Consider the following 144,179-nt stretch of genomic DNA (forward strand, 5'->3'; position numbering starts at 1 on the left):
CACTGTTAAGATAACAGATTTAAAAATAACATTTACATATATTTTGTGGCATACCATTTTAATACCTTTACAGATAACCCGTCTTTGGGCACCACAAGTATATGCAGTATTAATAAAAAATTTGTTATCTTAAGAGAATTAAAGAGGGGAATGATAGAATAATGGTAGAACCCAAAATGTACCCAAAAATGTATAATTCATCTTTAATCTCTTAAAATTTAAGAATATGTCACGTAAAAGGGTAAACTTTTATTAACTTTTCAACAGCACTCTAACATAATTTCATACTACTATTTGGACTTTATTTTTTACGACAGAGCCAACCCTCTGGGTGTCAGAAATAATAGATATAAAAACATCAAATGCTACTTAAAAGAAAATTCATTTATTTATTTTTTTTGTGAGCAATACTTATTCCCAAAGCTCTCTTTCGAGGACCGTGGATGCAAATTTATTTGAAAAAACTATTGAAAATATAATTTGATGTGTTAGCACCGGAGCTCGCAAAGAACTGCTACTTCTTCCAAACGGTGATTGTGTTGAGGGGCACCCCTGCCCTGTGTGTGTAGGAGTGGTAAAGGTTGGTGTTGAGGTAGACACTCTGCACAGTGTATATAAGAGAAGGAGGGGGGGGGGCATAGATTGCTACAAAAGCTAGCATAGATTTTCCACAAAACTACAGTATAGTAGAGTACAGTAATTCTAAATGTTTAATGTATGGTTTTATGTTGTTACAATAGCATAATATGGTAGATATATGTTTTGAGGTTGTAACAAAAATAAGTTATTTTTATAGATTTTTTATAAAAAAAATTAATCAAGGAAAATTCTCCTTTTACCGCTTTAATAATAGTTATAGGTGTTATTTTGTCTCAAAACCGCTTTCATTAAAACTCAGAACCATGACAAGAGTTATATAAATTCTTTAAGTCTGTGTTCTGACGATGCTAACTCTTAATCATCTTATTAAGTTATTTATCCCTTTCTCTCTTCCCCCCACCCCACCCCTTCTTTCTCTTTTTCCCTTTCAAACTCCTACATTTATTCCCCCCCCCCCTTTTCATTTCTCTTCTCTATCTATCTCTCAATGAAGTTAATTCCTAAAGTCGAATATGTAGCCACCCTTTGCATTATAAAAATTTATATTTATTCATTACAGATAATAATTGTAAAATTCTATGCTTTCTTTGCTTCAAAAGAGTCTTAATTTTAAAGGATTTTTTGATAATTTTTATAGAAATTATTTTTAAGAAATTGCCAAAAAAATAATATAAGTATGGCAACATGGTTGGTTAGAAACTTTTTTTCCCTTTTTATTGCGTCGCCCCCCCACCCCCCTCCCCTAAATCAACTAATCAGGGAAAGAGGAGGTAATTTGTTTTGTAGATTTAATATTCGGGTAAAAATTTACATACAGTAAAAGAATCCCGCAAAATAAGAATAAAAATATAAAGTTTTTAAACTCTTAGATTTAGATAAAAAAATTTTTATCTACAAACTAAAACTATCATAGTGAGAGGGAAAGAGAAAGAGAGAAATCAGGAGAAAAAGGAAGAGGGGGGCAAAATATTACGTTACGAAACTGAGTAATATCCAGTGGATTAGAACCGGTTATGATTTTGATTTAACCGGAGGAAATATGATTATGGTACGATGCGATAATTGGCTAAAATACTCTCCATACAACGGATATACTATTACTAGAAGAACAATCCAAATAAACTAATACAGATTATAGACATCATAATTTCCCTAAACAACTTTTATCTGAAGCTAAATTCAAATATTCAAAGAAAGTTGTATTAATCAATTATTGTAAAAATACCTGTCAAATTGTTTACTCTCAATTAATTTTTTTTTGTGGTATGATTGTGTATGTATTATTCCTATTGGTCATATTAAGTGATTGGGGATTTAGACATCCTATCTTTAAAATCTCGGCGGTTTTTATCCTAAGATATCTATAACTGTCCAGAGAGCGGAAAATAGTTAATTTTCTTTGATTAAATTTTTTGTTTAAAAAAAACACAGAAATAATCAAAATTTAAAAAAATTAACATCATTTTTGAAATCTACATAAAAAAATTCTCAAATATATTGTACAAACATATTACAGGGATAAGGGATACGGGATTTGCAGAAGATTTCCTAGGTCCTTTGTTGTGTTACATCCTCAAAACATACAACTACCATATACTATAGCTTTGTATGAATTCAGATAACTTTGTGTGATTTCTGTATAATACTTGTGTTTCAAATAAGCTTTTTGTAAAGAACAAGATAATATTAACCATAGAAAACAGCCAAGATGACGGAAAACATCAAAGTTTAAAGATTCTTCCTAAATTTGAAAAAACATCAATATACCAAAATATTGTCAAATATGTTAAAAATTACATTTATTTATGAATGTATCTCTAACAATATTGATTTCATGTATTTGTTGAATCTAGTAAACACCAACCTTTACCACCACTACACACAGAGACCTGTACAGGGCGAGGGTACCCCTCAGCACAATCACTGTTTGGAAGAAGTAGCAGTTCTTTTTGAGTGCTCACACCACACACACAACAAATTATAATTGTAATAGTTAATAAATAATTGGCATGGTGTTCTAATAAAACGCCGGCGACTGAGTCCCGTCCAATGCAAAGAATTTGTTTGAATCTTTAACAATTTTTAATGTCTTTTATATCTGATGTTATAAGGCCCAAATGTAAAGGGTTGGCAAGAGTCATAAAATTATCCAAACATGAGATGTAATATATATATTGTGATTGCCTAAGATTTAAATAAAGAAAAAGTTAAGCCCTCCATGTAACAGCATATCCTTGTTTTTGTTAGTCATAAAGACAAATAAAATCATTCAAAAGCAAAAGTCAAAAAGATTAAATATTTTCCCCCTAAAAGCTCCAAAGGTTTTTTTTTTTAAAGTAAATTCAAATGTTGTTAACTTACATAATTCAGTCCCAAGTATAAGGGTTGTTCTGTGAATGTAAAAACAAATTATATGAGTGTTTTGACTTCAATTTATTTTAAAATAAAGGACCCAACTCTTCGCTTCCCTTCTTACATTTTTTCCCCCCCAAAATTTAGTTTTTTTAAAATTTTCTTTTTTTCTTTCCCCAACAGTGGCTCCCCGCAATGTTATCTTTCTTTTTTTAACTTTTTCTTCTTTGCTTATTTTCATAGATTTTTTTTCCACATGACCCTTTTTTGGTCATACTATTTGAGTAATTTTATCATGGCCTTCGGTTTTTTTTATATGGTTTGTTGTGTGGTGTGGTAAACTGATTCTATTGGTTGCATATTTTTTTGCCTTAACTTTGTTCTCCAATAAAATCAAAGCTGGGCTTGAAAAGACTATTTTCAATTTTTTGGGGGGGAGGTAGGCACCACAATTAAAGAAAAGGTGATTTCTAATAATTTTTTTAAAATTCATTTTATACAGCTAAAACTTTATTTACATGTTTACGTGATATGTTCAGAGCAAATAATATTTTGTTTTGTGATTTGTCCGTCTGTAAGCAAAGCTTGATATAACTAGACAATGTCGTAGGTCCTCCGTAAAAATTGCTTCTCTATTTGCAATTAACTTCACCCTGTCGTATACACAATTAACTGTATTCTTCAAATGTATTTTAAATGTTAATACAGCTTAGAATTGCTTCTCATGACATTATGAATATTAGTATGTATATTTTTGTCTAGCTTTGTTTTACATTTACTCTTAAATATTAAAGCATTTTATTTTATCAATCAAATTTATAAACACCATTTGAAATTTTATTTTATCAAATTTCGTAGCCCTGCATGTTTTTATTTTGAGATTTTGCAATCAATAGTTTTTGTATATCTTTTGCAATAAGGATCAACTTTTTTTTAAAAATAAATTTTTCTAATTGAAAAACATAAAGAAAACTTTTCAAAAAATCAATAAAGCTACACAAACAAATTTATAAGCAAAGAACTTTGGACTTGTTCTTTTTATTGTAATCAGGTTTATTAATGTCTTTAATGATAATCCTTAGCATCCCTGATCATAACATCTAATCTATTTCACTCATAGTAATTCATGAAGTATAAATAAGTAAAAGATTTTTTTTGGTTCTCTTTGACAAATGCCTAGTCACACATCACATTACTTTTATTTTTTATTTTCGTTTTTTTATGTCATTTTTGGTGTTGACATTTAATAACCTCTCCACTTGAGGTGAATATATATCCATAAATCAAATCCAAATTTCTCATTGCAAAACTTTGCTTAGCTAACTTTTTTGGTAATTTTTGGAAATGTTTTACTTTCCTCTAATTTTTCCCCTTTTACTCTGTTTTACACATATGCTACACTTTAAAAAATTGTTTCCCTGAATCTGTATATAGATTACAATGATTTATGATTCACCCAAAATTAAATTTCAATTTACAGAGGGAGTCCATATTCCTTCAAATTTAAATCTATTCTTTTGCAAAGCGTAGCTATTACATATTTGTTGGTCTGTCAGTTTGCACAAACCATTCATCTACTCACGAGTTTGCACAAAACTTGATATGTTTTTCATTCTTAACTTTATATCCCAACTCATAGTTACCCTTCCTCTTCCATCTCACGGGTTAGCAAGAAAATATTTAATTTACTAAGCACGTCTGTCTTAATCTTTGACCCATAGTAAAGTATACATGTAAACTTTTCTTTTAAAACCAATAAACTTTAAATTTAGTATACACATAATTATACATTATCATATTTTTTACACAAAAAGTACCTTAACAGGCGCTTTTGAATAAGTCATTTTCATCACTAACCTGTACTGTAGATACTATATAGATGTAAGATATACTATATGCTATTTTTTTTTCCATTCTGCTTATTTTTAAAACCAATAACAAAAATTGTACAAAATTGATCTTGTTTCTTTTATACTGATGCCCCTTTCTCTTTTAAAACATAGCCCCCTTCATCTATTTCGAATTTTAAATATTATTTATAAGCATCTCTCTTTTTGAAAAGTTCTTCGACCCATATCCCAAAAATAACAATCCCATAATACACATTTATAACATTCTAATAGTAGCAAAGCTACTCTATAATACCAAATATTTTTTTTATGCTAGTACAAAATGTTTTTGAAAAACCATTACCCTCTTAGCTATTATGTACGATATATGACTTAAGTCCCGAACCCATGAATCATATTTACCGTTTGTTCATTTACATTTTAGTAAGCTTTTGTTGGAAATTTATTTAATCATACACTTAAAGAATCAAAGAATTTAAATTTACAAAATCGTTTTTAAAATTATTATTAAACCTCTGTTATATACATATTCAAAGCCAAAAATATGTGAAAATATGACTTATTGTGTAAACTTTGGATAAATGTGTTCTGTGTGTATATGTATGTCTGTTTTTGTATGTTGTTTGTGTCTGTGAATGCGAGTGCCCTAACATTATACAAACTGGAATGCCATTTTTAGTTAAAATCAGTATCTACAACTTTTTTTATTTTAAAAAGTATAATTAAAGTTAATAAAATATACATTTTTATTTCATTCGAAATATAAAATACTACTACTAGATTTACTTCTCTTAAAATCATTTTTAGATTTTTTCCAGATTATAAACAGAAAAATATTTTTTTTCTATATGTTTCTAGTGAAATACAATGATTAAATTCGTCAAAGCACTACAAATTTAAAGAGTCAATATTTTGACAATTTTTTATTGAATAATAAACAAAAAATAGACAATCAGAAATTTTAAATAAATCCTAAATTTCCTCGTTTTTCTGTCAATATTTATCTTTTTTTTTAAAGAGAAACTTTTATATAATTAGGGTTGGTCTGTACGTCTGTTCGTATGTAACAGATAGCTTTTTAAAGTAACTTGAAACGTCTTAGAATCGTCCTCTTAATAGCGTAGTAACTCTATAAATTTTAACCATAATTAGTCTGTATGACATTCAAACACGCGGATTTTAATTTTTATGTTATAAAATAATTCATTCATACAATTTTTGGAACACTGAATCCTAGAACAACAAAGTACAACATCATTAGCAACGCATCTCTATAATCGTAAACATTATTCTGTTTTTAAGCTAAACTAAACATTCAATTTTGTTTCGACTTTTATACATTTTTTTAGATATTTCAATTTTGACTCTCTACAAACGTTAATAGTTTTTTACTGTTTCTGAGCTTCGATTTTATGGATGATGTCATTTTTGTATGTATGAATTTGAATGTACCATTCTCGTATTTCTAAATTTGTATGTTTTTAAAAGCGAAGCTTTCTATAATTTTTTAAAGCGAAGCTTTTCTATAATTAGGGTCGGTCCGTCCGTACGTCCGTCCGTACGTCCGTCCGTCCGTCCGTAACGGATAGCTTTTTTCGCTAATTTAGGCATGTTAGAATTGTCCTATTGATTTAAAACTTTGCATGGTGATTCCTGTAGTAGTTAGGTACGATTTAGAAAGCGTAGCAACTCTATAATCATTACCAGAATGTCCGTACGTCCATTTTAAACATGCTGATTTTTTTACTTTTTTAACAACAATTTTTTTGTGATCTAATCATCCGATTGATCTGATTTTTGGTATGTTTATTCCTTGGACAACAAAGTACGATATTATAAGCGAAGCAACACTATAATCAAGTCCTAAAAATGTAAGTATGTCCATAATCATTATCCTGTATCAAGCAGTTTTTCAACAAATTTACACTTACAATTTTACTTTAACTCTTATACATTTATATTCTGATTATTCAGTTCTGACACTATACAAGTATTAGTGTCCGTTTGTCCTACCGTTTCAGTGCTTCGCTTTTATGGATGTTGTCATCCTTGTTTTTATGAAAATTATGTGTATAAATCTACAATCCTATCCATTAATTTATTTCTTGATTACACTTACCCCCCCCCCCCCCCCCCCCACCAAGCATAAACATTTATTTTTTTAGGGGGAGGGAACGAATTATTTTGATACATTTTGTTTAACATTTCGTATGTATAAAAAACAAATTTATGTCAATTTTTCAGATTGAAATAAACCCTTTTTCAGTCAAATTATATTGCTGCACTCATAAGTGTAAAAATCATATTTTTATATTGAATTAGAAATTAATTTTTTTTTCAAAACATATTATAAATGAACATTATAATTGTAAGATATCCTAAATAACTTTATTCTGCCATTTCCCCTGTTTTTGTTTTCTCAAACATTTTTTGTAACATCCCTTTAGACACCTCTCATTTTATTTTGCACTTGGCTTCGCTCATATGAATGCTGAATGAAGAATTTTTATACTTTTGCACTGTAATATGTGCTTTCCCCAACATCTAGACTCATATACTTTCAGGGACATTTGGAACCAACAGCGTAGATTTTGAACAAAAACAAATGCTTTTCTTTGTTTAAAACCCCTTCACCTATTTCTCGAAATTTTCACCTTAGGACTTAGTACATTACACAAATATTTCAAAGCCCCTGGCATCCCTGCGTTTCTACGCCTTTGGCATTGGTTCTAATACAGGCCCCTGCCACGGGCCTAATTCATTGGTAGACAATCAGATTTTTTTGCGCAGCTTTAAACAAGTTGTTGCGTAGTTCCTTCTTTCTGTCTAGTGCTTTGTGTCTGTACCCTTTTTCTTCAACTATTCGAAGTTTTAATTAAATAATTATGTTTTAATTTAACTCCGCTACTCTTTAGTTTTCCTTGTTTTAAATATTTTTGTGTTAAAAATCAAATACCTTCCATGTTTTTTTACGGTAGACAAACTTTACGCGTTATTGCTTCCAAATTCATTTTTCATTCCAATAGCTTTTAAAACAAAAAAATACTTAATTACAAAACATGAAACACGTTTATTATTGTCTTTTATGCATAGCTTCACTACAATTCATGTTTAATGCCTGTCGACACCAAACTCAACAAGTTGACTCAAAATTTACTTTTAGCAAACAAAACATTAATTTTTAACAGCCCTTTTAAAATTTCACGACTTATATTGCAAGTTAATCTAACGTTTCATACTAGAAAAACTTCAAAGTTTTTTTTGTAGAGTGTAAATTAGAAAAATTCTAACATTTTTTACCTTTATCAGAAATAAATGTTAAGTCAAAATCTCCCCTTTCCCTTCAAATTTCGGCCTTGCTTGATTGATGCCTTTTACCCGCCTCCATTTCCATACCCCCCGCCCCTTTCCCACGTTCCCCTAGGCCTTGCATGATTCTTTTTATTTTTGGGGGGAGGGAGGTGGTGAATGGTTCAAATGTAAACTATTGTCTTTGTTTTATAAATGTTAGTATCTTTTCATCAAAAGGTTATTCCTATTTAATTTATTTACCACCTTAAAATTGTAAAGCTTAATTGTAAAGCTTAAACCAATTTGAAAAAGCCTAATATCAATATTTCATAAAAATGTTTACAAAAAAATAGTCCACAAAATAAGACTGTAAGTATCCCTTAGTATCCCTGATAAACAACAACAAAAAAAAAAAAAAAAAGGTGTGACGTTAGCATTGTCTCATTTTATAATTAAATCAAATTTTGTAAAAAAAAAAAGCAATCAGCAATCAACCTTGACAACAAATAATTAACGAAAAAATTATTTATCATGCCTTTTTGTGATACTTGTATGTATTTTATTGTTCTTACCCATGGATAGATATCCCTTTCCCTCTCCACAGTATATTTCTATATTTACTTTTTGATGCATATTCTATAATTCATATTTAGAAATTATATTTTCATATAACAAAACAAAATCTATGTGTGGTTGTCCTGTCCATCCCTTGTGCATGTTAGCCATATCTAATCTAGCTTGCTACGTCATAAATAGATGCGTTTTGTTTATGGTATATTGTATGTCTGTAAGTGTATGTAAGTGTGCACTCGCACATTCTCAAACTATTATAACTTCCATATTTGAATATTCTGTCAAAAGAATATAATTTCAAAAAACATCTAAAACGAGTATTATAAATCATTAATTCTTTTTTACTGCGCAGCTATATAGCATATATGTGTGTGTGTATTATATTGTAAATATCTGATAAATTTTATGAATTGAACTTTATAATTTTAAGTTTAATATTTTGACACTCTTTCATTACATGATAAAAAAAATTATTTCGAAAATCTAAAAAGCCTAAATTTATCTTTTTTAAATTTATGACATTATTTAGTTTTTCTTTCTGTAACTTTTTAGTCTCATTACTTACTAACATTAGTTAAAGATAAAAACTTTTCGATAACTAAGACCGTCCGTCTGTACTGTGTTAGTTCGTGACGGATAACTCAGATGTTAAAATTTTCCCATTGATTTAAATGCATTATACTACTAAAACTTCGTTTTTTTGTACATTTGTAAAAGCTTTCCCTACCCCAGAAATCTTAGAAAGATCTTAATTTTTAGGGGAGAAAGATACAAACTAAAATTTTTCAATTTATATTTACTTGACCCATATTTAATAAACACTATTAACCCATATTTTATAAAGTCCTATGTATATGTAAAAAAATTAAACCCCCTTATTCATTAACTCAATTATTCGTGCCTAAATTGATTCTCTTATTGAACTTAAAGATAGATAAAATTATTAAAATCTTAAAAGTTATTTTTTTCTTTTCATCAAAACAAAACTCTAAAAACCTTTTTAGACATCTTGAAATATTACCATTCCCATAAATTAAGCATCACGCTTATAAATATAAATGATCAATCTTGTATGGAAATAAAAACATTTTCCAGTATGGCTTTAAGGCAGATTAATATCCGCTGGACTAACACTGATTCTCGACCATACTGAAAAATCATGTTTAGCGGCGTATTGCAGACAATTTTCCACTATTATTGAAGTGGAAATCATGGGATTAATACACGTTTTGTTAACACGGGCCTGCAGCCATTAGGTCTGACAGAACTGGATTTGGTCTTTTGATTTTTCATTTTGATGCCTGCGGATTGTTGTCTATAATACGATGCGATAAATAAACATTTTACTTCAGAATTTATTACGTAGTAACACCTACTTCATTGCAAAAGGTTTTAGTTTAAATTCAGTGAAGGTTTTTTTGACTTTTTTACTTGCTGAAACATGCAATCAACTGATTGTACTTTTCAGAGAAACTTCATAAATGTCCTCGACAATTAGTATCTTACAACAAGCACTATACATTTATTAAAATCAGAAAATAATTATTTAGCCTGTATAAACTTTTACAATCTAATCCTTTTGATTAACTCATTTAAATATCTGAATTTTCACAAAAAAAAATAAAAGCCCTTCAATTGTATGATTTTTTATTTCATTGCAAACAAGTAATCGTAAATCAAATTGATGCAATAGTATTTATTAAGCAACTAGTGGCTACGGCCCTAGCATTCAGATATGCTATGTATTTGATGGGGAAAACAGTAGCTAAATAAATAACTTAAATTTATCCAAAGTCTATAAATAAAGTAGCCTAAAACCATCACAGTACCTATGTAAAGCTTACTTACAATAGAGAACCGAATCGATTGAGTAGTTATTGAGATCTTAAGTTTAAAACAAAAACCTTGATACTTTCACACAGTAAAGGTTGCGTGATTTTATTGAAAATAATAGTAAGTTACTTTTTCTTCATCAACCTTTTATTCTATTTTTAGATTTAAAGAATGATATGCAAATTAAAAAAAAACATGTAGAAAATAACATATTTTCATATTTACTTCATAGCCGTATAAAATAAGTTTTGGATGCAATGTACTCCTAAAAGTTATTTTTCTTTACTTTTCTGCAGTTCTTGAGAAAGGGTCTAGAACACAAATACTTTATAAAATGAAAAACGTTGCACACAGCTTAGATTCCCTTGCTACTACAAGCATAAAATATAAAATCTAAAACTTTTTAAAACAGTCTACTTCTTAGTTTGATATATTTTTCAAGATAATTGCAAATAAGCAAATAGATTTATTCAAAATATTTGATCAAAATGGACAAAATTTTATCATTTCCCTTATAACCCTTTCTAGATATCATTTCTTACCAAAAATGGTCTTGTTGATATTAAAGCTACGCCACAATTTAATATTTCCACCTGTGTTTCTGTGTAAATATCTTCAATAAAATTTGAATTTTATGTAAAAATTTCTCGGGAAAACATGCACATTCTTTTTAAACAAATTTTTCTCTCATTTACCTGACATTAAGACGCATGACTACTTATGGATACTGACATCTTTTTAAAAGTTATTCTTAAACCCTACTACAGTCATAATACATTACGACTTTTCAGATACCTTATAGTAAATTAGCCATTTATTCATCTATTAGTTTTGTTGTTTTAGCACACCTATTTAGTAATATAGCATAAAATAAATTTTACATTGAGTTTATCCCTCCATATTAATATCATTTTGTACTCAAACTGCTCTAATTGTAAGTTTGAGTAATTGTCATTAAGAATTTGTTTTCAAGAACTATTTCTTTTTCAAAAACATCAAATCTAATCATATTTTAACTGTAGAAGCTATACCATATTTTATAAATCTATTCTGTCCATATGTCTGTTTGTCAATCTGTCTGTCTGTCGTTCATCCATCAGTTTGTCTGTCTGTCATGCACACTATTTTTTTCAATTGCTTTGATGTTTTTTTTTCATTCAAGAGCCTTGCTACTCATGAACGTTGTCTTCCCTGTTCAATAACAAACAATCTTATCTCAACATTTTTGCTCATCAATATCATGTAAAGTGTAAAATTAATGTAAATCTTATAAACAGTAGCCCTTCAATTTTATTTACACTTTTGCAATCAAAAGTTGTCATGATTAAATTTTTTTTAACTTCCATAGAACAATTGTTTTTTTTTCCAAAAAAAGGGTGGGTGGTTGATACAGGTTTTAAATAAATTTTGTTTGAACATTTCTGAGCATACGAGTTGCTGTGTAATGTACGTGATTGTCGTAGTGACCCTTATTTGTGTTCTCTTCCTGGACTGGACTATCAACTGATAAGTGGCGCAGGTCAGGAGAAACCCCACGGGGCCACGCGTCAATCTAAATAGCCTGCATTATAGAGCAACCTTGTTTAAAATGAGATGTTAAAATAGAATTATAAAGGTCCTAAAGGTTATGAACTCTAAATTAATTTTTGAAAATCTGAATCAACTAGAAAGTAAACTTCAATTTGATTTCATCTACACCTTTGCTTTTAGAATAATTATTTCATATGGTGTGTTCGAGAAATCTAAACACAACATCTTTAAGGCCTTGAAATAAAGAACAAGTTCTGTTTAACTTCTGAAACATAACCATTTAGCTGTTATATTTTCTGACAAAATGAATTTTACCTCTATTTTAAACTTTTCAACACGTTTAATCAAAACATTTAAAGAATGTTCTATAAAATCTTGGTTCCCGAACTGTAACCTTTTATAACTTTTATAATGGATACAAATGTTATTTGATGAAATGTTACAATTTAGGAAGTTTTGTTTCAATAAATGCCTTAGTAATTTTCTCTAATGAAACCATTTAATGTTTATGAATATTTGTTTTTCAAGTTTTAACAAATTAAATTTATATTACATCTAAGAATATGACCGTTAAAAGTCTATTTTCAATATTCTCTCATAACTGTTGCATAAATAGTTAAAATTAAGAAAACAGTTGTTTTGTAATCCAAATGAAACGTGAACTTAGAAATAGTTGATGCATTTCTGAAATATCTCTTGATTCTCAAAAGTTTTAAAGATTTTATTTATACAAAAATCGCCGCTGGGTTCCTAACTTCACAAACATTTAGTTTGGGTTGAGATATCAAAATTTAGGGTGTTTTTGATCTCTCAATTCAATCTGATAAGAGAATAGTTTTTTTTTCGCTCAGTTAATTGTGTCCCCCAATTATAAAGGTTTGACCAGCCTTTCCCTTTTGCCCCCCACTAATAAAATTTCCCTTAATCCCCATAGAATTTTCTAGATAAACTTTTTAAAGCAGTCTTTTGTGCTAAGGCCTAGCATAAAAAAATACATGGTTGATCTCTAGATTCCTCCCCCAAGTGTTTATTTGTACTGTAAAATAAAACATTAAGGACCTATGTTTATTTACATAACACATTTAAACAAAACCCCTAAAAATATTCCCAAATTTTACAGGACTTTTTATAAAACCTTGGTCCTGTACACCAAATATTTCCCCCCCACTGATTTTTCCCAGTCCCCTAGAGGTTATGTAACAATTGACACCTATTTGGCCTTAACAGGGATAGAGAAAGGTTGTTACTGCTCTTTGAATTTAATAAATCACATTTTTGTGGATGAAGACATCACAATGGGATTTGTGCTTATTTGTACCCCAAAATTGTGATCCTGCAATATAAATTCCCTTGCGGTGTACTTGGAATTTATTTTTGCAAAACATTCAACAAGTAATTAAGTATTTTAAGAGGCTCCGGGTGGCCTAAAATACTAATGAAAGTTAAGAGGTCTGTACATGACAGGAAGATACGAAGTCTAAGACCGCTGAATAGTTATCTAAGAATAACCGACTTTTCTGTACATGTAAAAACAACATTATTCATTAATTCATTGATTATTAAGAGAATGATGTCTAAATCTATCTATAACCCTATAATCAATGAGAGCTCAAAGCTCATGTCTGCCCCTATACTTATTTTAAATACCAACTCTAAATCTGGTTGTCTTTAGGTAGTTTTTTAAAAATCATAAAAACAGGACACACATATATATTATTTTTTTTTTAGAGTCAACTTAAAAGAATTTTTATTTTGGAGGGGTGGGTGTTGTGCCTGTTTTATCGACTTGGAGCCAGCTTCTGGCCTGAAGCTGACTCTAAGTTGATTTTATATTATTTCATCTTGGACATTGCTACACGTAATTATAATATTGACCTGGAGTCTACTCCATGACCAGAGCTGACTTAAAGTCAGCTCCCTGGTCAGAGCTGACTCTGAGTTAATTTTGCATTTTTTACTTTTAGCCTTAACCTGTAATCAGCCCCCTAACCTGGGCTGACTACGCGTTGATGTTACCCTGCATTTAAAATTTTCTAGAATTCTGTTGTATTTCAATCTTGACATACAGCCAGCTCCTTGGTCAGAGCTGACTCTGTGTCAATTTTACTTTTGTTTAACCCTAAATCTCATTTGATATTCTTCCAATATACCATTGTATCCTAGTACCATTTTCATGACCATAACTGATATTTACTTCATCTTACTACAATTGACTCTAAATTCATTTTGTTTATGTCAGAACTTAATTTACTGTCAGTTTCCTTTTTGAACCTGACATTAAACTGACTTTTGGTTTCAAAAATTTAGATTTTTATCAAGTAATCCTAATTATCTCATGCTAAAGTCAACTACTTGGCCTAAAGTTGACTGATATTTAGTTTTTCAGAATACTGTAAGTACTTTACTTAACCTTCAGCCAGTTTAAGTTTTGAACTGACTGAGAGTTGATATAATTATGATTTTCTTTTAAAACTTAATTGTTACTTAAACTGCACGTAAATGATGCTTGATATACACAGTAACATATATTGAGCTCACGATTGTAAGTAGATATATAACCTTTCATTCCTTACATTCAAGAAAAGTACCTGTCAAGAAAATTTTGTGACAAAGAACGTTTAATCAGTAAATCATTACTTCTAAATGACAATACCATAATTCCAGAAAGGTTGAATTTAAATTTTTCCTACTCTATACTTTTCAATGTTGATGAGTATAATGTTACTCTACTCTGTTTTGTTTTACACATGAATGTTACCTCCATAATCTTTGAGTCATCAGTATACCAGATTTCAAATATTAGTTCAACACAAAGTAAAACATTGGTAACTCAACCATATAAGTATGTTGTTTGTACATAATTTATTTTTTCAAAATCTATTGATTTATGGTTGAAGTTTGTTAACTAACCTTATTTCTTTTCTATTGTCCTTTTAGCCATGGTTGACAATAGAATAGATATGATGTAAGACACAACCTTTATTGTTATTTGCAATTGTTTAACAAAGGTTTATGTAGGAATACTTAATTTTACATAATAATTTTTCAAATCATAAATCAAAATTTCTTTTAAAAAGCTGATATCACTGAAGATATAGACAAATGTTTTATGTAATTATGTTTTAATGTAGTTACTAACACCAAGGGTAGTTTAACTACCGCCCTTATCTAAGTATTTACTTTTTAGTATAAATTGGTAACTACATAATACATAAGTCATAATAACACCATAGGGTGGTCTAAAAACTGCCCTACCTTGAGTATTTAATTTTTAGTTTAGAACTTGATTACATTTACACTTTAAGCTGATCCAATATTTGCTTACACATAAAAATCATTTTCAGTTGCAGAGCTTCTCTGTAATTAGAGTTGGTTCAACCATTCGTCCGTCCGTTAATTCAGTTGAAACATGCTGGCTTTTGTTTTTGACTACTTATATATATAAAAAAAGATTATCTGATTCATTTGATTTCAATTACATAAAAATACAATGTTATAAATAATAATGTCCTGATTTAAACATATTATTTAACAGCAAAATTAAAACAGTTTTGTTTAGACCCATACATCAATATCATAATTATTAATTTCCGATGTTCTACAAGATTAATAATCATTTGTCCTTTCTATTTTAAAGCTTCGCCTTTATGGATTCATTTTTCCTTGTTTTAGTGATATTGATTTTATCTTTAAATATTGCACATATAAAACTTAGTTGCGCCACTTATGAACGTATATATTTCTTGTGGTGTTAATCTTAAATAACGACAAACCTACTCTATAACGTAAAAGTACATGTATTTGAAAAGAATATTTTAATTTATAAGCAAACAAAACTTAAGATTTTACAGCCCCTACAAGTATGATTCGTATGTCCGTAACAAACAACCCTTAATTTTAATTAATAAAAAAGCCTCAAGAGAAGTGTGCCCTTCCAATATAGTTCCCTAAAGACAAGATCCCATCCTTAGAAAAATTTCACCCAAAAACAATGGTTTTAGGCTTTTAACATTTTGAAAATATTGAGCTTTTATTTCTCACCAAATCCATAATAACACCTTTACTTCAGAAAATCTTTACAGCATGTACAAATACCTTTATTGAAACAAACCACTAAATAGTTTTATTCAGTTTGACTCTATCCCTGTTCACTTCATCTTATTGCATGTTTATTTTTTTTTCTTCTTATTTTTAAATTTTTTTTATATATTTTCTTTTTTTTGCTCCACAATCGCTTTAAGGTAATTAACCTAATTAATGTGTAACAACTCTGTAAAAATAAATTCTTGCTAAAAAATGCAAAGCTCTTCTGCAATTCTAGTATGTTTCTTAGCTACATTCAAAGGTAGAGCTTTCCCACATTAAAAATAGGTACATTTCAAAAATATTTCAATCTTTTATGTTTTATTTCATTTTCCTCCCAGCCCAAGTTTTATTTGATCACTAACTTCATTTTTCTTTACAAGATTCGTAATGCGTAAAACTTTGCTGTGCTATCTATGGATGTTATTGTCCTCAGTAATTGTAAATTTTACTCACAGTAAACCTACTCTATAATTTAAAGGTAAATGCCTTTATATAAAAAGTAACCCAAGTTTTTATTTTTTTTTTACAAATGAATATGTCCGTCTATTTTCCCCCACTATTCTAAAATTCCCCCTTCATATAATACCCAAATGCCCCACAGCTGATCTACTCTATAATTTACATTGTCTTGTATCAAAAGGCAGAAATGATAGGAATATAAAGAGATTTTATCTATTTTTATTTTCTAATAAGTAATGATAAGAAAGTTTAAGGACTCGGCTAGGTACCTAAGAAAATAGAACAAGAAAGCTAGATACAGAAATTAGGAGGTTTACTTGTATTACCAAGTTACATTAAACATGATCAGATTGTAATAGATTCAGTAACAGTTCAGAATTGTGAAATGAGATAAATATTTGTAATTTTCATGTAAATATGGATTGTGATTAATTTTGTGCATATTGTTTATTATACCTTGTATTTGTAAAGGTTGTAACAGGAGCCCAATGAAAACTTTTTAAAGTCCGGGTGACTGTTACATCCTCAAAACATACAACTACCATATACTATAGCTTTGTATGAATTCAGATAACTTTGTGTGATTTCTGTATAATACTTGTGTTTCAAATAAGCTTTTTGTAAAGAACAAGATAATATTAACCATAGAAAACAGCCAAGATGACGGAAAACATCAAAGTTTAAAGATTCTTCCTAAATTTGAAAAAACATCAATATACCAAAATATTGTCAAATATGTTAAAAATTACATTTATTTATGAATGTATCTCTAACAATATTGATTTCATGTATTTGTTGAATCTAGTAAACACCAACCTTTACCACCACTACACACAGAGACCTGTACAGGGCGAGGGTACCCCTCAGCACAATCACTGTTTGGAAGAAGTAGCAGTTCTTTTTGAGTGCTCACACCACACACACAACAAATTATAATTGTAATAGTTAATAAATAATTGGCATGGTGTTCTAATAAAACGCCGGCGACTGAGTCCCGTCCAATGCAAAGAATTTGTTTGAATCTTTAACAATTTTTAATGTCTTTTATATCTGATGTTATAAGGCCCAAATGTAAAGGGTTGGCAAGAGTCATAAAATTATCCAAACATGAGATGTAATATATATATTGTGATTGCCTAAGATTTAAATAAAGAAAAAGTTAAGCCCTCCATGTAACAGCATATCCTTGTTTTTGTTAGTCATAAAGACAAATAAAATCATTCAAAAGCAAAAGTCAAAAAGATTAAATATTTTCCCCCTAAAAGCTCCAAAGGTTTTTTTTTTTAAAGTAAATTCAAATGTTGTTAACTTACATAATTCAGTCCCAAGTATAAGGGTTGTTCTGTGAATGTAAAAACAAATTATATGAGTGTTTTGACTTCAATTTATTTTAAAATAAAGGACCCAACTCTTCGCTTCCCTTCTTACATTTTTTCCCCCCCAAAATTTAGTTTTTTTAAAATTTTCTTTTTTTCTTTCCCCAACAGTTGTTAAAAATGTAAAAAAATTAACATGTTTAAAATGGACGTACGGACATTCTGGTAATGATTATAGAGTTGCTACGCTTTCTAACTAGTACCTAACTATTACAGGAATCACCATGCAAAATTTGAAATCGATAGGACAATTCTAACATGCCTAAATTAACGGAAAAAGATATTTAAAAAAGTAAAAAAAATCAACATGTTTAAAATGGACGTACGGACATTTTGGTAATGATTATAGAGTTGCTACGCTTTCTAAATCATACCTAACTACTCAAAGAATCACCATGCAAAATTTGAAATCAATAGGACAATTCTAACATGTCTAAATTAACGAAAAAAGCTATCCGTGACAGACGGATGGACAGAAGGACCGACGGACGGACCGACCCTAATTATAGAAAAGCTTCGCTTTTAAAAATACTCAAAACCAACCCAAAGCTTCAATGAATTAAAGAAACCAAATTGGTCCGCTGATCCTTGCATAGAAAAAAAGTAGGTATATAAAGGGATAAGACAATGTAAAATAAATTAATGTACATGATTCACAAAATTAACCCTTCTTTAGATTACGATTAGTGGTTTAAACTTTGAAAACTCAACTTAATATAAACCAACCAAACAAAATTCTCTCAGGTCCCCAAAATTCTTATAAACATTATTAAAAAAAACTTTGGGGACAAATGTAATAAACAATCCGTTGTCTCATCTCTCTCTGAGAAAAAGAAAGACAGTTAGACATCCTGTTACTTTAATATAAGAATTAATTGCACCAGTAGAAATAGAGAGAGAGGGACAATTGGCTGTTTATTACACTAGTCCCCAAAGTTTTATAATAACATTTTCCTATGACACCAACAAAATAAAGATAGATGGTCAAACATTTACCCCTCCCCCCCCCCCCGGTATGCATCTATTTTGACACCCTGTATGCATCAATTTGGACACCCCGTATGCATTAATTTGGACCCGGTATGTATCAATTTGGTCACCCCATTTTGACACTTACCGGGTGTCTAAATTGTTGCATACCGGGGGGGGGGGGGCTACATGTTTGACCCTTTATCTTTTTACCCCGTATCTTTCATTTTATACCCTGTATGCTATAATTTTGACCCACTATCCATTGTTCATTACCCATTTGTCTGTTTCAAGCAAAAAGTTGAGCTGACCAAATTAATATATACCGGGTCAAAATTGATGCATACCGGGGGGGGGGGGGGTATATGTTTGACCCTTTATCTTTTTACCCCCTATCTTTAATTTTGAACCCTGTATGCTTTATCTTTGACCCACTATGTTATTAACTATTAACTGATAATTAAGACCCCAACATCGACAAAATAAAGTTGTTTTATCTATATTTTTAACTAAAGAGAATACTCACTATGTGAGTATAAGAATATGTATAACACATGTTATCATGTTCTAGACTATTTTAACACTTCTACCCGACCCCTCTCCCTTACCTTATTTAGAAAATTAAAATCCAAGTAAAGTTTATCCCCCACCCCCTTCCATAACCTTCCATCTCACATGACTTAATAATTGATATAAAATCAAATTAGAGGAATACTTTATCTACCACCAAATGAATTTAAAAAATTAAAATAATGTTAAAATTTTAAAAAAAAATTTCTAAAATTAGAGAAAGATATCAATACATTTTTAGGACTTGATTATAGAAAAGCTTCACTTTATTTTTTCATTAAGAATTTTTTTCTATCTAGAAATCTTTTTTCATAATTCTATTTGCTGACCAAGTGTAGGCTTTTCAGAGATTCTTAACTCCCTGCACACTCCCAACATATTTTGTATATAATATACATAAAAAAAACTGCGAAGCTTTTCTATAATTAGGGTCGGTCCGTCCGTATGTCCGTCTGGGACGGACAGTTTTTTTTCGTTAGTCTAGGCATGTTAGAATTGTTTAAACTTTGCATGGTTATTCCTGTAGTAGTTAGGTACGATTTAGAAAGCGTAGCAACTCTATAACTGTAACCAGAACGTCCGTACGTCTATTTTAAACATGTTGCTTTTTAACTTATTGTTGTTTTTATATAAATTATTTCGAGGTAAACTTGAAACTATGAAATTAACAACAAATGTTTATGTTATGTAATTCCCCGCGATTGATCTGGTCTTTTTACTGATTACTAGGACAACTAAGTACAATGTTATAAGAGAAGCATCTCTAAGTCAAAGAAATGTAGGTATGTTCTATACCTTATCCCATATTTAAACAGTTTTACCACAAATTTACTTAAAATTTTGTTTCAACCTTCATACATATTTTTTCTGTTTTTTTGTCCTACCGTTTCAGAGCTTCGCTTTTATGGATGTTGTCATTCTTTTTAAATAGAAATCAAGTGAATAAGAAAAAGTAAATGGATACTGGACCTTCTTGTAACGATTATACAGTTGCTATGCTTCCTAAATCGTATCTAATTTTTAAAGGAATTATCATCTTAAGTTTCAAATCTTTAGGCTAATTCTAACCTGTTTAAATCAACGAAAACAGCTAACTGTCACAGACACACAGACGGACGGAGGAACCATAGTTATAGAAAACTTTGCTTAAAAAAATTTTAAAAGCTAACAATTATCGTCTATAATGAAATAATAACAACCAGGGATCTTCATTAGATAAGACAGAAGTCGATAAATTAATTATTCACTGATTATATTATTAAATGCAATTTAAAACACTTTTAGAAAGAACCAATAAATTAATTTAACTACAAAAAGTATCAACATCAATACATAAATTTGAGAACGTGAATTTATATACAAGACTACCATTTTTAGTAGCGAAGCTACTCTATAATTCACTTTGTCCGTCCGTCCGTCCGTCCGTCAGTCCGTCAGTCAGTCCGTCAGTCCGTCAGTCCGTAACGCTATGGGGGAAATGGGATTTACTCAGCACCTATAAAAGATAGAATGCTGAAATTTTTTGGCAACATTCCCATTATTAAGGAGCACAATTGACTATAAAACATTATTTGCGGTCGGACCGATTTTTAGCAGGTTTTAGGCTATTTTTATATTTTTCACATTTTTCTCCATATCTTCAGTGTTTATGGTCCGATTTTCAAAATTTTTTCAGTTACAGATATCAAAATTAAATTTCCTGTCGTTTAAAGAAACAATCATGAAGGCCATACTGCCTTTTTAGCAGGTTTTAGGCTATTTTTATATTTTTCACATTTTTCTCCATATCTTCAGTGTATGGTCCGATTTTCAAAATTTTTTCAGTTATAGATATCAAAATTAAATTTCCCGTCTTTTAAAGAAGACAACCATGACGGCCAGACTGCCTTTTCAGCAGGTTTTAGGCTGTTTTTTTTATATTTTTAACATTTTTCTCCATATCTTCAATGTTTATACTTCGATTTTCAAATTTTTTTCAGTTGTAGATATCAAAATTAAATTTCCTGTCTTTAAAGGAAATAACCATGACGGCCAGACTGCCTTTTTGGCAGGTTTTAGGCTATTTATAAATATATTTAACACTTTTTTCCATATCTTCAGTGTATATGGTCCGATTTTCCAAATTTTTAAAGTTTTTAAGGATTTAAAAATTAAATTTTTTGTCGTTTCAAGAAAACAACCATGGCGGCCAGACTGCCTTTCATCAGGTTTTTGGCTATTTTTATATGTTTTACATATTTCCCAAGATCTTTGTTTATTTTGATCCAATTTTCAAACTTTTATTGGATATCAGTATCAAAATAATTTTTCCCATTGTTATGAGCATCTTTAATATAATTTACTTTGACCATCGTCATCATACAAAATAAAACAAGGTTTCATATTTATCTTATCCAATAAATCTATTCTTGATTTTAGTAAAAACCTTTTAAATCTACCTGTACGTATTCCCATCTACGACTTTTTGTGCTTCGCTACTTATGGATGTTGTCATCCTTGTTTAGAAATAAATTGTCCTCTCCCTCCCTCAAATAGCAACCCAATAATTTTCGAATGGAAATTTTACTTTTAGCTTAATGCTTTAATTAAATATACAAATTTAATTTTTATCGTTGAGTCGAGAATAATATTTTCACAACAATGCGTAGTCAATCAGCTGTTTCAGTTTGTTGTATTTAGCGACACATATTCTCCTAGCGGTGGAGTAGGGATGTCGAGCGGTGGGCTCTATTAAATTCATGTAATAAATAGTTAATTGTTTCTCATTTAACAGTGAAAATTATGATTAAATTGCTAAACAAAATATGTATGGTTACTGGCAACCTAAAAATTTGATAAAGATGGGATTTTAATTTTGCTTCTCGGCCACGTAGTTAATTTTTAAAATTTTTCATAGAAGCATTAAAATTTTTTCAAAAATTTCATGTAACACAAAATGCCGTTTTAGAAGGTCCATAACTTTTTTGTTATTGAAGCTTGAGGCTTCAAATTTTGTGTATGGGGTCTACTTGTGGCAGTCTTTCAGCAGTTACAACGCTGTATTTCTTGCAGGCTTCCTTTAAAGACAATATGTATCCCAACTAACAGCTTTCTTCGTGTTCTATAAGATTTGCTCCTAAATTTTCATTTAATCAGACAATTCAAAATAGTCCTTTATAAATAATATTTTGATTTCTTATAAAATGAAAAGTTACTCCATGCTTGATTCCCAGTAAGTTCTGGTTTAAGTATCAAAGATTCAAGTATTTCAACACTTAGAAAATTTCCGAAAGTCCAAAGATTTACATATATACTTTGCCACTTAGCACAATTCCCAAATCTCAAAAATCTGACTAAGTCCAAAAATCAAAATTTTGCACATAGCTCAATCATAGATTATTCCAACTTAAGCGATTTACTAAAGAGAGGTACAGCTAGAGAGGTTCCCATGTTCCGGTATGCTCTAGGGCCTCTAGAGTGTCAACCAGTGGGAGTGTCCCCCTAGGGCGGCGACCAATGGCCACAAATATACTAGCATTCTCTAGGGCCTCTAGAGTGTCATCTAGTTGCAACTGCTCGTACACGAGGCTCTCAATTGCATTTGTGTCGTGCCTTTCAGTCCCTATAGCTTCAAATGCCTACAGCTAGCTGTCCTTTGGTCTCAAATAGTTTCACAAACTTTGAAAAATCCGATTTTGCTAAAATTACAACTGTTCGATTTTGGTAAAAATACTTGCCTTAGGCGGTTCGGGTACGCTCGAAAAAAAAGAAAAAAAATTTTTGAAGCAAAAAAAATTTTCTAAGATACAACCGGTAAGTTGCACCATTGGTAGTGCGAATGGGGCGCTTGTCCAATATCATGGTATGGAGATCGCTCTTCTATGAGTACTACTAAAAATCCTACTTTTACTGCAATACACATAGACATTCTCATCATCGGTTCGTCAATTTAGAATGCTTATCCCTCTATTCCCACAAGTATAATACGAATTTGGTTGAGCTGGTGGTAGCTCAACAAAAGACCCACGCGAGGTATTATATTGCTTTAAACTAAGAATAAATGGTTGGTTATGATATTCGATCGGTATTATATAAGTATATTAAGCACTCAAGAAGGAAGATGGTTTTATAAAGTGTATTTACATTACAAGTGAATAAGTTAAGTATGAAAATATTTACAGGATAAGTGATAATAATCATAAGTAGTGTAGGACAGAAAGTGCCCCAAGTCCTAAGCATTGAATTGTGCTAAGTGTTAGAGTTCTAACATAAGGCCTAAGCTCAATTCATGCAATTCATGTACTGAGGGTCCTAAATTTAAACTACAATGCATGCCAAACAACTAAGTCATTACCTTTAAAGCCAGAAGAACTTGATGGTTAGAGAGTCAATAAATAACTGAGATATTTTAAGAAGTGCAAGCTATAACATCAACTTATAATAAGGATCTAAGCGTTTGTCTGTTTAATTAAGTGTCTGTACGTTAACTTGTGACGTAAATCAAACTATGGTTGTAGGCATACATACTTGAACAAAATGGTTACATGATTACTTTAACAATAAACATAATGTTTTAATAAGCATATAACATTAATAAATCACATACAATTTACCAGGCATATGCTGGGTAGAAATTTAATAAAAAATAATATGAAGGTGTTAAATACCATTAAAATATTGATATTTAGGGACGTGTGAAATTGAATGTAAATTTTAATATTTTGGCCGAATAAAAATATTAAAAAATCAGGTCAGGATTTTATTGCCCTAGACATCCACTTTTTTTAATTTCTAACCCTTTATTACTAATCTCCAAACTTCTCATGAACTTTATGATTTTACAAGTTTATTAAAAATAATTAAATGCTAATCAGAGCAATAAAAATCCGAGACAGACACGAGTATCTATTTACCATTTAAAAACACCAAATCTCTCCAAGATATATATTATACAAGTTTTATACAAGTTTGGGTATCATTATAATTATTCAAATTTGGGTACTTTATTTCTTAATATCTGCGGAAAACTGTCTGTAATAAAATGCAATATATATGAAAATCATATCATCGCGATTGGGTACCACTATAATTATATAAGATGGGTACCATTATGATTTAACCTTTTTCCTGTTATAATATTTTTGTTTCAAATTTAAAATCCACGGAAAAATGTCTATAATATGATGCGATAAATAACTAGTTAATTAAAGTCAACGAAACCCCCTCTTTCTACCTACATATTTTGGGGGTTAGCGAGATCAATTAGTACAGACATCAAATCTTTTATCCAAGATATATCATTGTTTATCCTTGTTTTTCTTTTCTTAAATTAATCTTACAATCTCTACATATATTCACAACCAGGGATCTCAAGAGATAAGACAATGGATGATAAATTGATATTTGTACCCAATGATAATATTTAAATTATTACTTAGTTGAAAAGTTAAGACACTGCTAATTAAAAAAGCCGTCTGTAATACAATGCAATATATATATGAAAATCATTTACATAGAATACATTTTACATTAAATTGATTATTCTTATCTAAATTTGGGTACTTTATATCTTAATATCAGCGGAAAATTGTCTATTATACAATGCGATAGATATGAAAATCATTGAAATGATTATTTTATTTTAAAATCCGTAGTAATCTTATCATCGCAATTTACCATTATAATTATCTAAATTACTATCTATCTAAATATCCGCGGAAAACTGTCTGCAATACATAGGGAGGGAGGAGAAATTGAGCTGTTAATTACATTAGTATCCAAAGTTACTTCCATAATATGAAAGGGGGTGGGTTGGGTTTATATCAGCAATGATGACAACATCCATAAAAGCGAAATGGTAGTACAATCAAACATTAACATAAATGTATATGTATAAACAAAAAGTATTACATAGTTGCTACTCTTGCATAATCTAAACAATACTAGCATGCATGAATTAATGGAGCACAGACGGACAAATTATAGAAAAGCTTCGTTTAGACAAACGTTTAAACAGTATATAGCCCCTCCCCCCTTCCCCTGATGTATGATATATAATGTCTACCTATGAGAATTTTTTAAAAGGGAAGTTTTTCTATAATTAGAGTCGTTCCGTCCGTACCTCCGTCCGTCACAAACAGATAGCTTTTTTAGTTAATTTAGGCATGTTAGAATTGTCCTATCGATTTCAAACTTCAATTCTTTGGACAACAAAGTATAATGTTTCAAGCAAAGCAACTCTATAATCAACTTCTAAAAATGTAAGTATGTCCAAAACATTATCCTGTATCAAGCAGTTTTTCAACAAATTTACACTTTTGCTTCAACTTGTATATTGTGATTATTCAGTTCTGACACTATACAAGTGTTAATGTTCGTTTGTCCTACAGTTTCAGTGCTTCGCTTTTATGGATGTTGTCATCCTTGTTATTAAAGTATTAGTATTGGGTTATTTATGGCCCTCCCTCAAAACTTTTATTAATAAATGGAATAATGAATAACCCCCCCCCCCCCTAATCCTATAACTCTTCTATTTATGTATGTGCGTGCTCAATTTTTAACCTCATTTCCTGTACTCCACTCCTAATGAATTATCGAACTAACCAATAAGGGAGTTCACTGTTAGCAATTTAAATAGACCACTATTTCTCCCTTGTCACAATATCCACGTATATATCCTTTTCTACAATAGGCAAATGTATGTGTGATTGTCCAATAAGATCTCAATCTCATAATTGTCTAGACCCTGCAATAAATGTGTCGTTATATTATAAAAAAGTTAATATGTCAATATTATCTTTAAATTCTTTTAAAACAGCCTAAATCAAAAGTGCGACCAACGGAAATCAGTTGGTTTAAGAGAACACCAACAATGTTCAAGAAAAAGGATAAAAATCTAGAATCCAAATGGATAAGTCAATGGCCGATAAATTGATTTACATCATCATGATATACAAAATTTTCCCTACATTTGGACACTAAATTAAATGAATCAACCAATCAAAATTAAATAAAAGTCCCCAAGGTTGTAAAGCAAACTAATAGGGAAATGTTATTTTGAGACGTTGGTGACTAGTTTAATAAGCAGCCCAATGTCCCCTTCCTCCCTGATAAAACTATAGTTTGGGGATATAGAGACTATGGACGAGTTACTAATACTTTTACTAGAAAAAAAGGAAGTGGTTAGATTCATAGACAGAGGGGACAAATGGCTGTTTATTATTCTAGTCCCCAAAGTTTTATAATAACGTTTTCTCAATCGTTGGCCTTACAACCTTGTCGTGTGTCCAAGTCGTGTATCCAAACGTTTCAAGCACTAATTGTGTTCTACAGAAGGGGTAATTTTGTGTATCATCATTGAGGATGTACATAAATGTATCGCCCATTGTCTTATCCCTTTAGATACCCTGGGTTGGATTTAAGCTAAAGTAAGGGAAGTAATAAAATCAAAGGGGTCAGTAAATCGGTGAGGGGGGGGGGTGGAGGGGTTGTATAAAATGGGCGGAGAATGGCTATTGCAATTTAGAAATGTAGCAATTCTTTTCTTTATTTTGTATCCTAATCATGGTTCATAAGGGATAAGACAATGGTTAAAAAATTTATGTACATTCTCCAATCAAGATAAACAATATTAACCCTCATCAATTAAAAAATGAAAGAACGTATTTTCAATCACTGAACACTATTATAATTTACAGTTCAATGTACCCTCCCTCCCTGATTCATGGTTCGATATGGATAAACTTCAATTACTATCATGTACTTGGTGAACATTCCCTTCCACATTTTAATTACATTTTAAATCATCAAAGCCGCTAATTACATGCATATTATGGCAGGAGGAAAATAGTCGTCAATTTAGGTTGCTTTAATGGACATCATTTAACTGTTAGTTCGTTTACCTAGTAGAAGGGGATTGGACAGGTTAAAGGGGCTGGATAGGGGTATCGTTATATTAGCCAGCTACAAGTTTCACTTCATCAGAGTACAGGATAATCTTGCGTAAGATCTAAGTAATAATAAATCAAAATAGTATAAACTACTTCTTACAAATTTCTCATAATTGAAAAAACAACATGTCTTGAATCAATTTGTTATTTTGTCTTTTTGCGAATATAAAACAGTAAGTGAACGTGATTATATACAGAAGTGAATGCACACTCATTTATACTATAACATTTCAAATCAAGTCTAAAATTTAAGAACCCCAACACTAAGAAAATAGGCGAAAACCAGTGTTATTATTCTATAAAGGCAGAACTGAATCAGTCTAATGGCTACTCAGATTATTATTAGCTTCATAAAGACCCTAAAAATGACTCAAACAAAAGCCATAAAATATTTTAATATGTATGGATGTTGTCATTCTTGTTTTAAAATTTTTATTCAGAGATAAGACAATGGACGATAGATTGATGTATATATTACTGTCAGTAATATTGTAATATTAATGGATTCAATTGTATATAAACTTAGCTTCGCTTTTATGGATGTTGTCATTCTTGTTTTAAAACTTTTATTCAGAGATAAGACAATGGACAATAGACTGATGTATATATTACTGTCAGTAATATTTTAATATGCATGGATTCAATTGTATGTAAAATTCGCTTCGCTTTTATTGATGTTTTCATTCTTGTTTTAAAACTTTTATTCAAGAGATAAGACAATGAACGATAAATTGATGTATATACCCAATGATCTATTAGTACACTCATCTAAAAGATAAACAGGCAGTGAGAGTTTTAGATTAAAAAAGGTAGAAATGATAAAGTCCAGATTTGGTGATTATTTTTCAAAATATATATAAATTTGGCGTTTTACCTCAAAGTCATAAAAAATCTGTGAGGTTGTAAAATTTCCCCCTTCCCCCCACGTAACGAAAAATGGCCAACCCAAGAAATTCATAAATTTGTTTATTATTTTATTACCTTTACTGACCACAAAAATGAATATTTTTATTCCAATATTAATATTGAAAATATAAACCCTTCCTCTCTGAACAAAATTATAAATTTAGGTGTTAATTAATACTTCCTTTGTGAACGAAAAATTTAATATTTAAACCCATTAGATATATTGATATTTGAGTCCAAATATGGACTGACCACAAAATTTTTCAATTTTTAAAAATCTAATGCTACCTAGACTATGCCTGCAATTTACCATGATTAGGCTAGCATTACCCATATATGGTATTATATTGGTAAAGATATGCCTATAAATACATAAAAGTATACAAAAGGTGCCTCGGGCCTAGCTAAAGTAATTGGGTGCTTGCTTACATGTGAAGACCGGAGCACCGAAACCCCCCCCCCCCCCCCAGCTTAGTTTTGACAAAAATCAAAAATAAGTGGGGGGTAGTTTTTTAATATCTGGAAAACGGCAAGGAGGAAAAAAGCACGGCAAGGCAAAGAATTAACCCCCCCCTTAATTTTGAAGAAAATCAAAAATAAGGGTAGGGTAGTTTTTTCACTGTACAACACGCCAGAAAGTTGAGTGAGGTAAATCAAGTAAATCCAGTATACCAGAGGGGAAACCTTATAACAGGGATATTCATGTTTTGGAGCATAATTTCCTTATTTATTGACTGATTTTGGTAATTGATGTATCCCTGAACAGGTAGTCTTAAGGAGAATATATCAGAAGTGTTTTCATGGGGACATGGATGTACTTGATTATTCTCACTCAACTTTCTGGCGTGTTGTACAGTGAAAAAACTACCCCCCCCCTTATTTTTGATTTTCTTCAAAATTAAGAGGGGGGGTTAATTCTTTGCCTTGCCGTGCTTTTTTCCTCCTTGCCGTTTTCCAGACATTAAAAAACTACCCCCCCCTTATTTTTGATTTTTGTCAAAACTAAGCGGGGGGGGGGGTTTCGGTGATCCAGTCTACCACATGTAAGCAAGTACCAGTAATTGTGTCTCGTGCCTAAGTTATGCTTGATAATTGCAGGGGCACGTCAATCAAATATTTAGATTCTACTCTTATATGGTGTAAACTTTATATTAAACATAGGTGGATAGACTAGATGCGAAGCATTTCTGTAAAAGTCTTATTCATACGTTCAAAGAATTTTGAAAATTGGGGATCGCATCTCCATTCATTCCATAAACAAATAGAATAAAAGTCCTATCGCTTTTGTCAATGAGAGTTTAATGAGGATTATTGGAGCACTATGAGTTATATACACTTTACCAATGGAAGACTCGAGCTCATTAATAGACGTTTATTTCCTATATAGATCTGTCATGGATCTTGATGCAATAAAGCAGGCCGTTTTGTAAATGATAAAAATTGGAAGATTTTTTTAGCCCCGAGGTGCCGAAGGCACCAGCTAAAAAACTGGTTTTAGTCTTATGATTGTACATTTTATATTCATAGAAAGCTGGATATAATACGATGCTAGACATAGTTTTTTCGTATGTATTAGAACTGGTTCCTATCCACCGGATTCGAATGAATATGAGAAAAATAGTTTTGAACACGAACTAAATCTTAATAAGAGAATTTTAAATATGCTAAACATATTAACACACACAAATTTGTCTTAAAACAGATCAAAACTTGAAGTTATTCTACTGCAAAAAGTTTTGAGTGCAGTTTTCCTATTTTCTAAGAAATTTGTGATAACATTTACTTTTGTATGTTACAGCAAAGTGAATCAGTGTGTTGACAATACCAAGTGCAGAAAGACCTAGCCAGAGACCAAGAGCAGATCCAAGATCAACAATGGAACTAAGCACATCATAGCCATACACATCTGTAATCATGTTAACTTCCTTCTTGATACTGAAGTGGACATAGCCATCATCAACATTGTGATAAATACGACCGATTTCGTCCAACTCAAAGCTCATTGTCAAACATGGTTTCTTGCAATGTGCAATAGTGTCATTGGTCATCTGTAAATTTTCAACCCGTTCACAGGATGGATTTGTTGGACTTGTATATGTATTAAGCTTTAAAAATTGGAAAGAATTTTAATGAATATAATAGATTTGAAATCTGCATAAAATTTTAAGGAATTTTTATAAAATTCGTTTTTTGTATAATTCTTTATCTATAAGCGCAAATACAAATTAAGTTAAATAATTTTGACATCTGTGATTGGTGGATTGAAAACTATCTGCGCCCTGATTGGAGAAGCTTAAAGGGCGAATATAGGTTCGATATGATATGAGCTTATATCAAAGGTGCCATTACATAGTTTTAGAATATCTATGCCAAATTTAAAAATTCAAAAAAATCCTTAAGTAGATTTTGCAATTTTCTGTTTCAATTGAACATATAATAAATGAGATTGCCGACAAAATCGTTTTATTTAGCCCTTTACAAGACTTTTTTTTGACTATTTTGCTTAAGTTTGATTGACTATTACATTGGCACGCACCTTAAAAGATAATTTAAATGTTTATTATTGTAGATTATATACTAGTTTATTTAATTTTTTAAAAAGCATAAAAATAATTTGCGTAGAAAGGCATCAGGAGTATTGACAGGGTAAATAACACGTCTTAAAGTTTATTTTCTGTACAGAGATCTTTGATTAATTCATGATGATATAAACAACCCTTCTGTACGCATTTTCAACACACACACACACGGCCACAAAAAAACAGGGATTTGAAATCATTCTTCCTCCAAGAAAATTTTATTGATTAATTTTTTTTTACTTTTTACATTATTTGATGTTTTTTTAACTTTTAAATAATTTACTTTATGAAGGTAGAAGGAGGGTATGTTTACCCCTGATTAATTGGTTTCCACGTTATTACGACTATCATTTAACGAAAGCTTTTTAATTCAACCTTGCCACGAAGCCTTGTGTGATGCTAGGGTGTTTGAGTTCTTAGGGAACCACACTAGTTACAAATTTTTTTTTTCGAGATTGACGGGTTTTAAGCTATAAACAGACTTATACAATTGAATATGTCAATATTTTTAAGTTATTTATAATCTATGGAATTGCACCTTTCATATAAGCTCATATCATATCAAACCTATATTCGCCCTTTAAGTGACGTACATCATTCAACCAATTAGAGCGCAGGTAGTTTCCAATCCACCTATCCTATTGGTCAAAATTTATTAACTTAAATTGGATTTGCGCTTTTAAATAATGAATTATATAAAAAACGAATTTTATAAAAAATCCTTAAAATTTTATGCAGATTTCAAATCTAGGATCATGGAAAGAAAACAAAGTCATTCCTTAATTAGGACAGAAGTCACCTTCCTAGGAAGGACATAAGTAGCATCCCTTATGTGAGAATTTGTTAGATGAAGGGCATAACTTGTCTCCCTTAACAAAGATTTTGCAAGATGAAGGACATAAGTAAAACATAGCATTTATGTCCTTCACATAGCAAATTCTTGCAAAACATAGGTAATTCTTGCAAAACATAGCATTTATGTCCTTCACATAGCAAATTCTTGCAAAACATCGCAAATTCTTGCAAAACATAGCATTTATGTCCTTCACATAGCAAATTCTTGCAAAACATAGCAAATTCTTGCAAAACATAGCAAATTCTTGCAAAACATAGCATTTATGTCCTTCACATAGCAAATTCTTGCAAAACATAGCAAATTCTTGCAAAACATGGCAAATTCTTGCAAAACATAGCATTTATGTCCTTCACATAGCAAATTCTTGCAAAACATAGCAAATTCTTGCAAAACATAGCAAATTCTTGCAAAACATAGCATTTATGTCCTTCACATAGCAAAATCTCACAAAACATAGGTTTTTCTGACCTTTTTCTACCAGGAGATCAGAACTAAATCAGAACACACATAACAAGAGTTTTACATAATTTAACTCTGCATAAATTATGATAATTCATTATTATTACCCCTCCGCCCCCCCCTATTTTTAAAATTTACCCCTGCATAAATTATGATGATTCTTTATTATTACCCTTCCCCCCCCCCCTATTTAAAATTTACCCCTGCATAAATTATGATAATTTATGCTGAGTTAAATGTACTGTTTGAACTTCTATCTAACAGGATATGAGAACTGGGAGGTTGTGACACAAAAGAGGCCAGCTATGGTGCCATGTAGGAAAAGTGGCATTGCATTCTAGGGCCTAAAAGGCGTCATAGCTGGCCCCTTTTCAGTCCATCATATGACATGGGAAGGAGGTTGAGGAGCATTTTATGCAGTCTAAATTCCCAAGAATGCAATGCCACTTTTCCTACATGGCACCACCTCCCATGTCATATGATGGACACAAAAGAGGCCAGCTATGTAAACTATGTAAACACTCTTGTTATGTGTGTTCTGATTAAGTTCTCATATCCTGTTAGATAGAAGTTCAAACAGTACATTTAACTCAGCATAAATTATCATAATTTATGCAGGGGTAAATTTTAAATAGGGGGGGGGGAGGGGTAATAATAAAGAATTATCATAATTTATGCAGGGGTAAATTTTAAATAGGGGGGGGGGGGGAGGGGTAATAATAATGAATTATCATAATTTATGCAGAGTTAAATTATGTAAAACTCTTGTTATGTGTGTTCTGATTTAGTTCTGATCTCCTGGTAGAAAAAGGTCAGAAAAACCTATGTTTTGTGAGATTTTGCTATGTGAAGGACCAAAATGCTATGTTAAGGACATAAATGCTAAGTTTTCCAAGAATTTGCTATGTTTTGCAAGAATTTGCTATGTGAAGGACATAAATGCTATGTTTTGCAAGAATTTGCTATGTTTTGCAAGAATTTGCTATGTTTTGCAAGAATTTGCTATGTTTTGCAAGAATTTGCTATGTGAAGGACATAAATGCTATGTTTTGCAAGAATTTGCTATGTTTTGCAAGAATTTGCTATGTGAAGGACATAAATGCTATGTTTTGCAAGAATTTGCTATGTGAAGGACATAAATGCTATGTTTTGCAAGAATGAGTTTCTTTCTGTTGATTTCATAAGTGTAGTGAAATTGTCTGCTTTAACTTTGTGCGTATTCCAAAGAGAACAATTAAAATAACTTCTGATTCAGCATCAGCTTTTTCATTTACAGATTTGCCAGTCTGAGCAACTTGACTAGTGTAGTTATATTCATAAATTTCCTCTTTCTGCTCTTCAAAGGTCTTGTTTTCATTTTTCCCATTCCAACTTAAATTGTCCTGATATTGTATCATCCCTATCAGAAATTGTGTAAGGCTCCTATAACCATTGCTCCTAGCTGTAGAATAGTTGAATTGACCGTCCTGGCAGACATAAATCAATGGCTTCTGGATTTCATCAAGCTTCACAATCACCCAGGACGGAATTAATACCATAAAAAAACCTAGTTTTTACCACTTTTATGGTAAAATTTTACCAGCCTATACGATTTAAAAGGTGGTAAAATTTTACCGTAACCGTGGTAAAAACACTTTTTGTGGTACTTTCTCACGCTTTTTACCAGCGATTTTTACCACAATTATCGGTAAAATTTTACCAGATTTCCGGTAAAATATTACCATTTTAGGACGCAAATTTATACCAGATTTTGACCAATTTTTACCACTTTTTTGGTAAAATCTTACCGCAAATTTCTGTAAGATTTTACCGAAAAAGTGGTAAAACTGTTCAACACCTGGTAATATTTTTGCCCTAAATTGGTAAAATTTTACCAGAAATAGGGTAAATATGGTAAAAATTTACCAAAAATTGTGGTAAAAACGGGTGGTAAAAATCACGAGAAAGTGGTAAAAAACGACTGACCTTAATTATAGAAAAACATTATAAATCGCAAAAATAAAAAATAAATTGTTTTCATTTTTATCTTTATTGATTGAAACAACACTTAAACATATTTTTCTTGATTCTACTGCTCTGGCCGAAAACTGTTGCGCAACCTCCTGGATTTGCTGGGCACCGGCCCCATTCGACCTCGTATCACTGATATTCAACCTGGAATAAAATTGCTCATTAGTTAATTAGATAATTACAGGGATATAAAGGGATAAGACAATGGCTGATAAATTGATGTTCATCTCTAATGATGATACACATCGTTACCCCTTCTGTAGATTACAATAAGTGATTGAAATGTTAGGACACTCAACTTAATGAACCAACCAATAAAAAATCAATAAAAGTACCCAAGGTTGTTAGGCCAAAGAATAAGAAAATGTTATTTGAAAACTTTGGGGGCTAGTGTAATTTACAGCCCAATGTCCCATCCCTCCCTACTAAATATCTAATCTATAATACAAAGTAGAACGATGTCTGTCCGTCCGTCCGTCCGTCCGTCCCAAAGATAAAGCCTATACTCGCTGTTTACGCAAATGTGTCAGAACTTCCCCCCCCTCCCCCTTACTCTCACACCTAAATTTTTTCTTTTGAAAGCAAAAATAAAAGTGTGTAGGTTCGACTCCCCCTCTCCCCCCTCATTCATTTCCTACAGGCATCTTGACACGTGGCAAAAAAATCAGCAAACTTATCTAACTAAACATCTTTGAAAACGCAGAACGAGAAAAAATAAAGGGAAAGCTTACCTGGAAAACATAAGCAGTAACAACATCCGTGGCTAACAAGAACAGGCTGGGGCCATAGTACTCGGCATTACTGATTATATGCTTCACGTGGCGTATGGAGTCGTGGAACGCGGGGTCCTAAGTTATGGAGGATTAAATGAAGGAAGGAAGTGGACTGTTTATTACACTAGTCCCCAAAGCTTTATTTTCTTCTTCGTTACTTTAACAACTCTAGGGACTTTTATTGAATTTTGAATGGTTGATTAATCAAGTTAAGTGTCTAAAGCTTTCAACAACTAATTATACTCCACAGAAGGGGTAATTTTGTGTATCATCATTGCTGATGTACATCAATTTATCCGCCATTGTCTTGTCCCTTTAGATCCCTGTCCCAAACAAGTACTAATATTAGATAAATTTAGACCTAAACCCCAGGCAGGGAGGGTAAAATATGGTGTAAATATCATAATGGTATCCAAAGTTTCAGAAACAAGTTTACTTATTCGTCAACTCAAAAACTTTGAGTACCTAATTTTATTAGGTAAATCTTGATTTAATTTCAATACTTCGTCTTTTGTCCTATCCCATAAGAACCATGTTTCCCGTTGTGTCTACAGAAACGTAAATTATTTTAGTACAATCTTTTTTTAAACTTAAACAATATTTTACTTCGTCTTAAATCATTTAATAACCCATTCCTGAATAGCCTTCTTTAAGAAGTTGAGCACAGATTTTAGCAAGGCAGCCCGCTGGGGTAGGCAGTGAAAACCAGGCTTGGGTACATCCTAAATAGAGATAGGTTGTTAGAAGATTTTAGCAAGGCAGTAAGAATGTTTGGAACTTTATACAAATGTCTAACTACGTTTTAAATCAACCATCTCTCTCCATAGGCATTAATCAAGTATAATTTCCCAGGGATATAAAGGGATAAGACAATGGCCGATAAATTGATATACATCCCCAATGATGATACACAAAATTGCCCCTTCTGAAGATTACAATTAGTGGTAGAAACGTTTTAGCAATCAACATAATGAAGCAACCAATTAAAATTAAATAAAAGTCTCAAAGGTTGTTAAGCAAACGAATAAGGAAACGTTATTATAACACTTTGGGGACTAGTGAAATAAAAAGCCCATGCGTTCCTGATAATTTCCCCTGGAACAAAACTGACCTGAACTTCTACGTGTCTGGGGTCAACAACAAACTTCTCCAGGAGCATCACTTCGTCACCGAAGGACTTCATCGCCTCGCGCTTGGCAGACTCCAGCTGGGCCTCGAACTCGCCAGCGGTCATGGCAATCCTCATACCCTTGCCACCCCCTCCGCGGACAGCCTATGACAATATCAAATAACAGTTTTCCACAGGTAGAAAAATAAAAACAATATAAAATTTAGCAGCTACTCTACAATAAGGTATGCCGTCACTCCGTCTGACTGTACTATATATCATTACACAATGGTAGAAAAATATAACACTACATTTCTTTACATACATATATCTAATTTATATAACTTACATATTCCTTTTATTTTTTAACATTGATTCCCAGAATTATACCTAAGGTATAATGTTATAATCGAGCCTTGAAGTTGAAATATATTATGTCATTGTCCATATTAAACATCCTGTTTTATATTTATATTATTTACTATTTTATTTCGGTACATGTGGACATACTTGTCCTTGTTCCCACCTTGATCATAACAGGGAACCCGATCTTGTCTGCCTCCGCCTTCAAGGTGTCCAGGCTCTGGTCCTCTCCGTGGTAACCGTGGATTACAGGTACGTTAGCGGCTTCCATGATCATCTAAAAAACAGGTTAAATATTAGAAAAATTGTAACGACAGACTTCTTTTAAATACACAGTTGCTTTTCCTAGAGCCTACTTGTGTTTCGTCTTAAAAGAGGATGGTTGGAGGGTTTTTACCAATGAAAATATTCGAGGTCATTTTTCCAAGAAGCGGTGTCATACCCCCCCCCCCCCCGCCAAAAAAACAGCATAAACATTCCCTGAAAATTATGGAAGACCAGAAGATTGAGATCGTACAGGACAAATGAACAGACATCCTGTTACTCCGGTATAGTATAGAGTGTTATTTTTTTCTACTTGAAATCAACCAAAATAAGTTCCTGAGTAGCTACTCTATCATTTACCTTAGATGTAGACTTGATACCCATATCTCTAATGGCAGTGGACGGTGGACCAACAAATATAACTCCTTTCTCCTGATAAAAAAAAAAAAAATTTAAATTAAAAGGTAGGTATCATTCTTATTAATATAATATTACATTCTTGAAATTAACCAGAAAAAAACGTAAGCAGTACAGTGGCGTGCACAGGGTTTTTACGGGAAGGGATGTAATCTTAGAGGTTTTTAAAAAACGGGGGGGGGGGAATCTACATAATTTTAATTTTAAGGGGTGTGTTGTCAACCCCATTCCTCACACTAATGACCGTGGACAAGATAATGAACGAAATATACATATATAAATCCCCAAATATATTGAACAAAACAACACCTTAGATTAGTTCAGACACTGCTAGTTTGAATGAACCAATCAAGATTTAAAGTTGTGAGCTAACGTGTTTATAAAACTTTGGGTACCAGTATAACTTCCAGTCTAATATCCACTCCCTCCCTGCAGTCAAATGGAAAATATTACCTGTCCAGGGATATAAAATACACGTGGATATTATTAATGACATATCATGGAAATTTGTTGTCATGAATTTAGGTTCCTAACATGGACTTCATATATTGGTCAGATCGTTTACCCAGAAGGAGGTAAGGGGGTGTTGTAAGGGAGGAATAAGGGTGTATCTTTATTTTAGCCCGCTGTGAGTACCGCTTTATTAGAGTACATGAAAAACTGGTGTAACATCCAGGTAATAATATATCCATTTACCCAAGAATCTTAAGGGATAAGACAATGGTCGACAAATTGATGTACTGTACATGTACAACCCCATTGATGATACACAAAATTACCCCTTACATAGATTACCTTTTGTGGTTGATACGTTTGGACACTCAACTTAATGTACCAACCAATCAGGGATCACTTAATCCCCAAAGTTGTTAAGCCAACGAATAAGAATACGTTATTATAAAAGTTTGGGGACACGTGTAGTTAACAGCCCATTGTCCCCTCCCTCCCTGCATTTACCTGGCAAAGATTAGCAAACTCGACATTCTCGGAGAGAAATCCATAGCCAGGATGTACAGCATCGGAGCCGGTTTCCGCCGCAACCTAAGATAATACAGTGTATGGTCAATAGTAACTAAGCCCCTAGAGGCCTCTAGGGGCACTTGAGTTAGTGGTGAGTTGAAATAGATCCCAACATTTTTTTATTTTAGTTTCAATAGAAAAAGTAAAAAAAATCCATCTTAAGGCTTAAATATGATCAGAAAATAGAATAAAACCAACTCAGGACCTATGTGATGCCTACCTAAAATAGAGAACCCAATCGGATCAGTAGTTATTTAGAAAAAAAGTCTTACTGCTTTATATAATAGGATGATGCATATAAGAGTTATTCTAAATCTTAATAGGTAGATTCTTCCAAGTTTCAATTTAAATTATCAATCACACCATTAAGCAAAAAACAACACCCATTTTTTTGCAATGTGAAAGGTGTGGGGAGGTGGGGGGGGGGGGGGGGCTGGGAAAGAGCCGACCCACTACCTTGAATTTTAATTTTTCAAAGTTTTTAAAAAATAAAATTTTTGGGGTAATTTTTCTTAGGCCTATAAAAAAATCCATGTATAAATTAAAACCTTTCCGAGACATACAATAAGCTTCAATGTAGAGGAGAGACGTGTACGTACGCTAGATATTTCGCTACAAACGAAGACAAACAAACATCCTGTTACTTTTATTTAAGGATTATTTTAATCAATCAATTCTTGTAATGTCCATCTAAAACTAATACCTAACAGTATAATGTCAGAGATATAAAGGGATAAGACAAAACAATGGTCGATAAATTGATGTAAATCCTCAATGATGATTAACAAAATTACCCCTTGGATTAATATTAGTGGTTGAAACGTTCGAACACTCAACCTATTGAGCTAACCAATCAAAATTCACTAAAGTCCTGATGTCGAAAGTTGTAAACCAACGAAAATGTAAACGTAATTATAAAACTTTTGGCACTAGTTTAATAAACAGTATCTCCTCTCTCTGGTATAATATACCTTTAAAATAGTATCTCCCCTGAGATAGCTCTGTTGTGAGGCAGCTGGACCAATTCTAACAGCTTCGTCCGCCATGGCTACATGCATAGAGTTTCTGTCGCTGTCACTGTAAACTGCCACAGTTTTAATACCTATAATAAATTTTGACTAAAACACAATAAAATGTAGGTAACAAAGGAAGGGTTGGGGCGGAGGTGCCACTTTAGGAAACAAATAAAAAGAGTTAGAGCACTAGGATTCTCGCGGTTTCCCTCAGAGTGTCTACTCAAGCAGAGAAAACCCAGCCCCTAGAAAACCACTCTTCCCTTACTTTGAAATAAATAATAGGCAGGCAAGTGGGCCGAGCGCTGCGGCTAGGCAGGCTAGGGAGCCGAGCGCTGCGGCCAGAGTTCATAGTTCGCTGTCGGGGGGGGGGGGGGGGGGGGGACTCAAATTTTCAATATTGAAAAAAAAATTTCTAAGAGGATAATACCAAAAAATCAATTTAATGGACATTTTATATAATACGGAAAATTTCTTCCTTTCCCTGTACCTTATAAAAATCGTCGGAAAAAGCCGTTTTTTAAGCAAACAAAAGCGCGTTTTGCTCTATCTGTGAGATATTATGAATAAGATAATGTTAAGATTTGATATTAAGATGAGAAAAATTTACGTTCACAGTCCCTTTAAAGACACAATACCTGTAATAATAATACCCTGGCCTTTCTAATTATAAGCCTAGGCAGAGCCATGCTGGTGATGCTAGCTCAAGCGTGGACCGTGGTGAACTGTACTTCTGAAGCCAATACCTAATTACAGGGTTACGAAAGTTTAAATTGATGTTTTTTTTTTTTAATGTTAATATTAAATGTAATATAGTTTTGTAATGACATATAAAATATATATTCGATAGAATATAAAAAAATATAGTGCATTCAATATTAAAAAAAAATATTTAAATATATATATAGTTGTTAACCATATAGAATCTATTTCCGGCCGGGTTCTTAAAAGATATTGCCGCGTTTTTTCGACATTTTTTACGCTATGAATAACAAGCGCGACATTCGCGAAATCTAATATACAATGATTTATTTAATTATTTCGCTTTTGATGGTACGGCCTTCATAGAAAAAAAAAGATTATCTTCAATCCATTTTTGCTGCATATTAATTAATGCATCTATTTAGAGCTGTGTTAGACATTAGAAAAATTGCTAAAAAAATAATTTAAAATTCAGTATTTTTATGTTACATACTCTGTTTGAAATTCTATCGTCAACGTTCAATGTCTAAAAAACGCCGAAAAAATGTGGCATTCATCTTTTAAAAACCCATCTCGGTGGTATTTCCGGTTGGCAAAGACAACATAAATATAGAAATCATGAAACATTGTTGTTCCACAATTTTGCCACATTTTTAAACATCTTGCTTAAAAAAAATCTTCCAAACAAATTGTAAATTCTACAAATTTAAATATTTAGAGAAAATTGAGTAGTAATTTACTTCTTGATTCAAAATATTTGATTAAATTGAATCAAAACTAATAATTATTTTTGGCACTCTATATTCAAATAATCATAAGCTTATCAATAGTGCGCATGCGCGCACAGAGGTGCCATAAATTTCAAAACTTAAAAATATAAGTTTTGTAGCGAAATTACTCTATAATTCGAAATCTCTGTCTTTCTTTTAGAAACATTCAGGGGAATATACGAAAGCTTATATTTATATTAAAGATGAAAAATCGATAAATTCAAATGCACACGGCACATCTGCGTAAACACACACACCTGGATTTTTTTCTTTTAATTTTAATTCGTATGAAGCTAGCTCAAATAAGTAAATATTAAATTTGATATATTTTTGACGATGCGGGAGGATGTTTTAAAAGAAATGATGAAATAATTTTCAAGGTTTTAAAAAAAAGTTAGCTTCTTTTATGCGAAAAAATTCAATAAAAAGTAAAAATTTTTACCAAAAAGTTGGTCAAATTTTACCAAGTTTTTTTTTTTGTTAAAGTCCAAAAATCTGGACTTAGCCTAAAAATTTACCTTGTCAATTTTTACCAAAAAGTTGGTCAAATTTTACCAAGTTTTTTTTTTTGTTAAAGTCCAAAAATCTGGACTTAGCCTAAAAATTTACCTTGTCAATTTTTACCAAAAAGTTGGTCAAATTTTACCAAGTTTTTTTTTTTGTCAAAGTCCAAAAATCTGGACTTAGCCTAAAAATTTACCTTGTCAATTTTTACCAAAAAGTTGGTCAAATTTTACCAAGTTCATTTTTTTTGTCAGAGTCCAAAAATCTGGACTTAGCCTAAAAAAATACCTTGTCAAATTTTACCAACTTTTTGGTAAAAATTGACCAAATTGCGTTTTTTTGTCTAAGTCCGAAAATTCGGACTTAACCTGAAAAATAGAGTTGTAAAATTGACCACATTTTTGGTAAAACTTCCAAAAGTGGTAAAATTTAAAAAAAAAAAAAAAATTTTAAATTTAGGCTTCATTGTATAGAAGTCATTATTTTAAAGTACTACAACTGATTATGAAGAGCTGTTTTTAATTTAAAACACAAAAAACGGGTTTTTTTGTTTCGTCAAATTTTACAAAAAAAATGGTAAAATTTGACTAATTTTTTGGCTAAAATTTTTGCTGGTAAAATTTACCACGAAACTGGTATATTTTACCAGGTTGACCAGCTTTACCACTTTTCTGGTAAAACAATTTTTTTTTCTGGTATTTCGTAGAACCTGGGCAATACTTGCTGTACAATTGGTGGTCTGAGAAACTATTCCATAGAATTTTCCATTTGTGATAAAAATATTCCAATTGCAAATATTACAGCTAATTTTTTGATGAAATTATGTATTTTCATAATTTAACTTACTTACAGCTGACTTGTTTAATTACTGAAGTATTCAGAATAGAGAAAAATGAAAATTTAACCCCAAACCAACGTCAAGGCCCTATTCCTTAAAAATAATGACTTCAAGTTCTAACAGGGTATAAGAATAATTTTGGAAATTCTCAACCCCTCCATAATACCGGCATTAACACTAGCCTAACAATTTTCTAAAAGTATGTTAGTTTTCTATTGGCTAGATTGAATCTTAATCTTTTTCTTCCATTGGCCTATCTCTGAATATTAATCTTTTTCTTCCATTGTTCAATCACTGAATATCAACCCAACTACAAAAAAAGTTACTACACTTAAAGATTTTTTAAAAAGATACTACGACTTTAGTTTCGTTTTTTCATCATTTTTTAGAGATTATATGTCCCTCTCTCACTTCCCTTTCCTTCCATCTTTTTTAAATTTCATTATTTTTATTAAAAACTGTATTTATAATTTTGTCTCTCTTTCTTTAAAATATTTTAAAATTTTTTTGTTTCAAATTATCGTCCTCAAAGGGTTAAAATATTTGTTAAAGTGTTCACGAAGCTGGGAAAAAGTTGATATATGTCACTGATTAATGTTTTTTAAGAGTACTGTTTTGAGAATTAAGTCTTAAATACTTCCCATTTAAAAATAAATCAAACTTTAAAAAAACGAATTTATTCCCTTGAAAACATCGTTGTATTTTGAGTTTTATTATACATATCTTAAAACCTATCAAAATCGACAAATAACAATCTTTTTGTTGAAGTTTACTTGCAAATTTAGAGTAGAATAAATTCTTTTGTTACATACATATTAAACTAACCAAAAAAGTTTGTAATTTCTTTTTACGGGGAGATTAAATGATTTTTACCAAAAATCGAAAAGATATTACCAAATATGGGTATAAGGTCAGCTGATTTATAGTTGTCGATTGTGTAACATAGCAACCTCATCCTATCTCAATATTTACTACTTGCTAAAAAAGCTTCAACATACTGCAGAGCTAAAAATACGATTAGGCCCCCACATAATTGGGGGATTTTACTATAGATTGAGAAAGTTTTTAGCTATTATGGTTTTTTTTATTTTTGGGTAAAATTCTTGCTTAGATTATATTTGATTAATTAACTAAAATCTATAAAAGATATTTAAAAGAAACAATCTTTGAAACATGAATTAATTTGCTATAAGCGTTTTCTGAGTACAGCACAGCCAGGTTAAATCAAATACACACACACACAAACATACATAGGACTCCACAGAACTTGATTGTTTAATACTTCAAAACATGGAATAAGATAAAGAGACAACACAAATTATATTCTTTTAATATTAATCTGTTATTCATGGATGTACATTAATTAAAGCAAGGCTTTTATCTTAATCCTAAACACAATGTAAAGATGGTTCCTGAGGTAATAAATCAAGTCAGTTACCAATAAACCTATACAAAAATTGAAATAAAATAACATGTTTTTTCAGTTATGGGAATAAAATTATTTACTTTTTATAGCTATTGAAATTTTCCCGTACTAGTCCAAACTTACAACTTAAAATACACTGAAGGGACTGCGACTTTTACAATATTTAGTAATGTTTGGTTTCTATACTTCAACTTAACAAAATCCATTGGTACCATTTGTACCACAAAAGATAAGGAGGGGGACGGAGAATGGAAAAGGGAAACATGAATGCCCAAGGTAAGTGAATGAGTGTGTGTGTGTGTGTGTGTGTTGATTAAATTCGACACATTACGAGATTATTTTACGATGATAAAATGCTTTTTTTTATGTAAATACTATAGAAAGACTGCTATATTTTATGCTGAATATTTGCAGCAAATGATATTTGTTTATTCTATTTAAACATTTTAATTCTTAAATATCATGCTTTCCACAGATTTAAAGAATTTTTCTTTTGTCACTATACCTGCATAAACAAAGCGGTATTTAATTAATGATTTTATAAAATAAACCAAACTTTTTCATTACATTTTAGAGAAAGTTCAAAGATAAATATTATTAGAGATATATTACAAAAATATTTTCTAAGTATCAATTTTTTTGTTTTTATCTGCAAGCGAAGAAATAACTTATTTTCTCTTAGTTTAATTGATGCTCAGATTTTAACATTATTTTCACGTGGAAACACTCTCCGCATTTTAAACTGATTTTTTTCTAACTTAACTGAACTTTTAAGGCATAATTCTTTGAAAATTACTTAAAATATAAAAAAAGGTAAACGAAAATGCATTTTGAAAAATTAAATTCGCGATCACTTTAAATGTTAAATTTTAGTTTAATATCTGAACACATTACAGACGCAGCGCTAGTATCAAATTATTTTAAAACTAAGTTTTCTTTGATTTACTGTTTTATAAATTTAAATTTTCTATTTTATGAATAGAAATTTAATACTTTAGTATAATTCAAATAGCAACATAAAATTTAAAAAAAAAATTTATTGTTTATAGAGTAAAATAATGGGTCTCATAGTTCTGGTCAATGAGATTTTATTATGGATTTTTGGAGCACTATGAGTATTAAACACTCTACTATTGGAAGACTCGAGCTCATATATAGACGTTTATTTCCTATATAGATCTGTCATGGATCTTGATGCAATAAAGCAAGCCCGTTTATAAAAAAATCTGTCGAAAATAATTCATAAGGTAGAAAACAGAAAAAGTAATCGCTCATATACAGGGTGGGGCAAATAAGACCGGACAAATTCTAACTTCTAAACAAATGAACATAAAATCGTCAATTTTAAAGATTTTATTGAATTTTAAAACTGGCAAGCAAAATAGGTATATGACTATTAGATTATTCAATAAAATCGCCGCCAGCCCTAATTACCGCCTCTACCCGCCTCCTCAACCGCCGGCAGGTCCATGTCAAAATGTACCTGTCCAAGCTGGCGTAGTTCTCCTTGATAGTGGCAATGAGGGAGGTCTTTGTGGTATGAGCACGTCTATTGGTGCATGCTTCAAAGTAGCCCTAAGCCCAAAAGTCCATTGAATTAAGATCGGGCTGCTGGGAGGCCACATTTCCTTAGGAACGTGAGTAACAAATTCGCCCAACTTTCAAGCTACCCTTAGACACGTAGGCTCTTATTTGGACCACAGTTGAGCTAGAACGACGTCCTTTACCTTTTAAGAAATGGCATGAAGTTTTAGCTAGGGTTGTCAGCGCAACCCATAGTCTATTATGGGTTTTTATGGGTCCTTAAAGTCAAGAACCGAGAAATTTTCACGGTTTTTGACGTTTTTTACATATCAAAATCTGCCCCGTTTCACTTTGCTGGAGTACTACGGCTATGCCAGTTCAGATAAAGAGCTCTAGTCTTTTCTAGTGTCTTACTTATGTATCTAACAGTATCCCCAGCAATTTGCATAACTCTACCTCATCTACAGATAGGCTGAGGTCAGATTTAGTGGGCCCTAATCGAGAATCAAGATTAAACCACCGGCGCATTTTGAATCTGCCTTGTTAAGCTCGTTGTACACGTCCATCTACGTCCAAAGATTTTTTTGCTAAAAGGTCATTACCTAAGCTTTTTATAGTGTGGTCAAACGTCCTGATTGGTCAAGTAGTTTTGGCGCTATGGCCGTCTAAAGTTTGTCCGGTCTTATTTGCCCCACCCTGTAGGTATAGAATAAAATAATATTTTTATATATTTTATAAGATTTAATAAGATGAACATTTGCTATACATTCGTTTTTTTTATCCAAAACTAATTTTGTAAAGAAGAAAAATCTTCCGTTCCAACGTCGGTAGAAACAAAATCTACTAATTTATATTAAATCCTAGTACGTTTGTCCCCTAGTACGTTTGTCGTACTTAAACGTTTGTCTCTGTACGTTTGTCGGTGTACCTCTAAAATATTAAAAGGGTGATCTGAATAATATAAATATTTGATTTTTATATGAGGTTATACGGTTTCTATTACAGACAAAAATCGTCCATTCAAATATTTTTTTTTTACATTTATAATTTTTTTCTCGTAAATTTATTTCAAATTGACATGAATATAAATAAATACGAAAAAAAATAATTATTAAAAAAAGAATTTATTACATAAATTTGGTACAGGTATGTTTAATTATAATACTGAAATGTACTTACAAATGCCAGTCCATTAGTTTTAGTAGCGTAGCCTCTCTATACAGTTTTTAAATAATTAATAGAAACTACACTTGGTGGAAGACATTAAAAAATAAATAATGAGTTTCTAAAAAATCATAAAAATATTTCTTTAAAAGATAAAAAATTATGTTTTTGCATTTTGCTCTAAACTTAAATTTAGAAGCATAGCAACACTGTACTTGCTTTGTTGGATTGTCCATCAATAATGTAGATATATGTTAGTCATATAAACATTTGATGACATATGCAATTGGATCATGTTCTTGTCTTTGCTGTGCATACTTTTATTCTTGAATGATATATTAGTAATCAGCTGAGATATTGTTGACGTTGTTTTCTTTGATATCTTGCTTTTCAGGGTCTAGGTCGCTCTAAATAGAAATAATAAGGATGATAACATTCATAAGTAGTGATGTTTAAAAAACTATGTCTATGTCTCACTAGGAAAGAATGTCTAATGATCTGTTAGTCTGTCGGTAGCTTCGGATCTTGATATGGACTGATATGGTTCTTCCTTATAATGGCGATTATTATAGGTCCATTAAAGAAGTACAACTATATTGGTGGTACTTTTCTGGTAATCTTTTTAAATAGTTTGGGATGGTTTAAACCTATTTATCGGCCAGTGTTCTATCCCTTTAGATCCTTGAGATGCTCATAAGTCAGAGAAATATTTAAGAATTCCATCTTATCTACCTGTGAGCATTGTTCATAATCTGACCTCTTAGCCTGTCATATCTACATGTGAACATTGTTCATAAGCTGACCGCTTAGTCTGTATTATCTACCTGTGAGCATTGTTCCTAAGCTGACCTGTTAGCTTTTCATATCTACCTGTGAGCATTGTTCATAGGCTGACCTCTTAGCCTGTTATATCTACCCGTGAGCATTGTTCATAAGCTGATCACTTAGCCTGTCATATTTACCTGTGAGCATTGTTCATAAGCTGACCTCTTAGCCTGTTATATCTACCTGTGAGTATTGTTCATAGGCTGAACTCTTAGCCTGTTATAACTACCTGTGAGCATTGTTCATAAGCTGATTACTTAGCCTGTCACATCTACCTGTGAGCATTGTTCATAGGCTGACCTCTTAGCCTGTCATATCTACCTGTGAGCATTGTTCATAAGCTGATCACTTAGCCTGTCATATCTACCTGTGAGCATTGTTCATAAGCTGACCACTTAGCCTGTCATATCTACCTGTGAGCAATGTTCATAATCTGACCACTTAGCCTGTCATATCTACCTGTGAGCATTGTTCATTATCTGACCGCTTAGCCTGTCATATCTACCTGTGAGCATTGTTCATAAGCTGACCGCTTATCCTGTCATATGTACCTGTGAGCATTGTTCATAAGCTGACCCCTTAGCCTGTCATATCTACTTGTGAGCATTGTTAATTAGCTGACCCATTAGCCTGTCATATCTACCTGTGAGCATTGTTGATAAGCTGACCCCTTAGCCTGTCATATCTACGTGTGAGCATTATTCATAAGCTGACCCCTAGCCTGTCATATCTACCTGTGAGCATTGTTCCTAAGCTGACCTCTTAGCTTTTCATTCTACCTGTGAGCATTGTTAATAAGCTGACCTCTTAGCCTGTCATATCTAACTGTGAGCATTGTTTTAAGCTGACCACTTAACCTGTCATATCTACCTGTGAGCATTGTTCATAAAGTGATCACTTAGCCTGTTATATCTACCTGTGAGCATTGTTCATAAGCTGACCGCTTAGCCTGTCATATCTACCTGTGAGCATTGTTTATAGGCTGACCTCTTAGCCTGTTATATCTACCTGTGAGAATTATTTATAAGCTGATCACTTAGCCTGTCTTATCTACCTGTGAGCATTGTTCATAAGCTGACCGCTTGGCCTGTCTCCAAGCTTCTATAGCCTGCTTCTCAGGATAGGACGATACCTGCAACAAAATATCATTTTTATGACTGTGATAAAATACGAAAGGTTCTTTTTAAATGCGAAAGCTAAACTATTTTACTCTATTGATTTACAAAAGTGAGTACACGTTTGAATTGTTTAGTTCGATTTAAGAAATTAGGGACCACGAATTTTAATATTCAGATCTCTTAGGACAGGGTTTTATGATGTCTGTTTTGAGAGGTTTTGTGAATACAAGTTGTAATAAAAAATATAGTTTAAAACCCTAATAATAAAGTAATAGGATGTCTGTCTGTACTGAAGGATCTCGCTAACTGCTGAATCGGTATGGTTCTCCCTTACAGGGTAGATTATCATAGGTCCTGGGAAGGTTTATAACTATTTTGGGGGAGGGTACTACCAACTTCCCAGAAAAAATTACTTACCCCTACTTTTTTAAATTTTAAATTTTATATGTATCTAAAAAAGTTCTACAATTTTGAGAAATTTACCTCTGTTCTTTTCAGGGGAGATCCACAGTTATTTGGTCTTGCCTGGAAATTGTTTGCTTTTATTTAATTCAAAATAAGTTATTTTACCAAATCTATAAAACACGTTTAATTTTTTGTTGTGCTAAAAACTCTGGATCCTTTTTAGAGATTTTGTGGGAAAAGGCAATGTACTCCCATAAAAACTATACTGCTATTGATGATGAAGCTAATTACTAAGGTACTACGGTTTTTTTTAGTCCACGAATAATAGATCGTGTTTATGAAACTTTGAGTACCAGTAAAATTTACACTCTTATATCTCTACTCTCTGCTGTACTTTTATTAAATCTTAATTGGTTGGGTCAAACGAGCTGTGTCCAAAATTTAATTTAATAATCTACATATAGAGGGATTTTGTGTAACAAAATTGGGAATGTACAGTAATAATTTATCGTTAATTGTATTATCTTTAGATTTCTGTGTAAAACATTCAAAAAAACCAGCTAAAATAAAATACTTATAAATTTTTATTTTTTTCTGATTTTTGACATTTATTTAATTTATTATTCTTAATAAATATTCTTAATAATTATTCTAATCGATATGTAGCGCTAGTGTAAATATGCTTAAAGAGAAAAAAAAATATTTGGCCTGCCTGTACAAAGATGTTATTTTGATAAAGTAAACTTGGGTGGGTTGAGATGGATCAATTGCTTTTAACTCTATTATTAATGAAAGTAAAATTTCCTGAGTGGCCATTAGAATGACCAAAGTGCTGAGTGTCATGGGCAGTGTCAGGTAGGGGACTCGAACCTTGTCCATTGAAACTCTTAGGGCAGCCTGTTCAGTTCATTTCATCAATAATGTTTTAAATTATGCTCATGTCCTTATACAAAACTAACAGGGTGTCAGTCTGAATGTCTGTCTGTTTGTATCAAAGGATCTCGGTAACCACTGAACTGATATAGTTCTCCTTATATCTTCCTATCGGTTCAGGGAAATAGCCACTAGAAAAAAAAATGAGCCCCCACCCAAATTTTATTAGTTTAATTTTAATTATGTCACCTTGACTTAATAAAAACATTTGACAACTGCATATTTTATTGCATTATTTTCCTAAAACATATTCAGAAACCAATGCAAATAAAAAAAAACAGAAAAATAACACAAAAATTATAATAATATTAAAAGTAATATTTTTTCTTTTATCTTTAAAATGAGCATTATTGATAATTTCCTGTATAATAATAGTAGCGAGAGCATTGACAGTACCGGTGCCCAAGGCTACAGGAGAGAAGGGGAAGAAGACGCAGCCGGCTGCGGCCATAGCAAGCAGGCTGTTATACCCCCACACACCATCATATATCTAGATACAGATATCATCCTATTATACATATTATATTATATTATATTGTATAAGGTATTATTGTATGTATAAACACAGATTATTTTTTAACTTTTTATTGATGGAATACATATGTTTCTCTATAAAAATAGATCATCAGTTCCAATTAAGATGTATAAAATAAGAGTTAAAAAAATATATGTCCTTGCATTTTGAATCCTTTTAAAAGACTAAATACGAAAGAAGTGTTAGAAAATTTTACCCCCTGCGGGGTTTTTTACTACTCATATCCTCTTAGGGCTGGGGGGGAATTAGCATCTTTATATAAAAAAGGGGGAGGTGTTTGAAGAGAATCTTTAAAGAGAAAAATTAGGTCATATTTTATCATTTGCAGTTTTACAAATTAATACATATTATATAAAAAAATACTGCTTTGCATATGTTTCACGTCATGCACTTTAAAAGAAGGAACTTTTCTCTGTGTGGACACTTGCTGAAGATTTCATTTCTGGTGTTTAAAGTTTGTATGTTAGATTTGAAAGCTTTCATTATTTCGAAGCTTTCTGTCAAGCAAAGATTGCATTTTTTGGGATTTTGATTGTAAGGGTTTGCTAGTTTTTCAATTGACTATTCAATTTTATAGTTTGTGTTGTTCTGTCTTTGTGTTTTGATGAAATCAGATAGCTTTGTGCAAGCTGTGTCTCGTGAGAAAGAGGATTTGTGCCTACTATATCTTTGCTTGATAGTAGTAATCTTTTTATGTATGTAGCGAAGGATCTCACTAACCGCTTTACAGTGAAGCTTCTATAAAGTGTCGGGCTAGTTTTGGGAGATTTAATTTTTATAAATAGTCTGGGTATGGTTTTAGGCTACTTTTATGCCCTTCTATGCCCCCTTGAATATAGAGCCCATATATGCCCGGGTCGCAGCCGCTAGTAATTGATAATGTTGTTTCATTATAAAAGTTTTAATAAAAATAATCACGCAACCTTGATTTTTAACGTTATCATGTTCTGATATAAAAGTAACAGGGTATCTCTTTGTCTGTGTTTGTGTCCGTATCGAAGTGTCGGTGGAGCTTCTTATAAATATTTTGGAGGAAAGTACGTACCTCCAACCTCCCAAGAGTAATTGCCCCTAAAAACATATTTTTAAGTGTCACTTATAAAATATGTATATAGTGATTTCGCATAAATGGAAGAGAATCCTATTATTTAAAAACTTGTTTTACCTGTTGGTAATCGTGTTCAGGTAAAATTGTAATGGCAAGAAGAGATCCTGAAAAAATAATTCCATGATAACTTTTTCCATTTGAAAACTAAAATATATAAAAGCTAATTGTTCCTATATCGAAAGGTGTAATGTAAAAAATGAAATGAAAATATAAGTGGGGAGGATAGAAGAACAGCAAGGTTCATAAAATAATATTACCTAGAGTAGCTCCCAGGGTGCATAGAGTAAATAGATGTGAGGAGGATAGAAGGACAGTCATGTACATAGAATAATATTACCTAGAGTAGCTCCTAGGGTGCATAGAGTAAATAAAAGTGCGCGATATAGAAGAACAGACAGGTTCATAGAATAATATTACCTAGAGTAGCTCCCAGAGGGTGCATAGAGTAAATATAATTGGGAAGATAAAAGAACAGACAGGTCTATAGAATAATATTACCTAGAGTAGCTCCCAGGGTGCATAGAGTAAATAGATGTGAGGAGGATAGAAGGACAGTCATGTACATAGAATAATATTACCTAGAGTAGCTCCTAGGGTGCATAGAGTAAATAAAAGTGCGCGATATAGAAGAACAGACAGGTTCATAGAATAATATTACCTAGAGTAGCTGTCAGGGTGTGCATAGAGTTAATGAAAGTAAGGAGGATAGAAGAACAGTCAGGTTCATAGAATAATATTACCTAGAGTAGATCCCAGGATGCATAGAGTAAATAAAAGCGAGCGATATAGAAGAACAACCAGGTTCATAGAATAATATTACCTAGAGTACCTCCCAGGGTGCATAGAGTAATTAAAAGCGAGCGATATAGAAGAACAGCCAGGTTCATAGAATAATATTACCTAGAGTAGCTCCCAGGGTGCATAGAGTAAATAGAAGTGGGGAAGATAGAAGTACAGCCAGGTTCATAAGCAGGGATGGTACCACAGCATTTACTGCCCAGACCTAGAACCAATATAATAAATTTTCAAACATTATATCAAATACTATTTGCTCTTTCCCTAGCCTTCTAAAGAAGAGTTGAGGAAGTAAGAAAAATAGCATAAAACCACCCAAATACATTTATAAGGCTTCCATGATGATGGCAACCAATTTACGAGATTTTTAGCTTTAGACAAAAAACTTACTACTTTAAAGTAGAAATAACAAACACGTCAAATACAAGCACTTTATATTTGACTTGACTTGACTTTGACTTACTCAGATTTTTTGCTCTTTCCTTATATGGAAATGCGTGTAAGCGCCAAGTCACGTAACCCTTACCTGGCTCATAGAAACAAGAATACCACGTCCCACTCCACACCACGAGATCCTAAAATATTAAAAATAGATAGATACACAAAATAAATTTTTTTTTTGATTTTTAAGGTTTCGTGATTTTTAATTGTGAACTTATTTTTAAGGGGTGATTAAAATTAAAATCGCACCTTCCATTTCCGCAGCTGGGATCACTATAACCAAATAATAGATATCAGCAAATAATTAATTTATATTAATTCAAGGAAAAATATGAACATAAGCTTTTAACCTTTTAGCATTTTAAATAAAAAGGTGAAATATAAACAGTTTTGCTAATTGTTAGATATCTTAGGAATACTTCCTGTATTAATTTTTATCAGAATTGTCAATGAAATGAATTTTAGGATCATGGATAGAAAACGAAGTAGCGGGTTTCGTAGTATATTACAGTAGCTTTACTCCTCTTTCTAGGAGGGCTTTAACCCTGCATAGCAATCTTTAACATTTACCTAAACTAACCTAATATAACCTATCAAAACCTACTGTGAAAATACGACAAAGCCCACTACTACACCGTTTTCTTTCCTAGATCCAATTTTGAAATGTACAAAAATGCTGTATCTATCTCTAGCCTGGCATTGAAAACTGTTGCTTGTATTTGTACAGGTTGTTCCTCGGGCTGCAGAGTCAGAAACACACAGACAGCTAAACATAAATGTCAGTAGGATTACTGCTTTATGGGAAGGTACTATGCTATGGATGGCTTATATGTATGGACTGTAGGTCAAGGTATTAAGAACTAACAAGAGAGCAATTTATAATTTAATTTTTGGGTCTAATTTCATTTTTATTAATGTTTATTTGATTATTTGGTGATTGGAAATTGTGCAGATATACCATGGGTGTATAACATTACGCTTTTAGTTATCAACATATTTCAGTAACATTTTTAATTAAGCGAAGGGAGATTATTTTTTCTGGCAGGGAATATCCCTGCACTGTCCCAAGAAAATATACTAAAATTCTTGGTTTGTCCAACATAAATATTCTCTGACAAACAAACACCACATGGTAACATCCAACTCTTTGATACACGACCTTTGTATGAGAAGTCCTATCCTAACTGTGCATAGTAATAAGTTGCGCCTGTTAATGGGCCAATGCATTCCCCCTATTCTTACTATTTATGTAACGCACCTGACATAGCAGCAGTAGGAACCATGTTTAACGTCTTTTGTTATGAGGCGGTTTAAGGCCGAGATTCGAACCTAACACCTCCCCGACGTTCTACGTGTTGTGCCACGGTTGCGGGTAATTTTAAACTTACCTATAATGTTGAAAGGCAGTGCCATGTAGGGAACATTAACTTTGGATAATAATGTATTGAATGCACTACAGAAAAATACACTGAAAAATAAAAAAAAATATACATTTTAAAGAAAGGCTACTCTTTTATTAAAATATCCGTAAATTTGTTCGTTGGAAAGGGTATGGAGGAAACGCTTATTTTGCAGCTAATATTAAAAATAAGGTCAGTATTTTTATAAGGATTCCCTAGTCAATGAGTATATAATTTACTTAGTGCGTCAGTCTGTCGGTAATGTAATGCAAACAATATATAAAAGCAATTTATGCAAATGAATTAGATTTAGATAATTATCCTTATATAAAAATAAAGGACGTCAGTCTGTGAACCACAGAACCGATATGGTTGTTACAGTGCGTTAAAGTTTGTGCATTCGTCTGTTTGTACTGAAGGATCTTGCTAACCGATGTAGTTCTCCTTTACAATGTATCTTTTCACAGGTCGAGGGAAGATTTGAGACTGTTTTGATGTGGGGTAACACCACTCTCCCAAAATAAATCACACTTAAAGGAACCCTGCAAGTAATACAACGCTTTAACTACTGAAAGACTGCCACAAGTAGACCCAATACCCCAAATTTGAAGCCTTCAGCTTCAAAAACAAAAAAGTTCTGAGCATTTCAAAATTACGTTTTATGTACAATAAAATGACCCCACCCAAATAATTATTAAGTGTTTTTTGAATAATTTTTTGCTTTGGGGGGGGGGGGGGGGTTATGAGTGGTGTGTTCCCTAATCACCCCTAACAAATTGAGCATATTTAAAAGTACCATAACTTTCACCCAAAAAATCTTTCAAAACGGGGATGAATTGAAAAAAAATATTAAAAGCTAACACCTAAATGTACAATCACTTACGTACATGTTTCATTTATCAAAGAAATATATATTTTAGAGCTTAAACAAGGTTTTGCTAATTCACTACCATCCAGTTTTAACGATATGATTATCCTTTATCGTGTATTTTAAAGGCAAAGAAAAAGGAAAAGAAAAGAAAGATATGATTAATGATTATCCTTTATGGTGTATTTTAAAAGTACAAAAAAATTCTTTTTGTAGAAGCAATTGCACACCTACAACTTAAGACCTTAGATTAAGATAAGCCCACTTCTTAAATTTGAAGTAAATAAACAATAATTAGTAAGGGTGACATATACTTTGAAGTCCAAAATTGTACTCAAGTTTTAAAAGTACAATTGCAAAAGACCTTACAACGGCTACTTCTAAAATTGAAAGCTTTGGTTGATTTGTGAATGTTACCAAATAAATCTTTTTAAAAAGTATTTATAAACCCCGAGAAAAACCCATAACTTGTACTGTACAAAATCATACCCTAGATTTACAGGTCATCATCAGAAGAATAGCAAGGAGATAGAAATAACATAAATAAAAAATTTAAAAATGTTGAAATATTATGGACAAAAAGAGTTCTAGAGTAAATTAGGGATCTAAAGGGATAAGTGTCTTAACCTCTTTTCGAGGAAGCTTTGTGTTTATCAAGATCGAAATTAATTCCTTATCATTATCCCAAATCAAGCGCAAATGTCGTCTTGTTTGACTTTCCTTTCTAAAGAGACGCGGCATGGATTGTTTATATTTTGATGCGTCCACGTTCGTTACTTTTGAATGATATGTGAGTGTGTGAAGATTTCGGAGAACAAAGTTGGGCCTATCATTGGTCTCATAGTGCGTGAACGACCCTAGTATACCAGGGGCTTGAAACCATAAGAACTTCAGGTAGAATTTGTTAATTTTATTTAAATGGAATGGTGTATAGGACGATTATATTTAGTCTAAAAGGCTTTAGCCAGCTAAACATGAAACTTTATTATGATTAATTATTATGTTTTAGTAATTATTTATGTGCTTTTATTTTTGCATTTAACAATGATTTATTAAACCAAATAATTTTCCTTTAAAGCCAAAGTTTCCAAAGATTCTTAACCGTAGAAAAAAAAATGATTTTAAAAAGCAAATAAGATTACGTGGTTATAAAAAAACTGGAATTTTGTATTAATTGATTTTGTAATTTCAGGACTTTGAAATAGTTGCCTCAATAAATCTATAATCAAACCTGCTGTTGAAACTTGATGGTTCCTGGTATTGGGGGTTTGTGTGTACGTCAACAAGATCTCTAGAACTTCCCGCTAATTCGGAAGTCACACTCAACCAAAGTGTCATGGTTGAGACAATAAGACAATGGCCGATAAATTAATATACATTCCAAATGATGATACAAAAAATTCCCTCTTCTGTAAATTACAATTATTGGTTGAAATGTGACACTCAACTTAATAATTTAACCCATCAATGTTCATTAAAAGTCCCCAAAGTTATTAACCAACGAATAAGAAAACCATATTAAAAACTTTGGGGACTACTGTAATAACTGCCCATTGTCCCATTCCTTCCTGAAAGTAAATGCTCACAAGTCAGGAAATGTGCGTTCCGCCGTTTGGCAGCTAGCAGCCTTTAAATATCTTATTTTTTTCCAGCAATATTTTACATCTACATTTTACCCTACAGGGATATTGATATTCTTTCTAATTACTATAGTCTTGAAGAATTTATTGAAAGCAATCAAAATCAAACCAACCTTTCTCTCTTTAGTTTAAATATACAAAGCTTGGCTTCTAAATTTAATGAATTCTCAGATTTTCATAATTTATTAGTAACTAGTAAATGTAAATTTGACATAATGGCACTTCAAGAAACATTTTCTATAGTTGATCCAAACTTGTTTAGCTTACATGGATATAATTTACAGTATAAAACAAGAACGATACATAAGGGTGGGGGCGTAGCTTTCTATGTCTCTACTGACCTACAATTTCAAGTTCTCGAGGAACTTTCAATATTCCAAGAGAAAATTTTTGAATCTTTATTTATTAAAGTAAATGTTTCTGAAAAAAATAGTTTTATACTAGGAAATATTTATCGTTCACCATCTACAAATAATGGATCAACTCCTTCAGAGCAATTTAATTCATTTTTAGACATTTTAAGTAACATTTTAGATCAATTATCAACACTTAATCAAAAAGTCTACCTGGTTGGTGACTTTAATTGTGATTTAATTCGATTTAAGGACCATCCTAAAACCTTAGAGTTCATAGATAAATTATTTGCATGTGGATTTATCCAACTTATAAACCATCCAACTAGAATATCACAAAATAGAGCAACACTTATAGATCATTGTTGGACAAACTATATAAGTAATGAATACAAATCAGGAATATTAACAATGTATTTAAGTGATCATTTTCCTATTTTTCATATTTTATCTTCTAAGAAAAAACGCCCAATTCCAAAAACTTTTAAATATAGAGATTACTCTGAAGCTAATATAAATTCCTTTAAATCTTTACTCTCTCAATTAAGCTTTGCTGATGTTATTCAAGAAAATGATGCAAATTTAAGTTATGATTTGTTTCATAACAAATTCTTTGATCTTTTTAACATTGTTTTTGAAGAGAAAGAAAAAAGGTTTAATCGTAATGTACACAAAATTGAACCTTGGATGTCTCTTGGTCTTTTAACTTCAAGATTAAGAAAAGATGAATTGTCTAAAATTTATTCTAAAAGCCGAACCATTGAAGATCATGATATTTACAAAACTTATAAAAATTTATATAACAAACTCTTGAAAAAAATGAAAAAATTATATTATCAGCAAGAAATTCAAAAACACCAAGGTGATTTAAAAAATGTTTGGCAGACTATTAGAGAAGCTGCAGGTATTAAAACTAAAACTTCTAGTTTACCTTCCAATCTAAATATCAATGGTAACATTGTAAAAGATAATAAACTCATAGCAGAAGAGTTTAATAAGCATTTTTCTTCAATAGCTGATAAAATTAAAGAAACTATAACCCCTACAGATAAGCCTCCAGATGATTACATTGAGCCACTAAATTTAAACTTTCAAATACCCCGAATTACCCCTAATCAAGTCATTGAAGCATTTAAGGATTTAAAAGATAAAAAAAGTTGTGATTATATGGATCTTTCATCGCATTTCATGAAAAACATCATAGAATTAATCTCTTCTCCCCTTTGTCATATTTTTAATAGATCTCTAGCAACAGGAATTGTACCCCAAAAATTAAAAATTTCTAAGGTACACCCTGTCTTTAAAAGTGGCTCTCTAGATGAAACAAATAATTATAGGCCTATCTCTTTAATTTCTCTCTTTGGTAAATTACTGGAAAAAATTGTATGTAATCATCTCAGTAGTTTTTTATTGTCTAATAACATAATAGACAAAAACCAATTTGGATTTCAAAAAAACCACTCAACAATCCATCCCATGATTCATTTACTTAATAAAATCACTGAGGCTATTAATAATAAGGAGTTTACCATTGGAATATTTTGTGATTTAACCAAAGCATTTGACATGGTTCCAATAAGATTGTTATTAAATAAATTAAGCAAAATAGGTATTAATGGAAACATTTTAACATGGTTCAAAAACTACTTGACTGAACGTCAACAATTTGTTCAAATAGGCCAAGACAAATCTTCCTTACTCATAGTTGATAGTGGTGTACCGCAAGGAAGTATTTTAGGCCCTATATTATTCTTGATCTTCTTTAATGATCTTCCAAGATCAACTTTACTATCTATGTTATTATTCTGTGATGACACAACTATCCTAGCTTCAGGAAAAAATCTTAATGATCTTGTCAATTTTGTAAATATTGAACTTCGAAAAATTTCTCAATGGTTTCGGGCTAATGGAATGTCTTTACATCCAGTTAAAACTAAATTTACTATTTTTCACACCCAAGGACAAAATGTACCCTGGGACGATATCAACCTAGTTATAGATGAAAATGATCCTAATTGTTCAAATTACAATGATGCTCTAGTTAAAAAACTTGATTATGTTAATAATTCTAGTGATATTCCTGCCATTAAATTTCTTGGTATTTACTTTGATCCTAATTTAAATTTTAAATATCACATTGAACAATTGAGTCTAAAGCTCTCAAAAGCATTATTTATTCTTAGAAGATCAAAAAATATACTTGATAAAACATCAATGATTTCTTTATATCACTCACTTTTTCATAGCCATCTTGTATATGGAATTCTCATTTATTCTACTGCTGCCTCTGCCAACTTAAAACCAATTATAACTAAGCAAAAGATGGCCATTAGATGTATCATGAACTCTAAGTATAATGCTCACACTTCTCCATTGTTTAAAAGACTAAATATTTTACCATTTGATTTGCTTGTCAAATATTTTCAATTACAATTTATGCATAGTTACAAAATTAATAATTTACCAAGATCTTTTTTGAACACTTGGGAAACTAATGAAGAATTTAATGATAATTATCAATTAAGAAACAATCTTGATTTTAGAATTCCTAGATTTAGAATTGGGCTTTTAAAAAGATTGCCATACTGTAATTTTCCTATAATTTGGAATGATTTTGATTGCCAAATTATCAAAAATTTAGCCAGTAAAATTCAATTTAAAAATAAACTTAAAGTACATCTAATTGATTCTATTAATATTGAATGTTCAAGACTACTCTGCCCTGTATGCCATCTAAACCTTTAAAAATTTAATGTTTTTTTATTTTTTTCTTCATTTTTCATTTTTTTTCTTTCAACTGAAAGGTTTTCAGTACTAAACTTTTTTTTTCTTTTTTTAAAATACACAATTCAAGTGTATAAAGGGGGGAACTACAAAGCTGCACGCGGGAAAACGGGACCTGATATAAATGTACATATGTACATTTTTCTTGCTTCAGAAACCATAGAAGTTGCCTTTTTTTCAACAGCTAGAGACAACACCGCTCACGCGACATCTTAGCTGCCAATGTAACTGCAGAAGCAACACAAATATGATATTCTATAATTATAAATATACTTATGCTTATTTTATCGTATATTATTTTATTGTCTTTTTTTATATTGGAAAATAAATCTACTACTACTACTACTACATCGAGATGTACCAGATCCGAACAACAAATTTACTAACAGTTTTGTTTCGAATTTTGTACATTTATATTCTGATTATCAAGTTTTAATGCTTGTTTGTCCCACCGCTTCAAAGCTCGCTTTTAGGGATGATGTCATCCTTGTTTTTTCTATACCTTGTAAGGGCACCAAGAGCGATGCATATCCACATTCCTTCGCTTCTTTCTACACCATACACAGCTGAAAAAATTGTAATTAACAAGGATGACAGTCATATTAAATAATTCGTATCATGGTCAGAAAACGAAGTAGCGGATTTCTTCGTATTTTCACATAAGTTTTTCTCCTATTTCTATCCCCTGTGGAATGCTCTAACCCTGCGGGGTAATCATTAACATTTACTTAACCTAAAATAACCTATCAAAAGCTACTTGAAACCCGCTACTTCGTTTTCTTTCCATGATCCAAAATAGTCTTGAATTTGTCATGGCCACACACTATCTCAGTCTGTGTGGGTTTTAAAAGAAAAACCCCTTTGTATAACTTTCTTACTTTCAATTTTGATATTTCAAAGTCAGATTACTATATATCTTCTTTCAAACACAATTAAGCAAAATTAAAAAATTATTCAAAATTTGGACTCAGTATTGAATTATTAATTCTGTGAAGGTTTTATTTGAAATTGTATTTATTTTTGCACCAATTTCTTGTAACATTGACAAGTAGACAAAACAGAAACTTCGGCAGCTAATAACACTTTTTAGAGAGATAAGACAATGTACGATAAATTTATGTTCTTCCCTAATTATTATAAACAAAATTAACCATTCTGCCGATTACAATTGATGGTGGAAACATTTGTGCACCGAAAGTTTGTACAATCCAATCAAGTATTAATTACAGTATCTAAACTTATAAAAACTTTGGGGACCAGTTAAATTTCTAGTTCATTGCCCCTCCTTTCCTTGTGGCTAATAGTTAAATATTCTTACAAGGATTTTTCAGCTTCCCAACTTTAGATCGAAGAACTGCAAAGTACAAATAAAAATATCAATAATAAAACATTATGCAATACTTTGTAACCATGAAATCATCAGTTTTCCCATAGACAGGGGTACAATATACTAATTCATAACAAAATGTTTTCTGTTTTTATTTTTTAGATTGCAATTTAGGTGTCAAAATTCGTTATAAAAATAAAATTTAAGTAAAAATATTTCAATTTTGATCTAATTTTTTATGTATTTTTTATTTTAATTGTAGGAAATTTTAATCGCTTGTTTTTTTGTCAGATTCTTTGGAATAAAAATACTTTCTTTTAGTTTTTTTTTAACAAGAAAAAAAAACATTTTTGCTGGTAAAGCATTGCATTTGACAAACATGTAAATGGAAAAGAGGGCTATAAAGTAGTTCTGCTTTAATTAATTTTAGCTCTGAAAGTTGGTATTAATTTTTCCTGGGTATAGAACAGAGATTACTATACCTGGGAATAGAATAGAGATTTCTATACCTGGGTATAGAATAGAGATTACTATACCTGGGTATAGAATAGAGATTACTATACCTGGGTATAGAATAGGGATTACTATACCTGGGTATAGAATAGAGATTACTATACCTGGGTATAGAATAGAGATTACAGTATCTGGGTATAGAATATAGATTACTATACCTGGGTATAGAATAGAGATTACTATACCTAGGTATAGAATAGAGATTACTATACCTGGGTATAGAATAGAGATTACTGTATCTGGGTATAGAATATAGATTACTATACCTGGGTATAGAATAGAGATTACTGTATCTGGGTATAGAATATAGATTACTATACCTGGGTATAGAATAGAGATTACTATACCTGGGTATAGAATATAGATTACTATACCTGGGTATAGAATAGAGATTACAGTACCCACAAGAACTCCATTAAAACCGGCGCAGCCATTGTTAACCATCGTCCAAGGGTGTAGGCCAACCAAAAGTTCTATAGAAAAAATTATTTAATGTCCATTAAATCTTACGAGATGTCAAATATAAAATTTTTAAAAACTTTAATTTATAGATATGTGTATTGACAATAAGAAAATTAGTTCTATAGAATTTTGTATATGAATCATAAATAAATAATGCGATGACAAGCTTAAAAAATATTCACTATACAATAAAAAATAAGTTGAAAAATATCTACAAATATCCGGTTATTATAATGCCAATTTCTTTCTAATAAAAAAAACCCTTTTTTTGGGTTAGGTCAAATTGGGCCAGTGGGAAAGAGCTCAAAACCAGTGACGAGTTCAGGGTTTTGGTAGGGAGGTGGGGGAAGCTAACTTGAAAATTTTGACACAGTCCTTACGATCTTTGACCCATCCCCCCCCCCAAAAAAAAAAATATTCCAAATGTGAGGTGGGGGTTGGGAGTTGGATACACCCCCGTTAGTGTCCACTCAAAAGTCAAACATGCATCCTGTAATTGGTATTTTTTTGGGGGGGAGGGGTGGGGGGGGTGACATTTTATACTACTGAAACTCCATATTGTCTGTTTTAGTGGGGTGTTTCAGTTAGGTGAAGACCCTTTTCATTTGAGGTTTTTTTTTTTGGGGGGGGGGACTTAACTTTTAGAGCGATTCTCCTCAAAACATTAGCTATAATAATAATACAATAATCTTTATACATCTACCTGTAATTGTTGCAATTCCACCTCCAAGTACACACCCTAGACCAACCTAAACACAATAGTAAAGTATAATACAGGAACAGTAGAGAAAATTTTAAAGAACATTTTGTTAAGAAATGGTAAAAATATAATCAGATTTGTAATTGTAAAGAAATAATTTTATCTCAATTATAAGTTATTTCTAGTAATTTTTTAAAAATAATGCATATTCAATAGATCATCGTCATAAAATAGACATTATAATCTTCTTTTTTTTTTTTTTTTGTATTTTACAAAAAAAAGTTTCATGAGCATTTGTTTCGGCTTATTAATCATGTAAATTTACCATTCATGAATTTAAAATTATATTTTAATTGATACAAATTCACTTCACATATTAAACAATTTTGGTGTTTGGAAACTTTTAATCCTAATCAGGAGTCCTCATTCTCAGTGATCTACAGGGATAAAACAATGGTCTATAAAAAGATGTACAACCCCAATGATGATACGCAAAATTACCCCTTCTGTAGATTATATTTAGCGGTTGAAACGATTGAACACTCAACTCAATGAGTCTCCAAAGTTGTTAAGCCATCTGATAAGAAAACGTTATTACTTTGGGTAATAAGCAGTCCTCTCACTTCGACTTAACCTTTAAACCTTTGAACACTCAACTTAATGAGCCAAACAAATAAAATTCTTTAAAGTCCCGAAAGTTGTTAAGCCAAGATAAAATGTAAGTATGAAACTTTAGGGACAAGTGTGATACAACGCGGATTTGTATCCCCCCCCCCCCCCCCCCACTACAAAAAAATGTTAAAATGCGACCGGTTCACATTTTTATATAAATGCCATGAAGATTTTCTCTAAATGACAATTATTATGTTTGATATTCGAATCTGAATTTTGTGATACCATGACGTAAGATGTTTTCCGTTGAATAATACAAAAAAAAGGAAACTCATAATAAAACAAGGAAGAATTTGTCCCAGGAAAGCAAAGTTAATCCAATCCTAAGTTCACTTCTCATTTCCCCGTATTTCTTAAATGAATATGAAAATGGGAATATTATGGGGAAAAATAGTCGTCAATTTAGTTTGCTAACATGGCCATCACTTATTGGTCAATTTGGACGAAGCCCAATCTGTACCATTTTTGATTTCTTTGACGTAGTAAAAATCCATCTTTTTTTTAGGGGTTTTCTTATCCACTTCTCCTCTCAACTCCCTCATTTTATGACGTCACAGGAATCAAAAGTGGTACAGATTGGGCTTCGTCATCAATTTGTTCATCCAGTAGGAGGGGAGGGAATGGAGTAAAGGGGATGGATAGGTGGAATTGTTATTTTAGCTAGCTACAAGTTTCCCTTAATTAGAGTACATAATAATCAGGTGTAAAATCTAAGTAATAGGTAAATCCAATGAAGATCAGTGGGTGTTTCTTTTTCCTGCACATTGCTACTCTTACTTTCTTCCTTAATCTTTTAAATACTTTATAATATTTTAAGTATATTATTAAAAATCCATCAAGACCACCAACACACACATTTGATTTGTAGAGTAGCTTCGCTACTACTAATATTGCCTACCTGCCATTGATACAGAAATATTGCAATAAGGATTAGCAAACCAAGGATGGGGTTATTCACAAAGGCCGGCTGAAAATAAAATATAAATATTAAATGTATGTTATAATCCTTATATAATAGTAACACGATATTTGTGTGTCTGTCTGTATATAAGTGTGTACCGATCGATTTTGCTAACCGCAGAAACTAAATAAATGATTCTCCCCTACAATGTAGTTTTAAATAGGTCCTGGGAATGTTTATAACTATTTGGGGGAGGGTACCACTACCCTCCCAAGAGAAATAGCAAATAGAATAAATTCCCCCAGACATATATACAAAGATATAGATATCCTGCCACTTTTATATCATGTTCAAATCTTAATAATAATACATGTCTTTTTTGATACATTTGGATTAGGATAAACGAAAAATAGCCACGCAGAATTAGATTTTAAAAGCCTAGAAAAATTTATGAATAATGGAAAGAAACTGTAAATCACGCAACCTAATATGTTTAAAAATCTACCAATCACAATGTAATATGTATGTATCTGTCTATCACTGTCATGTTTCTCAAGTTTTAGTAAGTTCTTAGCTATTCTATGATTTACTTTGTCCCAAAGATCTAAGGGGATAAGTTAATTGATGTACATTGTACATCCCCTACGATAATACACAAAATCATCCCTTCTTTAGATTATAATTAGTGGTTGAAACGATTGAACACTCAACTCAATGAGTCCCCAAAGTTGTTAAGCCAACTGATAAGAAAACGTTATTATAAAACTTTGGGTAATAAGCAGTCCTCTCTCTTCGACTTTGTACACTCTTTGTTATTTCCATGTAGATATGTGATGTAACATACCCTTTTTTAAAAAGTTTAGCTACTCTATAATTACAAGTGTCTGTCCATCAGTCAGTAAGCTAGAAGACGAAAAAAGTCCCTAAAAAAATCAGCATGTTACGTCATAAAAACGAAGAATTATTCATCTCTTTTTAGGGTTTTTTTCCCACTCCTCCTCTCCTCATCCCTCATTTTAATGACGTCATAGAGGGACTTTCTTCGTCTTCAGTAAGCTAAATCTATAGTTTTTGATGTTTATGTGAAGATTAATACAAACAAAAAATTAAAACAATTCGTTAACTTTCTTTTTAATCTAAAAAAGTTGTTTTTCTAGCTTCTTTTCATTTGGTTATTTTTATTCTTGTTTTAGAAAATCTTAAGATATAATCGATTTCAAAGCATAATACTTTAAAATATTGATATATTTGGTTAATAATATTAAAGATTTAAATAATGCATTAAAAGCTATTATCCAAAACTTTTTAAAAATGCGTTTTAAAAATATAGATTTGGTTATAGATATAGTAGATCTAGATGGTCAATCTGGCCCAAAAATCCGTCAAACTTAAAAAGGAATTTGCAAGCAGTATAGCCATTTTGTTATCTATTTCATTAGATTTATTCAATTGATGAGAGCGACAAATTTTTTCGCCGATATAGTTCTCAGAAAGCTAACTTTATTCTAAGAAATACAACTATTCATAGCTGCACTTATTATATATGTTTTGTCATATGCTTCATATTTTACGAGGGATAAACTTTTTACACAAAATAATTTACGCAAGCAAAGCTTTATTATAAGAAATTAGATTAATAAGCGATGACAGTCCTTTCATTCCAAACGCCCCCTTCTAACCAATAATATCGTCGAAATTTTCCTTCATTATTTTCCCATTGGTGGATATAGAGACTATGCATCTAGATTGTATCTATTGTTTTAGTTTTGCCTATAATTTTGGGTTTATTAATGTGGTTAAATTTTTATAGGCAAGTAAAAACCATTCTCAGTAGCGAAGCTTCTTTAAACTTTGGTATGTCCATACTTCCATGTAAGGACCAAGTAGTTTTTTTTAGGTTAATCTACGATGTTTCTCTTCTCACTGTCTACAGTCTCTACGCATTTACAATTAGTCAATAGTATAGTAAGATTCTATATTTTTACCGCATTTTTTATGTTCCTTTCCAATCTTAAAGATTATGGATGTAATTTGATTCTTGTTATAATAATATTCATCTAGAAGCAAAATTGTAAAAAATGCATAAATTTAATTTAAAATATTGTAACTATTGTACACTTGAGAGGATCTTAATCGTATGTTTGTTTATTTGCAAGTAATACTTTTTAGAGCTAATAAGAAATTTCTTTTTCATATACAAATCAATTGATAACAAATAAATTTTCAATTTGCAAGATCTTTACAAAAAATTTATGGAGGAGGGAGGAGACTACCCCAGTTTAAATATCATGTATGCCCTTGCATTTAACACCTAACTTCAGACTTGGAGAGGGAGGGGGAACATCCCCAGTTTAAATATCATACACGCCCTTGCATTTAACACCTAACTACAGACTTGGAGAGGGAGGGGGAACATCCCCAGTTTAGATATCATGCACGCCCTTGCATTTAACACCTAACTACAGACTAATTTTCAATTTACAAGATCTTTAGTACTGATAACAAATTAATTTTCAATTTGCAAGATCTTTACAAAAAATTTATGGAGGAGGAAGGAGACTACCCCAGTTTAAATATCATGTATTTTCAATTTACAAGATCTTAAGTACTGATAACAAATTAATTTTCAATTTGCAAGATCTTTACAAAAAATTTATGGAGGAGGGAGGAGACTACCCCAGTTTAAATATCATGTATGCCCTTGCATTTAACACCTAACTACAGACTTGGAGAGGGAGGGGGAATAACCAAAGTTTAAATATCTTGCACGCCCTTGCATTTAACACCTAACTACAGACTAATTTTCAATTTACAAGATCTTTAGTACTGATGCCAAATTTCAGAGATTTATCACGCGGCATGAAAGTACTTCCCCAAACCCAACTTTTACAGAATGTACTTTTTGACAAAAATTGCATTTTCGAACAGTTAGATTTTTAATTTTTTTTCAAAATTTTTCTTTCTCTCGTATAGTTTGATCAACCTGATATGATTTTTCGTATTTTAGATTTAAAAAGAAAAAGTACAACAAATTTTTTTTAGGAGGGCATTTTTTTTGGGGGGGGAGGGGATAGTCGACCTTTTTTATAATTTTAGTTAAAAAATATATTCTTTAGGGGGAGTTGGGGTGTCCCACCCCCAAGGAAATAGCCTAAAACCATCACAGGACCAGTAGGTATATTGCCTGACGGGTAGAGCCCAATCGGTTAAGTTGTTACTGAGATCTTAAGCTTCAGACGGACAGACAGACAAACGGACAAACGATGACAACATGACAAAATTTTGTTTTAAATGTGATATTTTAATGTTTTGTTCATTGTGATTTTCATCAATACACGTAGAAGCCAGGGAGGGACATTGGACTGTTCTCAAAGTTTTAAACCACTCAATCATACTCAATAGCTTAAACAATTTCACAAACAAATACTAAAAGTTTGGACCCTATTAGTTTGAAAAAACAATTCAAGAGAAAAGTACCCTAGGTTTTTAAGCCAACATAAAGGAGGATGTGTTTTAAAAACTTTGAATAACAGTCCAATGTCCCATCTCTACATGATAATATCTATAAACTTCAAAAATCCTCCCTATTTTGGAACAGAGTGTTTTTAGTATCGGTAACAGCTAATCTTCTTAAATCTTATCTGGAATTAGTCGTTAGGTCATTCTTTACAAGATTACAAATTGTGGACTTAAAACAGCAATATTACTTTTTTTTGTATTTAACAAGGATGACAACATCCATAAAAGCGAAGCACTGAAACGGTAGGACAAACGGACAATGACATTAACACTTGTATAGTGTTTAAACTAAATAATCAGAATATAAAAGTATAAGAGTCGATGCAAAATTGTGTGTAAATTTGTTGAAAAACTGCTTGATACAGGATAATGTTTATGGACATACTCACATTTTTAGGACTTGATTGTAGAGTTGCTTCGCTTATAATATTGTTCTTTGTTGTTCAGGAATCAATATATCAAAAATCAGATCAAACGGATAATTAAATCACATTAAAATTTGTTGTTAAAAAAGTAGAAAAATGGACATACGGGCATTCAGGTAATGATATCGAGTTGCTACGCTTTCGTCCTAAATCGTACCTAACTACTACAGGAATTATCATGCAAAGTTTGAAATCGATAGGACAATTCTAACATGCCTAAATTAACGAACAAAAGCTATCTATCTCGGACGGACGGATCGACCCTAATTATAAAAAAGCTTCGCTTTTAAAAAGATCATTATATTCTAAATAATGAACCTAGCAATTAATCAAAATAAAATAAAAACATTCCTTTAAATCAATTAATCTGATACTCAGACTTCGCCCATGGCTTCTACGGGATTTGTAAAAAGGAAGGATAATGTAAATGTGTGTTGTTAAAATTTTAAAATCCTTAAAATAAAGTAACAGAATGTCTTTCTGTCTCTTTGTTTGATTGTACCGAAGGATCTCGCTAACTGAAGAACCGTTATGGTTCTCATTTACAGTGTAGCTTCCCATAGGTCCTGGAAAGGTTTATAGCTATTTTGGTTGAGGATACCACTACCCTCCCAAGAGAGATCGTAAAAAAAGGCGCCTAGTGGATATTTTTGGCAAACAGCTAAAACCAAAAAACATAACTAATTGAAAAGAAAACATTTTACGTGCCCCTAGAGGCCTAGGGGCATTGCCGCTAGTTTTAAATATAGGACCAATAAAAACTCTGAAAACAATAGCCATAGAATATATTTTAGTAAAAGAAACAAACAAACATTCTATTTAAAAAAATAAGGATTAATTATCAAATCTTGCTGTTTGGTTGCCTCGACTATTGAAAAAAGGTCAGTGTTATTTCTATGATTGGAATTTTGTAAATTTTATCTCCTAAATCTGTCCAGCCCTCTGTTTTCTTTAATAGCAAAGCTACTCTCTAATTATATCTGTCTTTTCGTCTACCGTCAACTACATTAACGATTTTCTTAGTTACTGTTTCAGATAGATTTATAAAATTTCTTATAATGATTAATAAGATTAACTCAAAGTTCTTTACTTTTATATCTGTCGCTTTGTCGGTAACAGGAAGTATTATAAGTATATAATTTACTTGAATGCTATTCAAGATAGACGACTGTAATTTTCTATGCAAGCGTCATGTCATTTACTAATTATTTACATATATCAGCGATAAATATTATAGACATATAACACGAGATAAATCAGTAAGAGATTTAAACAAAACCCTATTGCTTGCCAAAACATTCTACTTAATCTACTCAAAAAAAACATTTTCCCCATAAGAGTTTATAGAAATTCCTTTAAAAGATTTCCCATGTGAAGTAGCATCTACGCTTTAATATACTTAGCAGGTTCGTTTTTCTGCCTCTTTCCCATATTGTGGTAAAATTTTGTGCTTCGCTGCACATGGATGTTGTTCTTGTTTCTTTCATTGTTGATGAGGATTACCTTATCATAAAGAATCTCCATTGATAAATATATAAATGCCAAATAAAAAAATCTCGAGACATTAAATTTGAATGTAGTTATGTTTTAATTGCATTCCAAACGAGTTTGAAATCATTATGAATTAAAGAGTTAGGGCAACAACTAAGATGGTTAATCCATAACGAAAATTACCAGGATTATTTATCCAGGAGTATTGTGGTTTCGTTGTAATTCATCCCCTCTAGTTCTTACTGCATAACAATGGTAAAGACAGACAGACCAACCCCCTACCACGTTTTGAAAGTGACAAATTAAAGTATTTCTTAAAATAACAAATTTCTTATGTTTCCCTTACTGTTAAGATCCGTAAAAATCAATTTGTCATCCTAATCAAGAAACCTATTTCTATCTTATCATGGAGAGTAAATGGAGGCTTGATAAATTTCTGATTATTCAACAAGAAATGATAAATATAATTTCTTTTTCAATACAGTACAATCATAAATATAATTTATTTTAACCCTTTTTGTAATTTATTTACAGACAAGGGACTTTTTACTTTAAAGATAATATAACATACAGAGTATTAAAGATAAGGATGTCTTTCTGTATTTCCGCTAATAAAATTGTAAACAAATGGACTAATAGTTTTAAATTTCCATGGCAGGTTTAAGACTACTCGAATGGAAGGGAGGTCACATATGTATACTACTTAATTTATGACCCCTAGAAAAAAAATACTCCATCTCTTTTATTGAATAAGAAATGAAGGTGTAAAAGGTATTTTTTTTGTTACTTACATAATCATTTCGTGTTTCTCAAAAAAACTCATGGTTATTATGTTAAATGACTTCAGTCTTCATAGAAAATACACACTTTTCCTCAACAGTTTAGCGGATTTAAAACCAACACGCAACAAGCGGTCAATGGATCCTATAAATAGACATATTTGCGGAATCAAAACTGGTTTTACCTAAATTATATCTGTTCCTTCTTCAGGATTATAGAATTTCAAAGATTTTAACCAAAAATGTGCGATGATTTGACTTTAAAATAGCATTTAATCTTAATGTTCATGGCTTGTTAATATAAGTTTGTCATATTTGTTGAGGTTTTAAAACAATATTTCTGTAGACAATTCAACACTGCATATTAAGGATTTATAGCAATGGTTATTTTATGCATTATTAGTGATGTAAACAGTCATATCAAAAGTACTTTTTATATATTAATTCTAATTGTTTAGATACTTTGCCGTTTATTACACATAAGTAAATATTTCTGTTCTAAACCATTTTGAATTTTATATGGATAAAATAATTGATATAATAAACAAGGATGACAACATCCATAATAGCGAAGCAATGAAACGGTAGGACAAACGGACATAAACACTTGTATAGTGTAAGAACTCAATAATCAGAATATAAAAGTACAAGAGTCGAAGCAAAATTGTAAGTAAATTTGTTAAAAAAAATGCTTGATACAGGATAATGTTTATGGACATACTTACATTTTTAGGACTTGATTATAGAGTTGCTTCGCTTATAATATTGTACTTTGTTGTCCCATGAATCTATATACCAAAAATCAGATCAAACGGATAATTAGATCACATAAAAATTTGTTTGTTAAAAAAGTTGTTAAGTTATCAACACGTTTTAAATAAACGTACGGACATTCTGGTAATGATTATAGAGTTGCTACGCTTTCTAAATCGTACCAAACTACTACAGGAATGACCATGCAAAGTTTGAAATCGATAGGACAATTCTAACATGCCTAAATTAACGAAAAAAACTAGAAAAGCTTCGCATTTAATAATTATAGAAAAGCTTTGCTTTTAAAAAGTAAGTAAGTTAATATATGACGCAAAAAGGTTTCATTAAAAACATTATTTAAAAAAGATATACTTAAATTTAAACTTTTAAAATTTTATATAAATTGAATTAAATTTGGCAAAAATGTTATAATGATCATCTGATATGTACTGATATGTCTGTAGCTTAAGATTTCGATAGCTGATTAAATTCTACACTCTATTAAAGCTTCACATAGGTCCCAGGATGGGTTCAAGCTATTGAATTTTAGATTTAAGTCTTTGAATGATTTTATGCCTTACCCCTTAGAAAACAGACCAACTAGATGCAGGGGCACAATCGCTATTTTTTATATTGAGCTAGTATATCTTAATTAAACACCAAATTATTGTCTTGTGTTTTAGATTATTTAGCAATTGAAAACAATTATTATTTAATTTTGTATCTTATTTAAGACATGGCAAAACCTTTTTTAAAATGTTATCATAATCTAAATAGGTCAAAGATTTTGGTCCTTGTTCATCTATTATTATATTTTTTTACGTTAACAAACTAATAAAGGTTAGTCTTTAGGTTAAATTAGAAAACCCTTACATCTCATTTCTGCTGCTTGATTTTAATTTCTTTTAATATTTATTGTTTGTCTGTCTGTCCATAATTGATAGATCTTATCGTTAATTTAGGCATTTTATAATTGTCCTATTGATTTTATACTTGGCATGGTTGGTTATTTCTGCAGTAGTAAGGTACGATTTAGAAAGCATAGCAATTCTACAATCGTTGTCTATTTACAAAAAGTTGATTTGAAACATTTTTTATATTCCTACTACATAAAGGTAGAATGTTATAAACAAAGCATATAAAAAATGTAGGAATGTCCTTAAACAGTATCCTATATTTTGCAACAAATTTACTTACATTTTTTTAGACTTATACATATATATTTGCTTATTCAGTTATGACACTCTAAAATTGTTAATGTTTTTTTGTCCTACTCTTTCATAGATTCACTTTTATGGAAATTGTCAACCTTGTTATTTAATGTATAATGAACTATTAAGTTGTTAACTAATTTGACTAGGTATACTTATTAATAACAGTCCTTTGATATAATCAATTAAAGGCCTAATGTCTTCAACAATCTATTGTTTATGTGATTGATAACTTAATACTATCGTGTCTTTTTTACATACAAAATCCGAGTGTCAATGCTAATTGTTTCTATATAAACAAGGATGACAACATCTATAAAAGCGAAGGTATGAAACCGTAGGACAAACTGACATTATTATTGTGCAGTTTAAGAAGTGAATAATCAGAATATAAAGTTATAAAAGTCGGAACAAATGTGTAAGTAAATTTGTTTAATTGTTTGTAATTAAAAAAACTGTTTAAATACAGGATAATGTTTAAGGACTTAATTACATTTTAGGACTTGATTTTAAAGATGCTTTGCTTTAAACATTGAACTTTGTTGTCCTAGGAATCAGTATTCCAAAAATCAGATCAATTAGATAATTTTTACACATAAAAATTTGTTGTTAAAAAAGTTAAAATCAACATATTAAAAATTGGCGTATGGACATTCTGGTATTGATTATAGAATTGATACGCTTTCTAAACCGTACCTAATTAGTAAAGGAATAACCTTGCAAAGTTTGAAATCGATAGGAAAATTCTAACATGTCCAAGTTAATGAAAAAGGTAATTGTTCCACCTAAAAAGATAACTGTTACTGATGGACGGACAGACTAACCAACAACAATTGTAGAAAAGCTTCAATTTAAAAAAAAGTATATGTTGTAAATCAATTGTGCCAGTATTTTTAGTTAAATGATATGTTGATTTTTTATTACTGTTTTTACTTTCTAAGTTTAAAATTTCAAGGTAATTTGAAGAACAACAAGCATTAATTAAAGTCAGAAGGTACCCCCTTCGACAATTTTATGAGTTATAATTAATCTTCAATAAAAGGTTTTTAAAACAACTACTGCTTTCATGTGTTAAGGGTAATATACAGCATCTATATTTTACATCAAAGTCCATTTTAAAGTCAAATCATCACACATTTTTTGTTAAAATCTTTGAAATTCTATAATCGCGAAGAAGGAACAGATACAATTTAGGTAAAACCAGTTTTGATTCAGCAAATGTGTCTATTTATAGGATCCATTGGCCGCTTGTTGCGTGTCGGTTTTAAATCCGCTAAACTGTTGAGGAAAAGCGTGAATAAGTTTGTCTTTAATTTTCGTTTTGTATTTGTTTACCATGTCTGTGAGGGAACCATCTAAAAAGGTTTGACCTAAAGCTGACCTAGCCAGTAGAAATTTGTTACATCATTTCATTTTTAAATTATTTTATATTTCAATAAGAATAAGAATAGGGATTACGTCCAATGGCAGTATAGCTTTCAAATTATTATTATGAAACGAAATGATAATAATATAACGGCATTCCCCCTTTTTTTATCTAACTATCAAGGTTTATACCCCCCTGACAAACCCTGAGCACGCCACTTTTCCCAATTACACAGAGAGGGAGGGGACATTGGGATATTTATTACACTAGTCCCCAAAGTTTAAAATAACGGTTTCTTATTCGTTAGCTTAACATGTATGTGAGCTTTTATTTAATTATTATTGGCTGGTTCATTTTATTGAGTGTCTAAAAGTTTCAACCACTAATCATAACTTATAGACCTGGGTATAGGATGTGTCCTGACGTCAATAGAATAAGTAGGCCAAAAGCAGTGACATCTATCTCTATTTTGCTAGGACACTATAGACAGCTACCTAACTTCTCAATAAGACCTAGAGAAGCATTTACAGACGGACTGACACTTAATGTTGAAAAAAATTGCTCCTTAAAAAGTTGACATGCTTGCAACATACATTGGAAACGCTTTGCACATATGAAATATTCAATTCTCCTTGCCAAATATTTATTTGCATGGAACAACAAAATTGGCAAAAACCTTCGTCAAGCTAAATGTCAGGAATCTAAAGGGATAAGACAATGGCCGATACATTGATTAATATCCCCAACGATGATACACAAATTACCCTTTCTGTAGATTTACATTGGTGGTTGAAACATTAGAACACTCAACTTAATGAATCATCCCTTTAAATTCACAAGTTCAAGTCCCCAAAAAGTTTAGCCTACAAGTAAGAAAACGTTAGTAATGAAACTTTGGGGACTAGTGTAATAAACAGCCCATTGTCCCTTCTCTCTCTGGATATATGTTCTTCAATTTTTTTTCTAAAATCATTCAAAAGTTAAAACTTACTCATACATACAAGAATACTTATGTCCATTTAGTGGACATTGGTGATGAAAAAAGAACAGTAAAATGTGATTTTGTGCGGAATGAGAAATTATTCTGAAAATTTTATAATGAAAGAAAGAATAAAATCAACTTTACAACAAAATAAATTCGTCTATTGTTTGAAATCACAGACGAACTCTAGTTATAGAGTTGCTTTGTAAGTTTTTCTTTTCTATTATAAAAAACACAAAAAAATTAAAAAAAACATTTCACTTAGTAGAAGTTAGTATCAAAGTAAATAATAGATGCCATAAAAAACTTCAATTCTAAAAATACATTTTAAATCGCTTAGCTCCTTTAATTTAGGAGACATTTATTAAAGCCTTATGAAGCAAAACAGAAAATACCTCATTTAGAAACCTTCAATGGGTGCTTATAAATTACTTTGAAATAAATTTAGGACCTATAAATTTTTGTTGTGCAATAAATTTATGACATTTTTTGTCAACAAACTTAATTAAAATTTAAACTAGAACGAATTTGGTTTATGTTGTTCGTAAAAATTAAACTAAATTGGACACAAATTATGCAATTTTATTTCTTGTTATTTCTTTTTAAAACATAAAAAGCTGCGCCCCAGCCTATAGGTATCTAAAATCTGGCATAAAAACCGTTCATGTGTTTTGTGAGATCTTAATAAACAAACAAAACTACCTTACCATTTTGAAGCACCTTTTATCTTACCAAAACATTTAGTATAAGGAGACTATTAAATCATACCTTGATGGTAGCCACTGATAAAACATGTTTTTCATCTAAGAAAGTTATTAAGAGCAAAGCTCTTATATAATTTGAGACATTCAGTCCATCCGTGTAATGGACAGCTATGATCGATGATTTAATGCAAAAAGTATAAAGGGAATGTAAAAATAAGATTAACAATATAATTTCAGAAGACGTAAGAAATTGAATTTTTGAATGTCCAATACCTATAATGTTTAAAGATTTCTATCTGGAAAGTGAAAAATAAGGATGACAACATCCATTTTTAACACAGAAAATAAACAAAAGAACTTTGAACTTTTCCTTATTGATAAAGATTTTTTTTTATTTCGCTCGTTAAAATTATACATATATGTTCCAATAAAAGCATAATCTTTTTAAACTTATTAACAAATAAAACAAATATTGGTTAAATTGAATTGAATAGCAGCTACGCTGCACTTAAAAAAACATCATATAATATAAAGTAGTAAGTTTTTTTTGTCTAAAGCTTGAGATTAACTACAAAACTTATTGAGTTCTCCCTATCAGGGAAGCTTCATATAAGTCACTGTATGGTTTTAGGCTATTTTTTTAGATTTAAGCCTCTGGGATTGTTCTAGGCTACTTTTCTGCCCCTTCATACCTTTTTGAAATCAGATTTCCTAGGGGCGCAGCAGTTAGTATTTAAAAATGTAAAGGGTAAAAAATAGACAGCTTAGAAAGCCTGGAATTTGGTTTATGAAATACTAAAAACTCCCCCCATAGCGAATGTGTCCATGTTTTAATTCATCTTGAATACAAAAATAGGTTTTTGTGATGAGGAAGATTATTAGGGAGTGCTGGTCTGCAGGGAGGGAGGGGACATTGGGCTGTTTATTGCACTAGTCCCCAAAGTTTTACAATAATGATTTCATTATAGTTGGCTCAACAACTTTTAGGACTTTTGATTGGTTGGTTTATTATGTTGAGTGTCTAAACGTTTTAATAACTAATTGTAATCTACAGAAGGGGCAATTTTGTGTATCATCACCGGGGATGTGCATAAATTTATCGGCCATTGTCTTATCCCTTTAGATCCCTGGCTGGTTAGGGATATTATCCCCTGATTCTGATATTGGACCCCCAGCCTGTTCCATATAAAATATTGATCGAAAATATTTGGCCTTACATTGTATTACCAATCTAAATTTCTTTTATATCAATATATTATTTTAGGCATTTATTTTTTGTTCTGTTTTGTCTTTAATTTTACATGATACTTAGGATAAAAGTTTAGAAAAACCTTAATCCTGCATGAAAGGACATCGAATGGGGGTGGGAGGTAAAGGGGAGATTATTCCCTCCCCCCCCAAAGAATTTAAAGTTTGAATTTCTAGCCCCCCAACAAAAAAAAAATCAAAAGCTTGGTCGTCCTTGCCTTTATGATATAAAGATTATCCCCCCCCCCTTAATTGAAAAAGCTTGGACGCCCTTGCTGCGTGACCCTCATATTTGCAACTTTACATAAAGGGGGAGTAATAAAGCTCGTTATTAGGAAAATGATATTGAAATATACCCACCCTGGCTAAGCAAAGTTATGGTAATTTCTCGTACAACAAAAATAATTCATGATTATATTTAAATGAATTGCTTACAAATATTATTATAAACACAATACGATAATTCTATAAAAGTAACAGGATGTTTGTGTGTCTGTCTGTGTGTACCGAAGGATCTCACTAACCGCTGAAACGATATGGTTGTACTGTACAGTGAAGCTCCTCCTAGGTCTTAGGAAGGTTTATAACTATTTGGAGGGAATGTACCACCATCCTCCCAAAAGAAATCCCCCCTAGAAAAAAATTACTCTCCCACCCAAAAAAACTACAGTAAATAGCTTGCTTATCTGCAAAAAGCAATTATATAAAAATAAAAAAAAATTTAGTTCATAATAAAATTGAAATTATATTTCTATTAAAAATATGACAAGCATGATTTATTTGTGAAAAGGCTTTTGGGTTTCTTACTCATGTTTTAAGATGTAAACCTGTTATATCTAGAATAGATATTTATCCTTTTTGCAATTTGAAAATTTATTAGCAAACCTTCTCTACAATTGATTTCAAGCACATTTTGTTTCGCAATCAACAAATCTTTGTAAAATAAAGGATATGGCAATGGACAAAAAACTATGTATAACCCCATCTCCTAATCATAATAATTTCTTTTTTGATTAATTATATTTCTTTTGGGTAAAGTTAGAAGTTAATATTATGACAGGGAAAACACTGTCGTCAATTTAGGTTGAAATTCACATTGTCATTTATTGGTACGTCAGTTCGTTAATCGTTAATTGGAAGGAGATGGAGGAGTACAGGTGGGTGGGTGGGTTTGTTCGTTATTTTAGCCCGCTATAAGGTTCACTTTATTAGAGAACATGAAAATCTAAAATCCAAGAAATAATATTTTTTGTTATTGTAAAAATTACTAATTGACATTATTTTGTAATTCGAAATATTGAAAGTTTTCATTCTCGTTAAAATAAAAATAATATTTGCCTGTCTTTGAAGGGAGGATAATTCAAAAGGCAGCTTAGTATATTTTATTTATTTATTATTGCGTATTGTGATTTTAAAATATTGCAACGAGGGTCGGGTCCGTAGATAAGAAAATATAATAAAATCACAGAAGACTTTTAGAATAAGTTGACTTGTTAAATTTAGTGATAATGATATAAATGACTGACTTTTGTATGGGACAAAAGGCTTTGAAAGTTTGAAAGGTAGGCCTGATGATTTGACAATTTGTTCTAGTCAACGCTTGTACCTATACTATTCTCTACTTCTCATTAACTGGAGTGATACACAATAATTAATTAGATAGAATTATAATAAAAGGATGCATTACTTTTTAGGGAGGAAGGGTACAATGGGCTGTTTACTACAGAAGCCCTCAAATAATATTGTTTTCTTATTCGTTGGATCAACAACTTTGGGGACTTGTTAAGATTTTTTTTAGTTAGGGCATTAAGTTGAGTGTTCAAACGTTTCAACCACTCATTGTAATCCACATGGAGTAGTTTTTTGTATCATTATTTGGAATGTACATCAATTTATCAGCAATTGTCCTATCCCTTTAGAATATAACCCGCGACCGTGGCTCAACACGTAGCACATCCGCTCGTCGTCGGGAAGGTGTTAGGTTCGAATCTCGGCCCGACACCGCGTCATAACTAAAGACGTTAAAAATGGTTCCCACTGCTACTATGTCAGATGCGCGACGTAAATAGTTAGAGTGGGGGGAATGCCTTGGCCCAAAACAGGCGCAACTCGTTACCAAGCACAGTTAGGACTTCTCAGACAAAGGTCGTGCATCACAGAGAGTTGGTTGTCTGTAATGTACTGTACCACGGGTATGAGGTGAAGGACCAAGAGTCTGGCCTTGAGTTGACAAGTTGACTGTTCAGTCCAGGTGCAACTCACCCATACGACATTAGCATATCCCTTTAGATAACTGATTAATTTCCCTTCGGTTTACAATCCAAAAACCAGTTTAACCCCGACAAAATACATAAATTTTGTTCCGATTTTCCTATTTATACTTTTCATTACAACTTTGCGTGTCATGACCGTACCCGGTCTTTTTTTCATCAAACATATAATTTTCCATAACAAACCTTAAAAGCTAACCATAAAAATTAATTCCTGGTATTTTTGAGACCAACCCTTTCTCGTTATTATATGTTAAAAGTTGGAGTTAGTTGGCCCCAGGGATGAGTGAACACGATATTAAGATTACAGGGATAAATCATTTGTGGAGAAATTATTGTCAACCTTATGAAGATTTGAGTGACTTGCTGTTCCTAACTTTCTATCAACAGCTATCAACACGAAATAAATTTTACATAATCATCCTATTATATAAAGTAATAAGCTTTTTTTTCTCTATAACGAAGGATATCCCTAATCGCTGAACTGATTTAGTTCTTCTGTTTAAGGAATCTTCAAATATGTCCCAGGATGGTTTTAGGCTATTTTATTTCCGGATTTATGTCTTGGGATGGATTTAAGCTATTTTTCCAAGGGCGTGTCCACTGGTACATTCATAAAATAGAAGGCACAAACACACTCAAAACACGCTTGCAGCAGAGTAAATCTTTATTTAGCCATCAAATATTTGAAAATTTTTAATTTTCTTACTATCTTTTAGAGATTACATTTAAGATATTTTAGCCTTTAATTGCTTTGCTACATATACAGTTGCCAATTTTCATCTAGGATCTTAAATAAATATTCTTTAGTTGTCTAATCCCTTAATTTCCTGTAAACATAACTAACACATGATTAGGTGTTTCTTTTTAATAAAAAGTTTCATGGATCTAATCATCTTCAAAGTACTCTTCTTTCTTACTTTTACTTTAAAGCAGTGGCGTGCACAGCGATTAACCAAAGAGGTGTGAGGCCTTGAAGGGTTGAAGGGCAATTGTTTTAGTGAGGGGGGGGTGGGGGGGGGGGCGGGGGGGGGGGGTGGTTAGTTATCTGTATATACATCTATGCTATAGATCTGTTTATTAGATAATATCCCTTTAAATTTTTCTTCCACATTGGCTTTTTATAATTAGGGTCGGTCCGTCCGTAACGGATAGCTTTTTTCGTTAATTTAGGCATGTTAGAATTGTCCTATCGATTTCAAATTTTGCATAGTGATTCCTTTAGTAGTTAGGTACGATTTAGAAAGCGTAGCAACTCTATAATCATTACCAAAATGTCCGTACGTCCATTTTAAACATGTTGATTTTTTTTACTTTTTTTAACAACAAATTTTTATGTGATATAATCATCCGATTGATCTGATTTTTGGTATATTGATTCCTGGGACAACAAATTATAATGTTATAAGCGAAGCAACTATATAATCAAGTCCTAAATATGTAAGTATGTCCATAAACAAAGCAATTTTTCAACAAATTTACATACAATTTTGCTTCAACTCTTATACATTTATATTCTGATTATTCAGTTCTGACACTATATAAGTGTTCATGTCCGTTTGTCCTACCGTTTCAGTGCTTCACTTTTATGGATGTTGTCATCCTTGTTAATTTCATGTAAGAAATTGTTTACATAGGGTAGGTGTATGATACTAATGATTTATGATCATTTCTATAAAAAGCGAAGATTAATTTATTTGGTAGGTGTCATGGGTAGCACTGATTTTCATTTAAGCAGCAGGTAAGAATAGTCATACAAATTTTAAACTTTTCATGAAAAATGCCATTTCGTCCATTTCACAACTAAAGAAATTTCAAATTTTACTTAAAATTTTTATAATATGTAATTATGACACAACTAAATCTTTCCCGATTTTGTATAATTTTTTTAGGAACACGACTCCAGTGACGTCATATTTTTCTTTCCCGAAAAAGGGAAGGGGGGAAGAAAAAAAGAGATGGGATAAAAGGGGGTTTTCCCATCTCTTTTGAAGAGATTTTCTTCCCCCTTCCCTTTTCCGGGAAAGAAAAATATGTCATGGCAGGGGGGTGTACGCCCCACATCTACGCCCACCCCCGTGGAATCAGCGCCTGCCGAACCAAAGCTCCAGAAGGAGCAGATGAATTACAGTTCAATGCCAGAGTTCTGCCATCTTTTTAATACACTCGACAAGGAAGTATGCTAGCCGGAAGCTGCTTCTGCTATTGCTTTTCATCGCCGGAACCGAGCAGAACCCTGGACCATGGATCTGCCCCAAGTGTTCTAAAAACATCACCCGTGCTCACTACTCAGTTCAATGTTCCAAATGCACCTCCTGGTTTCACCTTAAATGCTCCCCCTTCAAATCCTTAGGCGAGAGGAAGGCCCGCCAGCAATGGGAAGGCCCCTGTTGCACTCCCATCCAAACCCCCCCCCCCTCCTTCTCCTACCCCACCTCCTCAAACACAACAGCAACAACACACCAACAACGAACTTGAACTGAACCTATGTCAAATCAACATCAATGGCATCAAGAGCAAGAACACAGAACTGATGCACCTAATGACAACTGAAAACATTCATGTTGCCATGGTGCAAGAGACCAAATTGACAGATAAATCGAAAGATTTTTCAACACCTGGATACACTCTGGTAAGAGAAGATAGGAAGAGAGACAAGGGTGGAGGCCTAGCCTTCCTTGTCAAAGACACCATCCCCTTCCACACCAACAACATCCCCAACAACATCAAAACCCACCAAGATGTTGAACTCCAGAGCATATCCATAGTAGGGATCAAAGAAAACATCACTTTAAACAACGTTTATATCCCTCCAGTATCTAGCTGTCAAAATGGTCCCAATCTTCCACTCCAGGATATCCTCTCCTTTACTGCTGGCAACAAACACACCATCACAGGCGGCGACTTCAACGCCCACCATGCCAACTGGTTCTCCAAAGGAGAGGAGGATGCCAGAGGAAGAAAACTGGCTGACGAGATCTCTGACTCAGACCTAGGTATTCTGAACGAAGATCTAGACACGAGAGTCACCAGCCAGAATCAAAGCTCCCCTGACATCACATTGGCAACACCATCAATACTGCCATATACATCCTGGACAGTGAAATCCAGTCTAAATTCTGACCATCTACCATTAATAATCAAGCTAAAGGCAGACATAAACACCTCCAAGTCTGCCGACAAAGTTTACATTAACTTTGCCAAAGCTGATTGGACTGGTTTCACCTCTTTTGCTGAGAAAAAGTTTTCCAGACTCCCAACCCCCACCTCATCCATCAGGGGAGAGAAGGCATTCAGGAAAATCATGAACGCTGCGGCCAAAAAGTTCATTCCTAAAGGTCGTATTGTTAACGTTCACCACAACATCCCCTCCAGCACCGTCAATAAAATCAACGAACGAGACAGGCTCTGGGTGCAACAACCTGATAGTGAACGTTACCAACTTCTCAACAAGGAAATAAGAAATGAGATCAACGAACATCAAAAATCACAATGGCAAGAACATCTCGAAAAATGTGAAGCAGGATCTCAGAAGTACTGGAAAACTATAAAAGGCATCTGTCAACCTCAAAAAACGCCTACCAACACTGCCATCCAATTCAATGGTAGGATCATCTCAGCAAATGGGAAGATTGTAAACCTCCTCAATCGACAATACACACCATCAGCCCCCAAAAGACCATCAAAACAATTCCGTCAGACCATCAGACACATAAAACGGAAGAAGGCTGATAAGGTGTACAACTATACCCCCCAACAGGTCAAAGAGGCAATTAAAACCTCTAAGAACTCCAAGGCAAGCGGACCTGATGGTATCTCTCCCATCATGCTCAAACACCTTGGAGACAAGGGTATAGAATATCTTGCCACACTCATTAACATCGCCATCAACACATCCATCATTCCATCCATCTGGAAAGTAGGCAAGATCATCCCGCTTCTCAAACCGGGAAAGTCGATTGATGAAGGTAAATCCTATCGGCCGATCTCTCTCCTGTCTCCAGCTGCTAAAATACTGGAAAAACTCATCCTCCCAGAAGTCTCAGCAGCTGTAGACCTGCAGGATCATCAACATGGCTTCAGAAAGCACAGATCAACAGTGAGCGCTCTTCAGGAAGTTAACCACCACATCGCAAGCAACCTCAACAGGAAGAAACCCTGTCACCGCACCATCCTTGTTGCCATTGACCTCTCCAAAGCATTCAACACTGTTGACCACGAGCTTCTTCTGAAAGATATCCTGCACCTCGAGTTGTCTGACACCCTCATCAAGTTTCTCTGCAGCTACCTCCATGGCAGACAGCAATATACTGTCTTCCGCAACTGCAAGAGTAAATACAGGGTTGTCAGACAAGGAGTACCTCAGGGAGGAGTACTGTCACCACTCCTTTTCAACCTCTACATGAGAACCCTACCAGCACCACCCGGTAACATCAAACTAATATCCTATGCTGATGACTGCCAGGTACTCAACTCGGGGCCGACTATTGACAAAATTTGTCATGAAATCAACCCCTACCTTGACCAACTTTTCAACTGGTTCAAGGAACGCAGTCTGGAAATCTCTCCGGAGAAATCCACGGCAACCATCTTCACAACCTTCAGCAATGAAGTAAGCACGACCCTACCCATCATCATCAAGGGCAAAGATGTGCCGACTGTCAAGCACCCTAAGATCCTTGGAGTCACCTTCGACCCGATGCTCAACTTCGGGCAGCACGCCATCGCCACCAAGAAGAACGTGACCCAGCGCAACAACGTGCTGAAGTGCTTGTCAGGGACTGACTGGGGTAAGTCAAAGGAGACGATTGTAAACACTTACAAGGCCATAGGAAGATCAGTTCTAAACTATGGGGCACCGGTTTGGACACCATCTCTGAGTGCAACGAATTGAAGCGAGTTGCAAAGAGCACAGAACAACGCTCTGAGAGTAGCAACTGGTTGCATCAAGCTGACCCAGGTCAGCCACCTTCACCAAGAAACTAACCTTCTCCCGGTGAAGGAACACAATGATATGCTTACCAACCAGTACCTACTCTCCATGCACCGCCCAATTCATCCTAATCATCACCTGCTGCATAAACCATCCATGCCCAGGAACATGAGGAACACCATCATCAACCACCTCCCTCATGTGGAACCCTACCTCAGAGATGGTCCACCGGTCGAACAGAACTACAAGAAGAGACTAAAGAAGATCCATGACGATGCTCACAGAGACTGCAGAAATAAGTATCCTGTAAATAAAGTTTTAAATACACGACCCCCTGCAATTAATATTCAGGAAGAAAAAACACTTTCAAGACAGACGAGGAGCACACTAGCCCAATTAAGATCAGGATACAGCACTTTTCTGCAGTCAACAATTTCAAGATTTGACACTTCAAAGAGCATACGATGCCCAGATTGTAACATAGCGGACCACATAACTGAGCATCTTTTTAACTGTACTTTCAAACCCACTATTTTATCACCAATTGACCTCTGGACGCAGCCCAAAAAGAGCGCAGAATTTCTTGGACTATTGTAACTAAATTTATCTGCTTCCTGACCTGGCTACAAACAACAACAATAACATGACGTCACTGGAGTCGTGTTCCTCAAAAATTTTTACAAAATCGGGAAAGATTGGGTTGTGTCTGTAATTATACTATTTACCTAAAATAAGGGATGGTGATTCAAAGGACGATTTAAATTATGTAATTAGCAAAGCATATTCTGTGCAGTTATTCTATGTTTGTTAATGTACACTGACCTTCTAATTTGTTAAATTTTAATTTTATGGAATTTGTCATCCTTATTTAGAAAGGTTTTAAAAAGGGATTATACAAGTTGAAAAAATTTTGTTATGATTATCTGAAGTGTCGCACAGATAACCCAAAATTTTGGAGTTGCTGCGCTACTAAAAATCTAAAAATGTTAAAATATGCTTTCTAAATTTGATGATGGATCAAAAAGTTCTCATTGAAATTTTGACAATGGGCATTTTTTAACAAGAAAATCCTTGTTTATAAGTAGCGCAGCAACAATAAGATTTAAAAAGGCAGTACACTGCAATACAGTGGTAATTTAGAAAAATTAGAAAGACTAACACCGTTAAGAGAAGCTTTAACTATATAAAATTAAGTCAAACCGCCAGACGAACTCAAATTTTATGGTAGCATCTTGTTTGCATTTCTGGTACATTAGACTTAGAAAAAGGAATTAGCCAGAGAGTAGGGAGATAACATTGGACATAAAAATATACTGATATCCAAAGTTTCATAACAACGATTACCTATTTCGTGGATTAAATAATTATTTGAACTTTTATCAAACCAGTAGAGTCAAACTTTTCCGACAATAATAATAATCAACAAAATGGGTAATTTTGTTTATAATAATTTGGGTTACATCAAGTTATCATCGATTGTCCTATCCCTCAATATCTCTGAAATTATGAGAACTGCAACGCAATGCCATTAATATTTGTTAAAATAGTTTCTGATTAAGGGGATCGTAAAATCCAATTTTTATTTAAATGCTAATCAATCCTTTTTTAAGGATCTTTTATTTTCAGCTGATATAATTTGATTAATTTATTTGGAAACAAAGAAAAAAAGGGTTAAATAAAATAATATTAGTATCTGTTTTTCTCGTATTCATTCGAATCCGGTGGATAGAAACCGGTTCTAATCCATACGAAAAAACTATGACTAGCATCGTATTTTATCCAGCTTTTGTACATTCTATATCCGCGGAAAGCTTTTTATAATACGATGCGAGAAATAACTATTCTACATCAATAATAGTATGTACTTTTTATTCTTTTATGTCTAGCTTATAATTTCGATTAGCTTCGCTAATTATAACAGTAATCTTCCTTAATTCTAGAATATTTATTAATTCTCTGATGTTATTTAGGAATGACTTAACTACCAACTAATAAAAACATTAAACAAAGTTAGATATCAGCTGCACGCCTTTAATTAGTAAAATCAGGGAAAAGAGAATGTGATTTTGACAATCAATTCTAAAGGAAAATTTCCACACAACTCCCTTTTCATTCCCTTCTTACCCATCCCTCTTCAGTTACATTAAAAAACAAAATATACTTCCACCTTACTTTCAAAGGTTTCGTGATTTTTTTGTAGAATTGATTGTTCGGATAGCTAGGCCTGAGTAAAATGAAAGTAACATAGAGTATTTATCAGGGAGGGAGGGGACATTAGACTGTAAATTACAATGGCCCACCAAGTTTTATAACCAAGTTATTTTACTTTTAGGGTCAAAATCTTTGGTACTTTAACTGAATTTTGATTGGTTAGTTCAAAACAAGTAATGTTCAAACTTTTCAACCAATAATATGATAGAAGTAATCATGTTTATCGTCACTGGCGATGTATATCAATTTATTGTTCATTATCTTGTCCCTTAAGATCCCTGAGAACCTATAGAATTAACAATTATGACTGTCAAAAAATGTTAAAATTTTTAATTCAAGTTAATTGAGAAAATTTAGTTTGAAATGGTTTGTGTTGTAATTAGAGCGCTGTGTTTTGAAAAACAATGAAATAGTAAAATTCTGTTGAAATCAACAGGAATAAAGGGGACAAGTATATTAATCTACAATCCAGTCTTTCCCCCTATATTTGCCTGCTACTAAAAGACAATATTGTAAGGATAAAAATAAAGAAAAATAGATAGATAGAGAGAGAGAGAGAGAGAGAGAGAGAGAGGGGTGGGTTGTTTTATCGCTCATTATCAAATCCCTGTTTACCTAGGAAATCAATGTTATTCAAATAAATCAAGTGAAGGGGATAAAAAACATTGAGTATATCAAAGCCATACTGGAAAAAATATTAATCTAAAGATATTAAAATAACAACAGTTAAATCAAACACACAATATTCTATGCAAAAAAAGTATTATGCAGTAAAAATGACTAAAAATACTTGTTGTGATAAAGATGATAATAGTTATTCATCGTATCGTATAATAGACAGCTTTCCGCGGATATCAAAATGAAATTTTGTATCAATTTTATGATTTTTTTCTTTAATATTCGTGTAAAATTGCTATACGACGCTATATATGGTTTTTCAGTATCGCTGAGAACCGGTTCTAATCCAGCGGATATGTAAATCAGTTTTGAAGCCATACTGGAAAATTTAAACTATAAATATTAATGCGTTTTTTCGCTCTATAATACTGGCATTCCAAATGTTACCCTTACTGATACAGTAACACAATATTCAATTAAAAATTAGAAAGAAACCTACAGGCAAAAATCTGTCCTAAAAATAAATAAACAAGGATGACAACATCCATAAAAGCGAAGCACTGAAACGGTAGGACAAACGGACATTAACACTTGTATAGTGTCAGAACTGAATAATCAGAATATAAATGTATAAGAGTCAAAGCAAAATTGTAAGTAAATTTGTTGATAACTGATTGATACAGGATAATGTTTATGGACAGACATACTTACATTTTTAGGACTTGATTAAAGAGTTGCTTCGCTTATAACATTATACTTTGTTGTCCCAGAAATCAAATTACCAAAATTTAGATCAATCGGATGATTAAATCACATAAAAATTTGTTGTTAAAAAAGTATAAAAAAAATATGTTTAAAATGGACGGGCCCTAATTATAGAAAAGCTTCGCTTTTAAAAAATGTACTTTTTAACTACATACTAAACCAGAAATAACCTCTTTATGGATCTAAAGCCTTATATATACGAAAACAAACAGACTAAAATACTTGGGGGTGTGTTCTATTGTGTGAAAAATTTTATTATCCTATATTTGGTAGTTTTGAGGTTTCCCATACCTAGCAGAGTTTATATATAGCCTAGGTTGATATGTACTATGGGATATATATATAGGTACGTGAGATTCAATTTAACGATCTTAGATTTCACATTAAAAGGTTTTTCTCAGGGATCTATAGGGATAAGACAATGGCCGATGAATTAATATAGATCCCAATGTTAATACACAAAATTACCCCTTATATAAATTATAAATAGTCGATGAAACGTTTGGACACTCAACTTAATCAAGCAACCAATTACAATTCATTAAAGTCCCAAAAGTTGTTACGCCAACGAATAAGAAAACGCTATTATAAAACTTTGGGGACTAGTGTAACAAACAGCACATTGTCCCCTCTTTCTCTGGGGGTTTTCTACTAGCAAATCTACTCTATCGCTTGGTTAGTAAGTAACGTGACGTCACTATGTTATAAGAAATGTACATTCAATTCCGTACATCTATCATAAAACCATATTATTAGAACTGTATATATTACTAACGGCTACGCCCCTAGAAGCCTCTAGTGGCACTTTAAATGTTTGTTTAAAAAAAATAATACGTAAGAGTCTCTATCATGTTTCTACGATACCTTAATATGTTACGTAGGAGTCTCTATTCGAGAAAAATTTTTCGATTTATTGTGACTTCTTTTTGGAGGGTGGTGGTACCCTCCCCCAAAATAGTTATAAACCTTCCCGGGACCTATGAGAAGCTACCCTGTTATGGAGAACCCGGTTAGCGAGATCCTTCGGTACAAACACACAGACAAATAGACATCCTGTTACTTTAGTATCAGGATTACAACAGAAAAACGTGTCTCTTTTACTATCAAAAAAATACTTTTTATCAAAAGTTATGACTAAGACTTTTTGAAACAACTAATTACCTTTGACTTAGGCGTCATTGTTCAATAAACTTTCTGCTTGTAATTTTTTTTATTTTTATGTTCACTAACTTCTAATAAATCATAAATGTTATCTATTTTTACTCTTTTAAGCTTCTTTAAGTGAGGATCTTAACACGAAAACATTGGTAGATTTTTCTAAGATTATATAGTGTACAAAATAGGACCTAGAATTTTCCGGTCCTCGTGATGTAGTGGGTATCTCTAATGAATGACACCACTGCACAGGAAATATCTGTTTTCTACTATGTTGTTGTTGTTGTTTTCTACTATTAATCTAAATAATTCACACAACATTCTAATTGATACATTTTGGTAACATTTTATTGTTATTAAAATGGACCCCCATTAACAAAATATAATTCAAGGAACTAAATCAAAGAAGAGAATGTATGATTCTCCTTTACAGCTTCTCATAGACCCTGGTAAGGTTTTTAACTATTTTGGAGAGGGTACCACCACCCTCCCAAGATAAATCACAAAAAAAAACAAAAAAAAATTTACGTATAGAGACTTGAATGCAACATAGCTATGTTTCGTAGAGACTTGAACGAAACTTAGATAGGTTAGTATTATTAAAAAAAAATATATTCAAAGTGCCACTAGAGGCCTCTAGGGGCGTAGCCGCTAGTGTAATATATAAAGGAAAAAAGGAGACAATTTAAGATTAAATATTAAATTTAATATTAAATTTTCACCCTCCATAGACGTCAAATGAAAGAGGGGGGAGGGATGTTAACCCCCCATCTCAAACTTTGAAACCTGGACGTCCTTACCACTCTTACCTTATTAAACAAAATTACGAAATAATTATTTCAGAAAGTGGGTGAATAAGCAAGCTAAGACAAAGCAAAGAGATTTTAAAAAATATTCTTGAACCAACGCTTGCCAAATTTTCGTTTATAATTTCCATTTAATCATTAATCATTGTGATTTCATTGTTGACCTCTCAATATGATGTTTAAAAGTTTAAAGGCCAAGAGGCCAAAATTTCGAACTTTCTTACATAAAATTATTCTATGGAATAATAGGATTTTCTTATTCGTTGCCCGTTGGCTCAACAACTTTGTGATTTAAGATGAATTTGATTGATTGGTTTATTAAGTTAAATGTCCAAACGTTTCAACCACTAATTGTAATCAACAGAAGAGTAATTTTGTGTAATAACAATGGGGATATTCATCAATTTATTGGCCATTGTCTTATCCTTTTAGGTCCCTGACATGTTGGTATCACTCCAAGCTCATCCATAGAATTTGGGTTACTTAATCATTTACAATTATATCAATAAGCGTGGCATCTCTTGTATCTTTATAAAACTATCTTACCTGTCCAACAGCGCGTAAAAACTGGTTAATAGCGTGCAGGGGAAACCATCTGGAGAGGGGTAAGTTGTCAATCAAATGTTACATAATTAACTTAGTCTATTGACCTAAAAACTATCAGTTAAGCTTTTACAAAAGTAAATAAATGCGAATAAAGACGGTTCCAGGACAGACACAGGAGTGACAAACGTCGGAGTAAACAAACGCAGGAGTTTCTAAAATATCAGGTTAATCAACTATTTCTAAACAGGTTAGGTAAAGATATGAATATACAAATAAGCCCCCCGCAAGAGTTAGACATTCAAAAAACCTATAAGATGGTTTTAAAAAGGTTAGGTTAGGTTAAGTGTCTACTCTGACGTTTGTCCACTCCTAGCTATAAAAAAATTAAATAATAAAAAAATCTGAGAAATTGTAACTGAAAAAAAGTACTCTCATGCATGGTAAGTACGTGACGGACACCATATTAGCTTAGGGCTTTTTTTATTTCTTAATGAACAGCAGGAAATTGTATAAAAAAGTTCTCAGTTTTTGACATGAAATATGAAGTAAAAAGTTCATTAAATATTGTTTTACTTTTTTCTTCGAAAATCAAAGCCATACTATCATTCAGAAAAAATGAAATTGTAATTTAATTAAAATCACATTGTGACTAAAAAAGGTTTAGATTCAGGGATTTTATGGGATAAGAAAAATTTATGTACATTGTACATCCCCAATGATGATGAAAAAACTACCCCTTTTATAGTTCAATATCTTATTTACAATCCAATGACCTCTCCTTCCCGGGTTAAACAGAAATATTATCGTATATTTTAAAACAAATTGCTTATTTAAAACATAAAGTAGATAAAAAAAGTGCAAAAATAAGAAAGTAATATATATCTTAAATCTTAAGTAACAACAGATAAGTTCTAAGAAGAAATTATAAAGTTAAATACATATTAATGGAGAATTAACCTTTTATAGAGCATGTTTAGAGTGTGGTGTTTAAAATAATTCCTGTTCTGATTGACAAAATTCCTGGAAAAGAGGGGTTTAGCGTCCAGGTATTCAGTCACGACAGGACAGTCTCCCAGGTACACGTTCCATGGGTTTCTCTGTAATATAGAATATATTTAGAGTCCAGGTATTCAGTCATGACAGGACAGTCTCCCAGGTACATGTTCCAGGGGTTTCTCTATAATATAGAATATATCTAGAGTTCAGGTATTCAGTCATGACAGGACAGTCTCCCAGGTACACGTTCCAGGGATTTCTCTGTACAATAGAATATATTTAGAGTCCAGGTATTCAGTCATGACAGGACAGTCTCCCAGGTACACATTCCAGGGGTTTCTCTGTAATATAGAATATATTTAGAGTCCATGTATTCAGTCATGACAGGACAGTCTCCCAGGTAAACGTTCCAGGAATTCTCTGTAATATAGAATATATTTAGAGTCCTGGTATTCAGTCATGACAGGACAGTCTCCCAGGTACACATTCCAGGGGTTTCTCTGTAATATAGAATATATTTAGAGTCCATGTATTCAGTCATGACAGGACAGTCTCCCAGGTAAACGTTCCAGGAATTCTCTGTAATATAGAATATATTTAGAGTCCTGGTATTCAGTCACGACTGGACAGTCTCCCACGTACACGTTCCAGGGGTTTCTCTTATAAAATATTTATCTATATATTCAATAAATGTTGGCGGGTTAGGTTTTTACCCCCCTAACTATTTCTGGAAAAAGGTTTTCTAACCCTTAGGGTTTGTATATTTAACGGAAAACGAGGTTTTTTTGTTAACTCAACAAAATTTAAAAAAAAATATAAATCTTCCCTAAAAACTTTAAAATTAAAACAGACAAACCTTCTTCTACTTTAAAAAGAACTAGCGGCTTCGCCCCTAGCCTCTAGGGGCTTTGCCCCAAGAGGTGATTAAAAAAATTAAGGCGAAATCCGTTAAAGGACCAAGGAAATCTTCTACAAAACCTAAAGAACCTAGGAAATTTTCTACAAAACCTAAAGAACCTAGGAAATCTTCTGCAAAACCTAAAGAACCTAGGAAATCTTCTACAAAACCTAAAGAACCTAGGAAATCTTCAGCAAAAAAAAAAAAAAAAAAAAAAAAATGGGGGGGGGGATTTTTTGTTTTGGGGGGGGTTGGGGGTGTCCCACCCCCCAAGAAAATAGCTTAAAACCACCACAGGACCAATAGAAATATACCCTGAAGAGTAGAATCCAATCGGTTCAGTGGTTACCGAGATCTTAAGGGACAGACAGACGGACAGACGGACAGACGGACAGACGGACAGACATCAAGCTACTTTGTATTATAGATAAAAATATAACTTACCATGAGTCTGAATGCACCAGCAGACGGCATTGTAGAACTTTTTATGTCAAAAAATTATCCCACAAAAAATTTCAGAAATTAGTACAAATAAATTTTAGATCACTCCAATCCTTCACTGCAAACAAAACACGATTATAATTTAGGAAACCATTTTGAATCTAAAAAAATAATTTTAACTAATGATAATAAAAGCAAAATTAAGGCTCTTATGCAGAAGCTTTCCGGGTTCTAAAAGGTTGAGACAATGGCCGATAAACCCTTCTGTAGGTTACAATAAGTGGTTGTAACGTTAATAAAACAACCAATCAAAATTTATTAAAAGTCCCCAAAGCTGTTAGGCCAACGATAAGAAAACACTATTATAAAGCATTGGGGACTAATTTAATAAAGAATCAAATATGTCCTCTCTCTTCTGGAAGCTGTGATACTTAAATTAAATTTCAATGCTTTTGTCAAAAAAGATATTGGCAGGTGTGTTTTTACAGAGTGAATTTAAAATTTGAAAGTTTTCCATATCAAGCAAGCTATAAAGTTAACTCAACAGAAATTATACAAGAATTATAGTTTCCATAAATAGCGAAGCACAAAAAACCAACCATAGAATGAACAAACTAAACCACATAACAATATGGTTTTTGTCTTTAAAGCACAACCAACAGACAGACGGACAAAACAATGTATAGATTAGATGAGTCTTCACTGTAAATTTCAGCTATCTACTTTCAATAGCAGCTGAGAAAAATACTTTTTCCCATACCGTTACGGACTGACTGAATGACGGACGGACAGACAGAGTGAATTAAAGAATTGATTTGCTAGTAAAGATATGATAAGTTTTAGGTATAGCTAAAATTTTTGGTTACAATAACACATAATTAATATTTTAAAACCATGTCAAAAGTCAAAGTTTATCATTTCCAACTTAACCTAACCTAGGTATACATTTATTTTTGCACAATAAAATCACTAAAACAGCAAATTATTTCAAAATAGCACAAACATTCCCTTCTCATATGTAAAGAAGTACAATTCTTTAAATCCGTCTATGAAGAAAGAAATTGTAATTGAACAAAGGTATAGAACAGTAAATTAAATCTGTCACGATCGTAATCCAATATACAATAACATTGATATTCATCTTGCATTTTAACTTTATATGTATATAATCCATCATAAAGAACATGAACACACTGATAAACTAAACAAAAATGAAGTTTCTAGTATAACCCCATCCCTTTTCTTTGCACCTTTTGTATAACCCCTTCCATTTTCAACATTGTTTGCTCCCTCTCTTTTGCCTTTAACATTTTTGTAGTTGGGCAAAAATAAATAATAGTTATTTCTCGCATCGTATTATAAACGGCTTTCCGCGGATATAGAAAGTACAATTATGAGATTAAAAGATTGTACATTTTTATATTCGTAGAAAGCTGGATATAATACGATGCTAGACATAGTTTTTTCGTATGGATGAGAACCGGTTCCTATCCACCGGATTCGAATGAATACGAGAAAATAAATTAATGTTTTCTGTTTCGTTGAATCAACTTAAGGGACTTTTACTGAATTTTGATTGGTTGGTTTATTAAGTTGGATATTCAAACTTTTAAACCACTAATTGTCATCTACAGAAATGGTGGTTTTGTGTTTTAACACTGGGTATGTACATCAATTTAACGGCCATTGTCTTATCCCTTTAGATGAGTCGGTTGGCCTTTTAAAGATAATTTATTCTCGTATTCTTCACATTAGGATAATAATTCATTGTATCTTCTAAAACATTTAAATTAAAACTTTCTAAAAATGGAAAATCAATTTTACAAATATTTTCAATCTAAAGTTTTCATTAAATAAAAAAGTATTGCTAATTAAATGTATACGGGTACATGGCGTTCCTGCAACTGGCAGAAATACAGCTGGATGTTTTTTTTTGTCAAAATGTAAAAAACTCTGCCAAAAATACAGTCATACTTAAAGTAACTGCCATAAATACATCTAACACAGGCATTTATACATCCAAAATTGTCAATTTTACATCTTATATGTATACATCCCCCTTGATTTTACTAGAGGGGTGTTCCGCCCACTTAGAACACCCTTTGGTAAGCCATTGTGCATATTTCTGATTTTTTAGCACTTAGTTATTTTATCTGTTTTGATCCTGGGATCTAAAGAGTAAGACAAAGGCCGATAAATTGATGTACATCCCCAATAATAAGACACCAAATTACCCCTACTGTAGTTAGAATTAACGATTGAAAAGTTTGGACCTCAACTTAAACAACCAAGAAATCAAAATTCATTTAAATTCCTCAAAATTGTTAAGCCAACGAATAAGAAAACGTTATTATAAAACTTTGGAGACTATTGTAATAAACATCCCAATGTCCCCTCCATCCTTGGTTATGATCTGTGATATTTTGCATATTTTTTACAAATTATTCTCCCGCGCTTGTAATCTTTTCCCCTGGGTTTATGCTTTTTCTCTGAATTCTCATATTTTCTAGGATTTGCTGCAATTTAATTTTTTGGTAGCATAGCTGCATTATTATTTGGGTATGTTCGTCGGTGTCTCCTAAAAAATTTCACAATTTTGAAAATGCTTTGGCACCAATCAAAAAAGTTAGGCACAAGTCATTTGTCCCCCTTGTTAGTAGACACTTTTACCAGATTATTTGCCCCTACTTAGATAGCATAGTTTGGTACTTTCATAACCTGGGTTGGCCGTTGCATAAGCTGAAAATAAGTTATACATAGTTATACATTGAATACAGATTTTTAAATGTTACTGCATTTCGGTAACGCTTAGTATCTATAAAAACAAGGATGACAACATCCATAAAAGCGAAGCACTGAATCGATAGGACAAACTGACATGAACACTTATAAAGTGTCAGAACTGAATAATCAGAATATAAAAGTATAAGAGTCAAAGCAAAATTGTAAGTAAATTTGTTGAAAAACTGCGTTATACAGGATAATGTTTATGGACATACTTTCATATTTAGGACTTGATTATAGAGTTGCTTCGCTTATAACATTATACTTTGTTGTTCCAGGAATCAATATACCAAAAATCAATCGGATGATTAAATCACATAAAAATTTGTTGTTAAAAAAGTAAAAAAATCAACATGTTTAAAATGGACGTACGGAAATTTTGGTAATGATTATAGAGTTGTTACGCTTTCTAAATCGTACCTAACTACTAAAGGAATCACCATACAAAATTTGAAATCGATAGGACAATTCTAACATGCCTAAATTAACGATAAAAGCTATCCGTTACGGACGGACAGACCGACTCTAATTATAGAAAAGCTTCGCTTTTAAAAATAATACCAAAAGTTTGAGAAAATATGACTAGACGCAATACAAAACAAGAAAAAAAATATACATAAAATATTGATAATAGTTATTTATCGCATCGTATTATATATCGTTTTCCACAGGTATTGGAATAAAAAGATTAATACAGTTTTGTTAGGCCCGAAGCCATACTGGAAAAGAGCTTGTCTAGCTACTATTACCACAATCATCCTTGTTTAGATAGAAAGGACTTTAATCTATCGTGATTTTGATCAATATCAATATCTTTTAAGAACACATTTCAGTGTATTGAACTTTAGTTTTTTTATAAAAGGAAATGTAATCTGAGATTGTGACGAATATCAAAAGAATATTTTAAAGTTTTTTGTTACAGAGTTCTTCATGAAGGCTTTTAAAATGTTAGGACTATTCTAACATACCTAAATAAAGCTGCATAATATGAAGCTCTTTATAGGCACTATAAAGAGCTTATAAAAATGGGATAAATTTGAAAAATCTTTGGCTGTTAAGTCCAGAATGACGTCACATTAAAATAATCCATTATTCTAATATGACGTCACTCGGGATACTTTGTCCAAAGGTTTTTAGAATAATCCTCCTTTAATATAGGCACTATAAAGAGATTCGGCTAATATTGTTGGACGGTCTCTATATAGAATAGTTTTGCTCTAAATAAGATGAAAATTTATTTAAGTTTTTAAATTTTTGTTTCGGTAGGGATACCCATTGATCAACAATACCTTGAATCATAAACTACTCTTAATACTAAATATTTCCTAAAATTGTTAACTTTAATTAACTTTTTATTTTTAAAATTGTCTTCATTTCTAAATATAGAATAGTTAAAAAAAAAAAACTTAAATATGTATATTTTTACATTCTTGCTTTCTTGGGGGGTTTCTTATTGCTTTTTCAACACTAAGGGGTGTTAGCTCGACCGCACCCTCCTAGGGGTAACTCCCCAGGAGGGAGAAATTTACTATTACCAACAAATATTTTTAAGTAACGATTATAACAAGGACGAGTCGGTTGTTTTCTGCGGTTTTATCGAGTAAGTTAAAATAATAATAACCGTATTTTTTCAATTTAACAAACTAGGAGGTCTGGATGGTTAAGAAAAACAGCCTAAACCATAATAAACTTTCTATGAGAGGAAAAGCCAATTCTGACCAGCAATTTTCGTGATCTTTTGCTTAAGAACTAAAAATCATCAAGTTTGGATTAAATGACTCTAGCGGCACTACTCTAAAGACAGAAAAGCTTCGCTTAAAACAATTATTTTATAAAGCCTTTAGATTAAAAAGTTTGAATATGCTAATTTTAGGAATATTGTATACAAAAAGAGATGACCATTAGAAAACCGGCTAATATACGCTATATTAAACCATACATATATAATTTACTTGACAAACATTCAAACATCTTGTTACTTTGATTTTAATATAACTGGACAAAGTGTCTCAAAAATCAGCCATATGACGTCATAATGCATTCATTTTTATGACGTCACATGGCTTATTTTTTGAGACACTTTGTCCGTTTACATTTTAATCAGAAACTATAAGTGTTGGTGAAATAATACTTTTCTTAAACTAAAAATAATTTTTTCCTTATTATTAAGACGCGCGCCAGCAGCTACCATTAACACACCAACCAAAATGTGACGGATAACTAGCAGCAGGGCTCCCAGATTTGAAAATGGGCCTGCACCACTAGGAGCTCCAAAATGCACCCTTTTACATATAAAATGCACCACCTTTTGTAAATTTGTGGGGAGGGGAAAGGAAAAAGGGAAGGGGGAAAGTTAAAAGGGGGAGGGGTGAGGGGGATTTCAGCTCCGCTTAATTCTACATTCTCTGATGGCAAGGAAGGGGAAGTGGAGAGAAAGAGGGAAGTTAATTGTTGTTGATGATATTGAGAAGGTTCTGTGTATGTACTTGTATCATATATCTATCCCTTACCCCTAAAGGAGGCTAGGAGGGAAAATTTTTTCATGGCATTTGGCCTCTAACTTAACAACCGTCACACTGAAAAATGCTTTTTAACACGGTTTTGTCAGTTTTTTTTTAAATGCACCACCTTTTCCATTATTTTTCAAAAATGCACTACTTTTTAAAGGGGTGCATTTAAATTTTTGTTTAGCACTACCACAGTTTTCAAATGCACTACCTTTTGTAAAAAGTAGTGCCCAAATGCACTACTCTGGGAGCCCTGACTAGCAGAAAAACTGAAGAGATTACATGGGTGTGTGTGTCTTGTCAAAATCTATTATAAGATGGGCACGATTAAAGTCTGGAAGGTTGACTGAAGATTAAAACGCAAGCTGGGGATAGTGCATGCACGCACAGAGCGGCATATTCAATTTTACGAGAAAATATTGGCGCGTGTGCGTGCGTGTGGTCGGAGGAGCTCTTCTTCGTGGGGCTTTCAAGCTTTCACGCACATTTACACACACACACATAAATACACACAAAAGCTCATATTTATTAACAAAGTTATTTGTTCAGGGGTAGGCAAGTAGTGAAATGCTTCCTTAATTAGAAAATAATGTGTGTCTTTTAATTATGATTAATGATATCCATCATTGAGTAATTAATTAATAGCGCATCAACATCAATCCATTATCATTATAAAAGCGAAGTTTTTCTATAATTAGGTTCGGTACGTCTGTTTAGCTCTTTTCGTTAATTTAAACAGGTTAAAATAGTCCTATCGATTTTAAACTTTGCATGCTGATTCCTATAACAGTCAGGTACGACTTAGAAAGCGTAGCAACTCTATAATCGTTACCAGAAGCTCCGTACGTCCATTTAAAACAAGCATATTTTTTTAAAACTTTTTTTACAACAAATTCTTTTTGTTTAAATTATCCTGTTCATCTGATATTTTGCACACTGATTCCTATTACAACAAAGCAAAGCATCTCTATAATCAAGTCCTAAAAACGTCAGTATGTTCTTAAACCGTATTGTGTATTTAATCAGTTTTGCAACAAATATACTTACAATTTTGTAAAGACTTTATATTAAGTTTATTCAGTTCTGACACTCTACAAGTGTAATGTTCGTATGTCCTTCCATTTCAGAGCTTCGCTTGTATGGATGTTGTCATCCTTGTTTATAAAAAATTTTAAGTATCATTTTATACAGTAGTAATATAGAAAATAAATATAAAATTGTTTCAGATTTTGATTGCAAGCTAAGCTTTGTGCAGTAGACTGTTTTAGGATGTTTTGTTTTAATGTTTGGAATGGTTTAGGGCTTTTTTTCTGCTCATACCTTCGAATATTGAGATCTTTGATAACATGGGTGCAGCCGCTTGTAGAGTATATATAGGCGTTCTAAGGACTACGTTCCTTTGGTACTGTCAGTATTACTATTAACATACTCATACATACCATGTTTTTAAAAAAGTGGCTACGCTCCTTTCGCTTTCATACGTAAATCAGCGGGATATCTTAAATAGGATGGTCCAACTATCTTTACAACTATTTGTTTTTTTTTACAATTTTATATTAGATTTAATAGCAACCCTTAGGTTACTATACCAAGAATGATTTTTTCCGCATGCAGCAAATTTTAATAATTTTTAGTGTAGTGACATATATGGCTTTATTCAAGTGCCCCTAGAAGCCGCTAGGCACTTGAGTTAGGGAGGGGGCAGTTAACCAACCTTTTTTTGTTGGGGTCATTTCTTTTGAGAGGGTAGAGAGATACCCTCCCCTAAAAGAGTCTACAGACAAAAAAACTTATTACTTTATATAATACTAGCGGCTTCGCCCCTAGCCTCTAGGGGCTTTGCCCCAAGATGTTTGATCAAACCAATTTTTCGTATTTTAGATATAAAAGAAAAGTTTTTAAAAAAATTTCTTTTGGGGGGTGGGTATTTTTATTTTTTTTAGGGGGGGGGGTAGTTGACTTCACTATTGTAATTTTAGTTTTAAAAAGAATTTTTTTTTGGGGGGGTAATTTTCATTTTTGGGGGGTTGAGGGTGTCCCACCCCCATGAAAATAGTTATAAACCTTACCGGGAACTATGAGAAGCTACCCTGTTAAGGAGAACCCGATTGATTTAGCGGTTAGCGAGATCCTTCGCTACAAACAAACATACAAACAGACAGACATCGTTCTACTTTGTATTATAGATGATTTATTGGATCTGAAAAATTAAAAGTTTAAATTTTTTTTTTATTTTTTTTAGTAGCAAAGTTACTTTATATTTCCAAATACTCGCCAGTCTGTCCATCCGTTAGACGCGAAGTGAGTTAAACGTAATTTTCTCGTCTGAAGGCTTTCTAGGGCGGTCGGACTGCTCTTTAGCAGATTTTTAGCTATTTCTATATTTTGTACATTTTCCTTCACATCTTTGGTGTTTTTAGTCAGATTTTCAAAATTTTATAGATAAGGGTATCTCAATAAAGTTCGTATTCTTATCCAAGATTTTGTTGGTGCTTCGCTACATATGGATGTTGTCATCCTTTTTTACTTTTAAACATTTTCTGACGCATGAGTGTTGCATAGTACGTTTAGAAATGATTGAAATGGTTGTCAAATAATATAAAAAGTTTGTTGGCACCTTCTAATATTTTCAAACATGGATCTAAAGGGATAAGACAATGGCCGATAAATTGATGAACATCCTAATTGATGATACACAAAATTACCCCTTCTGTTTCTGTAGATTAGAATTAGTGTTTGAAACGTTTAGACGTTCAACTAGAATTTATTAAGGGTCCCAAGGGTTATCACAAGACTTTGGGGACTAGTATAATAAACAGCCCAATGTTCACTCCCACCCTGACTATTTTCCACCTTGCATAATAGATTAATGTATGAAATCAATACTTCAAAGCCTACATGGCTTAATATATCTAAGTTTTAGACAATTATTTCTAGACTGATCATAATTTTAATGAAAGTTGAAGATGCTACTCAGGACGAAAGAGACATTGATTTATAAATTACACATATTCATTCTTTGGATTTATGTACTTTTATAAAACCTTGATTGGTAGGTAAAAACTAGCAGTGTTACAACATTTCCATCAAAATAATCTGCATGTAGGGTTATACTGTTTATTGTCATTAGGGGGGCACATTAATTTAACGTCCATTGTCTTATCCCTTAAATTTCTCCTTTAATTTTTGGTTCGAGTCTTTGCTAGAACAATCATAACTAAAGACGTTCAAATGACAAATACGTTAATTGTACTATTTGGAGGAATGCAATAAACAGGCAATAAACAGGCAATAAACAGGCAATAAACAGGCGTGTTTTCTCAATAAATGAACAGAATTGAAAAAGTCAGCATTCAAAATGCGTTTTAATACAAAATGAGAATCAGACTTCTTTTTAGTGAAAATTATAAAAGTTTCATTCGTAACGTGCCTGTGAACAAAGATTGAGGAAACACAAATAAAAATTGACAGCTTAAACCACCAACCAGCATTGACGACCTTTTAGTCTGCCTCCCAAATATTGTTTTAGTTTCATTTCTATTGTTCGCTATACCTTATTTCTGAAAAATTAGTAAAAAACAGTCATAAAATTAAAGGGTAGCTTCGCTTCCATCAAAGCCGCAAAATGATATACTCTAATTTATCTCTAATGTAATGAAATATAGAGGATCATTGGGTTGATGACCGATGATATACTGCTAAACCTATTTTAGATTTATGTTCAATGTTAACATATTTTAATATACATACTAATAAGGGAGGGAGGGGACATTGGACTGCGAATTAAACTTGTACCCAAAATTTTATAACCACGTTGTCTCGAAAGCTTTGTGTACTTTTATTAAATTTTGATTGTATAGTTCAAAACTTTTCAACAATTAATTTCAATCATTGAAGGGTAATTGTTGTTTATTATGGTTAGGAATGTACATTAATATATCGTCCATTGTCTTATCCCTTAAGATCCCTGCATTCTGATACAGTATTAGTATTTTCTCGTATTCATTCGAATCCGGTGGATAAGAACCGGTTCTCATCCATACGAAAAAACTATGTCTAGCATCGTATTATATCCAGCTTTCCGCGGATATAAATATGTACAATTATGAGATTAAAACCAGTTTTTTTTAGCCCCGAGGTGCCGAAGTATATAATTGTACATTTTTGTATCCGCGGAAAGCTGTTTATGATACGATGCGAGAAATAACTAATATATGCTTTATACAATGCACTTTGTATCTGGATGTGGATAATCTGTGTTCTTCAAATTTCAGGGGTCTTAAGGGATAGGATAATGGATGATAAACTGATATTATTACACCCCCAATCATATGATAAATATAATTATTATGCAGATTAAAATCATTGGTGGAAAAGTTCAAACAAAAAAAATTGAAAGAGCATTTCATAAAACTTTGGGACAGTATGATTTTTAGTCACATATCCCCTCCCTCCCTTATTATATTTTTATTATTATTATAAATTTTCAATTTAGAAAAAAATATTATTTACCTGCTTTTTCATGTAAATTTTTTGATTCTTTAACTAAAAATCCTTCGAAAGTAATTTATAATTTTGTTCTAAAATTATTAAAATCTCTTGTGTGTTTTTTGGTGAATGTTGTTTAGTCTTAGTGTATCTATGAAAAGTGTATGAGTTATTTCAATTTTTATCACATTAAATAAGGCGGCTCCGATTTGATAAATTGTATAGAAACCACGCTTCCCCCCAAATTTATACCCAGTGAGGGAGGGGACATTGGGTTGTTTATTACACAAGTCCCTAAAGTTTTATAATAATGTTTTCTTTTTAGTTGGGTTCACTACTTTGGGGAATTTTACTAAATTTTGATCAGGTGGAGGGTCCAAACGTTTCAACCTCTAATTGTAATGTAAAGATGGGGTAAGATTGTATCATCATTGGGGATGCATATAAATCTATTGGAAATTGTCTTATCCCTTTAGTTCTTTGAACTTTACTTAATTATAATTTGCGAAACCTCTAATGGGTGAACGCCCTTACTCTTGCGGAAAAAAACTGTTTTCTCTAAAAGGGATAATTTTATGATTCTTGAGAAAATTACTGTAGGGGCCGTTATTAGGGGGGGAATTGTTGTTTGTCTTACACTACTCCCCTTCTTTCCTTTACAGTGACGTACTTTTAGAACAGTCATCTAATTGGGGAATCAGGAGGATGAGGCAATAGGTAAATGAGCATGTTTTCGAAATATAAAACAGATAATTTGGTGTTTTCCCTCTTAGTCCCGTTTGCGCTTTACCCTTATTTAGCCATTATATATTAAAAGGTTTAGTTTTATCCTATGATGTAGCCTTGCGGGGACTTTACCTATGATCCTACCGGGCTACACTGTACCAAATATAACCTAACCTAAAATGAACTCAAGAATCACATGACAAACTACCCGTTCCCGTTTTCAAAATAGGATGGGGTTTCTGCGCTCGACTGGGCACTTTAAGGGAAGCTGTATATAAATTCTATTAAAGACTACAATATGAAGTTTGTTTTTGTAACTTTAACGATACATGAAAAGATATACTATCAAATTAGCTAAGGTGATAATTTGTACATGTTTATTTTAGAGATAGTTTGATATATTTTTTTACTAGAGGCTGTGCCTCGATCAATATGGGGCTCTGCATTGAAGGGGGCAGGAAGGAAATTGAAAATAACCTAAAACCTACCCTGCACCCATGTAAATCTCACATCAAATAGAAAACCCAATCGGTTTAGTAGTTATTAAACTCTTAAGCTTCAGTCTAACATCTTGTAATTCTTTATATAATAGGATATGATGTTAAATGTAGAAAATTTAAATGAGTCGATGTTGAAATTGTAAAACATTTAAAACCCATTGTCTTATCCCTTAATCCCTGGTTATTGTTCTGCCTTACCCATTTTTCATTTATGGTACGCGTATAGTAGACACATAGGCGTCTTCACGGATTAGAATAAGTATGCTTACAAGAAAAATTTAAAATTCTAATTCTTGGTACTGTAATTAAATGAACCAAGATTATCCTAAATACTAAGTAACAAGAGCTGGATCTTTAAATCATTTTAGTGGTGAGCCAGATCGGGATGAGCCAACTTTCCATCAATGAGAGCACATCATTTTTTGAAATGCCGCGCTGTGATTGGCTGAAATTCGGCTCACCCCGATCTGGCTCACCACTAAAATGATTTAAAGATCCAGCTAAGGTGTCTATTTCGTTTCTGTCTGTATGTATGTCCGCTAGAATCATTGTTTTGAAAATTTTCGGAGAAGTTTTACTTTGGTCCAAGCAAGGTTGCAGACTATGTTGTATAGCCTCGAAAAATATGAATTTATTCCCCTTTACCAAAAATGTGGCTAGGGACAAAACCACCAGTAATTAAAAAAAAGTGTGTAGAATTTTTAGATATTAATTATACAGTCTACAGAGATTTTAAGTGAATTAATGAGAGTAAACTCCGCTAGTTTCTAAAAACATTACATAGAGTTTTTAGGCCTACGAATAAGAGTATTTTAAAAACTAGGAAAACCTTTATAATTACAGTCCCTGATATATTGTTTATATCCTAAGTTGTATTTCGCTTTTGGGTGCAGCTAATTGTTTTTATAACGCTTATCCCAATCTATTGGCGTCTCTTGATATATCTGGATTTATAATAACATAATATTCTTTATCACATATAACAAAATTCAGGAAGATTGGGGAGATAGAAAATACATTATTTTCAGGTATACATGGATGGGTAATGCACGATAAATTTGTTTTTGGTTCCCAATATATAGCATTTAATTTTTTGGAAAAAGGAAGAACTTTTTTCCTTCCAGTATTCTTTAAAACGGAAAAAGGTACTGTTAGTATCAAAATTACCAAGCAGTAAATGTAGAATGTGAGTATTATCTATTTGGAGTTTAAACTGTTTTTAACCTATTTTTGAATGGGGGGTCAAAAATATACTAGGACACCTATAGAATCAGACTGCAGAGCCCAAATTTTTATATATTTTTTTATATACGTTTTAAAAATAGGTTAAAAACAGTTTAACAGACAGACACACATCGGTGTACTTTATGTTAAGTAAATTTACAAGCAATATATAATATTTATAAACTGTTATTTACTTAAGAAGACCAAAATTATTAAAACCATTATTTTCTCTAGAGATACCACACCGCTTCAAATAGTAAGATACAAAAATAGATCCTATGTATTTGGTAAGCTAAATTATTTTCTTATTGTTGAATTATTAGAGGATTACACTAGAGGGGAAAGGGGTTGAATAACTCTATCTCCCCATCGTAGTTTCCATGTGCCGACTCTCAATCGGGTCATTGAAAACCAACCAATAGTGTCGGTTATATTAACACAGCTAAGTAGCAGAAAATAATTTGGTAGCAGACAAAATAGGTCATTGCAAAAGTAATGGAGGTAGTTATCTGTATATACATTACTAGCGGCTACGCCCCTAGAGGCCTCTAGGGGCACTTGAGGAGGAGAGAGTCGAATTTAGTAATTCAATTTCTTATTTTAGATTTTAAAAGAAAAAGTAAAAAAAAATTACGTTTGATGTTTGTTTTTCGTTGAACTCTCTTTCTAAAATTGAGAAATTTTAAAAAAATTTAATTTCTCTAGGGAGGGTGGTGGTACCCTCCCCCAAAATAGTTATAAACCTTCCAGGGACATATGAAAATCTACCCTGTTAAGGAGAACCCGATCGGTTCAGTGGTTAGCGAGATCCTTCGCTACAAACAGACAGACAGACAAACAAACAAACAAACAGACAGACATCGTTCTACTTTGTATTATAGATAATTATCATGGACAGTAGCCTCGTCCTTAAGAGGTAATTGACTAGGAATGTAGCTTTGCCATAATACATTAACCCATCCAAGTATCTAACTAGTAACCTACAAATTATCCAAAATAAAATTAGACAAATAACGTGTTACAGACACAAGATTTGAATTTTAAGTATGGCCCTAAGGCAACACTAAATAGGCAGTGATTTAAAATAATATGAACACAGTTAGAAATGATTATTTATTCTAAAAACTACTTATATTTTAATTCCAATTCTTATTCATAGCTGAACACGACTAAATTACAGGCAGTGTTGCTTTATAATGAAACTAGCAATTTAGTCCCTACTCTGCAAGGGCATCTTAATTTTTTTGAAGATAAAGACTTGCAGAGTTTTAAAGAAAACATTTTACCTGCCGCTAGAGGCCCCGAGGTGCATATTCGCCAGTAAAAAAATATGGGAAATGTTGTAAATTTTATAAATTTTTGTTAAAATCCCTGCTACTTAGGAAAATAATTGTATTTGTTTAACAATAAATAGATAAAGAAAAATGTAATTTTTTTGTGAGTTTGTGTGTTATTAATTTATTGTTTCTAGACTTATTGCTCTCTAATGATAGTTTATTTAAACTTAGATTTATGAAACTATAAACATGCTTCCATTTTAGAACTAGATTATAGAGATGCTTCGCTTATAACATTATAACTGCACAGGTTAGTTATAGCATAAAAAAAGCAACCACATATCTTTAAAAAATTGGGGTAAAGTTTTCAGTGCTCGACAGGCACATCGAGGGAAAGCACACAGAAACTTTTAAACTCTGTAGCACCTTCTTGCACCATCTTCCTCTTAATTCTTGAGAGTTTAGTGTTCTTATAATTCCAGTCTAATTTATCCTGTAATATAAAGTACGGGTGGTTTTTTTTGTCTGCAGCTTAAGATTTCGCGAATTACTTAAGCGATAGAGTTATTCATGTTTTGAGAGCTTCACATAGGTCAAAGGATGGTTTTAGGCTATTCAATTTTTAAATTTACATTTTTCTGCTTCCTAAACTCTTCGAGAACAGAGCTTCTAGAAGCTAGGGGCTAAGCCACTAGTGTTTGATAAGTTATCATTTATTTAAACTTATATATGCCTTTTCAGATAAAATTTTTCGTCATTTCTTTTTCTTTTTTGTGCAGGAGATATATAAAAAAAATAGGTAGTTTTAAAATCATGTTTATTTGTTTTTATCAAGATTAGGTTAATAGAAGATAAATAATATTTCCCATCCAACCCTTCTCAAAGAATCATATCGGTTAAGCGGCTAGCGAGATCATTCGCTACAGACAGACACACAAACATCATGTTACTTTATTACAATGATGAATTTTTTGGGTTATTATGTTGGCATTGAATAAACGCCTGTATAAGCAACATGATTATGATTAGAATTCATAATTGAAATTAGAAACCGTTGCCAATTTTCAAACACACAAAATCTACAAAACTTGAAGCAAACCATGGGGGACCCACTTATTTTTCTGATAAACGAACACTCATTATTTTACCTTTTCTCATTATCATTCATTAACCCCCCTTGCAGGGCCTTTACAATCATTGCTCTAACCCTTTGAGAATACCCAGTATTTATTATAACCTAACCTAAAGCAATCAACAAATTCCGCTTCTCTATTTAGATAAAAATAATGCAATTGGCAAAAGGCTTTCTGTGTTCGACAAGGCAGTTTTAGGGAAACCACCCAAAATATGCAGGAAAGGGGGTATTTTGATACGGTCGATTTCAATAAATGAAAATTACCAAACATTACTAAAATTTCTTGCACAAAAATTTCCATATTAAAAAGGTTTTTATCTTTAAAAGATGCATATTTCAAGACCTTTTATGATGCTTAGGAATAATAATACAATATTAGTGTCTTAACCTCTTTTCGAGGAAGCTTTGTGTTTATCAAGATCGAAATTAATTCCTTATTCATTATCCCAAATTAAGCGCAAATGTCGTCTTGTTTGACTTTCCTTTTCTAAAGAGACGCGGCATGGATTGTTTATATTTTGATGCGTCCACGTTCGTTACTTTTGAATGATATGTGAGTGTGTGAAGATTTCGGAGAACAAAATTGGGCCTATCATTGGTCTCATAGTGCGTGAACGACCCTAGTATACCAGGGGCTTGAAACCATAAGAACTTCAGGTAGAATTTGTTAATTTTATTTAAATGGAATGGTGTATAGGACGATTATATTTAGTTTAAAAGGCTTTAGCCAGCTAAACATGAAACTTTATTATGATTAATTATTATGTTTTAGTAATTTTTTATGTGCTTTTATTTTTGCATTTAACAATGATTTATTAAACCAAATAATTTTCCTTTAAAGCCAAAGTTTCCAAAGATTCTTAACCGTAGAAAAAAATGATTTTAAAAAGCAAATAAGATTACGTGGTTATAAAAAACTGGAATTTTGTATTAATTGATTTTGTAATTTCAGGACTTTGAAATAGTTGCCTCAATAAATCTATAATCAAACCTGCTGTTGAAACTTGATGGTTCCTGGTATTGGGGGTTTGTGTGTACGTCAACAAGATCTCTAGAACTTCCCGCTAATTCGGAAGTCACACTCAACCAAAGTGTCATGGTTGAGACAATTTCAAAGTATCTGAAGAATAGGCGTTAGCATTCTTCAAGAGATCAATAGCATCCAGTGATTATTGATGCAATAAACTGTGACAATTTTTTCTGTGAAATAAGTACCTAGTGAATCGATATGCCACTAACCAAAAAGCAGAAAATTGAGCGAGCTATCGCTATTGGCAGTGAAAGGCTAGAAGTGTTTGATGAACAGTTAAAAGTGTTTTATGACAATCTAAAAGCCTGCCAAAGTTTTAGTTCATGTGAAAATGTGAATTTAAAATCAATTCGTGACATTTTTAGTGAGGTCAAGGACCAATCTGACCTAATAAAAAGTCTAAAACCTGCCGTGGAGACTAGTGAGTTGCGCGAGTTCAAGCGTGATTTGGATGAAGCTAGTGAACAGAAAACTGTTGCAGATAAAGTTTATGCATCGTTGGAGCAGTGTACGAAAATTCTGCACTGGCTTGACAATGATTCAGACGACGCGAGGTCAAGCACTGTCGCCAGGAACCTCGACGTCATTGAGAAGGTGAGGATGGACATGGGAGTGCTTAAAATTTCCATGGAGTTGCGCCAAGAAGTACGTGATATGTACCGAAGGCTTAGAGAGATGGAACGTCGTTCATCTAACTTGGATGAGAGTGGAACACCTGCCATACTCTCCAGAAGTATGTCTGCCGTGGATATTCGGAGTTCCAACCCGCAGTATGGGCGCTGGGACAACAGTTTGTTGCCGTCCTTTGACGGTACTGACACGGATTACTCCAACTTTAAACAGGTCTTTAAAGATCTATGCGCTGGTTACGGATTTTCTGACCAAAGGTTAAGTCTGATGTTGTGTATGGAGAAGGTGATAACCAACCCGGAGTTACGCAAGCAAGTGTCAGCGATTAGAGATCACAATGAACAATGGTTGTTTTTGGATCAGATGTTTTTATCAAACACCCGCCGGTTCATGAAGATTTTAACTAAGCTGAACAAGATGAAACCTGTGGATAAACCTGTGGACGTGGTTAGTGCAATTGCTACCTTCAAGAGCACCATGCAGGAAGTAGAAGCCATCGTTGGTTCTGCAGCTAAGGATTACCACCACCTAACTCTTATTCATATTTTCAAAGACAAATGTCCAGATGCCCTGAGAGAGAAAATTATGATGGAGCTAGGTAGCATGAACCAACCAGACATCAAGAAGATTGTAGAACTGCTGGAGAGGACAAGGGGAGCAATGTTGGCTGGTGATATGTCCTATGACACTAGCGCCGGCAAGAGAAATCGTGACAGAGCTGCCGCCGCGCAAGTATCTGGCCGCAGCGACAATAAAAATGGAAAGGCTGGAAAGGACAAGACTTCCAAGTGGAACAGTACATGTCCTGTTGAAAGCTGCAAGGAGAAACATCCGATTTTCCGTTGCCTCACGTTTAAGAAGATGGATGTGGTTGACCGAAAAAAAGTTGTCCAGCAGAAGAAATTGTGTGACCTCTGCCTGTGTGATGGCCATGCTGCTGACAAGTGTAATAAATCGGATAAGCTTGGTGTTTGTGGCACAAATAATTGCGACAGATATCATAGCCGGTTGATCCATGAGGCTAGTGCTACAGTCTACAAGTCAAGTTCTGCACCCAGCCCCTGTACCTTCTTACTTCAGTTAGTTCCTGTTGTAGCACCTGGCGGCGGCACCTGCCACGCCACTGTCATGTTTGACTCCGGTGCAAATTTGCCACTTGTGTCTGAGAAGTTATCCAACAAGTTGAAGCTGAAATCTACCGGCAGATATACAACTATTTCTGTGGCTGACGGCAGTGAGACTTCCTGCCGCAATGTTGTGTTTTATCTGAAGGATAGGGACGGTAATTTGAGGAAGTTTGAGGCAGCTGTCATGCCTACCCTCGGCGGGGCCAATGAGATGCGCTCGGTCCACCCCGAAATCGCCGCCGAAATATTTAAGATGCCGCCAGAAAGATTTACATATATTAGTGGAGGCTTAGATATCATCATTGGAAATACACATCCTGACGTGTTTCCATCAACCTACCAGAAAGTGGGCCAGTCTATGTTGTGGCGAACCATTTTTGGTAGTGGTTTTATCTGTACAAGTGCTGACGGTGGAGCTGGTGACCAAAAATCGGCATATAAAGCTGTCAGTGTTAGTGGAGGCACCTTGCCAGACTTTTTGACGTCTGAATCGTTTGGCGTACAGCCGCAGGCACTTTGTCCAGGATGTACTGCCTGTCAAGAGTGCAAGGCTATGGCCAACGGCACTACCTGGGACCAGCGTGAGTGGCAGAGAATAATTGAGGCAGGTTTAACACTAGACTTGCAATCCAACAAGTGGACAGGTCAATATGCTTACATTGAAGATCCTCACACTTTGCCCTACAATGAGAGTTTAGCCCGCAAAATTGCTGAAAAGGATCGTGCCAGGATGGTCAAGGAAGGTACCTATGATATGTATGTGCAGGTATTCAATGATGCCATCTCCAGAGGCGTTTTTCAAAAAGCAACGCCTGAAGAATTGAAGTATGAAGGGCCTAAGTCTTGTTCATCAATAGTGGTTGCTTTCAAGGAGGATTCAAGTTCCACACCCATGAGATTGTGCGCAAATAGTTCTCTGACGTTCAAGGGTACCAGTTTTAATCACATAATGCTGGGAGGTCCGCCACCAATGCAGAAGATTTTTTATCATTTGTTGCTTTTCCGCGGTTATAAGGTTGGTTTAACCGCGGACATTTCCAAGTTTTATAACTCCATCCTGGCCACAGAGTTCGACAGCCAGATGAAGAGAGTTTTATTTTCCCCGACGCCAGACGGTCCACTTGAAATTTACCTGACTAAAGTGGTGAATTTTGGCGAGTTGGCTGCGGGAAATCTGGCAGTTACAGCCCTGAAGTTGACGTCCCGCCTGTTCGGCGGAAAGAGTGAAGCAGAGGTCAAGGAGATGTATGGAGAGGGACAGATAAATGGTAGTGATATTGTAGCAAAACCTGAATTATGGAAGGAGCCAGAAATACCTACCTACCCCGAGGAAAATTTCAAGTTACCTCAGATTCCAGTTGCAGTCAAGCTTGAGAAGCACAGCTTCATAGATGATGTCATTTCGGGGGCAGGATCTGTGCCAGAAGCCAAGGAGATGATGAAAGAAGCCGACAGAATTATCAGCAATGGTAGTTTTTCCTTCAAACAAGTAATTTATTCTGGTGATGATTGCCAGCCAACCAAGGTTCTTGGGCTTATATGGAAGCCAGCCACTGATGTGTTATCCATCGCCACGAGAGTCAACCAAGATGGTAAAGTCAAGGGAAAGAAGGTGAAAGAGGATGCTGATTTGTACAACCTCCAGGACACCTTGGACGAGAATCTGACAAAGAAGATGGTCCACAGGTTCGCCGCCCAGACCTTCGACCCGCTCGGGCTTTGCAGCCCTATCCTGTTGAGAATTAAACTTGTCCTGTGGAAAACATGTTTGCTGAATTTGGGCTGGCAAGATTTCATTCCAAAAAGTCTACGGGATGAACTCGTTAAGTCGCTGGAGGACAGAGCTGAGGTCGCTAAATTGGAGTTTGACCGTTGTGTGGTCCCAGAGGAACCAACTGGCCTTCCATCCTTGATGATGTTTTCGGATGGGTCATCAGAGGCCTATGCATGTATGGCATATTTGAGGTGGCCAACTAGGCAAGGGTTTGAAACGTTCCTGCTAGCCACCAAGTCAAGAGTTGCGCCGGTCAAGACTGAATCAATTCCACGCCTTGAATTGATGGGTTGCCAGATGTCCACCAGGTTGTCGAAGTCCATCAGAGATGCCCTGCCCTTTGATGTTATCAGAGTGATGTACTTTACTGATTCATCGTGTGTTTTATCACAAATTGTTTCCAACAGTGCCATGTTGAACACATTTAATTCTCATCGCATTGGAGAAATCCAATCTGCAACCAACAAGGATGACTGGAGGTGGGTCCCTGGGACACACAATGTTGCAGATTTGGGCACCAGAAGCACCTGCAAGGTATCAGATTTAGGTCCAGGTTCCAGGTACAGATTGGGCCCAGAATGGTTGCGCCAGGATGAAAGTGCGTGGCCGGTGAAAACTGCCGAGCAAGTCAAGCAGGATTTACCACCGGAGGAGTTGAATACCAAAATGGTGAAGTTATGTTCAATGAAAGTTACCGGAGAAGCCGCTGAAGATGTCTTTAGGTTTAAGCACAGGAGATCATTTGGACAGGCCAAACGTATTATGGCAGCTGTCCTGCAAGTGTCGAACACCTGGTTGAAGAAGCTAAAGAGCAGACAAGAAGGCAAGACTACAGCCGCTGGTAGTCATGTAGCAGCCGCAGATTCTGTGTCCAAGCCGTCTTTGTACAATTTTATGGCAGCGGCGGAACTTTTCATTGTGTCATGTAGCCAGCAGGATGAGTGGATAAATGACGCTAAAGGCAATTATTCGTCATTGAATCCATTGGTGCATGAAGTATCATTGACCTGGCCTATCGTTGGTCCCGGAGGTAATTATGTGACCAGGGAGATGCGTATTCTAAAAATGGTTGGTCGTGGCGAGCCCGTCATTGACGCCATTACTGGTGGCTGTAAAATGCTATTTGAAGACATGCCAGGTTTAGTAATTCTCGAGCCTGGTAATTGGTTAGCTTCTATCATTATGAGAGAGGCGCATGTTGAGCTTCATTCTGGTGTCCGTGGAACTTTAGCTGAGAGCCGCCGTTGGTGCTGGATTGTGAAGGCAAGGAGGTTGTCCATCATGGAGGTGAAGAAGTGTTGGCCCTGCAGTGTTGAGAGGGCCAAGGAATGTCGTACTACCATGAAGGATGTTTTACCTGACAAGTTGGTTCCGAGCAGGCCATTTGAAGCTGTGCAAGTTGACCTTATGGGTCCGCTGGTTACGAGGAGAGCTGCCGCAAAAATGAGGAGTCAGACAGCAACAAAGAAGGTGTGGGTGTTCGTGGTAGTCTGCAGGTTCTCGGGGGCGCTGTGGCTGGATGCCTTGGAGAAGTATGATACCAGCAGTATCCTGTTGTCCCTGCGCAAGTTGGAGGCTGTTCATTGTCTGCCGAAGGTTATAGTAAGCGACATGGGCACACAATTGTCTGCTGCTCGCAAGATTTTAGAGCAGAAGTTGGGCAGCCAGGTAGAGTTTTCTTGGTCCCAGATTCCGGCCCGAGCCCACCATTTTATTGGGCAAGCTGAGAAAATGGTGGGATTAACCAAGAGATTGCTGTCCAAGAAGTTGGTGAATAGTTCTGTTAATTTTAATGAGCTCCTGGTGCTGTTGGCAGAGGTTAGCAAGTTAATGAATAGCAGACCATTGACAATAGAAGCTGCGAATGACGTGGAGAATTGGCGGCTGATTACCCCTGGCCAGCTGCTGGGAAATGTAGACCGCCAGCCGTTGTGCAATGTGGCGATGAAACCGGAGGACCAAATTTCCTCCAGGTTGAAGTTGTTAGAAGATTTGTCTGCCCAGTTTTGGACTTCCTACCGCCAGGAGATTTTGCCGAAGATTTGAAGGATGTCCAAGTGGAAAGATGAGATGGCGGAGCCGCTAGCTGACGGAGATATAGTGCTGGTTACGAGTACCAATCTGCTGATGAGATGTTTGCGGATGGGCCGTGTGACGAGGATTGAGGATGGGAGAAAGACTGCAAGAGTCTTGTTCAGGCTGACAGATAAATCTCCCCTGGAAGAACATGCTGTATCAGTCAGGCAGTTATTAAAAATTATGATTAATAATTGATTCTTATTTTATGGAAACTGAGATTTTTCTTAGTAAAAAAGCCACATTTTCATATGCCTATTTTTATGCCTAAAATAAGAATCAACCGAAATGCGATTAATTTTTATTCTATTTCATATGCTCAAATTTAATTTTATTGAGTTTAATTTCTTTTCAAAAGTACAATTCATTATAAAACTTACCTGAAAAGTTTACCAAAAAAGAATAAATGTGTCGAGGTTGCGTGATTCGATATTTATTCTAAGGAAAAAAAATCAAGTATTTTTTAGCAGATTTTTTTAAAGATTACATATGAATTTCAATCAAGTAAAACATTTTTATTCAGATCAAGGAATGATTGAAAATTCATATTAAAATTTTCATTTTTTTTCAAAAGAAAAATTGGTATTTTTTTTCATAATTTTGATGAAAATTCTAACGAAAATATTATTATTTTGCTATTATCTAAGTATTGAAAAGTTTTATTGTTGATTAAGATAGTTACAGTTCTTATTCATTAAGTTTGAAAAACTTTCTGCCCAAGGATTTTGAAATATTTTTTCTTACTACTCTTTTTGATGCTTAACAAATTTAGTTTTAAGTACCTATAAATCTTAATTTTCTTGTCTAAGATTTATTTCGTTTTATATTTTACCATTATTTGTTTACATTTCAACCTGATTTCGTAGGTACTTATTGATTTATTAATAATGATTTATTACCTATTGATTATGAAATGATTATTAATTAGTATAAGTTGTTATATTTACAACATCATGATTAATAGGATTATCCATTTTAGGATTTGTGTATGTGATCTTGTGAGTGTCATGTGCCTGGAATATTGTATGGTACAAACCAATTCCCATCCTTCTATCCTAAAATGTGAGGTATTATGAGTCCTAGTGAGGAGTATAATATTGTGTATGCATTTCACGGGGTTTCATTTAGTTAGGAGCAAAAATTGTCATGTTTTTCGGGATGTGGCCATTCTCATGTGATTATGGTGAGTTGAGTTTAGTGAGAAATGTTGCTAGTGCTCAGCGCAAAAAACCTTGAATCTCGTTAAGGAAGTTAATTTGACTTTCAAACGGGGGGTGTGTCTTAACCTCTTTTCGAGGAAGCTTTGTGTTTATCAAGATCGAAATTAATTCCTTATTCATTATCCCAAATTAAGCGCAAATGTCGTCTTGTTTGACTTTCCTTTTCTAAAGAGACGCGGCATGGATTGTTTATATTTTGATGCGTCCACGTTCGTTACTTTTGAATGATATGTGAGTGTGTGAAGATTTCGGAGAACAAAATTGGGCCTATCATTGGTCTCATAGTGCGTGAACGACCCTAGTATACCAGGGGCTTGAAACCATAAGAACTTCAGGTAGAATTTGTTAATTTTATTTAAATGGAATGGTTTATAGGACAATTATATTTAGTTTAAAAGGCTTTAGCCAGCTAAACATGAAACTTTATTATGATTAATTATTATGTTTTAGTAATTTTTTATGTGCTTTTATTTTTGCATTTAACAATGATTTATTAAACCAAATAAGTTTCCTTTAAAGCCAAAGTTTCCAAAGATTCTTAACCGTAGAAAAAAATGATTTTAAAAAGCAAATAAGATTACGTGGTTATAAAAAACTGGAATTTTGTATTAATTGATTTTGTAATTTCAGGACTTTGAAATAGTTGCCTCAATAAATCTATAATCAAACCTGCTGTTGAAACTTGATGGTTCCTGGTATTGGGGGTTTGTGTGTACGTCAACAAGATCTCTAGAACTTCCCGCTAATTCGGAAGTCACACTCAACCAAAGTGTCATGGTTGAGACAATTAGAATATTACGAATGGACATATTATTCCTTGGATCATGGTTGTTGCACCAGATTTTTATGTACTCTAATAAAGTAGAACTCACAGCTGGCTAAAATAATGATATCCCCAATCCGTTAACATTACCCCATTCCCTCCACTTGTACTGGATGAACGAAAGGACCAATAAATGAAATCCATATTTGCAACCTAAATTTACAAATTTTCCCTGGTCAATATATCCACGTGTTCTATATCCATCATATTCTGCCTTTAGGAGTTTCGAAATTACTTTGAATTTACAAATATAAAAATTTGCCGCTAAATTGAACCAATAACATGTCTTCTTTGTCACAATTACGATCTAATAACATAGCTGTGTTATTAAAAAAGAAGTGACGTGATTGGTTACTTTTAGCGACAAGATAAGAAATTTTGAGGAGAGATAAGAAAGGGAGGGGACAAAGGCTTTTTATTACACTAGTCTCAAAAGTTTTATAATATCAAAGTTATATCCGTTGCCTTAACAACGACTTTTATTATATCATTATATTTTTAAATGACTTTTATTGAATTTTGATTGGTTGGTTCATTAAGTTGAACGTTTTAACTATCCCATTCGATTTCTGCATCCTTATACAAATTCTACAAAGCACAGGCATTGGACAATAAACGATAAATATATTCATACCCATTAATTATTATAGACTAAATTTTGTGCTTTTTTATCTAATGATAGATTATAGATATTGAAGTTTGGGGGGAAGGTTCATGTACAGTAGATAGTTATGAAAAATACCCCCCCCCCCTCTCCCAACCAAACCAAACAAAAATATGCAGATTTTCTTTATTTGTTTTCCCATATTATGCTCTAATTAAAGGTATATATTGCTTTATTTGGTTACATAAGCCAGCTGTTGTCATTAAATTTAAAGAATTATGAAAATCTAGAGAGATACTCTTTAAATCAACCAATAGGAGAACAGTGGAGGTACATTTCAGACATGTCATTGGTTAAAATTGTGTACAGATTTTAGTAGGAAAGGGCATATCGTTTTCATAATGAGTCAGCTGTAAATAATCATATTTATTATGATAAAGATTTTCTTGGGCAAATTATATCGTGTAAAAATCTATAGTATAATGTAAAGCACATGGCACAAAATATGATAAGTTAGCCAAGAATAGTTAAATTTCATCAAAATATTCCGTTGCATGGAAAAAATAAACAAAGGTGTTTTTTTGCTATGAATTATGGAATCCCTTTTTAAGTTGAACAAATTTTGTGGTTAGATGAACCATCTAAATATATTATGTCTTTTATTTAAAGTAAGTAAATTAAATTAGGTATGTTTTACAGGTAATTATATCCATTTCCCTAATTTCACATAATAGAGTCAATACTAAAGACAACTAGTTTTATTTTTAATGGATTTTTAATTTGTTTCAATGTAATGTCCCGTTATGCTTCTCTATAACATTAACCCGTAAGTCGGTTTAACTGATTTCCATCCAATCTATATAATCCGTTTATGAAAGTAAGATGATGTATGTTTGTATGTGTGTACCGAACGAGCTCGCTAACCACTCAACAGATATGGTTCTCCTTTACAATGTAGCTTATCATAGGTCCCAAGAGGGTTTAAGGAGGGAACCACCACATTTCCAAGAAATCTTGCCCCAAGACAAAATCTACCTTTTTTACTTTTTTGTTTTGAATAAAATGAAAAATTGGGTGGGGGGTATCGACTTTACCACCCCTCCCTCCTATTAGGTGCCCCTAAAGGCCTCTGGGGGCGTAGCCGTAAGTTTCTTATTCTTTAACACAATATACAAAAAAAAAGACTCTTTATACACCTCTATTTAATAAATAAGCTAATAAATTATGTTTAACATAAAGAACAAAATCGTCCTTGTTTTCCATATTTTTTCGTAGATTTTCCGAACCACAGTAAAAATTAAATTTGAGTAAATGATAAAAACTTCCTCAAAGTCTCGGGTCATTGTTCCGGGGCTCTGTGTTGTAAACTTTTTCTCAAGCCACTCCAAACATTATCGGATATTCCTTCACAACAGATAATTTAAATTCAAGTGAAACAATGGTTACCGATAAACGTTGAACTACTACAATATAGCATCTCATAGGTCCATGGAAGGTTTATAACTATTTTTGTAAAACAATCCTCCCAAGATATAATGCTCGTAAAAATGACCTCCATCCCCTTAATTTTTTTATCTTTAGAACTTGAATTTAATCATCCTTCACAGGTGCCTCAAGAGACATCTATGCGCGTATTTTCTTTATCATTTTTTTTTTCATAAGCTTCGATATTAGATAAACATCTATCTTGATAAGGTAATTTAAATAACAAGACATTAAAAAATGGTAGTTTGCTAAGACACACCAAACAATCATCAATTCACCAATTCTCCCATAACCCCACTTTGGTTTGACATAACCATATATATATACACACAAAATCAATAGATATACAATATCTAGATGATTAATACGGCACCATAATCCGTCAAAACTTAAAACATGGATTTTTAGCTGACGTAACCTATTGTTTTTTTTTATAGTTAGATACGATTGATTTTAATATTTCGACGCTTTAACTTCTAGAAATCTAGCTTTATCCTAAGAAACCAAATCCTTGTACTAAAGTAACAGGATGTCTGTTTGTCTGTGTGTTTGTACCAAAGGATCTCGCTAACCGCTGAATTGACCGGGTTCTCCTTAACAGGGTAGATTCTCATCCCGGTAAGTAATTATTTTGGGGGAGGATACCACCACCCTCCAAAAGAAATCACAAAAAATCCATTTTTTTACGTTTCTCGATTTAACAAAGAGAGTTCAACGAAACAAAAAAGTCAAACACAACATAGACATATTTAGATATAAAAAAAAACATTTAAAGTGTCACTAGAGGCCTCTAGTTATTCAGCTAGTTATTCATATCTTACTTATTATATGTATATGTTTTGTCATATGCTTCACTTGATATGAGGGAAGGCATTTTACACGATAAAATTTTACAGCTGACTCATTAAATGGCCGGATTGTTACCTCAATATTTTCCTATAGGCTGATTTAGAGATTAAGTGTCTAGGTGTTCTATATCTATTACCAAACACTATACCATCCAGAATTTTCTGGTATAGTACAAATTTTAGAAAAGCTCAGTAGGATCTGAAAATTACCCCACAGAAAGAACTTTAAAATAACAAGGAACCTCATATTCAAATGTTGTTAAAAGTAGAAAAAGACATTATAAATTGTTTGGTGTCTTTAAGGCCAGGGAGAGAGAGAGAGAAAGAGGAGACAATGGAGTTTTTTAATACCGTTTTAGTGGGACTTTAGTGAAGCTGGATGGTTGGTTCATTAAGTTAAGTGTTAAAACGTTTCAACCACTAATCTCAATCTACAGCAGGGGTAATTTTGTGCATCAGTATTTGGGATGTACACAAGTTTTTATCAGTCATTGTCTTATCCCTTTAGATCCTTAAGAAGAGACATCCAGAAATAATATTTTAAAACATATTTAAAATTTAACAAACCTATATGAAATGATGAACGTTTCTAGAAAAGTTTTGCTTCTGATACTATGGTAGAATAGGCTTTAAAATTCGGGAAGCGTAAAAGTTTGTTTCACTCGTAGCTGCACTTTTTTTGTGTAGCGAAGCTACTCTATAGGTCAAGTGTGTTAGTGTTAGTCAGGTTAGTTGATGTTTGTAATAAACTTCATCCCAGAAAGGACAATATGGATTTAATTTTACTAGTGCGCAAAGTTTTATATACACTATCTCTCCTTTGTTGGCTCAAAGACTTTTATTTTTATTGGATTGTCTAAACCTCCAGTAAAAAATAATTTTAATCTTCATTAGGAATAATTTTTTTTTATAATAATTGGGGTTGTTTGTACAATATTTACACCCAATATTCAGACTTTTTCCGCTCCTAAGAAAAGTTTAAAGAAGTTGCATATTTTTAGTAAAACAGCTTTTTAAGATTTTCTGAATGCTTCGCTACTATTAAACAAATGTCTTCTTGTTTTCAACTGTAATGTGAAAAAGGTTTCATGTATTTTTACATAAAAATGATAATTATAGGTCATATAAAGATCCTTTTTAAAAATCTAGAAAAATTGTAAACTTTTCTTTTAATATTTTTTTAGATGCATAGTATCTCTATAAGTATCCTATATCCTATAAGTATAATATTTAATGTAATGCCTTATATCTAATTTAGTTCTATAAATCAATACCTGAAAGTACTTTGAACTTTTTAAACATAATTTTACATAATTTAAGTAAATAATTTTAAAAGTTTAGAAGAGTAGAAATGTACTAAGTGAAATAAATCTAATAGTACACACAGACAGCTCTAGCTAATGAATCTTTTCATGAGAAATTTTATACTTTTATTTCTTTTCTTCCGGGCATATTTTATTATTTAGATGTATAAGTCTGAGGACTCTAGTTGAATTAGAAGTTGAAGCTTAAGATTTCTTCAACTTCTGAACTAATTGAGTTCTCCTTTCAAGGGAAGCTTCATATAGGACCTTGTTGTCTGTAGCAAAGAATCTCGCTAATCGCTGAACCATTATGATTATTCTTTACAATAAAGCTTATTATAGGTCAAGGTAAGGTTTTTAGCTATTTTTGGTGAGTGTATCTTCACCCTCCCAATAAAATTTTCTCTTTAAAACTCAATTTTAAGTGCCGCCAGAGGTTCTGGGGGCTTAGCCGCTAGTATGAGGATAAAATATTAAAAAAGATTTTTGTGAACCAGCCTACCAGTAAATATATTTATCTGAGATAGGTTTTTAATAAATGCCGCGTTTTTTCGACAATTTTTTAGACATTGATTGATTGAACGAAGACGATAGGAGAGTATACAACATAAGAATTCAAAATTTTAAAATTATTATTTTAGCCATTTGTATAATGTCTAATACAACTTAAATCCATTTTCGCTGCATATTTATTAATGCATCTTTTTAGAGCTGTATTAGATATTATACAAATGGCTAAAATGATAACTTTAAAATTTTGATTTCTTAATTTGTATACTCTGTTAAAATCGTACGGGGCATTGATCTTCAAGATGAAATAAGGTTTAAAACAGAGTATACAACTTGGGGATACAAAATTTTAAAATTATCATTTTGGCCATTTGTATAATGTCTAATACAGATCTAAAAAGATGCATTAATAAATATGCAGCGAAAATGGATTTAAGTTGTATTAGACATTATACAAATGGCTAAAATAATAATTTTAAAATTTTGAATTTTTATGTTGTATACTCTCCCATCGTCTTCGTTCAATCAATCAATGTCTAAAAAATTGTCGAAAAAACGCGGCATTTATTAAAAACCCATCTCTGATGTAAATTTGATAAGCATGATTTTGGCCTTTTGAGGTCTTAACTAACACAAACAAATTTTGTATCCGGAGGTGGATACTTAAAAACATTTAAAATACTTGAAGACACGTTCGACGACTGAGTCTTCGAAGACTCGAGGTTAGATTTTTACCTCTTCTTAATAACAGCTACTCGAGTCTTCAAGTGGCGTGGAAGAAGTTTCGTGATTTATAGGTAATTAGTTTAGAAATTCAAAATAAGTGTACACAAAATTTTAAAGAAAATTTCAATCCATCAATAACAAAAATAAACAGACAAAAATTAACACATAGTTCTAGATGCTGCATTATTTAATTTTACAAACTTAAAACACAAAATAATGTTTAAGTATAACTAAGTAATAATTAGTTAGATATCCCACCGCCAAAAACTTTATTTTTTGTTGTTCTAGACACACCCACGAACACACACACGCACAAAGCACGGAATGCCGCAATTTTTTGTTAGAAAAAAAAACATAACGACGACATATAATCCATAACATACAAACACTACACGATGTAAAATCAGAACACTTCGAAGACCTCTTCAACTAGCTACTTGAAGTGTTGTCTTCGAAGACCTAGACTTCAAGACAATTGTTTTAAGAATGATTTTTTTCCCGTAACATATATAATCACGAAACCTATCAAGACTTCAAGTGGTCGACAAAGTTTTAATTATCCACCTCGGGGAGAAACTGAATGGAAGTCAGTTTTGAAAAAGCGAAGCTTTAATATAATTAGTTTCCGTAGTTTTATTTTTAATTTTAGGCTGACATGATGATTCCCTTAACAGTTAGGTACAATTTATGATAGCCGCTTGTTACGAATAATAGTGAAAAAATAATATGGTATTTATTGCATTTCTTTACTAAAAATAATTCTTAAATGAGATAAAACAACAATTAGCAAATCTTCATGTTAATAAGTTTTAAAGCTAGTATCATCCCGCATAAAGCTGTAGGATTTATAGCTATTTGACACCTTTTCAACAATCTTCAGCTGTAGTCGAGTTACACTTAAAAGATTTATAATCATGACACATGATGTAAGAGACTTGTCCATCCATATATACAAGTAACATGGTGTATGTGAGTTTGTTTGTCTGTTTGTACCGTGAGATCTTGCTAACCTCTGAACAGATATGGTTCTCCTTTACAATGTAGCTGGGAAGATTTACAACTATTTTAAGGGAGTGCACCATCACCATCATGGAAAAATGACCCTTTCATTTTTTTACTGTTTAAAAAAATTAAGATTTAAATAAGATCGACTTCTACCCCCCCCCCCCCCCCCTCCCTACCTTCCCAACCTTCCCAACCTCAATTGCCACTAGAAATACAGAAGCAAAGCTGCTGGTAATATATAAACTAAGATATAGGAAATTACTGGTCCCATTAGTTTGTGATTTTTAGGGAAGTCTCATTAATATGTCATTAATGTTTTGGGCTATATGTTGCCCATTAAATAGTGGCGAAGCCGGTACTTATGTAAATAGATAAAAAATTGTAAATCATTAGATTATCTTTGTTGAAAAGTAAATAGTACTAATTTGCAATTTTTTAGTCTCAAAAACAAAAAAAGATAGTGAAAATAGCGCAGCAACAATAGAAGACAACCGAATTTTTATATATATAATATTATCTATAATAAAAAGTAGTAAGATGTCTGTCTGTCTGTCCGTCTGTCTGTCTGAAGCTTAAGATCTCAGTAACCACTGAACCGATTAAGCTTTACTCTTCAGGGAATATACCTACTGGTCCTGGGATGGTTTTAAGCTATTTTCTTGGAGGTTGGGACACCACCAAACCCCCCCCCCAAAAAAAAAAAAAAATTAACTGTTATACTATAAATCTAGATTTATTAAATTTACATGACAAAAAATCAGAAGTCTGTTCAGGATATTACTCGGATGGGCGACACTACCTTAATGAATAGTAGTTGTGCTGCTAATAATTTTGCACAATTCTGTTGGTCTGGTCTCTATGGCAGGGATCTAAAGGGACAAGACAATGGCCGATAAATTGATGTATATCCCAAATAATAATCCCCTTCTGTAGATTACAATAAGTAGTTGAAACATTTGGACACTTAACTTAAGTAACCAACAAAGTCCCCAAAGTTTTAAAGCCCGCAAATATGAAAAAGTTAATTTTACATTTTGGTGACTAGTTAGTAAAAAGCCCAATGTCCCCTCCCTCCCTGGGTTTCTCTGGTCTGTGCTGATTTATCTAGGTCAAACGGTTCTCAAGTTGTTTATACCAAACTAAAGTCAGGATGATTCACGGGTGTATGGAAAGGGCAGTTGAGGGCTTTCAAGCTTAATATTCTGCTAAGGTGTATTATAAGTGGCGTACAAAGGGTTCTTCTAAGAAGGTGCGCGATGTGAACGCTAAAATTTACACACCCCCTTACGAGTTTGAATCCCAACTTAAACCCAAATAAAAGGGGGTGGTGGGGTTTAATACAAAAGAAGGTGTTTATCTATTATTGACTCCCCTAAATAACCACTTACGTACATAATCAATAAATCTTTTAACTCGAGGACTGTTCTTTTAGATTTTTAGGTTAGGTTATTAGAGGTACTGGTTAGCCCCAGAGGTTTTGGGTACTGCAGTAATAGGCTCCGTAGGGGTGGGGCCAACTGCTGGGGATAGGCTTTGCGAAATAATAAAAAAAAGGTTGTTCGAGGTAGGTGCTCTATAGGCACTTTGAGGGCAGGGGCGTCCAAGCTTTTTTATTTGGGGGGGGGGTAAAATTTTGGGGGTGCCTACGACACCTCCAAGCTCATTTGGGGGAGGGGGGTAATCTTTATTTAATAGAGGCATTTTTTTATTTGGGGGGGGGGGGTAATCACACCTTTACACCCCCCCCCCCTTGGACGTCTATGTTTGAGGGAAAGCACCTTTTGTGTTTAATGTACTTTTTAACACTTTATTATGCAGTTATATTTTATAATTAACCTTACAATTTATACAATGTAATGTAAGTTCAATTTTATTCTAATAATTTCCAAATACCAATCTCCTTATCTCTGAAATACTTTTATAAATATCTGGTTGCTTTTCTGCAATGTCCTTTACTAATGAAAAAGCTCCAGTTAATTGGAATTTTTTTCAAGGAAATTATATAAAATATTTCTTGAAAGGTTTGATGATATTAACTGTAAAAAACAACAGTGTATTAATATTTCTCTTATTCATTTGAATCGATTAATATCCGGTGGATTAGAACCGGTTCTCATCCATACGAAAAAAACTATTTCTAGCATCTTATTATATCCAGTTTTCTTCGAATATAAAAATGAAAATGTACAATCATAAGATTGAAATAAGTTTTATATCCCCTGCCTTTGGCATCTCGGGGCTAATAAAACTTGTTTTAATATTATAATTGTTCATTTTATATCCACGGAAAGCTGTTTATAATACGATGCGATAAATAACTATTCTTAAAAAGGTCAAAATAGTGCCTAATAGTCATAGTATTTAAGAATTAGAAGATTATATCAATACGATTATTTAATGGACGTATTTATCAATTACCAAGGATGACAACATCCATAAAAGCGAAGCACTGAAACGGTAGGACAAACGGACATTAACATTTGTATAGTGTCAGAACTGAATATATATATAAATGTATAAGAGTCGAACCAAAGTTGTAAGTAAATTTGTTAAAAAACTGCTGGATACAGGATAATGTTTATGAACATACTCACATTTTTAGGACTTGATTATAGAGTTGCTTCGCTTGTAACATTATACTTTGTTGTCCCAGAAATAAATATACCAAAAATCAGATCAATGGGATGATTAGATCACATGAAAATTTGTTGTTAAAAAAGTATAAAAAATCGACATGTTTAAAATTGACAAACGGACATACTGCTATTGATTATAATTTAAACCTTATATTTACAGAAAAATTAATGACGGGTACTTAAGAAAATTGAAAGGGGGTTTTAGTTTAGTCGATTCCTCACTTTTGATCTTGGTTATAAAAACAAAAATAAAAAATGGAAGAATTCTCGAAGGAGGGTGAAGAATATGATCCTCCAAGAAACAGATCTATAGTATAGATGTATTGTATATACAGACAACCACCTCCCTTCCTTTTTCAATGACCTTTTTCGTCTGCTTCTAAATTATTTTCTGCTACTTGGCTGTGTTAATATTAGCGACACCATTGTTTGTTTTTCAATTACCCAATATAAAGGTTGCACAAGGTTAATGCGATGGGGAGATACAGTTATTTAACCCTTTCTCCCTCTAGTGTTTTACTCTAATATCCAAGTTAGTTGTAAGCATTCGCTTGAGCTATAAAAAGGAAAACCATATCGGCTTTAATGATACTTTTTACTAAACATAGACATCTTATTACAATTATATTAGGACTAAATTTTTTATTTTCACTAGTTCTTGATAAACGCAACTTTTTAAAATTTAAATTATCAAAAATTCGATACTAAATTGAAATTTTGATATATTCGCAAAACAAATACATATTGTCTAATAATAAATGTTTCTTCTCGTAACCGTAACACCATAAGCAATAAAGGCGTGGCCTAAATATTTCAATAGTACTACAATAGTACATTGATCCAAATAAAATTCTAATCACTTGATTATAATAGATTACAGGGGAACGAATAAAAATTAATTTTGCAACTTCCTTTCAAAACAGATTGCAAACAATGCTCGCGTAGACTGCATTCTTATTTTAACAAGGACAATTATGTCAATGTATAAGTAGCTCAACAATAACAAAGTAACTACAGTTTCATTAAAAGGTATAAAATAAATTCAAATATTAGTATCTTAAGCAGTTTTGAGCAATCTGGTGTAACAGTTTGCGAGATCTTTTGGTACAAACACACCCTTTGGAAGTCAAACTTCCTACCTCTTAAATATAAAAAAATAGTGACTACACTCTCAGAGACTTCTAGGGGAACTTTAAAGAAGGGGGGGAGTATGGAGGGAGGAGGGGGGGGGTACCACCTATTTTCAATGTAAATTTTAAATATACGAGGAAAAATGATAAAAGTTTCTAGGTATTGCTTGTTTATCTTGGCAAGATTAAATGTACCCCCTCCCCCCAAATAGTTATATAATCTCTAGTCAACCTATAAGAAGCCTTATTGATCAATAGAGTCATATCGTCCTTCTGTCAGACAGAAAGACAAATAACTCTTTTATATAAAAAAAAACTTTTTTTTGAAAAGAATTGCTTCTATAATTGTTTACGATCCTACTATCTGTTTTGTAAAACATATTCTTTTTTATTATTTTGATGCAAAATAAACAGACTTTTGCAGTATTTGACAAAGCAATTCTACACAGGGAGGCAGGGGACATTGGGCTGTTAATTATACTAGTACCCAAAGTTTTATAATAAAGTTTTCTTAATCGTTAACTAAGCAACTTTAGCTACTTTTAATTATTTTTTTTGAGTTGGTTTATTAAGTTGAGTTTCCAAACGATTCAACCACTAATGATAATCTACAGGAGGGATAATTTTGTGTATCATTATTGGAGATGTACATTAATTTATATGTCATTGTCTTATCCCTTAATATCCCTGAATGTTACAACAGTTGCGAATGATTATTCATATTTAGCTTGAAATTTTTGTCAGTTATTGTCTACTTTTATTTTTAAGTTGAGAGGATGGAATTATTATTTGTATCCTAAAGTTATATTATTTTTTATACCTATATGTTGTTTTTTTCTACCTTATAACTCGTAAAATTTATATTATTGCATTACAGAAAATTTTCCACGAAAAATAAAAAAATATCATAAATTTGACACTTTTATTAGCACGGGCCCTCGGCCCCTTGGGGCTTACAAACTGGGTTTCTTATTTTCATTTACATTTTAATATCCGCGGAAAGCTGTCTATAATATGATGTGTTTAAAAAAAACTGTTCCACTACTCAACTCTATTTTTCTTTTCTTTTCCAATTTTTCCAAGGAAACAATTCTTGTTGATGATTTTCAAAGAGATGTACTCCAGATTTATGAGAAATAAACAAGGATAACATTTTATATAAAAAGCAGAATCATACACAGGGTTTCGCCAGAGGGGTGTAAAAAGGAAAAAGTGGAAGCAGGACTTCCCAATTTTCTTTTTGAGATAGAAAGTTGACAACAACCCAATATTAAACGGACTAGGTATATAATCTCCATGTAAGAAGTAGTGGGATAACTTTTTGACTGCACATCAGAGTAAAACACTAGAGGGAGAAAGGGTGAAATAACTGTATCTCCCCATCGCAACCGTCTTGTGGAACCTTTCTATTGGGCCACTGAAAATCAACCAATGGCGTCGCCTATATTAATACAGCCAAGTAGCAGAAAATAATTTAGAAGCAGACGAAAGAGGTCTTTGAAAAATGAAGGGAGGTAGTTGTCTGTACATCCTATAGATCTGTTGACTGCACCACAAGATTTTCTTGACATTTGAACAAATATTGATTATCTTTACAGCGGAGCTTCTTATGTGCCCGTGGATTTTTTGGAGGAAACTAGCTCAATATTTTCCTATATCCCTTTGCCAAATTTATATTTTGTCATTTTGTATATAAAGTACAAACTGAAAATACATGTTAACAACCCCTATTATTGAGTAGCTAAGCTTCTCTGCAATGAAAATTGTAGGGTAAAAGCAGGGGTAGCCAGTCTAACTAACAATTCTACAAAAAATCACGAAACCTTATGTGGTATCTGGTATAGTGGATTTTTGTCATGTAAGTGGGAAAGAAGGGGAGGAAAAGGGGAATGGGGTTGTGGGGAAATTTTCCTTTAGAGTTGTTTGTCAGAATATCATTCCCTTGTCCCTGGGTAAAACTATTTTTATTGTTTCATCCCTAGCCTCTAGAAGACTCTGAAAAGGATCAGTTTATAGCCAATAACCACCCTAAAGATATTTCCCTGAAAAGTACAACAATATTAGATTAGTACTTTCTGAGATCTTTCGCTTCAGACAAAAAAGCTCAATACTTTATGTTATAGACTAGCGGCTGCGCCACTAGCACCTAGGGTTCTGTATTCGAAAGAGTAGGGAAGGGCAGAAAATAGCCTAAAACCATCCCGGGACTTCCATTAAATGGAGAACTTGAGTAGTTTCAAAGATATAAAAATATACAGAAAGCTACAGACAGAAACCTTACTGCTTAGGATCATAGGATGGCCTCTTTACAGTGATATTTTTGGTATTTCATCTAATTTGGCTAAATATCTGACACTTTTGTATCTAATCGTCCTTGTCATTATCTGTGATGGTAATTTTTCATCTAAAGGTGAGAATAAGACGCATGAAATTAAAAATATTTTCAAAACATGCATTATCATACGGGCAAGGCATTCGCAAGGACATAGAATATCATGCTAAAAAAAGAAATAGAGGGGACAATAGTCTCCAAAGTTTTATTATAACGTTATCTTATTCGTTGGCTTGTCAACTTTGGGCTTGGCTCATTAATTTAAGTGTTCAAACATTTCAATCTCTTTAGATCCCTTTGAAAATAAACAGAAAATTATCCCCCCAATTTATAATGAACAAAATTAATTCTTAGGTAGATCTAGGTTGTTAGTAGAAAATTTTTGATAATATTAGGAAATATTTTACTATTGGCCTCACCCCAAGCCTATTCTACTAGCTGCTTCACAATGAATCTATAAATATAGATGTATAAACCAGACAACTACATGGCCCATGGGTCCAGTTTTGGGGATCTTTTTCGTCTGCTTTTTGCTCTTTTGTGGCGAACTGGCTGAATTAAAAATTCCCGACACTTTTTGCTGATATACAAAGACCAAATTGAAAGTTTGCACAGGGTCCTCGGGGTGGAGACATACAGTTATTTAACCCCTTCCCACTCTAGTGTATACTCTAATGGCCACACCCCGTGCCTATAAGGGCTTTAACATATATAGATCTTAATAGATCTTCGCGAAAAAAAATCCTTATCTATAATACAAAGTAGCTTGATGTCTGTCCGTCTGTTCGTACGTCTGTCCCTTAAGATCTCAGTAACCATTGAGCCGATTGGATTTTAATCTTCAGGGAATATATCTACTGGTCCTGTGGTGGTTTTATTTTTTTATGCAGTTAATTTAAAATGTGGTGGTTGCAGCACCAGAGGTACTTATTTTTTTAAAATTCCCTCTTAGGGAAAAAGCCCCTAGAGGCTAGGGTGAAGCCGCTAGTTAATTTTTATTAACAAGAGACCCCTAGGGGGCATTTCAACAAGGGGAGGGGGTTATATTAAATTTACCGTCCCCTCTCTCTCAATATAAAACTTAAATATAATCTGGAAAAATAAGTTTCTTTTTCGCGCATTTATGAGTACTGCGAGATTACTATGTATTATTGTGTAATGACAATTCATATTATTGCCTGTAAAATTTTGTGCGAGCATAATCTATAAGTTCAAAAGTTTGGCCGTTAGCAGCGCTTAAGTTTCATAGATTTTTAGAGTACAGGATACCAGGAATATTTTACCGTGAACTTTTTATACTACCATTCCCTATCCCCAAACATATCTTATTAACCAGAATTAACTTGCTAAAAAGTACTAAAAGGAAGTTGTAATAGTTATTTATCACATCGTATTATAAACAGCTTTCCCCGGAAATGAAATTTACAATAATAATATTAAAACCAGTTTTTTTAGCCCCGAGATGCCGTAGACACGAGTTAACAAAACTGGTTTTAATCTAATAATATTTCATTTTAATATTCGTAGAAAACTGGACATAATATGATACGATATATGATTTTTCAATATGGCTTAGAACCGGTTCTAACCCAGCGGATATTAATCGGTTTCTATATGGAATAATCCTTATCAAACTTTAGGTACAAAAATGGTCAATTTTCAGATAAGAAAACTTAAATTTGTAAACTCTAAAATTGTTTTGCTAAACTTTTCAATCAGTCGCGTACACAGTTATTTGACTTAGGGATATGTAAACCTTGAAGGGGGCGGTGAGGCGGGAAGGAGGGGGGCGGGGGGGGGGGGAGGATGAAAAAAGAATATGTTAGGTATTATAAATTTAATCTTGATCAGGGGGGGGGAATATTAGAAAAATTGGATCATAGAAATAAAACGAAGTAGCGGGTTTCGATATATATTCACAGTAGCTTTTCATAATTTATTTTAGGTTAAATAAAAACTTTGCATTATGATTCCTTTAACAGTTAGGTACGATTGAGGAAGCGTAGGTACTCTTTAATCGGTATCAGAAAGTCCGTAAGTTCATTAAAAACATACCGATTTTTAGCTTTTTTGAAAACAACTTTTTATATGATATAATTATCCTATTCATCTGATTTTTGGAATACTGATTCCTAGGACAATATATTATTTAGCGAAGCTTCTCTGTAATGACGAAGACCAAAATACATAACTTTTGTGTCACTTTTGATTCCTGTGACGTCATATAATGATGAAGATGAGAGGAGAAGTGGGAAAGAAAACCCCTAAAAAAGAGATATAGAATATGACGTCAAAAGTGGTGCAAAAGTTATGTATTTTGGTCTTCGTCCTCTGTAATCAAGTCCTAAAATGTATTTTCTGTATTTAAGCAGTTTTTCAAGAAATTTACTTACAATTAGGACTTTCTATACTTACTACATTTATATTCTGCTAATTCAGTTCATATACTCTACTAGTGTTAATGTTCGTTTGTTTCGTTTCAGAGCTTCGCTTTTATGGATGTTGTCATCCTTATTCTTAGAAATTTCTTTGAATTTTCTATTTTTTTGCGCTTAGCTATAAATTGATGTTGTTATACTTTTTTTGTCTCTTCAAATAAACACAAATAATAAAATAGTAGTATTTTGTTAATATTTGTTTAATAGTAAAAGCAATAGTAACTTTTTCTTTATTATTATTTGTCCGCTGCACTCTAACAATTCAGGGAGGGAAGGGCAATGACAGATAACCTAATTTACACCCCATTCTTCTACCACAACTTTTTCAGTCTTTCTTCAAAATTTAGAAGCTTTGTTTTCAATTAGTTCAATTAATGGCTTAAATAGTAAATAATTAAAATAAAAAAACTGTTTTTCTAATGGCATGAGTATGAGTAAATGCGAAACTCCACTATATTTAGTGTCGGTTTATAAGTCAGACACAATTATATCTGATACTTAATTAATGTTAGAATTGTCGGGAATAGTCCCTTTCGTGGCAACGCCACGCCTCTTAAGGGGCGATTCGTCGCTTTTTTAAAATGGCTTTTTATATGTTATTTTAGGTTATGTTAGGTTATATTGGGTTAGGTGATTGCCCCACCGGTTTAGGCAATTGGAACCGCAGGGTAAGAGCCCCTCGCAGGAGAAAAGCTACTGTGAAAAATACGAAGAATCACCCCTTAACGAAAGGGACTATACCCGAATTGTCCTATCGATTTAAAACTTGGTATGGTTGTTCTTATTACAATCTAGAGGGCTGAATATTCTTATAGCTTTTTTTTGTCTTAGATATGACACAATCATCTAATTTACTTGATTTTTCAAAGACAGCATCGTACATATAAGAACTGGGGTGAGATCTATTAATCGTCTAATGTCTTAGCCCTGTATCCCTGAGGGAAAAAGTAATAATTATGCTTTGGGAAATATTGATAAAGTTCAGGTTTCAATGTTATTAGTCTCACACAGTCAGGCAAGTGACACACAATTTAGATTCTTTAACAAAACAAGAATAAATGGTGTAACAATAAATGTTTAAGTTTGCATTTTGGGAGAAAAGTTTGAGAATATTCACGTATTATACAAAGATTTTAACCCCTTACAGTCGGGCCCCTTGCCGCACCTTAATCAGTCGAGGGGGGGGGGGCGTTCAACGCCCCCCCCCCTATTATCTCAGTTCTTATTAGAGCTAGAGGGCTAAAAATTTTTGTGCAAGTTTCCTGTGTTATGATGAATTTAAGACCTTAAGTAAGTCAAGGTCAATTTTCGCTTACTTCACCCTTTTATTTAACAACCTTTGTTTTTAGGTCCTTTTTTACTTATAAATTTCAAACGGCTGTAATTTTTTTATTTTTGAAGCTAGAATAAATTTTTTTTGCAGAAAATGTTTATCTTTATGTAAATTTTATATTTGAAATATCAAAATATAATTTCAGCGGCCGCAGCTGTACTTAGCAGCTGCCAGCCGCCGCAGTCGGCGGTCGGCGGGAAAACGGCGGCGGATCTTTTTGAAATTTTTATACATTATGTAGACATGTAAGATAAGCTTAAGTTTGAAATTTGAAGTCTCTAAGTCAAAAATTGCGGCCACAGGAGCCTTTTAAAGATTTCTGGAGACCTGGAGGATCAGGACCTGCAGGATCATACCTGGAACCTAAAATTGACTTGAACACCTGTATTTAATATGAGGATGTACTACTAGAGGATATTTTAGTATTTTGGTAAGATAAAATGCTTTGTTTAAGTCAAAAATATTTTTGCTCTTTACCTGGATGACTCTGCCAGGTTTGCTGGCATCCTGTGCCCGCCAATATGGAGATATTCAAAAAATTTCAACTCTCAGTTATGTCTCATACCCACACTTAAAAATTCAAGCAGTTTAGGCTCTTTATCTTTCACACACAGAAAATGAGATAGAAAAAACATTTTTTACTAGCTGCTTCGTACCTAGTCTCCAGGGAATAGCAGGGAAGATCTAAAAAATAGCCAAACCCTTCCTAAGATATTTATAAAGCTTCTCTGAAAAGTACAACCAGCATTATCCGAGATCTTTAGACAACAAAACCTTAATTACATGATTAAATAGGTTAATCTGTGCAAAAGATTTCGCGAACTGTCTGCTTAGGAGAGGTGATTGTTTTCACCAGCCCGACTGAAAGAGGAAAACCAAGAGAAAGAGACAGAGGAAGAATGGAAGGAAGGGGGAATGTACATTGTACCTAACCTTGGTTGTGAGCAGGGCATTCACTTCCGCGCAATTGTATATCCCATTATCATATCATCAGAACCGCGAAGCGTTTTGTAGTGCCTTTAAAAATGACGTCATACTGGTCTACCATTGGTCATTAAAAACCATATACTGGACTGTCATTGGTAATTTAGTCTGTATATTAGCCTATCATTGGTCATTTGTATTGAATGACGTAATTTTTTTATAGGCACTATAAACAGCTTCCAGAACCGCATATTGACACAACAGCACAAATACCCCGTCCCTTTTGCTTCGCTGTAATAACTACATATACAAATCTTTTCTATTCAATATTTTTTTGAAATCAACTTTGCACACAGAGGCCTCTTGTCGCCAATTCTAAAAATGAAGTTTTAAAAAAGAAAAAAAAAATGGAGAGAGGCATTTTTTTATAGATTTCTCTTGGGAGGATGGAGGTACCCTCCCCCAAATAGTTTTAGATCTTCCCAGGACCTATGAGAAGCTACAATGTAACAGAGAAACATATTGGTTCAGCGGTTAGCTTGATCCCTCAGTACACACAGATAAACATCCTGTTAATTTTATATAATAATTGTCGTGTTTTTGTGGCGATTTCTAAGAATAAATTTAGCGGATGTGTGGGGACACCAACCTTGGTCATGCAATCAAAAGTAACCATAATAATAATAATAAACAAGAAAAATAAACAAGAAATCTGCACTTTATCTATCTATCTATTTTTTTAAAAAATGTATTGGTTTGCCTAGATTATTTTTGCATATCTACATATTTATCTAAATTTCTTTTTAATTATTAATTTGTAAACTCTAGCATTTAATCATTTAGTTTTTTTTAGATTAGATAATATACGAGAAGCAAATAAATGGCAAAATGCAAATGACGTTCGTCGGATTAACAAATTTGGAGCCTTTTTCGCAAATACTATTAATGGTAATTTTATTTGTAATTGTAGATATATAATGATTATTAAACCTTGTACTTTTGAAACTTATATATACTTTCGGACTTTCAGGTATCGGTAACCATAATAAGTACACTTTGATCCACTTGTCCTTTCTTATTGACTATTTAAAAACCTTTACTATTAATTGACAGTGTCTGGGTTTCCCTCAAATTGCTTGCAATCATACAGGGTGTTTCAAGAGTAATGCGTTTTTTAAAAACTTAATTAGGCATAGAAAATGAAACAATTATTTAAAATGCTTTATATATTTGGAAAACCTATTCTGGGACATTTATATTTCAAATATTTAAAAAAGATTTTTTGACAAATTATGCCTTAAAAACCGGTTTTTCCAAAGACCTTGATTTTGGAGATTTACAAAATTAAAGGTTGTGGAAAAAATGCCCTCATTTTTAAAATTCAAATTGCGCGGGTTGTATTAATAGTAGAAAAACAATATGCATACCGTTAGAATCGTCATAAACTCTGGTTTTTGGAAATATAAGTACCATTCTGGTGCTATTTGTAGTTCAGAATTGAATTTTAAAAATGAGGGCATTTTTTCCACAACCTTTAATTTTGAAAATCTTCAAAAATAAGGCCTTTGGAAAAACTTGTTTTTAAGGCATAATTTGTCGAAAAAATCATTTTAAAATATTTGAAACATAAATGTCCCAGGATCAGTTATCCAAATATATAAAGCATTTTAAATAATTGTTTTATTATCTATGCATAATTAAGTTTTTAAAAAACGCATTTCTCTTGAAACACCCTGTAGAAATCGCCCCCCTCCCACCTTTAAATAAATTGCAAATAAAGCGGGGAGGGAGCTTTTGAAGTATTTCTATTTTAATCCTGGTTAGGTTCTATTGGGTACAGCGTTTCCCCGCAGGGTTAGGAACTGCAGGTTAAGGTAAAGTTTAGGTAAACAAAATAAAAGCTATTTCCCTATTATTTCCAATTTACTTTTTAAGATGCTGTGAATATTGGTGCAAAAAATATGACGTAACAAAAAAATTAGCCAATGAGAGTCCACTACTATTGCCGCCATTGGTCAATAACGGCCTCTCATTGGCTAATTTTTTTGTTACGTCATATTTTTTAAACCAATACTCACAGCATCCTTTTTAAAAAGGGGTGGAGGGTTTTCTGTGGTCGCAAAGCATTTTGAGGGAAAGAATGCATTGGAATTTCTAAAGTGAGACTTCAGAGTAACAAAATACAACAACGATGCAACAATATTTTATACAAGTAAACCTTAATTGTAGAGTAGATACGCTATTAAAAAAATAAAAAGATATCTACTATAGAAGATTTATTTTATCTACAATTCTAATTACATCTCTTTCTTTTAGTATTTTTATAAACAAAGTTTTAAAGGTTTTTTTATTACTGTAAAGATAAAAATTTAACTGTTATATTTTACATTTAAAATTATTTAAAATCACAAAATTAGAGAAATTTTAAAAGATGTAGCACAAATTAATACTGGTTAAGTATCTTATAAAGTATTTTAATTTGTTGATATTAAAAAACTTCATGAGATACTTTAACATTATTAATCTAATTTAAAAATAAATTGTTTTAAAACACCCAACCCCGGCGGAACCTATACTTGCGGGGCAACCTTTACCCAATATAACCTAACCTAACCTTGCCTAAAGTAATCAATAACACACGGAACACTAACCCTACCTCCTTTATTTTAATTAATTTAAAAATAAGCGAGAGTTCTATGCTTGACTTGAAACTTTGAGGGAAACCGCCAAAAAAAGGAACTACAATTTTAAGACGTACAGAGCATAGTTATACAGAAGGTATGTTGACAACAAAGTTTAATTAGTAACAATTGTTTGTGACAAAATTCATTATTTTACGACGATTCCTCCGTTTCTGCTTTTCCATCCTGTAAACATTTGAACATAGATATTTCATATAATGTTTTTTTTTTTAAATTTACTTACCTTGTTCCTTGTTACCTTTTTGGTAGTTATTTGTTGGGGTTGGGAGAGATTTGACATATTTATATTATTATAAACTTTCTTGAAGGAACATTGTGCGCGACATTAATAGTTAGTTCGAGTAGGGGAATGCCTTGGCTCAACAGAGGCAAAACTAATTAGTATGCATATTTAGGACTTTAAGACAGAGGTCAAACAATTAAAGGGTTGGTTGTCTGAAGCAAGTTTTGCCGCGTGATCAAAGTTATGATGTTAAGTTATCCAGATTACGGGTTAAAATCTTAATTCGCCCATTTCATCTTCTAGCAAAGCAGTTAGGATTTTTTTTTGCTATTTTCTAATTTGAATAAGATATCTATGGTTCCTTAGCAGTTGATTTTGCGCTTGAAGTTGAAGATTTTCTCGCCTCATCGCCTCCTCCCTCCCCATCCGCTTCTCCGCCTCCACCATCATCCCCATTCACTGCCCCCTCCTCCTTCTTCTCCTCACCCTCGCCCTCCGCCTTCACTCCGTTCTCTGCCGGGGCCTCGCCCCCTTTCTCCGCTTTGTCTTTGGCCTTTTTGCCGGATTTTGGCGTCTTTTTGGGACTCCGTTTTTGTGCTTTTTTCGGGCTTACTTTTTCGGCTGACTTTTTACCGTTGACATCTTTCTTTTTGTCATTCCTAAAAACAGTATTTTAAAAAAATGTAACAACATATTTTCTTGGTACTACGTCAAACCCTAGATACGTCCATAATAAATTTTTATTTATATTTTTTAGTTTAAATTCTAGCGTATGTCGTTCTAGTGTTTGTCGCACTTAAAAAATTCTACTGTTTGTCGCGAAATTGAAAATTCTAATGTTTGTCGTAGTCTAGTGTTTGACGCATCTATTGTTTGTCTGTCTAGCGTTTGGCGCATCTACTGTTTGTCAGTCTAGCGTTTGTCGCATCTACTGTTTGACGTATCAAGTGTTTGACGTAGTACCGTTTTCTTCTCCCTTCAAAGGGCGTTTTTTTGTTCATTTTTGTACGTGCAAAGCTACGTTTCCTTGTGACGTTGCCTTGTCTTAGGCATTAAAATACGAAAAAGTTAAAGAATATTACAAATCAATATATCTCCAGAGCTTTTGAGTAACATGACTATTTTTATATTGATATACTTTCCACGTGATGACAAATAAAATTGTGCCATCAAAATGGTGTAAAGTTTTGCACCAACCAATCAACATTTTATAAAAGTAATCAAAGTTTTTCCCCAAAGAATGCGAGAACGTATTCAAAAACCTTTGAATACTAGCACAATTTATAATCCAATGTCCCCTCCCCTCCCGTATAGCTTTACCTATCAATTTTGGGAAGATTTCTGACACCGGCTGTTTTGCGCTGAGTGCCGAGTTTCGGATCTATTTTGGTGGTGGGACCTGTCTCGGAGTTTTTCCTACTGGGGGACCTGGAGGACTTACGGTCCAGCCGGGATGGGGATGGAGAATTATTGGACCTGGAAAAAAGAAGGATTAGTATATTGCAATAACCATGTAAAATATTTGTGTTTGCGTGTTCCGAAGGATCTTGCTTAACGCTGAACCGATATCCCGGGAAGGTTTATAATTATTTTTTGAGAGTGTAACCCCCTCCCTCCCGCAACCAGCAACACAGTCAAAAACAGCTGCATTACACTAAGTGTCGAAAAAATGTACAGTACAATTATACTCACGTTTTTCTGTTAGGTGACGGCGAATTAGCTCCTTTCCTTGTGGGCGGGGGCGAAGACACTAATTCTGAGTGTTTCTTGCTAACAGGATAACCTCCGGGCACCCAGCCACCTAATAACAAGGACAATTGTAAACATATTTAGATTTTAAAAAAACTGTTTTGGTTGGAAGACTGCTGCGCTACTAACACAAATACATGTAAGCAGCTTAAAGTGTCTAATAAAAACTAACGTCACAAAATACAAAGACAGTATACATTTTACCATTGGTCAATTACAATATATACTGGACTATCATTAGTCATTTGTATTGTATGACGTCATTTTGTATTAGGCACTATAAGCTGCTTCAGATACCGGTACACCAACGAACCTCCTACAGGGACAAAGGTGAAATACCTGTGGTGGTAAGTTGCGAGGGGAGGGGTGTCAATCCATCCTTTAGTTTATCTCCAGAAACCAAACTTCCAGGTAGACCTGGCAGAGGTACACCTATCTGGGCTCCATGCCGGGTCAGCTGGTCCAGGGTTCGAGTCAAACTTATCACCTGAAATATTTCATCCGTATATTGGTGATTACTGGAACTAAGAGGCTTCAAGTGTATCAGTGACAAAAAGACGACCAGAGAGACTTTTAGTTTAGATTAGCTATGCTTAGAATATTCATTAAAATAAAATCTATTAGTCTATATATTTGACTAGAGTTGGCTCGATATAACTATCTCGCTATTGGCTAGGTTTATTCAATGATTTATTTACTTTTTATGGATTTACAATATAAAATACGCTCTATATTTCTATAAAATCCTTTCGTGGCATTCTTTTACTAAAAACCCACCTTGTATTGGCATAGTTTAATAACCAATTCAAAATTAATCTAACAACCTTTACAAACTGGCATTTTAATTCATACATTTTATTTCACAAATTCACGTTCTTTAGATTTTTTTGAAAAAGACGACACAACATGTTGTAACATACACAGGGGTGGGTTTTTATAAAAAGAATGATGCGTTATTTTTTTTATCTTTCCTTTGTCATGAAATTTATGTACTTTTCTCTGTCTCTCTTTCTCTCCCCCTCTCTGTCTCTTTCTCTCTCTCTCTCTATCTCTGTCAACAATATTTTCTGAAACAATATTTTTCAATTTTATATACTTTAGCATGTAAACTAAGGCTGTAAAATTGTATTCTTTATCCAATGCTGATGTGGCTCATTTGGTTAAGGCGTCAGGTGTGAGATGTTAAGTTTCAAGATGAGTAGTTCAAGACTCACCACTGAAATTTTTTTTTCAATCTTATACTTTGGCATGTAAATTAAGGCTGTAAAACTATAATCTTTATCCAATGCTTATATGGCTCTTTTGGTTAAGGCCTCAGGTTTGAGATGTCAAGTTTCAATGTGGGTGGTTCAAGACTCACCACTGAAACATTATTTCTTTCAATTTTATATACTTTGGCATGTAAACTAAGGCTGTAAAACATTAGTCATTGTCTCAAGTGATTTGCTCTTTTGGTTAAGACGTCAGGTTTGAGATGTCAAGTTTCAAGGTGGGTGGTTCAAGACTCACCATTGAAGCATTATTTTTTTTAAATCTTATTTATTTTGGTACATAAACTAAGGCTGTAACACAATAGTGATTGTCTCTTGCTGAATCAGGTCTTTTGATTAAGGTGTCAGATTGAAGATGTCAAGTTTCAAGGTGGGTTGTTCCAGACTCACCACTAAAACATTATTTTTTTAAAAATCTTATATACTTTGGCATGTAAATTAAGGCTGTAAAACTATAATAATTGTCTCATACTGATTTAGCTCTTTTGGTTAAGGCGTCAGGTTTGAGATGTCAAGTTTCAAGGTGGGTGGTTCAAGACTCACCACTGAAACATTATTTTTTTCAATCTTATTTACTTTGGCATGTAAACTCAGGCTGTAAAACAATAGTAATTATCTCATGATAATTTAGCTCTTTTGGTAAAGGTGTCAGGTTTGATAAGTCAAGTTTCAAGGTAGATGGTTCCAGACTCACCACTGAAACATTATTTTTCTTTCAATCTTATATACTTTGGAATGTTTACTAAGGCTGTAAAACTAAAATAATTGTCTCATGCTGATTTAGCTCTTTTGGTTAAGACGTCAGGTTTGAGATGTCAAGTTTCAAGGTGGGTGGTTCAAGACTCACCACTGAAACATTATTTTTTTCAACCTTATTTACTTTGGCATGTAAATTAAGGCTGTAAAACTATAATAATTGTCTCATACTGATTTAGCTCTTTTGGTTAAGGCCTCAGGTTTGAGATGTCAAGTTTCAAGGTGGGTGGTTCAAGACTCACCACTGAAACATTATTTTTTTCAATCTTATTTACTTTGGCATGTAAACTAAGGCTGTAAAACAATAGTAATTATCTCATGATAATTAAGCTCTTTTGGTAAAGGCGTCAGGTTTGAGATGTCAAGTTTCAAGGTGGGTGGTTCAAGACTCACCACTGAAACATTATTTTTTTCAATCTTATTTACTTTGGCATGAAAACTAAGGCTGTAAAACAATAGTAATTATCTCATGATAATATAGCTCTTTTGGTAAAGGTGTCAGGTTTGATAAGTCAAGTTTCAAGGTGGATGGTTCCAGACTCACCACTGAAACATTATTTTTCTTTCAATCTTATATACTTTGGAATGTTTACTAAGGCTGTAAAACTAATATAATTGTCTCATGCTGATTTAGCTCTTTTGGTTAAGACGTAAGGTTTGAGATGTTAAGTTTCAAGGTGGGTGGTTCAAGACTCACCACTGAAACTTTATTTTTTTCAACCTTATATACTTTGGCATGTAATAGCTTTTTGATATTTTAAGTGACTTTAGTATAAGATAAATGTTTAAAAATATTTTTTTACTTTTACCAAATATTAATTATTATCTCAGAGAGTGAAAATGATAATTAGTGTTAAGGGTAGATTTGAACCATCTGACCTGAACTTGAACCTCATCTCTACTCCTGAGCTACAATGACAGACATAAAAGAGAATAAAATTTTAAATTATACTATAAGAATTATGTTTTTGTCTATCTTGTCTTTTTTCACCACTGATAATTGGTCTCCGTCATAGCTCATTTATAGAATGTCGGTTAATTTATCCGTATGATGCGGGTTCGAGGCTCTCCGAGAGGGGTGGGGTTTTTGAAGTTGTTAAAAATTGGAAGAATTTATAAAAGAAAAGTTGTCACAAATATAGGTATTAAATTACTAGAATTAATATGTCTATCAGAGATTACATTGCTTATTTTTGGAGTTTGAACGAAAAGACAATCTATTAAGCACAATATTTAGGAAATTTGGGTTTTGCCTTATGAATATATAGATGTTGAATCTTTATTCTTACACACAAAAAGACTTACTGGTAGATTTACATTTAGATACAAAGTAGCTACGGTGTTTTCTCAAAAAAGTGCCTGTTGATCACTAAACCCCCACCCAGGGGCGTCCAAGCTTTTTTATTTGGGGGGAGTAAAATTTTGAAAATGAAAATTTTTTTTTTTTTTTTGGGGGGGGGGTTAATCTTTATTTCATAGAGGCATATTTTTTATTCGGGGGGGGGGGGGTAAAAATTGAAAATCCAAAATTTTGGGGGTGCCTACGTCTATGCCCCCACCACACACATACTTAAAAAAAAAAAAATTGAGGAAGAGAGTTGATTTTACCCTATGTATAACCCTTCGGGGCTACCCAATACCAACACAACCTAACCAATTTTAACCTAACATCAAAGGAAAAACGGATCTACTGCAGTTCATATGCTGGTAAGCAATATTTCCAAAAATCTATAAATTTTAAAGGCTGCTAGCTGCCAAACGACTGAACGTACAGATCATACCCGCACACCATTTTAAGCGGCATAAGAAGGCCTATAAATAATCTGGAATAGCCAAGATCCAATTATGCACAGGGAAAGCTTCACTGAAGAAAAAACGCGTAAAATAGGTCTTTTTCGCGCATTTCTCTGCACTGCGAGATAATTATGAATTATTAATTTATGGCTATTCCAGATTATTTGTAGGGCCTTCTTATGCCGCTTAAAACAGTGTGCGGGCATGATCTGTACGTTCAGCCGTTTGGCAGCTAGCAGCCTTTAAAATTCATAGATTTTTGGAAATATTGCTTATCAGCAATATTTTACCGTAAACTGCAGTAGATCTGGAAAAACTACTCGACTCCATTATTTTCAATTTATTTTCAGTGCTCAACAGGGTTCATTTTGAGAAAGCGCCGTAGCTACTCTACACTTACTTCTGCTCTGTAGGCTTTGGCAAACTCTTCATGATGATGATATTCTTTACCCTCTTTGTCCAATCTGTACTCAACCTCCATAATGTCTGATCTAAACAAGAATAGTTTTTATTAAAAACTTACGCCTTTTTTTAAATGAAAAAAAAGATAACGGTAATTTCGTGTACAGTCTTACAAACCCAATAAAACAACTAGAACTCACACGCTAAAGCAATTTAATAATTAAAAATCTAATGAAAAAAAAGCGTAGTTACGTAAACTTTTAGACAGACAAATATATCAAGTTTTCCTAAAGGCATAAAAACGAAGCATATTATGAGCCAAGGCTTTTCTACAGATAGGATCATAATCTAATAGTAATCCAGTATTTGTACAATTCTGTTCATGACTCAAAGCAAAAATGATTCAGGAATTATCAAAACATCAGAATTGCTGGACTAATAATTCTTAGGTAAGCACTGTATTGGTCTGTGACAGGTTTTATTACCCCCTCCCACATCTCACCATCTCTTTTGTCTTGCGGTGTGAAACGTTGGAGGGGTGAACAAAGCGTAAGGCATTTCAGTTTTGATACAAAATGAAAAAAAAAATATTTTTGAGAATTATAATTATATTGATAAGGTAAATGAATTGAGGGGGGAAATAACCTTGGTCAAAACAGTTCTCAGAATATGACAATATAAAGGGGAAAAATAAAAACAAGGTTGACAACATCCATAAATGCGAAGCTCAGACAAATCAGACATAAGAACAAACAATTATAAACTAACACCAAGTGACAGTGTTTTCATCTTTTAAAGTCAGCACAAAAACTCGATTAGTCTATTGTAAAATCTATATTAATTCATAATACTTTAGATGGACATACTCACATTTTTAGACATAATAATAGAGATGCTTTGCTCAAATGGATCACCATTTCAAAGAACAATTTTAACAAAAAATGGATTTTTAAAAGATTAAACATTACTGACTTCCTTCATAAATCAATATTTTGAAAAATAAAACTTTTCTAGTCCCTTGCGGTTTTTTAACCATATTTGGCCTATTCTCTTGGGAGGGCCTCTCCTATACCTTACTTAACCTAACCTAGAAATAGGATTAAAAATATATATTCAATATGCGGGAAAACGCCATGATTCTAACCCAACCTAAGTTTTAAAATACTTCGCTTCCAAACAGAAAAGAAATAGAGAAAGAGCGTGAAAGGGATAAAAAGGGAAAATGAAGTATAAAAACACGACAGGGGAAAATAAAACAAGAAACACTGCTCAGAATGTTAGCGTAGTTTTTTTTTCTCGAAAAAATAAATAAACAAAAATAATTGAAGCAGCTTATAGTGTCCCTAAAAAAGTGGATAAATGTTTCAACATTTGGCCAAAATATGCCGATTGACGTCATATTCTCTTCTAATATGACGTCATTCGGGAAAGCTCGGCCAAGTGTCGTAACACATCATTTTTTTGGAGACACTATAAGATTCATCGTATTTATCTGCATGTAAAGACTAATTTTTTAATGGACATTTAGCAAAATTTAAGATTTATTGAGTAGCTGTGCTACTTTTGATTTTCCTGGACAATGTTGCCTTGATGATAGGATAATCCTGGGCCTAATATTGTACAGTATAATAAATTACTATAAAATAAAGTATACCTCGAGTTACAAATCCTATTATATAAAGTAGTATGATATTTTCTGTCTATAACGAAGGATCTCGCTAACTGCTGAAACGACATAAATCTTCTTTGCAGAAAAGCTATCTATTAGTCCAAGAAAGGTTTTAAACTATTTTTGGTGTGGGTACTTTTAAACTTGTGTACATTCTCGGTATGCTGGGCATCTGTCGCCTGTAGCCTCTCAATGTCATGGAACTGTATAAAATGTCGAACAACAAGTGCAAGGGAAATGTCTGTGGTTGACATGGAATAATCACAGCCAGAGAAAGAGTGGACAATGGGCTGTTTATTACACTAGTCCCCAGAGTTTTATAATAACGGGGACTTTTATTGAATTTTGATTGGTTTGATTTCATTTAGTTGAGGCTCCCAACATTACAACCACTAATTGTTATCCACAAAAAAAGATAATTTTGTGTATCAAAATTGGGTATGTATCAATTTATTGGTCATTGTCTTATCCATTTGTCCCTGGTATCCTTTGTGAAAGGATAATTATGTCGATTAGCATCGTACAATCGGGCAGTCATAGAAAAAATAGCCCTTAATTTTTTACAATCAATGAAATAATTTTTCAACTTTAGAGAACGGGTTCCTTTAATTTTGGGTCAGAGACGTCAAAGAGGGCGAAAAGGGGGTTTTTGCAACTCAAAACCTAAGAATTATTATATTTTACCCCTCTCTTCTATCCATATTTTTAACCATCAAAATAAAAAGCTAACCTCGTTGCTTTTGGTACCTTTAAAAAGTCCATGCTCTTTTACTCCCTTTTATTTATTGAAATAGTTAATACAGAACAAGCTACCTGTTTATCATCTAAAGTTTTCTATGATTGTGGGATAGGGGGGGAAGTTAAAAGTTTTTAACATCACAAAAGTTGTAAATTTGCTTCCTTTTCAAAATATTTTAATTTCTTCTATTTTTTGTTCAAATATTGTAAAGTCTTGACACCTGGGTTGTTTTTTTTATGTTTGTAAAGTACAATTTTTGGATCATGAA

General features: G+C 32.8%; 3 protein-coding genes across 3 annotated transcripts in view; all 3 read right to left on the minus strand.

Moving 5' to 3' along the window:
• Window positions 1-34,233: 34,233 nt before the first annotated feature.
• LOC145329653 (methylcrotonoyl-CoA carboxylase subunit alpha, mitochondrial-like) lies at window positions 34,234-39,941 on the minus strand. The gene is made up of 9 exons (XM_080173996.1): window positions 39,824-39,941; window positions 39,144-39,274; window positions 38,110-38,193; window positions 37,096-37,167; window positions 36,635-36,748; window positions 36,112-36,273; window positions 35,634-35,722; window positions 34,959-35,073; window positions 34,234-34,371 (listed from the first exon to the last, which is right to left on the minus strand). Exons 2-9 carry the CDS (start codon window positions 39,228-39,230, stop codon window positions 34,357-34,359), a joined length of 738 nt encoding a protein of 245 aa, XP_080030122.1. The 5' UTR covers window positions 39,231-39,274; window positions 39,824-39,941; the 3' UTR covers window positions 34,234-34,356.
• A 6,116-nt stretch (window positions 39,942-46,057) lies between these two features.
• LOC145329654 (urea transporter 1-like) lies at window positions 46,058-92,167 on the minus strand. The gene is made up of 18 exons (XM_080173997.1): window positions 92,014-92,167; window positions 90,696-90,772; window positions 89,676-89,724; window positions 63,891-63,959; window positions 62,324-62,369; window positions 61,533-61,631; window positions 59,821-59,884; window positions 53,662-53,741; window positions 52,967-53,039; window positions 52,523-52,546; window positions 52,359-52,407; window positions 51,938-52,040; window positions 51,095-51,141; window positions 49,755-49,884; window positions 49,265-49,357; window positions 48,540-48,580; window positions 47,993-48,070; window positions 46,058-46,520 (listed from the first exon to the last, which is right to left on the minus strand). Exons 1-18 carry the CDS (start codon window positions 92,041-92,043, stop codon window positions 46,452-46,454), a joined length of 1,221 nt encoding a protein of 406 aa, XP_080030123.1. The 5' UTR covers window positions 92,044-92,167; the 3' UTR covers window positions 46,058-46,451.
• Window positions 92,168-135,883: 43,716 nt separating this feature from the next.
• Window positions 135,884-144,179, minus strand: part of LOC145330724 (uncharacterized) — a 23,483-nt gene continuing 15,187 nt past the window's right edge. The window contains exons 6-10 of the mRNA XM_080175389.1: window positions 141,502-141,592; window positions 137,620-137,767; window positions 137,224-137,332; window positions 136,852-137,007; window positions 135,884-136,190 (exon numbers count right to left, since the gene is read on the minus strand). Of these exons, the coding sequence (XP_080031515.1) occupies window positions 135,884-136,190; window positions 136,852-137,007; window positions 137,224-137,332; window positions 137,620-137,767; window positions 141,502-141,592 (811 nt within the window). The remainder of the gene's footprint in view (window positions 136,191-136,851; window positions 137,008-137,223; window positions 137,333-137,619; window positions 137,768-141,501; window positions 141,593-144,179) is intronic.

This window comes from Acartia tonsa, chromosome 10 (assembly GCF_053477335.1).
Source record: "Acartia tonsa isolate MP-2025a chromosome 10, ASM5347733v1, whole genome shotgun sequence".
Taxonomy (NCBI): domain Eukaryota; kingdom Metazoa; phylum Arthropoda; class Copepoda; order Calanoida; family Acartiidae; genus Acartia; species Acartia tonsa.

What these genes read in the sequence shown, in the direction of transcription:
- LOC145329653 (XM_080173996.1), bottom strand. Translation starts at nt 39,230, where the DNA reads ATGCATGTAGCCATGGCGGACGAAGCTGTTAGAATTGGTCCAGCTGCC. An exon ending in GGGGAGATACTATTTTAAAG is followed by an intron (nt 38,194 to 39,143) that starts GTATATTATACC and finishes GTATTATCTTAG; the next exon opens with GTTGCGGCGGAAACCGGCTC. An exon ending in AGTTTGCTAATCTTTGCCAG is followed by an intron (nt 37,168 to 38,109) that starts GTAAATGCAGGG and finishes TTTTTTTATCAG; the next exon opens with GAGAAAGGAGTTATATTTGT.
- LOC145329654 (XM_080173997.1), bottom strand. Translation starts at nt 92,043, where the DNA reads ATGCCGTCTGCTGGTGCATTCAGACTCATG. An exon ending in CACCCTGGGAGCTACTCTAG is followed by an intron (nt 51,142 to 51,937) that starts GTAATATTATTC and finishes TTATTTTTTCAG; the next exon opens with GATCTCTTCTTGCCATTACA. An exon ending in CTCCCCTGAAAAGAACAGAG is followed by an intron (nt 48,071 to 48,539) that starts GTAAATTTCTCA and finishes ATTTTGTTGCAG; the next exon opens with GTATCGTCCTATCCTGAGAA.